The sequence below is a fragment of the Coenobita brevimanus genome, chromosome 77 (assembly GCF_032717465.1).
Source record: "Coenobita brevimanus isolate Jiangsu-jjx chromosome 77, ASM3271746v2, whole genome shotgun sequence".
NCBI lineage: Eukaryota > Metazoa > Arthropoda > Malacostraca > Decapoda > Coenobitidae > Coenobita > Coenobita brevimanus.
The window spans coordinates 26229201-26373379 of record NC_137030.1 but is presented as its reverse complement, the minus strand read 5'-3'; positions in this window follow the sequence as shown (position 1 = coordinate 26373379).

The window sequence follows — 144179 nt, the reverse complement described above, 5'->3', positions numbered from 1 at the left end:
ACTTTACACTCAACAGACTGTCACTGTCAGTACGTACAAGAAAACTAAACACTAGTATCACTGTCACTCTCAGTATTATTTACATATTTTCACCCTTATTTTCAATATCTACTCAGGCTGTGGTAGTCAAAGAAACACAAGTAAGCGCACAGGGGAATCTGACACTCTTTGCACTGCAAGGAGGTGCGTCTAAAAGTTCGTTCTTGCCGGTTTGTATGGCTGCAAACATGGCACCTCCACAGTGCTTTCCCCCTCTTGGCAGTGCTAGGCAGTGGCTCCAGGCGGTGTCGCTGAAGATGACACTGTAGGCGGTCTGGAGGTGTCTGTGAGTGGCGCCTGGGACCTGATGGCAGTACCTGCCCAAAACGCTGAAGCAGCTGGTAGACACAAGTCTTAGAAAACCGCCTGAGAGAGTAGTTAGCTGGCTTCCTGTTCTTGATCTTATACAGGATGAAGGCGTTCAGCATGCACATATCCAGCAAGTGCAAGAACACCTTCCTGTACCAGCGACGGTTCCTCCTCAGGCAGTCAATCTCTCCGATCATCATATCGGACTTGTCCACCAGCCGCATATTGACGTTGTAGTCAATTACAGCATCAGGCTTCATCACAGGATCGCCAGTCCTTCTGTCGACCTTCCCTGTGGCTTGCATTTCCCCCTTGTGGACTGTGGTGAGCATATTGACGATCCTCTTGTCGTGCCACCGTATCGCCAGCATCTTGTCGGATTTCTTCAGGTGCACGTCTCCCTGCTTTGATCTTTCAGCCTCGGGGAAGGCAGGGTAGTGTGCCCTATTGCTCCTGACAGTGCCACAGGATCCGACGCCGTGCTCTGAAAGGTACTTGGCGAGTTTGGGTGCTGTATAATAATTGTCCGTATACAGGACATGATTCCCGCCAAAGTACTTTTCCAGAAGCACTTTCACCACAGAGCCAGAGAATCCAAGGGGATCAGTCTTGTCCAAGTCCACATTGCTGGTGGTGTAGATAACGAAGTCTAGGATGAACCCCGTCTTGCAGTCGCACAGCATGAAAAACTTTATTCCAAAGCGGTGGCGTTTGCTTGGAATATACTGCACGAACCGAAGACGGCCCCTGAACAAAACCAAGGACTCGTCGATCACTACTTTCTTGAAGGGCCGAAGGAACGTCATAAACTTGTCCTTGATCATGTTCAGAATTTCCCTCACTTTCCATAGGGGGTCAGTCTGGGAAGGCTCATCATTGTTGGCAAAGTGAAGGTACGTCATGAGTTGCCTGAAACGATCCCGAGTCATGTACTTGTTGAAGATGGGTGTGGGGCAAAGATCGTCAGCACTCCAGTACTCCTCCAGCTTGTGGTTCCAGTTATGTGGCATCAGAAGCATCAAGCCGATGGATACAAATAGTTCCCGGATCGTCACAGGAACCCATGCTGCCATCCGCGACGTGGATGGCGTTGCACCTTCACCTTGACGAACTGCAGCACATTGTCCTTCGTACCTGTTTGTCTCGGTACAAATCTACTCCATGACTTCGTTATCCAGGAAGGTCAACAGGTAGTCCAAGCTTTCACCACCCTCGGGGACAGGGAAGTCAGCCTGGATCCCACACCCAGTGGAAACAAAGGGCAGATCCTCTGGCACAAAATCAGAGCCCTCAGACCACACGAAGGCATCCAGAGTGCCCTGCCTAGGCTGGGAGTGGGTGGGTGCAGCGGGGGGTGAGGCAGGCGGTGAGGCAATGGGTGAGACAGGCCGTGTGGCAGTGGGTGAGCTAGGTCGGGCCTGTGTGGTGGTGGTGGTGGTGGGGAGAGTGGGAGAAGGTTCAAGGTCACTCGCAGTAGGCTGGGGTGGTGAGTTGCCTAGTGCGGTAAACCTTACCACTTTCCTACTCATGCCAGCACGAACACAGGGCCTACGGAAACCTCTACGAATACCAGACTGCCTACTTCCCTTCCGAGGTGGCGAAGGAGACTCTGAAGACTCAGGAGACAGCACAGCAGACGAAGATGACGAGAGAATGGGGCTGGGGGTGTGAGGCGGCATGGCAGCGGCGTGACATGAGGTTGGGGACAATGGCCGGCCTGAGGAGAACAATGGCTGGGAACCGGGGTCACCACTTCGCTTCCTCTTGGCCCGCTTGCCATACGCCACTCCCTTCTGCACTGGAGCCTTGCCTGACGAGGTGCTAGGCACAGGAATTGTCTCTTCCTGCACCTCAGACTCAGCACTTGTTAAAGTGTCTGATTCAGCAAGGCTCGATAACACCGCAACGTCACTACCGTAGTCCATAGAGGCTTTCAGTAATTCTAGGCTTATAGCAGACTCACTCAGGCCCTTTGCACTCTCTAGTAAGGGTTTTGACGGGGTAGAGGTCACAAAGCCCTTTTTCGGAGGGCTTGAAGGCACTGACTCGGAAGAGCTAGAATAGGACATGATGTCACCTTGAAAGACTGCGGTAAACTGACGCTAAACAGGGGCAAACTGCACGAAAAAAGCTAGTGTGACAACTGGGGAAACAAGCATTTCCAATTAGCATAAAGTGCTTGCGAGAGGAAGGCGCAGATTGACATTTCTGAGCAGTCCGTGCGCTGCCATATATCACGGCGAGGGTGGCCGGGCCACGGTGCATGGGTGGGTAAAAAAAAAAGATACATGGCAACAATAGAGGTCAGTGGTACAAAGGTCAAGTGTGCTAATAATAGCTAAAGGGTGGCGGTACTGATAGACAATACCAGCTTGAACCTGCTTGCCCGCGGTTATTCAAAATTAACTAGAATTGCAAACGCGACGATCCGCCGTTATGTCCTATTCGGCGAGCGTCGCAAACGCGACGCCCCGCGTTTAAGGGGTTAAAGAAGAGTTTGAAAGAGTTGGTGTTTATTCGTTGATGAACCTCACAGATCATTTCCCATTTCTTATTCAACGTGCCTTCAGAGAGCTTGCTACCCGTCCCTGCCCAGGACGGGCTTGGAGATGGGTATCGTTTTCACTCGGTTTGCCTGTCTGTCTGTCTGTCAACAACTTTACGCGAAAAGTACTGGTGCGATTACGAGGAAAATTACAGAGATGATGGGCTATGACTTTCTGATCACCTGATTAAATTTGGGGCCAAAATAGGCCAAGGCCGATGCTGAAGGCCCCCCAAATGTAAAAAAAAACGAGGAAGGGTATAAATCGATTTTTCGGCATAACTCCTTTCAAATTCGTCATATCGACATGAAATCAAAACGTAATGGTGCATCTTTCAAATCTGCATCCCATAACATGCTTCGTTACATCAAGGGGGTCACTCCCCAGTTAGCTGTAGGGGGGTCAACATCAGGTGGGTCGGACCTAAAATTTCAAATGGACATAAAATCGTCAGTTTTCACCTGATTTACTCTAAATTTGACATGTAACATTTTTGACTAATTATACTCTTGTGTTTGTACTTCAGCAGTAAAGTGACCGCTGGGGTCGGGTTTGCTGTGCCTTGGTACCACTTCTTGTTTCTTTTGTCACTACATATCGATGTGAAACAGGGGTTCTCTACTTTAGCAGCAATGAAGACAAAGGCCAGGAACCGCCTAAAAGACGATGACCACATGGGAGTAGTTTCTCCAGGAAATTAACTGACTGACGCAATGAATCTGCAGTGTTCTCACTGACAATACTTCTGGCATTTTTGTTTGATATTCTTTTATATTAATGGACGATATATTTTCTTCCTTTATGAAAGTTTATATTGTGCTGAGCATTAGTATTAAAGGCGTTTTTGTATTTTTTTTTATGTGCCTTTATGCCGGCTATGCATTTTTCTTTTCTGGGGGGGGGGGTAAGGGGGTAAATGGCTAAATACATCAAGCCGAGGGGTAAATGACAAAGGAAGGGTTGAGCATCGCTGTCTTAGATGTTGTACAAAGGCCTTTCGTCAATGTTATGGTATTTGGTGAGTGTGACAACTCATTGATCCTTGGAGGGGGGGAGGGATCAGCTCCCCTGTCAACAATATAAACAAACAGAAATCGGGAAATGTGTGCACATGGATCTCAACGAAATCGGCATACTATCACAGAATAGGGAATGCAATTTCAATGTTTTTCTGAATGCACAGGAAAAAACTGATCATCTTGTTTATGTAGCTGAAAGAATCCAGATAGCCGATATACAATATCTCTATATTAAGCTTGTCGCTACTACAGACACACCTAGGTAATTTATGTAGCCTCATACTCTTGTTTTTATTTATTTATTTTTTTTTTTTTTTTAGCTAGGAGACAATTCAGCATTTTTTTTTTTTTACCTGACACATGATTTTTTTTCGTGTTCATTTTTTTTTTTTTTTTTTAAATTTACACTGGCTGTTTTTCCTCCTACATTAAAAAAGTAGTCATTTGAAGAAAACATCCCTGATGGATCTTTGGCTTTCTTTATCCTTTGTCACTCCAAATCTATACACATTTTTTCTTTATTTACACCGGAACATCCTTCCACTTTTTATTAACAAAATTGATTAAAAAACGAGTGATATCTTTGTTATTACAGTATTATAGAAATTCACATATCGTTTCTCTCTCCTACCTCTAGAAATTTTGTTTCTACGCCCGATTCCTTCTTACTGAGCTTAAAAATTTTTGAAATATAGTAATATAGGATTCATATTCTTTAATTACCCTACTGACTTTCGATTTTCTTACAGTTTATCCGTACAGCTCTTCCCATTCATTTTTTTTTTTTTTTTATCAAAGTTAAAACACATTTTCTCTTGTACACTCTATCTATCTATTGCCAGACGCCTCAATCCCGTTTGGGGTGGCCACAAACAAATCGCCTCCATGTCGTCCTGTCCCCCGCCATTTCACTGCCCTGCTCCGAACTCACATCCCCCTCTCTCATATACCTCTCCACCCCATCCTTCCATCTCATCCTCGGCCTCCCCCTCCCTCTTCCCCCCTCCACCTCACTCACATACACTCTCTTCGTCAGTCTTTCACCCTCCATCCTCTCCACATGGCCAAACCACCTCAGTGTGTTCCTCATAACGCTTCCTATCACATCCACATCCACACCACAACGCTCATTTATATCCTTATTCGTCAGCCTGTCTCTCTATGTGACTCCATAGGCTCCTCTTAAATAACTCATTTCCACTGCTCTCACTCTTGACTTGTGTCCTTCCAACAACGTCCAAGCTTCGCTTGTACACAATAATAGTTAAAACAAAGAAAACACCCTCGATACACTTAAAGAGAAAGAGAGAGAGAGAGAGAGAGAGAGAGAGAGAGAGAGAGAGAGAGAGAGAGAGAGAGAGAGAGAGAGAGAGGTTGTGAATCATGGATTTAACTGACCGAGTTGCTGAGAAACTATGGAATTAGCTAATAAATGCTCAGAATCAGTCACCTGCGTCTTATTATATTGTCATCTACCTTTGCAGTAATCTGGCCACGCTGTTCGTAGCTACCGTATAAATTGTTGATTTCAGTTACCAATTTCCAGTTTATGATCATCTATTATGAAATACTGGGGTAATAATGAAAATTATGACAAGGACGACAATGGTCATGCTGCTGCTGATGATGATGATGATGTTGATGATGAATTCGTCTGCCTAATTTGTGGAATGAAAGGTAAGGATGATGATTATGGTAATAATAATGATGATGATGATGATATAATCATCTTCATCATCATAATGATGTTAATGAAGACAATGACAATGATGATGAGGATGACTGATGATGGTAATAATGATCTTGAAATTAATGCTAATGACAAAATGATTGTGAAAAAGATTATTAAAACGAGGAAACGATTTATCTATCTTTTGCCAGACGCCTTAATCCCGTAAGAGGTGGCCACAAACAAATTGCCTCCATGTCTGCCATTTCACTGCCCTGCTCGCAACTCACATCCTCCTCACTCATATACCTCTCCACTCCATCCCTTCATCTCAACCTTGGCCTCCCCTTCCCTCTCCCTCCCTCCACCTCACTCGCATAGACCCATCTAGTCAGTCTCTCGCTCTTCATCCTCTCCATATGGCCAAACCACCTCTATGTGTTTCTCCTAACGCATTCTATCACCTCCACATCCACACTACAACGCTCCTTCACTTCCGCATTTGTCAGGCTCTCTCTCCATGTGAGTCCACATGCTCCTCTCAAATAACTCATTTCCAATGCTCTCACTCTTGACTTTTATCCCTCTAACGAGGTCCAAGCTTCACTTTCATACGTCAAAGTTGGTATCACATTACTGTCATGCAGCGACTTTTTTACTTCCATGCTCACTTCCCTGAAACGAAGATGATAAAAATAACTATGATAAGGGAAAATAAAGTAGACTATAAATAATTTGACTGTATTTATCTATTACTCTATCTCTATTACCCAGTACTGTCCTAACAGGAGCACAGAAGCCCAGGAATAAACTATATAGTTTAGTCATTTGAGGAAAATAAGCAGTCTCTTCTCACTGAGTACCTACAGGTGAGCTGAAAATTCAAGCCATTTCTACAGTGTAAAGCCTTATGGGTCACATCCAGCTTGGGCGTCTCAATGACAATGGCATTGGCGGAGGTATGCACTCTCTGAGCGCTTTCTAGTCCTCTTATAATGTTTCCATGACCTTGCAAACACTGTGTAAATAAAATTATCTGCACGCTTCTCTAGTACCTCTAGAACGGGTAAAACCATTCTCAAGCTAGAAAGCGCCCAGAGAGTGCGAGCCTCCACCAGTACCATTGCCATTAAAAAGGATCTGGATCCGCGGATATAGCATCCGGATCCGGATCCGCAAAGAAATTTAATCAATTCTTACTTGGTGCATGGCCCACCTTTCCATTAAAATTCGTTGATATTCAAGGAAAGCTTATGGAGATACTGTGCTGGATATTCCAGATCAGGATCCAGATCCGGCCCAAAATTGAATAATTTCTTTCTTAGCCTATGGTCCACCATTCCACAGCATTTCATCAAAATCCGTACATAACTTCTTGAGTAAACCTGCTAAAAGACAGACAAACAAACTAACGTGGGGTAAAACATAACCTCCTTGGCGGAGACAACAGCACTAGCTTTTTTGCTTCGTAGTTTCACCCTCTCGTCCTCCATCATCGCCTTTCCTCACAGCTTCAAGCCCATTCAATAACTACTCTCTTTCTCCCTCACGCAGCTTCTCTAGTCTCTCCTTATCTATCTTTTCCTTCCTCCTTCCCACCCCTCACGCAGTTTATTAGCTTTTCTCTCCCAAACATCCTTCCACCTTCCCCCTCCCCCCCCTCTCTCTCTCCCATTCTATCTCTATCTCTGTCTCTTTCTGATTTCCTCAATGGTTTATCCAAGAGGGGAAACTAACCGGATAACCTCTTTCCCCCCACTAATCATTCTCACTTACCTGTCCCTCTCTCCATCTTGATCGATCTCATCTTTCATGTCTTTCTCTCGCTTACCTCCACCGTTTACCCTCTTCCTTCTATTCCCTCATCCCTCACATAACTCACATCGTTTTCTTACTTTTCCATCACACTGCCTACATCTTCTCACGTCTATCACTCATTATCAGCCAGTTCAGTTCCAGTCATCAACCTCACAACCACCCCTCACTCAAATTCTCAACTATAATTCCTCTCACTGTCCATCATCCTGCCTCACCTTTACTTATTTTTTTTTTAATGCAAGGAAGTAGGGACTAAAGGCCAGGAGCCCACAAACCGTCCCTTCTGAGAAAAAACAAAAACAATACAAAAGAGAGCCAAATTCAAGATCTGTTCATTTCAAGATGCCTGGACACACTGCATTTGAAAGACTGGAGATCATAAGAAGTAGGACATACGGACAGCGGGAGACAGTTCTAGAGTTGACCTGTTGCATAAATGAAGGACTGGGAGTAACGGTTAACTCTTGCATTAGAGAGCTGGACAGAAAAGGGATGAGAGTTTGTTGCTAGACAGGTGCTATGCGGCCATCTTAGAAGTGGAGGGATGCTAGTAGACAGAGAGAAGGAGTGACTGCTGAAGTTGCAATAGAAGAGATAAAGCTGCAACAATACGGTGAAGAGACAGAGGTTGAAGGGAGCCAGTTAGAGGAGGAGAGTAAATGAGACGAAAAGCCTTTGTCTCCACCCTACTGAGAAGAGCTGTATGTGGGGAGCCTCCCCACACATGAGAGTTATACTCTACACAGGGGCGAATAAAACCCGTGTATAAAGTCAACAATTGTGCAGAGGTAAAGAAGGTACAGAGTCGGTTTAGCAGAGCCAATCTCTTGGAAGCAAATTTTGCAAGAGTTGTAATATGATCTTTCCAAGATAAATCCTGAGAGAATGAAACCTCAAGTATGTTTAAGGATCATGCAGGATTGAGCTGGATATTATTCAACATTACTGGGTACCCCTGTGGAAGATTTCGTTGGGTTGATAGGTATAAGAACTGAGTCTTTGATGCTTTAAAAACAACAAAATTACTCTTACCCCCGTCAGAGATAGGAGCTAAGTTAGACATTAAAGTGTGCCATAGCTTCACCCCTTGTTTGTTGAAGTAAGTGCTGAGATGGACGTTTTGGGAACCGAATGGAAAGGTGAAGGGTGGAATCATTAGCTCATGAGTGGATAGGGGTAGTGTGCAGCTTCGGTCATTGATGAATAAAAGTAAGAGAGTTGGTGATTGGGTAGAGCCATTAGGAACACCTTTGTTGATAGATCTAAGAGAAGAACGGTGGCCATCAACAACAGCAGCTATAGAAGGAAAAGAAAGGAAGCTAGCGATGAAGGCACAGATAGGAGGATAGAAGCCGTAAGAGGGCAGTTTGGAAATTAAAGACTTTTGCTAGACTCGATCGGAAGACTTCGAGACGTCAAGTGCAATGGCAAAGCTTTCGCCAAAGTTCCTAAAGGAGGACGGCCAGGAGTCTGAAAGGTAGGTGAGAAGATCACCAGTTGATCATCCCTGATGGAGCCCATACTGACAATCAAAAAGAAGGTTGTGATAGGAAAGATGCTTTAAATTTTTTCTGTTAAGAATAGACTTGAAAACTTTTGAGACAGGATGTTAAAGCAAGTCGGCTATAGATAGGGGGTTGGGAATGGTCACCCTTCTTTGGGATAGGTTGAATGAGAGCAAACTTCCAACGAGAAGGAAAGGTGCAAGTTGACAGAAATAGGCAAAAGAGTTTACCTGAGCAGGGTGTAAGCACAGAAGCACAGTTCTTGAGAATAACAGGAGCGACCCCATCAGGCCCATATATCTTGTTGGTATTGAGGCAAGTGATGACAGAAAATACATCAGTTGAAATTTTAATGTCAGCCATGAGGAAGTCAGTGAGGGGGTAAGTGATAGAGGAACAGCACTGGAACAGTCCAATGTGGAATTGGAGGTGACAGTCTGAACGAAGAGATCTGCATTATTATTAGAAGAAATAGCTACAGAGCCATCACAGTAGAAAAGAGGAGGGAAGGATGTTGAGATAAAGTTGTCAGAAAGGTTTTGGCAAGGTTCCAGAAGGAGCGGGAAGAATTCGAGTTGGAGAGTTGAGAGCAAATAGTACGGAGGAAATTGTTTTAAGCAGAGTAAAAATGCAGACTTTGCACGATTCCGGGCAGAAACATAAAAAATATGTGATTCAGGGGTGGGTTGGCTCCGGTACATTTTATAGGCCCTCTCCATGTTGTGGAAAGCATTAGAGCAAGCGTGATTAAACCAAGACTTTTTTGCATTAGTCAGAGGATATGAGAAAGGAATGTATGTTTCCATGCCTGAGAGAATAACCTCCGTAATGCACAAGGCACACTTAGATGGCTCCCTGCCAAGGAAACAATAATCATCCCAGGGAAAATCAAAGAAGTATTGCCTGAGGGCATCCCAATTAGGAGCTCCAAAGTGCCACAACGGACGTTTCCTGGAGGATCGACAGACCATACTGGAGTGATAGGACAGGGTAATGTAATAATGTTGTGACAGGAAGAGCTCAACGAAGAGGAAAGATTAACGGCATAAGTGGAATGATTAGTTGTAAGGAAGAGGTCAAGTATGTTGGAACTCTCTCCAAGGCGGTCAGGGATACGGGTTGGGTGCTGTACAAGTTGCGCTAGGCCATTAAGGATAGAAAAGATATAGGCTTATTCACCAGGTGGATCAGTGAAAGGAGAGGAGAGCCAGATGTGGTGAACATTGAAATCTCCTAGAATGCAGGTTTCAAAGAGAGGAGAAACGGATAGGATACGTTCCACTGTAGAAGTAAGACAGTCGAAGAATTTGTCATGGTCAGTAGAATCAGGGGATAAATAAACAGCACATATATATTTACTGTAGGCAGAAAATGACAGGAAAGCCGAAGCCTGAGAGTAGAGAATTCAGAAGAATCAAGTTCAATGACATGAGAGGAAGATAAGTCGTTGTGTACTGTATGTATACACAGCAGTCACCATTGGCTTTGAAATGAGTATAGAGAAAGTAGGAGGATACAGAGAAGGGTTTATTATCAGTTGCCTCAGACAGCTGAGCCTCAGTTAACCCGACACGTCCCGAGGTTTTCCTCACCTCCGACATCCCCCAATCCCGAGGTATTTTCGAAAAATTTTTTTTTGGCTAAAACCTTCGCTTTTGGTGAGAAACATCGAAAATTCATAGAGAAATCGCTCACCTGAGGTTTAAAATACTCAATCCAGGTAGGAGTTCCTCCTTACCTGACTGGGTTTTCTAACATGCTGGCACCAAAGAAAACGAGTTCTATGGGAGGGTAACTATTTTATCCACTCATAAACGGTATTTATTTATTCACTTGGTATGAATTTATTTGTAGTATGAGAGTATATTGGTTTTCAAGCAGTAATAAAGGCATTATAAGCATTGTTTCACTCACTAACTAATCACCATACCTGATCTTTTTTTGCCACATTACCTGATCATTATTTCTGACTGTTTCTTCTTCTAATGCTATGTAAACATTGTGCTCCATGTTGTCATCGATTGGGGAATCACTCTGGCCCTGAATATCTTTACTGGCCGGGACACTGGTAACAGGTGAATTGCCGAGACAATGGCGTGACGGGGGGAGGAGGAGGTTATGCGGTGTAAGGCATTCTCCCTGCTTGGCATCTTGTAGAGGAATAGAGGAAGGTGTCCTGTGTATACATACGAAAAATCATGCGCGAAAATTGAAAATTGTACAAATTAGGGACCTTGCAGTTGCACGACGTACTGGTACGTCGCTGGGACTGGCAAATGCAAATCGTTGCAACGTACCCATACGTCGACGGGACGGGGTGGGTTAAGAAGAGAAGGTAAGGTTAAGAGGAGGTGAGTTGGTGTCCAAAAGAGACAAAGTTAAAGGAAAGGCCGCCAATGTTACAGAAATTAAGAAGTGAGTCAGACTGTGGTTCCAGGCAACTCATTAAGTCATCCAATTTCTGTCTGTCTGTCTGTCTGTCTGTCTCTGTCTGTCTGTCTGTCTCTCTCTCTCTCTCTCTCTGTCTCTCTCTCTCTCTCTCTCTCTCTCTCTCTCTCTCTCTCTCTCTCTCTCTCTCTCACTCTCAATTTCCCCTTATTAACAGATCCAGGTGGAGGGGGACCAGGTGGACTAATTAAGCAGGTTACCCTTCCTCAGTAACGGGATAGGTGAGATAATTAACTCGTTGATGGTGCAGTTGTTGTGTTGACTGGCGGCTTTAAAACATTGTTATGATGGGGCAAATATCAGTACTTCTTACCCGGTGACAGATGTTTTTACCTGGATAGACGGGAGACTGATTTTGTATCTATCTATCTAATTATAAATCCATCTATATCGATCTATCTATCAATCTATCTGTCTATCTATCTATCTGTCTGTCTATCTTTCTATCTATCTATCTATCTATATGTGTGTGTGTGTGTGTATATATATATATATATATATATATATATATATATATATATATATATATATATATATATATATAATTTCTAGCTGATTAGACGGAACAGTGATTTGTATATACTTATGATACAGATTCAGAAAGATTATTTGGTTAGATCTTTTCATTTTGTAGCTGAACGGATTGGAGACTGGTATGCATTTACTTATATACTAGTACCAAATAGAAATGCTTGTCATATCTTTCTTGAATTCTCCTTTACTTATGATTACGTCATTATTTTCATATTATTAATTCTAAATTATATCATTCAGGTGACATCAGGAGACCTCTCGTACTGGACTGGGTTCAAACATTCTTAATACAAGAGTGGGTGAGTGGGAGGGTAAGGAGGGCGAGCACGTAAGATGCTGGTGCGTACGGTGAGAGGAAGGGGTTAATAAGTGGGAGGGAAAGCTGGTTTAGAGGACGGGTGAGTGAGGTGAGAATGTGGTTAAGGCCCCAGTCACACTGCAGGTACGACTTATCGCCAACCAACCTCGACCTGCAAGTCGTGGGTAGTTTTGGTGAGGTTTACGACCAGTCTTCATATGTCTCAGTCTAGCCACAGGCCACCATGGCGACCCAAAATTCGTTGCGAGGTTTTTCGTGCTGCACAATAAATCACCCTGCGACCACCGATGTCGTGGCATGGAAGCCGCCCAGTGGGCAGCTGGACTGCATCTGGCTGGCTTACGAACTGCGACTGGTTGGCGACACCCGATTTTTAAGCAGTGGTTCCCATCCGCACAGAGGTCGGTCACTGCCCGCTCTGTGTGGTGGCCGTCCGCACTCCTTCAAGGTGATGACTGGACTTCGGTGGCTGCCATCCACAAGCCTCCTGTCCGGGGAGGTGGTTGAAGTCCGGCCACCATCCAGCTGGCATTTGGTCGAGCGACAGTGGTGGGCTGGACTGAGACCAGCCGCTGGCCAATCTGCGGCTGGTGTCAGTCTAATGGTCGTAGTCGAAACTGCGACAGGACGTGGACCAGCCGCCGTTTGTCAGTGGCCTGCCGACGACCAGCTGGCCACCCGTCGGTGTCTTGACCTGTGTGTACCTGGCCATGGTCGTTGTTCGGCTGCCCACTGGACGGACACTGGACGACCACCGGTAGCCGATCTGTGGCACGACTGCTCAGAGACCTCCGTGGTTGGGGACTGGTTTCACGATTTTCAGGTTTGCGACAAGTCGTACCTGCAGTGTAACTGGGGCTTAAGTGGGGTAAGAGGGAGCCCGATTGGGATGAAAGAAAGGATGAATCTTGTGAGAGCAAGGGTAGGTGGGAGGAAGGGAAGAAAACTTATCGAGAGGGTAAGTGGAGGGGGGGGGGGGATTAGGGTAAAATGAAAGGTGAGTGGCATGGATGAGGTGAGAGGAGGGACTGTGGGTTAGAAAGGAACAGTAACAAAAGGTTGGGCGAGAGGGAGAGGCTGGCAGTGCCAATGGGATGAGATTCCTTGGTCAAAGGAGTGTCTATCTATCTATCTATCTATTGTCAGACGCCTCAATCCCATTTGGGGTGGCCACAAACAAAACGCCTCCAAGTCGCCCTGTCCCCCGCCATTTCACTGCCCTGCTCCCAACTCACACCCCCCTCTCCCATATACCTCTCCACCCCATCCCTCCATCTCATCTTCGGTCTCCCCCTCCCTCTTCCCCCCTCCACCTCACTCACATACACTCTCTTCGTCAGTCTTTCACCCTCCATCCTCTCCACATGGCCAAACCACCTCAGTGTGTTCCTCATAACGCTTCCTATCACATCCACATCCACATCACAACGCTCCTTTATATCCTCATTCGTCAGCCTGTCTGTCCATGTGACTCCACAGGCTCCTCTTAAATAACTCATTTCCACTGCTCTCACTCTTGACCTGTGTCCTTCCAACAATGTCCAAGCTTCACTTCCGTACGTTAGTGTTGGTATCACAATACTGTCATGTAGTAACTTTTTCACTTCCATGCTCACTTCCCTGTTTCTTATCACTGCTTTCAAAGAACAGCAACCTTTCTTCCCTCCTGTACCCTTTCATGCACTTCACCCTCCAAACCTCCATCCTTACTCATCACACTACCCAAGTACTTAAACGTACTCACATTTTCCAATTCCTCACCATCCAACCTCGCTGTACATTCACTAACTTCACCTCTCTCAAAGACCATCACTTTACTCTTCCCTACATTCACCTTTAGATTCCGTTTCTTACACACTCTCTCAAACTCAAAGGAGTGTCGATGTTGTTTATTAACACCAGATGAAGTAAAGGGCAAAGATAACATATGCAGAAACGCTTCCATTCACACACACGAACAATCATGCATGCACACAAGCATGCACACAGTCATGTCAAACATACATACCCATATACAGTATACTTATTTGGAAACACACACACACACACACACACACACACACACAGGATGGAATAAAAAGAAGGAAGGTAGTAGAACCATGTCATGACAAGTATATAAACAAGATGATAAAGTTGATGCACTCAAATGTGGATGGAATGGTATCTAAATTACTAGAGATGAATGATTATGTCAGAGAAAATGAACCACAAATAATATGCCTAACTGAAACAAAATTAACACCAAGGATATCCAATGACATACTAAACTTAGAGGAATACAATATATGGAGAAGAGACAGAAATTTAAAAAAAGGAGGAGGAATTATAATATTAACTAAGAAAAATCTAAAAGTCAATGAAATAAAACTAGATATACCATCACAAGTAGAACTGATTGCAGTAGAGATCAACACATCTGAAGGTAAAGTAATTGTAGCCAATTTGTACATGCCACCCAGATCAAACACATGGGAAAGAGATGAATATGAGGACCTGGCAGAGAGTACAATTCAGAGTTTAGGATCATTACTACATAAAATGGAAATCAGAAAGAATTATACTAACTGGGGATTTCAATACAAATATAAATTGGAATACTCTTGATATAATTAGCCAAGAAAGCTGTTGGGACCAAAAGCTCCTGGATCTCGTACAAGAGTTCTTCCTAACGCAACATGTAAAGAAAACCACCAGAAAAAGAGGACTTGATGTACCTTCAGTGCTAGATCTAATATTTACTAGGCAAGAAAATGATATTGACAGTTTAATATATCACCCTCCACTCGGCAAAAGCGATCATGCAGTACTAAATTATAACTTCAGGATAGCATATGACATAGTAAACAGCACTGACAGTTACAAAAAGAGCCTAAACTATAAAAAGGGAAATTATCAAGATCTAAAGAAGTATTTCTTAGAAGTTGATCGGGAAAATTAGCTTAGAGGACAAGATTTAAATGCTGTATATAAAAAATTCTGTGAATTTTATGAAATAGGAGTCCAGAAGTACATCCCACAGCACAAAGAAGCTGATAAGAAAATACAGAAATGGTTCAATACAGAATGTAAAAAATCAAAAGAAAGAAGAGATTTGTTGTGGAACAGATACAGAAGACATAATAGTGAAAGGGCGTATAATAAGTACAAACAGGCAAGAAACGATTATACAAGAATAAGGAGGGAAGCCCAAAAACAGTTTGAGGAGGATATAATAAATAAAAGTAGTGATCAACCAAAGGTGTTTTACAGCTATATCAGAAGCAAAACCAAAGTAAAAGATATAATACAATCAATTATGGACGAGGAAATCACTTATACAGAAGAGAAAGATATTTGTGAAGCACTAAATAAGAATTTCCAATTAGTTTTTACAGAAGAAAAAAATTTTGAGAGGGACTATGTGGAACATGCATATCCACACATACTACCAGATATACAAATAGAAAAAGTAATACAGGAGGAGTTAAGTAGATTAGACAGAGGAAAAGCAAGTGGTCCTGATGAAATTTCATGTTGAGTACTACGAGAATGTGTAAAGGAGTTAAGTAAACCATTATTTTTAATTTTCAGGAAATCCTTGAATCAAGGTAAACTACCTGATATTTGGAAAAAAAACAAATATTGTCCCCTTATTCAAGAAAGGAAATAGACAAAATCCACTCAACTACCGACCAGTATCACTGACCAGTGTTGTAAGCAAGGTATTAGAAAAGCTTATAAGAAAAGCTTGGGTAAATCATCTAGAAGAACACAGTATGATAACAGAAAGACAGTTTGGTTTCAGAAAAGGAAAACCATGTGTTACTAATCTGTTGAGCTACTATGACAGAGTAACAAACACAATACAGGAAAGGGAGGGATGGGTGGACAGTATCTATTTGGATTTCAAGAAGGCTTTTGACACAGTACCGCACCAAAGACTTTTATGGAAACTGTACCATCAAGGAGGAATTCGAGGCAAACTGTTTTGTTGGATGCAAGACTTTCTCATAAAAAGAGAAATGAGAACAGTACTAAGAGGAAACTACTCATCATGGAAAGAAGTGACTAGTGGAGTACCACAGGGTTCAGTGTTGGCACCAATCATGTTTTTAGTGTATATAAATGATATAAACAGTAACACTGGAAATGAGAGCTATCTGAATATGTTTGCAGATGATGCAAAAATACAAAGGAGAATTACTAACACAGACTCTTGTGAAGAGCTACAAGAAGAATTAAATAAACTTCATGAATGGAGTACTACATGGCAAATGGAATTCAATGTGGACAAGAGTCATGTAATCAAGTTTGGTAAAAGTGGAAAAAGACCTGATTGGGATTATAAGTTAGGAAATAAAACCCTATACACATCAGAAAGAGAGAAAGGCCTAGGTGTGATTATCAATAACAGACTATTTCCGGCTGACCACATCAGTGAGAAGGTACGGAACATGTATACACTGCTTGCAAATATGAGAATAGCATTCACATACATAAATGAAGACATGCTAAGAAGGATAATAACATCATTCATTAGACCAACCCTGGAATATGCATCAGTAGTCTGGAGTCCTCATCTCAAAAAGCACATAGACAAGATTGAAAAAGTTCAAAGGGCCGCTACAAGATGGATACCAAGCTTAAGGGACCTAAGCTACGAAGAAAGACTAAATAAACTGAATCTACCAACACTACAGGAGAGAAGGAAAAGAGGTGACATGATAATGCTATATAAGTGCATATCAGGGAAGGAGAAAATAGACATAAATGATTACTTAACATATGGAGAAGCATCAGCAAGAGGACACTGCAAAAAACTGCATAAGAAGAGAGGTGATAAAGACGTAAGGAAATTCAGTTTCCCAAACATAGCAATTGATCAATGGAATGCACTACCGAATGAAATAGTGTGTGCCAAAACATTTTACAAATTTAGGGATATGTACGATAAATATGGTTTAAGACACGGGACAGTACGAGCTTGACTCATTCCTGTAAAGATACAATTAAGTAAGAACAATTAGGTAAGAACACATTTCGCCAGGCAGCTGTCGACGTCAGATGTGGTAGCTTGCGCTCCCGGACTGCCAAGGCCAGCTTGTCGATCCTGACCTAGTTCATCAGTTCACCTCAACTTCTTGTCAAGACCTTCGAATCCCTTTAACTTCATACACTGCTAATCCTACTGTATGTCAGAACAACCGAGAAGTCTGGTGTTGGTGATTCTGCTGCTTATAATTACTTCATATTGGAAGTTCCAGTACTGGCCGCCAGTACCAGGGTTGTTTACACTCGCTACCGCTTGTTCACCCTGAGGGAAGGTAAAGGCTACCCAGTGATTCTGCTGCTTATAATAACTTCGTATTGGAAGCTCCAGTACTGGCCGCCAGTACCAGGGTTGTTTACACTCACTACCTCTTGTTCAACCTGAGGGAAGGTAAAGACTATCCACCACCCTTTGTGATCAACCAACTGGACTCAGTATACTTATTTCATGCAAGAGGAAATAGAAAACGTCAGGGATTTTCAACGGAAAATCAGTGTGTTGACCACCAAGAACTATGTCCCTAAAGTCTTGAGTTCCAGAAAAACACTTCGAAAGTCTCCGAATATGATATCAGCTTCCATGTGTGTTACTGATTAATGTCATGTAACTCATCAATAAAATAGATGATATTAATCCAGTAATAGAATCCAACTAACATGGAATTATCTCCATTACTGAAGCCTGGCAAAATCACATCGAAACTATCAACATCCTGAAGTAGAGCCTTTTCTCTCACCTTTGCTCTGAGCGACGAGGTGGCAGTGTCGTCATTTTGTGCCACGATGAACTTCATCTGTCACCATGACCATTGCTATCCCAGAGGGTGTGGAAGAGTTGTGGCTACGTGTGTCACTACCGTTCCATTCCCATCACGTAGTCTCCAACACCTGCTGCGTGCTGTTTTACCCCCCACGAGTCCCCATACATAACCTACTTCTCTAGTATCTTATCCAAATTTCAGATTACTCAAAACCACGTATTCTTCCCCAAGCCTCTCTTTTGTGGTGATTTTAATGAAATTGACAAGACAGACATTCAAGCACACCTGTAGGCAACATACATTGCTCATAGCAACAACACATTAGACTTAATACTGATATGGCTGACTTTTATCTACCACCAGTACCTTTATCTCTTTTTGGACGAAGCAACCGTACCTCCATCCTTTGGCCCAACAAACCTACCCATGCATTTAAATAGATACCTGATACGTTAATTTACAGCCTCCTAACGGACATGGCAGTACAGCTTTGACAAACGTATTGGGCATTACCCTCGGGTAGAAATCATCACAGTTCAAGATGTGAACACTAAATGGATGAACTATCACATCAGCGTTAGTTAGGCTTTTCGTCACTTCTTCCCAGAAAAATATGTTCAGATTTATACTGTGTTTAATGCAGTTGGTTGATCACCATCTGCATTAAACGTCTCATTCAGCAATAAATTGGCTTTCCACACAAGGAACATGGTTTAGTATAAATCATTATGAAACAAAGTAATTAGAGATATAACAGTTGTCTAAATATCAAAATATCCTAATACTCCTAAACTTCAACACCTAAAACACACCAATGTGGCAAGTTGCAAAACTGTACAGTCTTAAAAATCAAACTTCCACCTTCGCTCATGTTGCCAAACAGTGTAACACCCAACCAGCTGAAACTGTTAACAGCCATTTTGACAACATATGCCCACAACTACATGAACTTACTACAGCCTTCTTTCAACATATCTCCACGTACCAAAATACCCACAACTGTTTTCGAACATAGAGTAGCCTCTCGCCTTCAGAATCTGAACCTTCCTGCACACGTTCTTCCATATCCCTGGATATGCCACTCCGCCTGTATAAGAAGTTTTCCTAGTAGATTACACAAACATCACCATTAAAGTTGTAACTCTGGTCTCAGAGAATGGCTCGTCTCCTGGCTAACAGATTCCCTGAATAATCGCCCGTACCTATAGGCTATATTTTGTAGGGAGTAGACTGAAGCACCAGTCGAGCAGGGGAGTACTCCCATGGTAGATGAAAGGCTGGTGATAGGAAGAGCTGGAGCTTCCGTTTCATCAATTCCTGACCATCCCCCTTTACTGAATTTTTTCACTGTTTCAGTAGCACACAGAGTAGGCCAGCATACTCTCCAGTACAAGCTTCTCTAGCTGTCAACACCAAACTACAAGCACATTACACACTTCACTTCCTGTGCATAATTCAGCCAAATTGGCATCATATAACCCGCGGCGTCCCGTTGACGTACTTCCACGTCCTCACGTTTTGTCACTGCCAATCCCGTTGACGTACTTCAACGTCCTGCAATTGCAAGGTTCATAATTTCCACAATTTTCAAAATTCGCGCGAGATTTTCGATTCGCCCACCTACCCAAGCCTCCCCTACCTGCCGCCAGGCGGGCAGTGTCCCAGACCCCGCGTGACCTGCGCTCGCCCTTGTCTCGGTCACTCACCTGTAAGCAGTGACCCAGGTCAGACATGGCGTGGAAAGGTCTCTCAGATGACGAAATAGCATCCGCCCTGGAGGCCTTCACTGGAGATAGTGATTCTCCACTTGATGATGATGTGGTGGATCGAGATTACGTCCAGCCAGAGGAAGAAATAACAAACAGTGATGAGGAGGTCCCTTCGCCCCGGAAAAAGCGGTATGTGACATATCGTAAGGCAAGGGAAGGCCAGCCTGCACCCAAACCACCTGCACGGACCTCTCTCCATCCCCTAGAGAGAGATTCTGATGAGGACAAGGACGAGGACGAGGACGGCGGCTTAGGACGTGATGTTGCCTCGTGGTTGGGGAAGGAAAAAATCTCACCCCGAGGATCAGAAGGTGGGGCGAGAAGGCAAATAAGGTATGGTCCTAGTGTTTTGTCTGGGGAAGGCGAAAGTGGTGTGGTGGGAGTGCGGGGTGAAAGGGAAAGTGGTGTGGCGGGAGCGCGGGGTGAAGGGGAAAGTGGTGTGGCGGGAGTGCGGGATGAAAGGGAAAGTGGTGTGAGGGAGGCAGCATGAGCATGTGGTGCACGTAGGCCTAGGGGAGAGGAGGTGGAGCCACTCCCCAGCACGTCTTTTGCCACACAATATTCCCAAACTTCCTCCCCACAGCCCCAGGATGTGGGGAAAGGAAGGAAAGGGAAGGGAAAGGGTAAAGGAAATGGGAGAGGGAAGAGAAGTGCGAGTGATGAAAGGCGCCGCTCTCCACCTCCCCAACCTCCCCCACCACCACCAATGTTGCGTTGTGCCTTCAGCCATGTTTCAGAGAGTACCATAACTTCCTACACTACTGAAACTGTGTGGGATGGCGATATGACGCTCAGTATAATGGTGAGGCCAGTCAGTATTTTCTAAGTCTTATATAAAGTTGAAACGGGTGTAATGTTTGCAGGAAAGTAATGTATAAGTTGAGAAATAGTGTAAGTTGAAAGAAGTGATATCAAAACTACACCCACTGTGTAAATCTGCAAAAATATGATGCTCAGTATAACACTCTGGTCAGTAAATATGTGACAGCAAGAATATAAAGTGGAAACGTATAAGTTGAAAAATGTGTAAGTTGTAACAAATGATGTCACGAGTACACCCACTGTGTAAATCTGCGAAAATATTACGCTCAGTAGAACATTCTGGTCTGTAAGTATGTGATAGGAATGATATAAAGTGGAAAAGGGTGTAATGTTAGTAGGAAAGTAATTTATAAGTTGAATACTAGTGTTAGATGAAACAAATGATATCGCGATAACACTCACTGTGTAAATATGCGATAATATGACGCTCAGTAGAATAGTAAGGTCTCCTATTACGTGATAGCAATTATATCAAGTGGAAACATGTGTAATGTTAGTGGAGAAATATTATATAAGTACAAAAATAGGTTGTAAATTGAAATAATACTCATAGCGACTTCACCCTCTGTGTTATTATGCGCTATTATTACGCTAAATATTTATGTAAGGCCTGAAACTATCTCAAAACACTTCTCTAAAGTGGAAAAGTGTATAATGTTATTAGGAAAGTATTATGTAAGTTGAAAAAACACAATACGAGTTGAAACAACAGTCACAGCGAGTTCACTCACTACGTAAATAAGCGCTAACATTACGCTAAATGTTATCGAAAGGCCTGTGAATACGTAAAAACAGTTCAGTAAAATGTAAAATGGTATAATGTTATTGGAGATGTATTATGTAAGTAGAAAAAATGATATGCATCATGATTCAGCAATGTTAGTGATTCATCGTGAACAGTTTGGCCGATTTCGCTCGGTTCGCCCGATGGTACAATGCTTATTTCACCTCTATTTTTGTATAAAATCCAATTTACTCTTGTATCACATGTTTTTATGTTTGTAATAAATACATATCTACTTACTTTCATTGGTTTCCCAGACTTATAATACCATAGAAAACGTGAGAGCCTCAGACCACCTACAGAGAACACGGTACCAGGTGTGACGAAGGTATACCTGTTTAGGCAACTTATGGACCCCGGTGAACACTTTCTTCGTGATTGACCATTGTTTCTGACCAAAAGCGAAAGTTTTAGCAAAAAAAATTTGGGTCCAAAAATGGTCGGGATTGGGGGGTACCAGTGGTGAAAAAGTGGTCGGGACGGGGCAGGTTAACCAAGCCTCGGAGTCTCCAGGGGAGGAGGATTAACCATAAATGCCCCCACCATCCGCCTCTCTCCCGGTGACGACCTAGCGAGATTCCTGGAACCACTGTCTGACTCATTTCTACATTTCTGCAACATTCGCGGCCTTTGCCCTAACTTTCTCTCTGTTGAGCACCACCTTTACTCCTCTAAACTTCACCTTCTCTTCCTAACTGAGGCTCAGCTGTCTGAGGCAACTGATAGCAAACTCTTCTCTGTATCCTCCTACTTTATTACTCATTTCAAAGCCAAATGTGACTGTTGTGTATATGTACGCTCTCGTGTTCCAGAACTTGAATCTTCTGAATTCTCTACTCTTTGGCTTCGGCTTTCCTGTCGTTCTCTGACTAAATATATCTATGCTGTTTACTTATTCAGTTGGTTGGATGGGTGGAGTTGATGAGGTTGTGTTGGTGGGTGTGGTGGTTCGGTGCATTGCCACGGTGGGTGGACAGTGGTAAAGGTGGGGGGAGGGGGAAGGTTGTTGGGTGCTTTGTGTGTAGTGGTTTTAGGTGGACTGTAGTGGTAAATGGGTTAGTGAGTGCTTGCGTTTGGTGGGCTGGGTGGGTGAGTGGCTGGTTATGTGGGTGGTTGGGGAGGATTCTGTAAGTTAGGTTTGGATACGATGAGTTTGGTGGATGAGTCAGGTTCGAATGGACGAATGGGATGGTGGAGTGAATGGGGTTAGGTAAGAAGGGTGGTTGGGCATGAGGATTGCCAGGTGGTTCAGTGGGACGAGTGGATGGACAGGATGGGTGGGTGGTCAGGATGAGTGGGTGGGCAGGGTGGATGAGTGTTCAGGGAGAGGTGGGAGAGTTGTGTGGGTGGATGCGATGAATGGCATTGTTGGATGAGCAAAGTGGGTGGAATTCGTGAGTGGGAAGGGTGGGTTGTAGGGGTCGGTGGGCAAGATCCGTTGTCGGGATGTGTGGACAGAGTGGGTTGCCAGGGTGAGTGGGCATAGTGGGTCACCAGCGTGGCTGAGACGACTACATGGTCGGGATGCTCTGGGTGGGTAGTTGGGTTGGGTGGCTGGATGGGTTCATGGTGAAGTGAATGAGTGAATGTGTTGACTGGCATTGTTGGGTAAGCCTCGTGGGTGGCATTCATGAGTTAGCAGGGTGGATGGCAGGGATCGATTGGCTGGGTGGGTGGCGAGGGTGAGGGTCGGTGGGTTGTGTTGGATGGGTTGAGTGGATAGATGAGTGGGTAGGTGCGTGGATACGTGGCTGTCCAGATGACAAGGCATGAGAGGGACTTATGTGGCCATATAACTTGAAACTTCAACTTGGATTTTTGTCTATCGCTTAGATCACGCTGGATAAATATTTGGAAACCAAACTCTACACATTTTTGTGATTGTATCAAAATTTGTTAAAACTTCGATATAATTACTTTACATGGAACTGAAGATTGATCTATACACTTGAAAATACACCTAAAAATAAGATAAATGAAAGTAACATTACATGCGGCAAGAAGTGAGAGTGAGCGAAGCTTCGTATCACCGATCCATCCGCCTAACTAGTGTTTGGTGGTGGTAAGGGGGAGGGGGGAGTTAGGAGGTAGACGTGTGCGATTAACGTGACATCTAGTGGCCGATTATCCTGTACCATTAATTTCTGTCCGGAGTTGTACACTACGTGTACTGTTGGGGCCGCCCAACTCTTGCTCAAATGAGAGCCGTTTCTGGTTCACGCTTCTCTGTGGTCGAAACCAATGATTTATGTGTCAACACAGGAGTAAATACTGAACAGCCCAATACCAGTTGGGCCGTTCAGCACTTGCTCCTGCAATCAATAGGAAGAGTTGGAATTAAAACACCTATTCAAAATAAACAAGCCTCCATGAAACTCAAACTGCCAAATCTTGGACCCAGTTCCAACCACCCTACCAAGTTTCATCAAAATATTTTTTCTAGTTTTCGCTGCAATACACACACACACACACACACACACACACACACACACACACACACTACACAATTATATATATATATATATATATATATATATATATATATATATATATATATATATATATAATATCATCATCATCATCCGGACCTCCTTTCCTACCATCGGGCAGGGTGAGGAGTAGCAATGTCCAGACAGCCCAAATTTGCGCAATCCAATGGGCCACACTTCTATTTTTTCACTATTCAAGTCCCCTGAATCCTGGCTCTATCTGATACGCCAAAAACATTCACCACATTTTTTAGATTCACATTAATGTATCCAGTAGAGTCAATCCGGACACCGTCACGTTAAAAACAGGTGCCAAATCCCTGATCATGCGCTTCTCACAATATTCATCCAGCCAGCTCAATCTCTTGTTATTTCCCTAGCGTCACCGACTTCCAAACCTCTCTTCCTCACATACTCAACCACCATATCCCTCCACTTTCTCCTTGACCTACCTCGCCTCCTCACTCCTTCAAATTCGCTCAGATACACCATTTTCACCACTCTATTGTTATCCATTCTCTCCATATGACCATACCATCTCAGTACACTCTCTTCTGTTCCGGTGTCCACAGATTTCCTAACTCCACATCTTTCACGAATCACATTATTCGTATCCTCTGCACTCTCTGTACTCCATATACATTCCTCAGCAGTCCCATCTCCACTGCTCTCACTTTTGACATTTCATTTTCGTGCCACACCATAGTCTCACATCCATATGTTAAAGTTGGCACTAATACTCCTTCATGTAAGCCTCATGCAGCCGCAACACTCAAGCCTCTGTTTCTTATCAAGGTCTTCATTGCACCAGATACTTTCCTTCCTTGTGGCACTCGACTTTATACTTCTTTTGCGCATTTTCCTCATTTTTCTATCACTGTACCCAAATATTTGAACACACTCATCAATTTCAGTCTCTCTCCATTCACTGTAACATCGCACTGGGAGTCACCTTCTTTCTCAATAACCATCATTTTACCCTTTTTCTACATATACTGTCAAGGCAAGATGCTCAGAGACATCAGCAAAACTCTGCACTAGTCTACCAAGTTCTTGTCCGGTGTTTGCAAGTAGAACTGCATCATCAGCATACAACAAATTTGAGTTATTCCATCTATCACCATTCATTACCAACGCCATCCCCTTCTCCATTACTTGTATTTTTACATCTCTCATCACCCCATCCACAAACTTATTGAACAACCACTTGGACATCACACAAGCTTGTCGCACGCCCACACCAATAGTGAACCATTCACTTAGATGTCCATTAACCCTTACATATACTTCACTACCATCATAAAAACTCTTGACGACACCTTCCATCTACGCCATACATGTGCAGAACCTTTCACAATCCTTCTTTGTCTACTTTGTCGTATGCTTTTTCCAGATCCATGAATGCCGTTAACACCTTGTAGACCTTCTCACACGTGTTCTCCAGTATCTGTCCCTGCAAATATTTGATCCACACATCCTCTGCCACTCTTAAAGCCACCCTGTTCATCACTAACTACTTTTCCTGATATCTCACTTGCTTTCTGTATAGTAATTCTTCCATGTACAGTCTCCAGCAAAAATAGAGCGGCCGGCTCGACGAGCTTGTTGGTATATGTGGCACCACCGCACCCCCAGTTTCAACCCCTCCCCACCCTTCCTCGTTCCCATTCATTCGTCTACAATCCACCCTCCTCACATCCAAGAGCACGAGAGTAAAGTAAGGCCTACTCGCATTGTCTCAACCACTCTTCTGTCATCTTGTTGTCCTGGGAAATAGTGGTTTTGTTATGATCACGAAGAAAAGAAACATATTACATAGTGTTTCACTCCATGTTTAGTTATCTATACACCACGATCAGAATGCAGGGTGATCTAGAATAGTAATATATTCGTATTATAGGGAGGTCTGTAATCATACAATTTATCATTTTGACAGGTCTATCCAGTCAGTGTGTAACATTAAATAATCGGAAGCTTTAAGTAGATGTTTGTAGTGTTAGGTGCTGTGCTTCTTCCCTTACTGGACGTAATCACTGTTACTTTACAAACTCTGTTATAGGCCAGTACCATTAGTTACTACTAATACCTCACGTGTGATAATAGCAAAGTGTTGCTGATAAGTAAAAGACATGATCAGTAATATCTTGGCTATTGATGTCTTAATACATGATATCGGATAACACTGGGCAACAGGGACTGGATGACATCTTGTCTGGTGGTTAAGCCGAGGCCATGACGTGGTTCCTGGCATTACCAAAGGTCAGTCAATATTTAGATGCCATTCATTGCTGCTGACAGTATTATAAGTATCAATGTCAATTTCATAGACAAGATAGCCAACAGTAGAGTGAGCCGCGTGGTGTGCTGACCTCATGCAAACCAAACAACCAGGGCCGAATTACCAGGTATAGGCAAAATGGGCAACTGCCTACCAGGCCATGGCCTGTCACAGGCCATCCAGACTTCCAGAGCGGAATAAATATACGTTTTGGGAGTCCAGATAAGTGTCATCACCCATAAGGCCATCAAAAAAGGCCAATATAGGTCATGCCAACATTTCACTGGAAATAACAGACAAAAGAGATCTATACAGTATGTTGCAGGCCAACCGTCTGCCTTGCCTACAGCATGGTTAATCCGGCCCTGCATACAACCAACCCCCTCCACTCCTTGCCTCAGCAACTTATTGCCACTCAGTCCAGCAAGGGACTCACCACCTTCTGATAACAATATCAGGAATATAACCTTGCTTTATATAGTTATAACTACAATAGGGTGTAATTTGCGATTCACACGTTTATAACACGACATATTTCGAAAAAGGTAACCAATAACTAAATTGGCCGAATGGATGATCTGCATGGTAACCAAACAAACTTGTCTCGATTGCAGCTTACGCTAATCAACATTATCGTGCCATACAACAGATAATTCAGTTTATTCGTTTTCAACGAGAACGTTTTCAACAAAGGTTTGACGAGTTACAGTTCACACTGGTCAGTGTTACTTATAGCAACGTAATAGACGTAGCGGTCAGGTTAACCTTATGATTATTTGCTCTTCAACTTGTGTCCTACAGTATGTCTGTTACTACTTTCCTCTATCTCTGTGTGGCCATGTTTTGTCCCATTAACTATCGTCAGCTGAAACGTTAATTGCTTCAGAGAGGGAAGAATGTTAAAATGGACAAACGGTTTTGGTTACACAAATACTTAATAAGGAAGACTAACTGACTACCAGTATATTTAAGAACACATTTTAAAACGATATGAAACAATGGGGTCAGGCACTGGATTTACATGATAATGGAATGTTGTGAGTAACTGGGGGAGTGATAAGGGTCTGTCAACACCGACTAGGACCATCCACCACCTTTGCTAACGCGCTGTTCCAGTTGCCCTACAGTAACGTGTGGTATAGTGATAATATTGAATATTTTACTAGAGACCTGGTGTTCTAGCCTGACTTACCCTGCAGAGTTAAAGGCTACGTTCAAACTCTAATGTATTATTATCTGCACTGGGTATCTGACTGAATAACATTTAGAAAATAAGGTCTTATCATGTACCGATCGTTAAATGCTTATTTTCCATATCGTTAAGCTATGAATATCACTATTATATGGCACAGTGTACAATATTGTAATGCACACTTCATGGTGATAATAAAGACGTGTTTATGAGCATTGGTGGAAAACACACACACACACACACACACACACACACACACACACACACACACACACACACACACACACACACACACACACTATCCACCCCAGCCAGAGTCGTCGACCCCAGGCCCATCTCCTTCTCCCCATGTCCCCAACACAACGTGTGACGGCCAGCTACACCCCCCCCCCACACGCACACACCACCGACCGCTACAAACATCTACATATAGCTTCTGACTTTAAAAGTACGCACTGACTGGATACAACCGTCACAATGATAAATTGTATGATTAGATACCTCCCTATTGTACGAATATATTACTATTTTATATCACCCTGCGTTCAGATTGTGGTGTATAAATAACTATACTGTGGAGTAAAACACTGTGTAATGTGTGTTTATTCGTTATCATAACAAAACCATCATTTCCCAAGACAGATGGTTGATAGAAGAGTTGTTGAGACAATGCGAGTAGACCTTACTTTACTCTCTTGCCTTTGGATGTGGGGAGGGTGAAGGGTAGACGAATGAATGGGAAAGAGGGAGGGAGAGGTTGAGGTGAAACTGGGGGTGCGGCGATGCCACATATACCAACCTGCTTGTCGAGCCGGTCGCTCTATTTTTGCTGGAGACTGTACAGTCGTGGTCATAAATAATCACCTATCCTCCAGTAACCCGTGCTTCAGGTTGCCTCCTTTATGCGCAGCAAGTCACAGTGGAGCAAGAGGGGCTGAGAGGGAGGGGCCAGAGAGAGAAAGGAAGGTGGGGGGGGGGGAGTGATGGTTCGGAGGTGGACTGAGGGAGGGAAGGGAGGGTATGTAGGGGAGGAAGAATGAATGCGAAGTGGTGGTCATATTTTTTGTCTATTATCTTTTATTCAGGGCAGGATATAAAGGAGATAACAAACTTAAACTTTAGATAGGTGGTGATATCATCGGCTGGCTGGTGAGAGAAATATACTGACGTGACAGATCAAATATTAGTGCGGAGCCAGGTATTTCTGTTTATCATTATATTTTGACTTCGGACGCAGAATGGAGTCTGGATGGCTTTGACTTCCGTAATGTTTAAGAAACGTCCTTTACCCTTACTTGTAATTAATTTTGAAACTAAATATCATATGCAACCTGTGACATGGCTGTGTCCACAGTAAATATGATCATCCACCCGGTATACACTCCCTCTATACAGTCACCATCATGTCAACTATTTTATGGCATCTATATGAACAGGCTGTTTAAACTAATTGTGCATAAAAGGAAAATATTTGATGTCTGTGCACATGGTTGGATATAATTACGATATCTTTCATAAAATGTTAGACGGAAAATGAAACAAAATCCTACCCAAACTCCCAAAATATAATATCTATGTCAATGTTTACCGACATTGGTAAAGCCAAAGTAACCAGGAATACCTTAGTAAGTAATTCATTGGCCTCCTGGCTCAATAACCTCTTGGAATCTTCATGGCACCGAGGAAACAATGTTGTCGATGGTTTGCTGGTTTCGTCTGAATAGCTCCCACTCGTCCTTGGTGTGCTGGAGGAGGCGGGCCTGTGTCATCTCGTTCTCTGGCTCCCACGAGTTGACAGTCTGGGCCCACACAGTCTCGATGGCTCTGCACTGATGTTTGATCTGTCACGTCAGTATATTTCTCTCACAAGCCAGCCCTTGATATCACCACCTGTCCAAAGATTATTATCTGACGCCGCTATACAAGATGTAATGCAGCATTATCTACCGAATATTAACTCCTGTATATCATGCCCTGAATGAAAGAAAACAGACAAATAATGTGACCACCACTTCGCATTTCATTCTCCCTCCCCTACCTACCCTACCTCCCCTCCCTCACTCCACCCTTTCGCCATTATTCGTCCCCCCACCCACCTTCCCTTCCTGGTTACTTTGGCTTTACCAATGTCGGTAAACATTGACATAGAAATATATTTTGGGAGTTTGGGTAGGATTTTGTTTCATTTTCCGTCTAACATTTTATGAAAGATATCGTAATTATATCCAGCCATGTGCACAGACATCAAATATTTACCTTTTATGCACAATTAGTTTAAACAGCCTGTTCATATAGATGCCATAAAATAGTTGACATGATGGTGACTGTATAGAGGGAGTGTATACCGGGTGGATGATCATATTTACTGTGGACACAGCCATGTCACAGGTTGCATATGATATTTGGTTTCAAAATTAATTACAAGTAAGGGTAAAGGACGTTTCTTAAACATTACGGAAGTCAAAGCCATCCAGACTCCATTCTGCGTCCGAAGTCAAAATATAATGATAAACAGAAATACCTGGGTCCGCACTAATATTTGATCTGTCACGTCAGTATATTTCTCTCACCAGCCAGCCGTTGATATCACCACCTGTCTAAAGTTTGTTATCTGACGCCGGTAATAAGTTGTAGTGCATCACTGTCTACCCAATATTAACTCATTATATCATGCCCTGAATGAAAAAAAAAAAAAAAAAAATATGACCACCACTTCGCATTCATCCTCCCTCCCCAACATTCCCTCCCTCCCCTCCCTCAGTCCACCCCCGCACTATCATTCGTCCCCCCCCCCACCTTCCCTTCTCTCTCCTGCCCCACCCTCTCAGCCCCTCTTGCTCCACTGTGACTTGCTGCGCATAAAGGAGGCAGCCTGAGGCACGGGTTACTGGAGGATAGGTGATTATTTATGACCACGACTGTACCTTCCCTACCACACTCAATAAACTTATGCCACTATAATTCTTGCACTAACTTCGCTCACCTCTATTTTTGTACAGGGGTACAGTCACTGCCTTTTCCCACTCTGCTGGCACAGTTTCACTCATGCCAACATAATTACATATATATATATATATATATATATATATATATATATATATATATATATATATAGACAGAAAGATATATATATATATATATATAGACAGAAAGATATATATATATATATATATATATATATATATATATATATATATATATAGAGAGAGAGATAGATATAGATACAAATGTAAATAGATATCAACAGACTGATAAAAGAGATTAATGTAAACTGACAAACAGATACATTAATGGTCATGCAATAGTCAGATGCACAGTCAACTGTGTCCATGGACGTGAAGTGGTGAGCGGACTTAAATCGTCCCCATGCTGGTAAAGTAAGAATGGGGAAGGGTGTTTGTAGGGGAAGTGTTGTATCGGCTGTTTATGCGTATTAGAGTCTGTGTATGTCACTGGTAGGAATGATAATATGTGAACATAATTATGTATTATGCATGTAACGACATAAACACAGGGTGAAGCATCAAAACGAACATTGGCCGTTACAGGCGGCCATTCACGAGGAGTAATAACAATAATAAAAATAATATTTTGAATTACAATGACAACAACAACAATAATAATAATAATAATAAAAATTAATAATAATAATAATAATAATAATAATCTCCACTTCTGAGAATATTACTGACAGACACAACTTATGTTTTTTTTTTTTTTTTTTTTAATAACTCCAAAACCGTTGGTCCTGCTGCCACCGAAAGTGCACAGACCTGGACCAGGACCAGACAAGATTTGTAGGGCCAAGAGGTGCCTTTTATATACATATATATATATATATATATATATATATATATATATATATATATATATATATATATATATATATATATATATATTTTCTGTATGGAAGAACAGTTGAATAGTGATGTGTCTGAAATATCATGTCATGTATGAATGACCCTCAAATCTTTTCCATACAAATATTTGGAGTCTAAATTTCTCACTGGATTTCCTCCAGTGTCCATGTATCAAATAAAGATTTGGAGTAAAGGTTGAAAATTCATGATTTTTGGAAATTTTTGGACGAATGACCTTAAAAAGTAAGTCATGGTCACTGAAACTCGTTTTTTGTAATACCACAAAAACTGTTGGCCAAACTGCCACAAAAAAATATTCAGACCTGGTCCAGGACCAGACAAACCTTCTATGGCCAAGAAGTGCCTCTTTTTGTTTTGTTTTTCCTATGCAGAAGCACAATAGAAAATTCCTGAAAAGTAGGTGTCTGAAATATAGTAATGTCACGGATGAATGACATTAATTTTTTTTTAAAATACAAATGTCTCGATAATAATTTTATCACAGTTTTTTTTTTTTTTTCATTTTCAAGTATCTATAATAGTTTACCTCCCTGTGGCGGGGGCCACACAGTCTGGCCGCACTATGGAGTGGTATTACCACTTTGTGACCAGGTTTTGTTAGGAAGAATTCTGCCACCTAATTCCCGGCATGTCATAAAAGGCGACTAAAAGGGACGGGATGAGGGGACTGGGGACACCCTCCTCTGTTTTTTTAGTTCCTGCAATAAGACAGGGAATAAAAAGGGATGAGGGATTGAGTTATTCCAATACCCTGAAGATTGAGTTTATGAACGTGCATGGATGTAGTACGACTGAGGCTAAAACGGAGGAGATCGGGAGAAAGTTTATGACAAGAAAGTTGGATGTGTTAGCTTTGAGTGAAACAAAGATGAAAAGGAAAGGTGAGCCTAAGACTGGAAGTGTGAATGGAAAGTTGTCAGATGTTGATAGTGGAAGGGCGAGAGAAGGTGTGGCCTTGTTATTAAGCCCGGAAGTGCAGAAGTGTGTAACTGATGTGGGTGAAAGCAAAATTTGAACGTGAGTTGTGGGTATTTGTGAGTGCATATGGGCCTGGTAGCGAAAGGGATACAGAAGAGAGGGAGTCTTTCTGGAATAATGTTGATGAGTGTCTGTAGAGTTTTGGCACAAATGTGAATGTGGTAATGATGGGAGATCTGAATGCTAGAGTGGGAAATGTAGCAGTCTAATACATAGTCGGTATGCTTGGTGTACCTGGAAGAAAAGAAAATGGGGAAGGAATGATAGGGATGTGTGTTGAGTGAGAGATGGTGACTGGAAATTGTTTGAGAAGAAAGATATTTACCTGTATATGTATACATGAGTGAGACAGGAGGGTGGAAGGGTTGTTGACAGAGCATTGATGGACTATATGGTTGTGCCCAGGAATATAAGAGGAAGATTGTTGGATGTGAGACTTTTGAGAGGGGAGGGTGGAAGTTTATCTGACCACTCTCTGGTGGAGGAAAAGTTGAGAGTAGGTAAGAAATGGGTGAGAGGTAGGAGAGTTAGGTGTGGCAGGGAGGTTTTGAAAGCGAGTGAGTTGGATAAAAAAGAGAGAAAATGATACCGTTTCAGGAGAAAATGACAGTTGAGTGGAATGCAATGAAGAGCTGGAAAATGGCAGTGTGGAGGAGGAATGGAAGTTGTTTAAGAGTGCTGTGGTGGGGCATGTGGAAGAGCTGTGTGGTGTGAGATGAGTGGGTGGTGGTGTAAGAAAGGGAAGTGAATGATGGTGCGAGGAAGTAAGTATGGCTGTGGCTGAGAAGGGATGTGCATATGAAGTGTGGCTGCAAAGGAAAGATGAGGTGTCATATGAGAGATATAAGGAAAAGACGAATAAGACAAAAACGGCTGAGCGTGATGCTAAAATGGCAACAGATAAGAGGTGGGGTAGGCGGTTGACTGAGAATTTTCAACAGAATAAGAAAATGTTTTGGAAGGAGGTGAAAAGAGTTTGAAAGGGAGAGTCTGGGAAGGAAGAGCAAGTAAAAGCAGAGGATGGAAAGATGTTAACCGAGATGGATGCAGTTAGGAAGAGATGGGCTGAGTATTTTGAAAGATCGTTAAATGTAGAGGAGTAAAGGGAGGCTGAGATTGTAGCAGATGGAAAGGTGCAAGGAATAAATGTGTTGGGAGAGCTGAATGAGTCTTTGATCATGATGTAGGAAGTGCAGGAGGCAGTAAAGGAGATAATAACAGGGAAAGCTACAGGTATGGGTGGGTGTGCAGTGGAATGCGTAAAAGGTGGTGGAGCGACTATTGTTGAGTGGTTAGTAAGATTGTTGAATGTGTGTTTTGTGAGAGGGATCGTGTCAGTTGAGTGGGCAAGTGCTTGTGTGATTCCCTTGTATAAAGGTAAAGGTGATAATTATGAATGTACTAGCTTTAGGGGTATAATTCTGTTGAGTGTTGTAGGTAAGGTGTATGGTAGAATGTTAAATAAGAGAGTTAGAGAAGGTACAGAGGGAGTGATTGGTCATGAGCAGTGTGCCTTTAGGAGAGGGAGGGTATGTGTGGATCAGGTGTTTGCTGTGAGACAGCTGTGTGAAAAGTATTTAGCAAAAGGTAAGGATGTGTTTTGGACATGCATGGATTTAGAAAGAGTATGATAGAATTAATAGGGAGGCTTCGTGGGCTGTTTTAAGATTGTATAGACTTGATCGTAGGTTGCTAAAAAGAGTGCAAAGTTTTTATGTAAATTGTAGAGCGTGTGTAAGAGTGGGAAATACTGTGAATGATTGGTTTCCCGTGAGAGTGGAGATGTGGCAGGGATGTGTGATGTCACCTTGGTTGTTTAATGTTGATATGGATGGTGTTTTAAGGGAGGTGAATGCCAGAGTGTTAGGTGTAAGTTTGAATCTGGTGTATGCTGGTGGTAGAGAATGGAACCTGAATCAGCTGCTGTTTGCAGACGATACTGCACTGGTGGCTGATTCAAAGGAGAGATTGAGACAGTTGGTAGAGGTATTTGGAAGGGTGTGTGAGAGGAGGAAATTGAGAGTGAATGAGAATTACTGTAAAGTGATGAAGTGTACGAGGTTGGTAAATGGTCGGAGGATGAGTATAGTTTTGAATGGTGGGTTGCTTGAGGAGGTAGAGTGTTTTAACCCTTTCGTGCATGGATAAGTTAATAAGTTTTGTGGAGCATGATGTGCCTGCTTTCCTCCCCTCCCCCCCGCCCGCCGAGCGCTCCAAAAAATTGTATTCTCGGCTTATTTTCACCACCCAAACATAATTATTTTGCCACAAAACCCACATATTCCTATTCGTCAATGTTTGTTCTACACGATAAGCAAAAAAAAACACACACACAAAACACGCTATACGTACGTTAGGACTGTGTGAATAAATATTCAAGAGCATACATTTCACTTCCCAACATCATAAGTCGAATAATTACTAATCAATCTCTACATGTTATACAATCATTGCAAAGAGAATTTTATTAGCTTTCAAATACCGGAGGTCCTAGTTTGATACGAGGTATGGTGTTCGAGTAATATGTGAAAAAGTAAAACCCATTTCCAACAGACAACATATTTTTTTTTATTCAGGGAGCTCTAGTGAAAAACTTTTCGTGCCACTGTCATGTTTTTATTTTATCATTCTATGCAGAATTTAATTGGACTTCATTTGAGCCCACAATGGTGATCCTAGGCCTCTTAGTTCTCGAGAAAAATGCAAAAAACTACGGTGCACCCATACCGTGTCGTGACTGTAGGGCAATTTCCTGCCTTCCTCTAAGCTACTGCAAGTATTTCACCAATTCTTTGTACACTAGATATGCACAGATATGCACACTATATTCACATGATTCACTGTCACTATTATCATATCTGAATACTCACATTTGGTGCAGGGTAGAGGCAGTGTAGTTGATTAGAAACAATAGCACAATCTTCTTTGGGCCAACAGCTGATAATGACCAGGATTGCTTCACAAACACCAAAATTTTCTATCACAGACAAAACAGTGCCCAAACACTATACACAAGCACTACTGGTATAATGAAATATGTTGCCCAGCCGGGATGAGGGTAAGACTGGAAATTTAAAGGGACAGAACCATTCAGTACCTTCCCCACTCACAGCGCATTTGGTACTGAATAACCTGTCTGCTCTCTTGCTGGTATCGGGACCCACAGTTGCCAACTCATTACTTTTGACGAGGAGCAGGGAAGCTATGACGCCTCCAAAAATGACTCCGATCGGCCAAAAACTTTTCCTCAGGCGAAAGTTTTTATGCTTTAATGATGCCCAAAGCGTCAACAAGTATAGTCGCAGCCACACCCATATGACGACAAATGCATCATTGTGCACGGAAGGGTTAAGTATTTAGGATCACGTGTTGCTGTGGATGGAAGAATAGATGCGGAAGTGAAGTTTCGAATGCAGGGAGGAATGAAAAAAGTGTTTAGATGCCATTGGCTTAGAATGGATGTAAAGAGAATGCTGTATGAGGGTGTTGTGATACCGACTGTGTTATATGGGGATGAAACATGGAATATGGGTGTAGCAGAGAGGAAAAGTTTGAATGTAATGGAGATGAGGTGTCTGAGGAGCATGTGTGGAGTGACGCATATGGATCAAGCAAGAAATGATGAAGTGAGAAAGAGAACTGGAGTTGTGCAGGAGATAGCTGATCGACTTGAGCAAAGGGTGATGCGATGGTTTGGGCATGTGGAGAGAATGGATGATGAGCGATTGGTGAAAACGATAACTGGATTGGATGTGAGAGGTGTAAGGCTGAGAGGAAGACCACAAATAGGGTGGATGGACAGTGTGAAGAGAGCATTGGATGCAAGAGGGATATCTGTTGAGCAAGGAAGAGTGGATGCACGTGATATGATTGATGGAGAGAAACTGTGAATGAATAAATGAGGATGCAGCCCTGAGTGGATATTCTCTCCCATTTGGTCTGATTAGCTGATCAGGTCAGGTGCAGATAAGGGGATGGGTCCATAATGATGTGGCAGGGGTGAACCAGCTTTGCTCTTGGGCCCTGCTGTGGATGTCGCTGACTGCACTGCACAGTTGACCCATGTGCAGTGTGGTGTGGTGAGGATCTGTCCCTTCTTCCCTTGAGGCTAAGATGCGAATGAATGAATGTATGTGTGTGTGTGTGTGTGTGTGTGTGTGTGTGTGTGTGTGTGTGTGTGTGTGTGTGTGTGTTGATGAGTAAACTGGGAATGTGTCGTCCTGTCTCTGCTACCTCCATGTCTTTGTGGAAAGCAGCCTAGGTATATAAAAAGATAGATAATAGTCTGGAACAAAACTGATGTAAAAAAATCATGGTTTTTGGACATTTTTGGACCTGTTCCTTTGAAAAGTAGGTTAAGGATACTGAAACATGCATTTCATAATAAATGAAAAAATGTTGATCAAACTGCTACCAAGAAGTATACAGACCTGGTCCAGGACCAGACAAATTTTCTAGTGCGAAGAAGTGCCTCATTTATGTTGTGGCTTTTCCTGTATGGAAGAACAATTACTGAAAAGTGAGGTGTCCGAAATATCGTAATGTGAAGCAAGAATGACTTTCATGTGTTTTCCATACGAGTGTTTCAAAAATCATTTGCTCACGATATTTCCCTCCATGCTCAAGTTTCTATAAAAGTTTTGAAGTTATTTGAGGTTGAAACACATTATTTTTGTTTTTAATTTTAGACGTTTAACCTTGAAAAGTAGGTCAAGGTCACTGAAACTGGGTCAGTGTAATAGGGTCATGGTGCTTTATGTCCCCAATAAGTATGAAGAAATCGGAATATTAATAAAAATAAAAATAATAACGGGTACCAAGATCTCCACCTATGATAATAGGCGGAGATCAATAATAATAATAATAATAATCATCATCATCATCATCAAAGTAAAAATAAGTAAAATAATGAAGATGATAATGATGATGACGAGAAGGAGGGTAATGATAATAATTATCATCGTCATGATAATGATGATGTTAACAACAGCAACTACAACAACGATAATGACAATACCAGGAAAATTGGAACAGGGAAAAAGGAAAGAATCCCAAGAAAGGAAATAGACATTTGGCATGAAAAGCGAATACAGAACCACTAGGCAATGGCGAACAAAAACTGGAAAGTTACTAACGAAAAGGAGGAGGAAGAGGTGCAAAATAGGAAGAGCTAGAGACGGGAAAAAAAAAAAAAAAAAAAAAAGATATGATAAAGTAAGACAAAATTGATTTTTTAGCTGCAAAAAAAAAAAAAAAAAAAAACTAAAATGATGTTGATTAAAGGGGCATGAAGTTATCCACATGTTATACATTTTCATAAATATTCTATTGAGCAAGGAAGAAATTCATCAATCACAGAGATCATTAGAAATATAAGGAACGAAATCGTGAGAGATTTTTACAACACTGTTCAAACAATAAAATAAATCCCATATGGTAATGTACAACCACTCGGACACACAGACATCAAAATATCCGTACCACCCTTTGAATAAAAAAATATAAGGTTATTAACACTCTGTCAAGTTCTATGGTATATAGACAGAGGCGCCATGGAAAAACCTATTAAAATTTTTACCATTCAGTATACGCGTACTTGACGCAGGGACGCACAGATAACTAAAGGAAACTATAAAGGCAATGGACGCAAAGCACACAGGTAATTTCCATGTCATTCAGATACTGTAAAATTGAAAATAACACACAACTCATCTTCCGCTTCATTATTGAGAGATGATGCTGGAGACGTTAAATCTTAGGAATAGAAAATTAAAATATATATATATTTTTGTTCAACAGGAAAGGCGACAGGAAATAAAAGAAATGAAAATAATTTAACAAGATACATAAACAAAGATAGAGAGTAGGAAATGAAACATAAAATGGGAAAGGGATTTTTTCACTGATGAAATAAAACTAATCTAAATATATGGTGAGAAATCTGAGACAATAAGGAACAAACATAAGAAGTGGTACCCAAGCGAGGATGAAGGGAATCCAGTATAATTATAAAGAGAAAGAACACTCAGAAAAACAAAAAGTAAAAAAAAAATTACTAAGGGATGGAAACACAGCGGTACCGTAAGTAAACACATAGGCAACAATATGCTGTTACAATCCTCCATCTGACCAACCACATACCCCCCCACCTCCAGGCACACCTAATCAAGCGCATAACGGCCCTCACCAACCCCCCCTCTATATGATACAGAGACATTAAAACTTTAAAAAATCAGTAGTTTATCCAATGTAATAATGAAGTTATGAGTAGATTTGATTAAATTATGACTTGTGCTTCTTTCATTCAGGCAGCCATTCTTTATGATTACATAATAGGTACAGTCACAAAACTTCACACATAATTAGATATTCATATAATCGTTTATCATGTACAATTTCTGACTCCTAGGTGTAATTGTTGCAAAGTTTTAACAGAAAAATGTAATGGTCCCTTCAGATTCCATGCACAGCTTGCATTGAAATGTCTGATTTTTTTTTTTTTTTTTTTACGTTTCCATTATTTTCACACACAAAAAAAAATATTTAATCCTCAGCAATCTACCTACATCTCACAACGGATTTGAACTCATCCAGTGCCAGGAAGTCTTTTACATATTCATCTTATTACCGCCAGATGAGTATAAGAAAGTTGAGATCTGGGATCCCATATGAACGTACTAAGGGTCACAGAAGTATCGATGCACAATATTCGTGAAACAGCTTAGACCACAGAAAGAAGGCCACTGAAATATTAGTGTCCGACTTACCACACACTGGCAGCCCTGATGTCGAGAGGTGTCGTACATTGCCAACTGGCAATATCCTCTTGCAAACATATAGCAGATGTTATGTTTATGTAAACAAACATTGTTCATACACAATGAGACGTTGGTAATGTCAGCAGTTGTTCGATGTTTTCAGTAGGCATCGGACCCCCTGTGAACCGATACTTTTGTGACCCATACCTCCTCCTTGCAGTGAAATAAGAGATATAAATGTATTAGGGAAGTGGGAAGCACAGAGGCTCCTGGAAGGTGTTATGGAGGCCTTGGTACGTAACAGACAATTGAATACAAAGGCTGTAGGAGGACTGATTGAAGGTATGGGTGTCCGACTTTGAAACAACAAGTCAAAGAGTGAAAGAAGTGGAACTGAGACTATTGAGGATTGCATGAGGGTATATACAGTATTTTGAATATGATGAGAAACAAAGATATGTGAAAGATGAGAAGTCGGAGTGTAGTGTGTATCGTATGAATTAGAGGACTGTATGTGGGGTGCATAGGTTGAACACGATAAGAAGCACAGACTTGTTAAAGATGAGGCACTAGGCAGAGGAAAGTGTGTGTGCTTTTGTGGCTTGGATAAATGGATAAAAATATTTTTAAAATGCTGGCAAAAAGTGTACATGTGAATGAGTCTGAAGGTGGGAGTAGATGAAAACGTTAAAAAATAATATGTAATGTCCTTTGCGACCAACATTTATTCTCCTTTTTACATAATTTTGGTTCATTCTGGTTTCCTAATTAGTCTTCCCACACTATTTGTTTGCTTGCCTTCTCCTTCCTTCCTCATTCATTTTGTTTTATATTTTATCTTCTGTGTTTCCCTGATGGCTTTCCTTCAAACATTTAACTACCATGTCATCCTTTCTTATATTTTTGTTTGTAGCCATTTCTCTGTCTTTCTAATAAACTTATTATAGTGTTTCTTTGGCTGACTTCTCTACCTTTCGATCTTTATTGCTTTTCATGGTATATTACTTTGTCCATTGTGCTCTTTCTCCTTTAATCCTATTGTTCCTTGTATAATTTTGTTTCTTCCCGTTTTTCATTTTGTATTTTATTAACATTCATCGTGACTCCCTGTTGGTTCGTTCTCCATCTTCTCAACATCTCTTCCTTTTCATTTGATTTGTTTAATTTTATTTTTTCATCCTGATGAACCTTCTTTCTCTGTTGTTCACATGTATTTTGTGCCTACCTCCGCGTACTTTCCTTTATGTTTTGTCATCTTTTCTGTCTTCCCGATTCATTTTCTTATATTTTCTTTACCCATTTCATTTCCACATATATTTAAAGTCTTACTAATTATTTTGTATGCTCTCTTTATCATAATAAACGGTCATTATTCACCCAGCATTTGCTTTCTCTAATTTTTCATGTTTATTTCAAGTTCATGTATTCTCTTCATTGATTTCTTCCTGTGTTTTGTTATCGTAGTAGTCTATGTCTGGCACTGAACCTTCCTTCACTGTCACTTGTCTCTTGCCGTTATCTTATCTACATTACGATTGCCATCACCCCGTTCATCCTTTCTATTCACTCTTGCTCTTTATTTCTTTCTTGTATCCCTTTTTCCACGCATATTTTCGTTTGCTTTCTTACTCCTCTCCTATTTCATTTACATTCGTCGCTCGGCTTTTATTCCTGCCTTCACCTCTTCTCTCATTTTCCTTCTCCCTCTCATTTTCTCCTCCATTTTCTCTCAGTTCCTTTACCCCGTCCTTGCTCGGTTCCACAATCTCTCTTCTATATTTTCTTCTTCCATCGGTTCTCCCGTTTCTTCCCCGTTTCCTTCTTTCTTATTTTCGTCTCTTTCCGACTTTTTTCTTTCACACTCCTTTAGTTCTGTTGTTACTTCCTTATCCTTTTCTAGAAACACTCTCGTTTCTTCTTTTTCCCCACTTCTGCTTTATTCATTAAACACCTACCCCGTTTCCTTGTATTCTTCTGCTCTCTCTCTCTCTCTCTCTCTCTCTCTCTCGTTTTTCAGGGCAGAGTCGCATCAGCTCAGCTCTACAGACCTGAATCAGTATTTTTCACGGGTTTTTACTCCGGCGGCAAAATACAGCAACGTAAAGTGAGGCGAAATTTCGACGAAAACTTTAAGGTTACCTAAGTAAATTAACTGCCAGTTTTTGATACAGACTTGAATGTTAACGTGGGAGATATTAGAGACAGAATTTGTATTCTTCTTTGTATCTACCTACTGTAAGTCCATCGGTTTTAATTGTGTATGTTATTTAGCCTGTCAGTCTAGTGTGTGTGTGTGTGTGTGTGTGTGTGTGTGTGTGTGTGTGAAACGCTTGTGGGACTAATATGGTGAAGGAAGCGGCAAAGAGTTTATGAGAACAATGAAATACCACTGAATGGTAGGACGGGGAAGTAAGGAAGCGAGGATGGGAGAGGAGAAGCGAGAAGGAAAGACCAGAAATAAGTATGGACTAAGGAGCGGAAGAGAGAAGAGACAGAACAGAAATAGCTGGAGAGAAGTGAGAGGTTAAGAGAATGGAATGGAAGAGAAAATAGGAGAATGGGAGAGGAGGGAAGAGAAAGGGGGGGAGATTGGACAAAGGAGGGGATGGGAAAAGAAGAGGGTAATTCATGGATAAAGGGAAGAGGGATGGGGAATAGAATGCATTGGCTTTTGTTGGAATGAAAGATATGGAGGGAAGAATAACAGACTGAAGGACAGGAGAGGACAAGATGTGAGAAAATTAGAGTAGAATAGATCAGAAGTGAGAGAGAGAGAGAGAGAGAGAGAGAGAGAGAGAGAGAGAGAGAGAGAGAGAGAGAGGAAGAAAAGAAGAAAGGAAGAGACAGAAAAGTTATTAATCCCTACATCGCGGTCATGTTTTTGCTCTGCTTGCGTGTCCCGCGAGGATATTCGTGCTCCAACTGACTTTATAAAAATATTTGCCAAAAATCAGTTATTAGTCCTAGAATATTATAATTATATGTGCTTATGGCACATACCTTCAGCTTTCTCCTGGAATGTTTGTTGAGCCTTCGTCGAGTACCGTAGGACTTGTGGAGACTTCTGAAGTTGGGTAACGAATTCTCCACTTTACACTTCCCGACACCCTGTAATTTGATTACCACATCCTGATATTATCACTAGAAACACTATTCTATGATTTTCAAGTAGTTTGGAATCCATACACCAAAAAAAAAAAAAAAAAACTGTGAAAGCAATGAAAATTACCAGCACGTACAAGCTTCCCACTTGCGTTCGTTCCCCGCTCATTTATTATTCACAAACACACTCACACTTTATATTCCTATTACTTTATTACACTTATATATATATATATATATATATATATATATATATATATATATATATATATATATATATATTTATACATATATATACAGTATTTATCAATAAGTTTCGTTCAGTAATAGTAGTTTATTTTCACTCCAGGCAACTTTCTCGTTCAGTAAACTAGCGTAGAGAGCCAAGCTTTGACTGTCATTACTCCAAGTATTTGTACTCATATTCTTATATTAGTAATTATTTACATTTCTATTTTATTTACAGTATGTTATACACTGTCACTTCCAGTAAATAATGGCTCCTTTCCCTTGGAGCCAGGATGAACTTGGGACACTGAAGCACTCGTAGTTTATCACCATTTCCTGCATTGGCTCATCACACGATTCACCAGAACGACTTTAGTCGCTGTCCATCATTATGATGGATAAATTAGCCAGTTCACGCTCCACAGCAGGGTCATTTAGTCCCTTACCCTTTCCCACACGAGGTTTAGTAGCGGTAGAGGTCACATGGCCCTCTAGAAGTGACGGCAATGGAGGGGCGCGAGTGCTATGTACTTACATCTCAAGAACAACACTGAACTAAATGACGAGGCGGATATGTGGCCGCCAAGGGTTGACAACGTCAGCGAGGTGACAGCTGCTAATTTATATGCTGTGAAATGATTGGCAGGAAAAAGGTAGTTCCAGGTGAATGTAAATATGACTTAGGCTTCTCCCTTCATTTCTGATGTATATTTTTATTACGAGAATAGATTATACGGCATATTTCAAGGGGAAATTACCAGGGAAAATTAGCAAACAAGTGCACGTGGGGTGTTGGCAGGTGATAATTAGCCAACTCCAGGTGTATGGCACTATCAGTTACCTTTTTTTTTTTTGGTATATATTCTTTTGTATAAGAATAGGGCATAGGGCTTATTTCAATGGATGAAATCAGTAAAAAATTCCGGGGAAGATTTGCTTAGCACAGCACGGCCGGGCAGGTGAGAGGAGAGGGTAATGGAGGGGAGGAATGGAGGGGTCAAGAACGGTGATAAATAGCTAAATTGTCAACAATGGATGGGAGTACAGATGACATTAGCAGTGCTGACTATTGTTGGACACTGGCAGTACTGATAGATGATACAAGCCACCACTTGAAAACCCGGGAGAATTTATAATAATACAGAATCGCAAAAGTGACTCCCTGTGGTGTGATCCAATGCACCTGAACATCACGAAAGTGATGTCCCGCGGTTAATACTTAGCCGAAAATGAACAATGGGCTGGCGTGATAAACTCAGCCCACACATACCACACACACACACACAAACTTACACACACACACACACACACACACACACACACACATCAATGAACATAGCTGAGGGGTTTGATTAGATGGAGAGAGATTGTAGATGTATTGTAGATTAATGGCTTCCCCTCTATCACCAGTGGAGTGTAACGTGGGCCTCTACTAGTAAAATGGTGCATCATCTAGTAGAGTGACTAGGTACAGTAGGTCTCTCTCTCATCTTCCCCCCTCTGTGTATCATAAGCGAGGTGAATTATAGAGCACTCTTGGCTATGGAGTTTATTGTACACAGTTGTATCGAATGTCATTGACAGCATAACGTAGCGTGACAACGAACCACCTTGCTGACCCTATTTCTTGCCTTCTGCCCTCGATCGTACTCTCGGGCTCTCTCTCTCTCTATGCTCTCCGAAATTTGAGAATTTATATGGTTCGGTGGGGATGTAGTGTCTGGCAGATTTCCATTTGTTAGTTTCCATGAACTAAATACTGCACCTTGTGACATGAGATATATATACAAGTGCCTAGAATGCCTAAACACACACACACACACACACACACACACACACACACACACACACACATGCATGCAAAACAACATCTTTTTGTTATCATCACCCTAGTTCTACTATTTTAATTACAAGGAAAAAAGTGTGTGAAAGGCACAGCTGGTGGCATAAATTACCAAATAAAACGGGCCAAAAGAAAAACAGAACAATAGAAAAGGACCAATTTCTTAACCTGTTCAATTTAAGATGTCACAAAATACTGGTTGTTTGAAAGGATGCACATACCAACCAAACTTGTGTTAGCTTGACCACGTAGGAGAGGGAGCTGTTTGGGTTGCTGAATGTTGCATTACAACTTCAAATGGGAAGAGGTATGTAATCAGAGACTTTAAAAGAGCACTGGTCGGTGAATTAGAAATAGAAAAAAAGGTCATGTGGCAACAGTGACGCAAAGACTGAGTCGATAGGAGTTGTGATGAAACTCTTTTGATTCCACTCTCTCGCTTTTTCCTCCTCTTGCTTCCACCAACCCCTTTCAAATGATGACGTTTGTTTTACATTTTTATAACAACACCAGACCATCTTCAGATTAGGGGAAGCTTCTCAACCTGGAGAAGTCTGATAAAACCTTAACTAGAAAGCCCTCAGAGAGCGCATATCTCCGCCAATGCTGTTGACCTTAAAAAGGATCTGGATCCGAATCCGTGGATAAAGGATCCAGATCCGGATCCACCCCAAAATTTAATAATTTCTTCCATGGTCCATGGTCCACTCTTTCACAAAATGTCATTATAATCCTTTTATAACTTTTTGAGTAATCCTGTTAACACATCCGTGGGTATAGTATCTGAATCCGGATCCGGATCCACCCCCAAATTTAATTTAATTATTCTTGGTCCATGGCCCACCAGTCCACAAACTTTCATTGAACTTCGTTGAGAACGTTTGGATATATTGTGCGGAATACTCCGGATCCGGATTCTGATCCAGCCCAAAATTAATCTTTTTCTTCCTTGGCCCGTGGCCCACCTTTCCACAAAATCTAACCGAAATCCCTTCAAAACTTTTTGAGTAATCCTGCTAACAGACAGACAAACGGACAAACAAACAAACAAGCCAATGTCGGCAAAAACATAAACTCCTTGGCAGAGGTAACTAACCCTAAGACAACATCTTGACTTACATAAAAATCGTCTGAAGGTAGCTGGATTAACATAAAAAAAGACTACCGAAGTCAAAGGCTTAATAAAAATTACCATACATGCGCTGACCCTATGAATCACAATATCACAACACGGACAATCGTCCAATAGAGCAGTAACAAAAGTCCTCTGGGAACCACTGGCTGAAGTGGTTGATTTCCTACAGTCCACTAGATTCACATCAGATGAATCTGGGGTTGCAACATCACCACCGCGGGCAACAGCAAGCCTGAACTAGAAAGCACTCAGAGAGCACATACCTCCGCCGAAGTCTTTGCCATTAAAAAGGATCCTGATCCACCCTAAAACTTAATTCCTTCTTGGTCCCTGACATACCTTTCCACAAATTCCATTGAAATTCATTCAAAACTGATGGAGATATTGTGCGGTATACTCTGCTCCGGATCCGCCAAAACTTTAAACGTTTCTTCTTTGGCCCATGGCACACCCTTCCACAAAAGTTCATCAATATCTGTTCGTAACTTTTTGAGTAATTCCGGATCTGGATCCGTGGATATAGGATCCGGATCCTTAGATATAGGATCCGGATCCATGGATATAGGATCCTGATCCGAATCCGGATCCGCCCCCAAATTTATTTAATTCTTTCTTGGTCCATGTCCCACGTTTCCAGAAAATTTCATTGAAATTCACTGAAAGCTTTTGGAGATATTTTTCGGGATACTTGGGATCCGGATTTGGATCCGCCCCCAAATTTAATCATTTCTTCCTTGGCCCATGGCACATCCACAAAATTTCATCTAAATCCGTTCATAACTTTTTGAGTAATCCTGCCATCAGACAGACAGACAAACAAACAAAGCAACCAACGACTGCAAAAACAAAGGCTCCTTGGCGGAGGTAATTAAGCCATGTACTGAATGAGCAACTGTGAAGAGCGAAACAGAGCTCGACGTCCCCACAGGTTGCATTGTTTCACAGAAGCATACTATGTAATGTGATTTTCCTATAGAAGGACTTCGACCCATAATTCATCTAACTATGGGGTAAGATAGGTTAAAGAAACAACGACATATCATGTGTGACAGTGGAAGAACTGTCAAAAGTATACCCACGCACGTGGCTCCCAGATTTCCTGTGCGAGGAATTTTGCTGGAAGGATGCTAGGCGTACCGCCCTTCGCCTGCCGGCTCATAGTCGCGAAGCTAATAGGTCCCTACCCGGGGGTTCCCTTCTTTATTAAATTTTGAAAGTGCCCAGTTCTGTCTTATATTGGGGACACAGGGCGCCAATGGGTTAAACATTCAAGCTCCAGAAATCCAGGCTATATATCATTAGCAGTTTTCGTATCCAATGTTTCTTATAAGCGCGATTTACACACACCTAGTAGAATTGTGCATCACAGTCGAAGGCAAGGGAGCAGTTATGCAATAAAACGCGATTAAAACTGAGTATTTCTTTGTTTAAATCGGATACCACTAAGAGAACAAAAGCGAGGGTAAGAGCTTAATTATGCTTCACGTCCAGATGAACCTCCGGCAATAAAAGCAACAGCAAGACCAACAACAACGCCAACAAGGTATTCAATAACCACCAAAAATATTCGTCAGTCCAATGAGGCTACAATGTGCCGGTAATTATTTGATCAGACGAGGGTAACGTCAATTCCACCGCTTCAATTATAACAATGTAATTATCTAGGTAATGGCTTTTGTTGAGGCTGAACATCCAAGTAAAATAATGTCGAAGGTGTAATAAGCACGTGCAGATTTAATGGTGGGATTTTGCTTCTGTTTATTATTAATCATTTTTTCTTTCTAGTGAGTTTTGCGTTCTGGAATTTTAATGGGGGTGAGATGGGGTAATGTGCAATTTTCTTTCTTCATCCCATCACTAGAAGAACAATTTTATAATTATTATCGTCGTATTTAAAAGGCGGAACGATAATGTTTTACCTTCCTTTGTGTGTGTGTGTGTGTGTGTGTGTGTGTGTGTGTGTGTGTGTGTTCCCATTATACCTCATGAACGGCTTGAGCTATCATCATGAAACTTTCAGGGTATCAAGATCTGGCCAAAATCTTCGACGATTGAAATTTGGCACTCGCGGTCAAGGTCACCAAAAAGGCTGCCAAAGGTCAACTAGCATTCATCGCCCGCATTTAACACCATTTTATCTCATGATTGGCTTGAGATTTCAACATGAAACATTCAGCGTATCAACATATGACGGAAGTCTTGGACTTGGCCAACAGCATATTCTGGAGGGAGATTAGCATTCGGCTCCCCAATGCTTTTCTTTCATTAATAATGTTATTATAATTGTTATTATAATAATAATAATAATAATAATAATAATAATTATTATTATTATCATTATTATTATTACTATTATTATTACTATTATTATCATTATTATTATTATTACATATTGCTCTTCACAAGGAGTTCTATTTTAGCTTGAGTTTTTTTTTCTCCTAGGGACATTAGATTAAGTTCCCTGTACTCATTCCACTCTCTCTCTCTCTCTCTCTCTCTCTCTCTCTATCTCTATCTCTATTTGTGTGTGTGTGTATGTGTACATATATATATATATATATATATATATATATATATATATATATATATATATATATATATATATATATATAATTCAGCTTAAAGACAGCAACCACCTATTTTACTACAGAGGAAAGGAAAATGAAAAAGTTAGTAGTGTAGGGTTTTTAATTAACAGAAATCTTGCAGACAACATTGTTAAAATCAGCAGTGTATCTGACAGAGCAGCATTTGTTGTCATTAGACTGCGCAAATAATATACCCTGAAAATAATACAAGTATATACACCAACTTCTCAAAGCCCAGATGAAGAAATAGAAACATTCTGTGATGACATCTCCCATATTATGGAAGAAGAAAAGACAACATATACTATACTCATGGGAGACTTCAATGCAAAAGTTGGGAAGTCGAAAAATGGAGAAGCATGTATGGGGAAATTTGGGGTTGGAAAATGGAATGAAAGAGGAGAAATGCTGATAAATTTTGCTGAAATGTTTAACATGAGAATAATGAACACATTCTTCCAAAAAAGAACAGGGAGAAAGTGGACTTGGAGAAGCCCAAATGGAGAAACAAAGAATGAAATCGACTTCATTATAGCAGATAAGAATAATACGATAACAAATGTCACAGTTATCAACAAAGTAGATATAGGTAGTGATCATAGAATGATGGGTTGCACAGCCAGATTCAATTTCAGAAGTGAAAGAAAGAAGCTGATTAAAGATAAAAAGATATGCCCAATAAAAGTGAACGAAAACAAAGCAGTCTTTCAGTTGGAAATAAGGAACAGATTTCAGGCTCTAAGTATTGCTGAATGTGTCACTGATGAGCTGAATGACAGACTAACAAAAGTGCTAAGAGAATCGGCGGAGGTAGTAGGAAAATCTAATAAACCAAAGCCAAGAAATATTAAAAAAAGACACTCGAGCTTATGAAAAAAAGAAAGGAAAGGAAAGTAAAAACAATGAGAGACGAAATACAACGAGCGGAATTCAATAAGGTTATCAACAAAAGACAAAGAGAAGAAAACAGAAAGAGAAACATGGATCAGATCAAAGAAACCATCATAAATGGAGAAAGTCTGAAACATGTGCGAATTAGCAAAATGGCACTAGGAAAGCAACATATGATATCAGTGAAAGAAAAAATCGGTGAAATCATTAGAAGCCGAGATGAGCTGGCGAAGAGAGTTGAAGAATTTTACAAAGAACTGTATGCATCAAAGACAGTAGTACCAGTAGCTAACTTTTCAGTTGACAAGAGAGAATCCCTGAGGTAACACCAGACGAAGTAAATACTTCTCTTAAAAATATGAAAAGAGGGAAGGCTCCGGGAGAAGGTGGAATAGTAACAGATTTACTGTTGGATGCAGGAGTAGAAGTACAAAAGAGGCTTGCTCACTTTTTTACCCACTGTATAAAACAGAAGAAATTTCCCAAAACATGGTGTAATGCAATAGTTATTTTACTCTACAAAAAAGATGACTCAAAAGATCTTAGTAACTATCGACCCATTAGCTTATTACCAGTCATTTACAAACTCTTCTTTAAAGTCCTTACGAACAGAATAACAACAATTTTGGAAGAGAACCAACTTTGTGAACAGGCAGCATTCCGAAGCGGGTATTCAACCACCGATCATCCACATACAATGAATCAGCTTATTGAGAAAACTACAGAATATAATAAACCACTGTGCTTAGGTTTTGTTGATTACGAAAAGGCTTTTGATTCAGTGGAGCACATAACGATTATAAATTCACTGCGAGAGCAAGGATTGAATGAGAACATTGTAAAACTGCTCAAAACATATATAAAGAGGGAACTGCTACAGTTAAATTACATAAGGACTCGGAAAAAGTTAAGATTGAGAAGGGCGTGCGTCAGGGAGATACAATTTCACCAAAATTATTTACAGCAAGCCTAGAAAGTATTTTCAGAAAACTAGACTGGGAAAACAAAGGAGTGATCATAGATGGAGAAAAGCCAAACCTTATAAGATTTGCAGATGTCATTGTCCTAATCTCAGAAACAGCGGAGACATTGCAAGAAATGTTAAATGACCTGAACAGAGAAAATCTGAAAGTAGGACTGAAGATGAACCGGAGTAAAACTAAGGTAATGTTTAATCCACAAACACCAAAGAGCGTCATCAGAAGAAACAATGAAATTCTTGAAGAAGTTGAGGAGTACAACTACTTGGGACAAATATTAAAATTAACAAAAGATCACGACAACGAAATAAAAAGACGCATTGCAATGGGATGGAAAGCTTTCGGTAAACATAGAGACATTATGAAAAGTAGCTTGCCAGTTTGTATGAAACGAAAAGTATATAACGAATGTATAATTCCAGCTATGACGTATGGTTGTGAGACCTGGAAAGTGACAAAATCAATGGAAAATAAATTAATCTGTTCTCTGAGAGCAATGGAGAGGTCAATGTTGGGAATATCTTTACGAGACAGGAAAAGATCAACTTGGGTGAGAGAGCAGACTAAACTCAAAGATATTACAGAAGTTATCAAAGAACAGAAATGGAAGTGGGAAGACCATATAGCAAGAATAATGAATAACCGATGGAGCAAGAGGCTGACAGACTGGACACCAAGAGATTGTAAGCGTGGCAGAAAAATGCCAGACAGGAGACGGAGAGATGAGACAGAGAAATTTGCAGGGAAAACGTGGCAAAGATTGCCTTAGGCAAGGAATATTCGTGGAAAAGGTTGGGGGAGGCGTTTGTTCAGCAGTGAACTAGTTATGGCTGATGATGATATATATATATATATATATATATATATATATATATATATATATATATATATATATATATATATATATATATATATATATATATATCATCATCATGGTCATGGTGGGTTGCACAGCAAATTCAATTTCAGAAGTGAAAGAAAGAAGATGATTAAAGATAAAAAGATATGCCCAATAAAAGTAAACGAAAACAAAGCAGCCTTTCAGTTGGAAATTAGGTTTGACCATAGGGAGAGAATGAATAATGAGCAATTGGTGAAAAAGATAACTAGGTCTGATGTGAGAGGTGTAAGGCTGAGAGGAAGGCCACGAATAGGATGGATGGACAGTGTGAAGAGGGCACTGGATGTGAGAGGGATGTCTGTTGAGCAAGGGAGAGTGGCTGCGCGTGATATAAATGAATGGAGAGAAATTGTGAATGAATAACTGATGACGCAGCCCTGAGGGGATATTCTCCCGCATTTGTCTGACCAGCTGATCAGGTCAGGTGCGGGTAAGGGGATGGGTCTGTTATGATGTGGCAGGGGTAAACCAGTTCTGCTGTCGGGCCCTGCCGCGGATGTCACTGATTGCACTGAGCAGTTGACCCTCGTGCGGTGTGGTGCAGTGAGGTTCTGTCCCTTCTCCCCTTTCGGGCTAAGATGCGAATGAACGTGTTTCAGTGAATGAGTAAATTGGGAGTGTGTTGTCTTGTCTCGGCTACCTCCCTTTCCTTGGGGGAAGCAGCCTAGGTATATATATATATATATATATATATATATATATATATATATATATATATATATATATATATATATATATATATATATATACTTACGTTCATACATAAAGCAGTGATAGCAATGACGTGGTTAATTTTATCTTACAGGGTCCCACTTCACCGCTACCTGAATCCTACCCTTCCCTTCCCATCCCTGCCAGACCTCATCACACCCCACGTACCCACACCACATCCAGTATCACACCCATCCCATCATGCCTCACCACACCACACTCATTCTGCTGCTTCACACGTCATCACACCACACCGCAGCCTACTCCTACTACATTTATTCTGCATATGATTCAGTATTGTCTAAATCTCTCTTTTACTAAGATGTCTTTGTTTTTTCTTCATCTATCCTGCCACCACACGATTTCATTAAACCTTGCACTTTGCCATACTTGTTAAAACGTACCCTCCTTAACCATTTAGTATTCGTCCCACTCTATTAACGAGTCTTCCATTGCATTATTAGATCTTTGCAATATTCAGTTATTTTCCCGCCACCCTCCTTCCTTGCTTCCTTCGAACCGTTTAAGTTTTTCCATATATAGAATTCATACTTTATGAGATAATGACCAACTGAATTTGTGATAAGAAACTGTTAACATAAAATTACCTTTATTTTTTTCTTGCGACCGGATGGAGTCAAAGATTCAGACTCTACCAATTTCGTTCCTCAAAAAAACAAAAAATAAATAAAAAGTGTTAAACCGCTGTGAGGATGAAGGTTGTTATTGTCGTCACTGTGGCCACAGGTCCACCGGAAATATCAACCCGGCGGGCTCCAGGAATCGTGCTAAGTCTGTTCTTCGCTCTGCTAAAATAATTTCATTCATACTATTTGCTCTCAACTCTATAAACCGAGTTCTTCCGGCTCCTTTTGGCACCTTGCCAAAAACCTTTCTACAGTAGCAACTTTACCTCATCATCCTTTCCTCGTCTTTTCTTCTGATGGTTCTGTAGTATTCCTTCTAGTGATAAAGCAGATCTCTTCGCACAGACTTTCTCCTCCAATTCCACCTTAGACGATTCCAGTGCTGTTCTTCCATCACTTCCCCCCTTCTGACTTCCTCATGGCTGACATTAAAATTTCTTCAGCTGATGTATTTTCTGCTATCACTGGCCTTAGTACTAACAAGGCATATGGGCCTGATGGGGTCCCTCCTGCTGTCCTCAAGAACTGTGTTTCTGTGCTTACACCCTGCCTATGTAAGATCTTTCGCCTTTGTCTGTGAACTTGTACCTTTCCTTCTTGCTGGGAAGTTTGCTGTCATTCAGCTTGTTCCAAAGAAGGGAGATATTTCCCAAACCTCTAACTATCGGCCAATTGCTTTAACATCTTGTCTAAAAGTTTTCGAGTCTATTCTTAGCAGGAAAATTTTAAAGCATCTTTCCTATCACAATCTTCTTTCTGATCATCAATATGGGTTCCGTCAGGGACGCTCCACTGGCGATCTTCTCACCTACCTTTCAGACTCCTGGTCATCCTCCTTTTGGAACTCTGGCGAAAGCTTTGCCATTGCACTTGGCATCTCAAGGGCTTTAGATCGAGTCTGGCATAAATCTTTAATTTCCAAACTGCCCTCTTCCGGTTCTATCCTTCTATTTGTGCCTTCATCTATAGCTTCCTTTCTGGTCGTTCTATAGTTGCTGTTGTAGACGGCCTCCGTTCTTTCCTGGATCTGTCAATAGTGGTGTCCCTCGGGGCTCTGTCCTATCACCAACTCTCTTCCTTTTATTCATCAATGAACTTCTAAGCAGTACATCTAACCCTATCTACTCATACGCTGATGATTCCACCCTTCACCTTTCCTTTCAGTTCCCGCAACGTCCATCTCAGCAGTTACTTCAACAAACATGGGATGAAGCTATGGCACACGTATTCTCTGACTTGGCTCGTATCTCTGACTGGGGTAAAATTAATCTTGTTGTTTATAGTGCATCAAAGACTCAGTTCTTACACCTATCAACCTGACACAATCTTTCAAATGAGTACCTGCTATCTATCTATCTATCTATTGCCAGACGCCTCAATCCCGTTTGGGGTGGCCACAATCAAATCGCCTCCAAGTCGCCCTGTCCCCCGCCATTTCACTGCCCTGCACCCAACTCACACCCCCTTCTCTCATATACCTCTCCACCCCATCCCTCCATCTCATCCTCGGTCTCCCCTTCCCTCTTCCCCCCTCCACCTCACTCACATACACTCTCTCCGTCAGTCTCTCACCCTCCATCCTCTCCACATGGCCAAACCACCTCAGTGTGTTCCTCATAACGCTTCCTGTCACATCCACATCCACACCACAACTCTCCTTTATATCCTCATTCGTCACCCTGCCTCTCCATGTGACTCCACAGGCTCCTCTTAAATAACTCATTTCCACTGCTCTCACTCTTGACTTGTGTCCTTCCAACAACGTCCAAGCTTCACTTCCATACGTTAGAGTTGGTATCATAATACTGTCATGTATTATGTTTCTTATCACTGCTTTCAAAGAACCAGCAACCTTTCTTCCCTGCTGTACCCTTTCAAGCACTTCACCCTCCAAACCTCCATCCTTACTCATCACACTACCCAAGTACTTAAACGTACTCACATTTTCCAATTCCTCACCATCCAACCTCGCAGTACATTCACTGACTTCACCTCTCTCAAAGACCATCACTTTACTCTTCCCTACATTCACCTTTAGATTCCGTTTCTTACACACTGTCCCAAACTCATTCACCAAGCCTTGCAGCTCCCCTTTGTCTTCACTCAACAACACAGTATCATCTGCAAACAACAGTACAGGGAGTTTCCAAACACTATCCTCTCTCACCAGGGCCACTCCATCATCCACTACCCTACCTTGTAGGATGGAGGTAGCTGGAAGAACGGAAGCAAAGACGGAACTGGAGGGAAAGATGAGGGACTAGCGGAATCGAGCGACTTGGAGGGAAAGAGGAGGAAATGGAAGAAAATGTAGGAAAGGGAGAGCTTGGAAGGAAGGGATGAAACTAGAGGAGAGGAATGAGTTCGGGGGAAGGAGGAGAGAATGGAGGAAAGGAGGGGCTTGGAGGGAAGGAAGGTGGAATGGAGGAAAGAGGGGCTGGAAGGAAGGATAAGGGGAGTGGAGGAAAGGAGAGTTCAGGAGGGAAATTGAAAAGAGGGGCTTGGTAGGAAGTTGAAGAAAGGAGGGACCTAAAGGAAAGTGGAGGAAAGGAGTGGGCTGGAGGGAACTGGAAGGAAGCGAAGGGGCATAAAACGAGGGTTGGGGAAGAAAGATGGACCTGGAGGAAAAGAAGGTACACTCGTGATCACTAATCTCTGACCAGAGATTTAGCCAAAGTCGTGGCCAGGCGTAGGCTACACAGTCAGACACTCTCCACCATCGTTCCAGAAAGGTTTAGTGCTTCAATGAACAATTTTCTAAGCATCACTGAAGCACTTTTGTTTCACATATTATATTACTTTCTCAAGTAATATATGCATGGTAAGAAATAGACAAAGTTGATTATAACTTTTATTTTTTGTCTATAATGAGTGCGTGATGATATTTGAATTTCATACTGTGTTTTATTAATCTGTTTATTATTTCACTGACCTATTTCTTGAGGTGAGCCTTTAATCGAGCTCTTGGTAGGTTATTGCAGAGATATATCCACGATTGCCACAACAGCCGACATTCACACGACATATTCTAAGTAAGAATGTCTTATAATACTTATATCATTGACAAAAATTTACTATCACTACTACTTTGAACTGAATGTTTTTCTCTAGTGATAACAGGCCCCGTTGCCCATAGATGTAAATAAGCCTAGATGCCGCATGACACTACTTTGGATGCGTCTGCGCCGCCGCCATCTTAGAACGGTCGAGGCAGACGATGTCGTGTTGCTGACGACAGTCAAAGCTGACCACTATTTACCTAGAATTGCAACAACACTGTGCTGTTCTTGGATGTAGAAAGCGTAGGAATATATCTGTGGTGACACCGATAGCATGAGCGGCTCAACTGTCTGGTTATGGAAATGTCCCTCAGCTGCTTCCCTATCCTCCGAAAGGAGGATGGTGGGTTGCAGAGGGAAATTTAAGCCTGCAGTCCACCGAGTTCACGTTTCAGATGAACCAGAAACCACAACCATTACCACCACAACAACAGCCACCACCATAACAGCCACCACCACAACCAACACCACAACAACCACCACCACAAAAACAACAACAACCACTACCACCAGCACCACATCCACCACCACAACCACCACCACCACCACCACAACAGCAACAACATCCACAACCACCACCATAACAACAATCACCACCACAACAACAACCACCACCACAACACCACCACCACCATCATCACAAAAACAACCTCCACCATCACAACAACCACCACCACCATCACCACAACCACCAGCACATCAACCATCACCATCACAACAATAACCACCACCACAACAACAACCACAAAAACCACCGTCACTACAACAACCACCGTCACTACAACAACCACCAACACAACAACCACCATCGCAACAAAAACCACCATCACAACAACCACCACCACCACAACAACAACCACCACCACTACCACCACCATCACAACACACCAACCACCACAACAATAACCACCACCACAACAACAACCACAAAAACAACCACCACCATCACAACAACAACCATCACTACAACAACCACCATCACAACAACCACCATCACGGCAACAACTACAACAATAACCACCACAGCAACAACCACAATAACAACCACAACAATGATCACCACAACAATAACCACCACCACAAGATCAACTACCATCACAACAACAACCACCACAATAACCACCACAGCAACAACCACAACAACAATCACCACAACACTAACCACCACCACAACCATCACCACAACAACAACCACCACCACCACCAATGCAACAACCACCAACACAACAACCACCACCACCATAACAACAAAAACAACCAACACAACCACCACCACCACAAGAACAACCACCACCACCACCACCACAACAGCAACAACGACAACAACCACCAAAAAAATCACCACAACAACCACCAACACCACTACAACCATCACCACAACCACCACCACACCACAACCATAACAACAACAACTATAACCACCATCACAACAACGACCACCACAACAACATCCACCACAACAACATCCACCGCCACCACCACCACAACCACCACAACTGCAACAAGAACCAGAATCACCACCACAACAGCCACCATTATAACCACCATCATAACAACCACCACCACCACAATATCAACCATCACCACAACAACCACCATTGACACAACAACAACCACAATTCACACAACCACCACCACCACCACCAACACAATACCACCACCACCACAAAAACAAAAACCACCATCACCAGCACCACCTCAGCAACAACAGAAACCACCATCACCACGACAACAACCACCACTACCACTACAATAACCACCATCACCACCACAACCACCACGGCAACAACCACCACTACCACTACAATAACCACCATCACCACCACAACCACCACGGCAACAACCACCACTACCACTATAATAACCACCATCACCACCACCACAACAATAACCATCATCACCACCACCACAACAATAACCACCATCACCACCTCCACCACAACAACATTCATTTTCATAGTCTGAATTCGCTCTAAAAAAAAGCCCCACTATTACATGCTTGACCGCTCCAAGATGGCGGCCGCAAAGACGCATAGCCGCTGTACTGAAGAATGGGCGATGCGGCATCTAGTCCTATTTATATCTATGCCGTTGCCATCCATTGGGAATGGTTGCCCTTTTATTACGCGACGTCTTAGCTGCATGTCCCCTCTGGTCAAAATGTGTGCCAGTTAATGCCGTTAATTCATAAATAATTATTAAGGTATATATGATTCCAATACCCACATATACTGGCACATGTTTTTCTACTTCTTGGAAACTGCTGAACTGCAGACTGATTGAAGAAATGTCGGCCCCTGTCAATAAACACAGATTATTATATTATGGAGGAAAAACCATAAGTATATGGTAATATCAAAGAAATGAGGAGTAGTACGATTCAGTTCAGCTGGTTACAGTTCTTTGCCTCGCCCAGTAGTGCAGAGGCTATGTTCGAATGCGTGGCTCGTGTGTGGTCATAACACCGCCCGCCACGAGTATCTGGTCAGAGATTACTAATCATGACTGTAACTACAGGAAAAGCATTGAGCCTGGAAGGATAGGAGGGACCTGGAGGAGCCTGAAGTAAAAGGAGGGGACTGAAGGAGAAGGAGAGGTCTGGAGAATGAAAATGAGGAGCCTGGAGGAAATAGAGGAGCCTGGAGGGATAGGAAAGGCCTGGAGAGAAAGAAGGGACCTGGAGAGATATAGGGACCTGAAGGGATAGGAGGGTCCTGGAGGGATAAAATGGGCCTCCAGAAAAAAGAGGGACATGGAGGGATGAAAGGGGCACGGAGGAAAGGGAAGGACCTGGGGGGTTTGGGGCTGCTTGGAGATGAGTGGGGTCCCTGGAGGTAATGAGGCCTGATGGTGTGTGCTTAGGAGGGAAGGAGACAGTTTGTGGATTTAAATTTCGTTAGAACAGATATTATTGATCTACACATAAAACCCAGCGACATGTAAAAACAATCCGGCTATTACAAATATACCAGTCCTGTACGAGACACTCCTAGAATGTATGAGGCAGCCCTAGAATATAAATGTCATCACTGAAATAATGACATGTAGAGGTCTGGTACCTGGGAGGCCTGCTCGACGGCAGGGAAAGGGCTGCTTAGCCTATGCCCAGAGCAAGGCAAATGAAAATTAAATAAATCTGTTAATAAATAAGTAAAGGAATATGGCAAGGAAAGGAAGTTCGTTGAGGGAAGGAAAGGAAGACAGATAGACATACAGAGCGGATGGGGGGAGGGGTCTCGAAGGGAATGAGATGGTTGGAGGGAATGGGTGTGCTAGGAGGAGATGAGGGGACCTGGAAGCAGGGTGAAAAAGGAAGTGGGTAATGAGCAGGAAGATGCGAAAGGGAAGGAAGTTAGGTAAGGAGAAGAAAGAACTGGAGGGGTTTATTGTGTGTTCTTTATTAAAGGCAGAAAATGAGGAGGTAGGAGAGAGAATTTAATAAGGATGACAATAATACACGAGTATCAAGAAGGGAACAGTGAGTAGAATAATACGGAATAAGTGGAAGGGAATAAGGAATAAATGACCCGACGAAAGAATAGAATAAAAGAAAAGAAATGTTTTATGGGTTTATTAAAAGTAGATATGGAAAAGTATGGGAAATGATAATGTGAATGTGGTTGTTACAGGAAAATGGAACGGAAATGTTGAATCAAATGGTAAAGAGATTGCAATGATAAAAAACGAAAATGAGAGAAAAAGAGTGTATTCAGAGTTTTATTTTGTGTAATGAATAGAAAGGTGTGTGTGTGTGTGTGTGTGTGTGTGTGTGTGAGGGGGGGGGGAAGACAGACAGACAGATCGTTCGGAGCTCGTTTTTATAAAAACTCAGAGCACTACCATGTCTTTTCGATTCACTGGCTCAAAGAAAAAATACAGTCATGAAGTTTCATACTTACCCAAGTCGTACCGTGAGACTTAACTTCTTGAATCGAGTACAGTTTTATCCTTTCATTCTTACTTCTTGCAGAGAATTTTATTCAGTTTATGAGAGGCTACGTGGAAATATTAGGCACAGACAAGGTACGAAGATATTCTTCCCTTATATACTCGTATATATCTATATCTATATATATCTATATATTTTCTCTCTCTCTCTCTCTCTCTCTCTCTCTCTCTCTATATATATATCTCCTGAATATATATATATATATATATATATATATAAATTTCTCTCTCTCTCTCTCTCTCTCTCCCTGAATATATATATATATATATATATATATATATATATATATATATATATAAAAGGAGAGAGAGAGAGAGAGATAATGGTGCTTGCCCGTAAAATTTCCACGACTAAATGATAGCCTTTATTTCGCAATATTATTGCAAATGCCATTAAGTTTGTTTTCGTACGGTTTTTGAGTCCTCAGTTACCAGTTCTGAACAAAAAGTCGAAAAAAAGTATTTGCTCATATTTTTGCGCGTCACTATTTCCAAAAATTTCGCGCCGTCGAATCGTTTGAGATCACCATTTTTTTCTCTAACATTCCCTGGACTTTGTCCGGCCTGAAGCTTAAGAGTCAGGTAGATATCCATTCCCGTTCTCATGAATGAAACGAACAAACGTACAGACAGACAGACACATACACGGGTTGAATTTCTTATGCTTGTTTGCAAAAATTCGCGGGCCAAACTAATTTCCTTTCCATTCCAAAATATTTCCATATACCATTGTCTTTGCTTCCATACCGATATTGAGCCGACAATAACCGATTCTAGCCAGAAAATAAAAAATATATATATTTTCTCATATTTTTTGTGTGTCGCGATTTTGAACAGCTTTGCGCCGTCACATTGCACGCAAGCACCCACTATCTTGTCTGGCACCCACTATCTTGTCTATAATATCTCTTGACATTATAATGGAACATGTGGACGTAGGTGTACTGTACACTGTGGGTGGATGCAGTGCAACATGCGGACGTGGGTGTACACCATTGGTGGATAATTTACTTCAAACGTCACTGATCGTTTTATACAACTTTATCATCAACTATAATTTTCTTTGATTACAGTAAACTTCCTAAGCTAATTTTGTCCTCTTAAGCTTCAGAAATTATGTCGTATTTAAACTGGCTGCTTATATTGTAGGCAATTTAAAACTATAAATCATCATCATCATCCGGACCTCCTTTCCCACCCTAAGGCAGGATGAGGAGTAGCAATGTCCAGACAGCCCAAATTTGCCCAATCCAATGGGTCACGCTTCCGTTCCCGGATACGCCAAAAACATTCACCAAGATCTGTAGCTTCACATAACCGTATAGAGTCAATCCGGACGCTGCCACTTTGAAAAGGAGTGCCAGTCCCTGATCAAGCATTTCTCCTCACAACATTCATCCAGCCAGCTTGATCTCCCGTCAGTTCCCTAGCCTCACTGACTTCCAAACCTCTCTTCCTCACACACTCTCCCACCATATCTCTACACTTTCTCCTTGGCCTACCTCGCTTCCTTTATTCTTCAAATTCGCTCAGATAGACCTTTTTCGCCACTCTGCTGTTATCCATTCTCTCCACATGACCATGCCATCTCAGTACACTCTCTTCGATTCTGGTGTCTACGAATTTCCTCACTCCACATCTTTCACGAATCACATTATTTCGTATCCTATCCACCCTATGTACTCCACATACATTCCTCAGCAGTCCCATCTCCACTGCTCTTACTCTTGACTTTTCATTTTCATCCCACACCATAGTCTCACATCCATCCATATGTTAAGGATGGCACCAACTCCTTCTTGTAAGCCTCGTGCAGCTGCAAAACTCAAGCCTTTGTTTCTTATCATGGTTTTCATTGCACCAGCTACCTTTCTTCATTTATTCACTCTACTTTCAACTTCTTTTGCACATTTTCCTCTCTTTTCTATCACTGTACCCAGGTATTTGAACTCTCTCACAAATTCCAGTCTTTTTCCATTCACTGTAACATCACACTGGGAGTCAACTTTTCTCTCAGTAACCATCACCTTACTCTTTTCGACATTTACTCTCAAGGCAAGACACACAGGCATCGGCAAAACTCTGCACTAGCCTGCCAAGTTCTTGTCCGTTACTTGCAAGCAGTACTGCATCATCAGCATACAACAAATTTGAGATATTCCATCTATCACCATTCATTACCAACGCCATCCCTCTCTTCATTACTCGTGTTTTTACTTCTCTCATCACCCCATCCATATATATATTGAACAACCATGGCGACATCACACAACCTTGTCGCACGCCCACATTGATCGTGAGCCATTCCCTTAAATGCCCATTAACCCTTACACATGCATCACTACTATCATAAACTTCATGGCACCTAGCAGCTTATCATCTACACTGTACATGCGCAAAACTTTCCACAATCCATCTCTGTCCACTTTGTCATATGCTTTTTCCAGATCCATGAATGCCATAAACACCTTATGGTCCTTCTCACAAGCCTTCTCTACTATCTGTCTCACTGCAAATGTTTAATCCACACATCCTTTGCCACTCCTAAAGCCACTCTGTTCATTTCTCACTAGGACTTCTGATATCTGTCTTAATTTCTCTATAATAATTCTTCCATATACCTTCCCTACCACACTTAGTAAACTTATGCCACGGTAATTCTTGCACTCACTTCGCTCACCATTATTTTTGTACATGGATACAATCACAGCCTTTATCCACTGTGCGGGCACAGTTTCACTCATCCATGCCTTCTTATATATCTCCAACAAGCACTTCATTCCATTCTCTCCACTACACTTAACCATCTCTGCATACACCTCATCAACCCCTGCTGCTTTCCCATTTTTCAGCCAATTCAGAGCACTCTTCATCTGTGCGAGCGTCACGTCTCCTGGCTTTCTCTATTCCCATTCACCAGGCTTTCAAAATATTCTTTCCATCTGTTCCTTACATCGTCCCCATGGCTTAAAAATCTACCACCTACATCCTTTACACCATCACATTTCTTTCCACTTTCACTTCTACATTTCTGCACCTCTTTCCAGAGTAACTTTCTATTTTCAGAGTAGTTCGCATTCATTTTTCTTCCTAGATAATCATTTACCTCCTTCTTTTTCCTCTTCAGTAGTCTCTTTACAAGCTTGCTGCTCACAACATATTCAGTTCTTATTTCAACCGAACCCCTGGCCTGTAACCACTTTAGCCACTTCTTCCTCTTTTCCTCCACCGCTCTCTTAACCTCCTCATCCCACCATGCCGTACCTTTCTTCTTTGTTGTTACTCTTGCCACACCACACACCGCTTTAGCATTCCTAACTCAGTAATCCCTATATGCATTCCAAAGGCTGTCCAGATTCATTTCATTCCAATTCACCGATTCTAACTCCTCCTCTACTTTGGTCCTGTAATCATCTGCCATTTCTTTGATCCTCAGCTTCTCAACTTTCAGTCTTTCTCCCTGACTGTTCCTCTCTCTCCTGGTCCACCTCACTCCTCTCATCTTGATCTTGCATACCACAATCATAATTATGATCTGACAGACCTCCACATCGTCCTCTCAAGGCTCTTGTATCAGCAACCATTCCCATCATCGACCTCTCTATGAGCACGTAATCAATCAGGCTTCTTTCAATACGATCCTCGTTCCCTCTATACCATGTATATTAATGTGCATCTCTGTTTGAAATACGAGTTACAAATGCACAACCTCCTCTCCTGACACATATGCTTTTGTCTCTTCTCATTATAATTTTCTCCTGGTACTCCATAATAACCCATCATGTCATCCTCAGGACCATTGCCTACTCTTCCATTCATATCCCCCAAAACCATCATTTTATAGCTCTTGGGCATTTCTCTCACTACTTCACCCAGCTCATCCCAATACCTTTCTCTTTCTCTCACTCCTGTCCTCACACGGTGCATATGCTTCAATCACTGATAGTTTCACCTTTTCAAACTTGAACTTGACATATATACATCTCGAGCTGACACATTTGTAGTCTCTCACTCCACTCTGCCACACCTCATTCAACAACAAAGCAACTCCTTCCTTGCATCTTCCTCATCCATTCATTCCCGATCTTACACATTTCACACCCTCCCACTCCTCCACTTCACACCCTTTCATCTTTGTTTCACACAATGCCATCACAGCATATCTCGCACTCTTGAACACATTCACCACTTCCACTCTCTTGGTCTCCTCATTCACACCTGTCACATTCCACATGGCCACGCGAATCTGCCCATTTGGTTGGGGCCCTGTGCAAGTATTGGGCCCTCCGAGGCTCTTGAAATGACTACTACTAATACTAGTAGTAGTAGTAACCTTTTCGAACTTCCCAAATGCAACACTACAATTGAAATGATCAAGGGAATCTCTCACTTAATAGCAAATTACATTAATATCTTGTCCATTGTCTCATTCTGTCTTAGGGTCCTTGCACGGATACCACATCTCTTCCTTCATAATACCCACACAAGTGCAAATATTACATAAATTATTAAGGTCATCCAAAGGCGGGTTGAAGCATGGAAAAGGGTTGACACTGACAACGTATGTAATGAAGCAAGGGCCTTGCAGATAAGAATAAGCAACCCAGACAGAAGAAACCAGAATACCAACAATGTGGCAAGGATTCTTGGCAGCAAGATGGGACAGGGGAATGTCTTGATAGCAACAAGATCCCTGTCAGTTGAATCATCAAATCAAGGGCTTGACCTGACAGAAGAGACAATGCAACAACTATAGGAATAACACCCGACTGCACGACAAGCAAGTGCCCAGTCAAAGTGTGACGGGAGCTACACTTCACCTAATACTATCGTATATGACAGGATAATTGGAGATATGGTGTGGAAGAAGGCAATGCACACACAAGGAGGGGCAGGACCGTCAGGCCTGGATGCACAATCTTGGCGAGTAATCCTCAGTAACATTAAGTTTGGGGAGGCAGCAACATACCTGTATAACACCATTGCCTCACTGGCAAGGAAGTTGGTTTCAAGTCAGTGTGGCAACAATGAAGCACTGACGGCCTGCAGACTAATCCCTCATGATAAGAATCCAGGATGTAGGCCTATCAGGGTGGGTGAAATCTTTAGATGGGTTATAGAAAAATGCATTATGAAGGTGGTGTAAGATATTGTTAAGCAGGCAGTTGGCAGCCGCGAAGTGTGTGCAGGCCTGCAGGCAGGAGGTGAGGCAGCAGTTCACTCGAGGAGGAAAGTATATTATGAGGCAGAGGAGTGTTGGGCAATAATACAAGTATCCCTCAAATGCATTTAATTTGATCCGCTGAGAGGCACAACATCAAGGTTAAATGCCCAGCTTTTGCCCAATATGTGGAACACATCTACAATGAACCAGCAGACCTCTACACTGTGGGTAAGACAGCTACTCATGATGTGGTGCAATCCAATCCACAGAAGGAACTTTCCAGGGGGACCCCCGCTGCCATGGCTATGTACGGCCTGGCTATGACAATGCTGCAACAGCAGATCAAATACGAGGCCATCAATATAAAACGAGTAGCTTATGCAGATGATTTCACTGGGACTGGCATGATGGATGATGTGAGACAATGGTGGGACCTTGTAATATCTCATGTCCCTGAAATAGGTTACTACCCTATTGCAAGTCAGTTTATCTTGATCGTGAAACCAGCTTAATATGCACAGGAGGCTCTTAGAGACACGTACATGATAGTGGCTAAAGAAGGTCAGAGGCATCTAGATGCTGTGACTGGAACTAGGGAATTAGGAGACCAATATGTGAGTGATAAGGCAAAGATATGGGTCGAAAAAATACATATACACTCCAGCTACACACATAAAAAAAAAAAAACATCCAGCATACACCACATTTACGCATGGTATAAAGCACTAATGCATTTTCGTGATGTAGATCATCCCTGACATTGAGTTGGTGCAACAACCACTAGAGGTTGCTATCAAGGAATCATTCCCCCAATTACTAACCAATGGTCACCTCCCCAACCAGAAGAGAGGGGTCGTTTAGCACTACCACCGAGGATGGGAGGCCTTGGCATTATATATCCAGTAACTTTGGCAAGCTACGAACATAGAAATTCACGTAGGCTCACCAAAACCCTGTCACAGCAGATTTGTGCCCAGGTTGAAACGAATGAAATCGATCAACAACTGCAAATAGATATAGACACAGGTAAGCTAAGAGCAAGAAGCAAGAGAAAAGGAGCAGCTGCAGCACATAACCGAACATCTTACATCAGACCAGTGCAGAAGGCACAGTAGGTTGGGTTATCGAAATGGCTGACAACCCTGCCTCTAAAGGCAAAAGGCTTCCACTTCAACAAACAAGAATTTATTGACGCCATTTCCTTGAGATATGGGTGGCCAATAGAGAACCAACCTTAATGCTGTGCCTGTGGCACTGTCTTTGATGCAAACCATGCAATGGTTTCCAATTAGGGAGGCTTTGTTTGCATTCGACATGGAGTACGCGACCTCACTGAAGAAATACTACAGGAAGTGTCATGATGTCACCATAGAGCAAGCTCTGCTACCTCTAGACAGTGAGCACCTCATCCACAGAACCGAAAATACCTCACATAATGCAAGAGTGGATATCAGTGCTCGAGGTTTCTGGACACATGTGCAGAGGGCTTTCTTCAACATGAGGCGGAATGTCATCGTGAACTGTTTCTCAAGGCTGCACACAAGAGGAATGAACAAGAAGGAAAAAAAAAGAAACAATCAAGAAAGGGTCCAACATGTGGACCACCGTCGATTTACTCCCCTTGTGATCACAACATCAAGTGGGATGGGTCCAGAGCCGGTTATAGTCTGTTTGTTTGACCTGTGCACCTGAGAAGTATGGGGCAAGTAGGGTGTGTCTGATTCGCAGCTGTTGATTGGCCGCCGATGATGTCATTAAAGTATATGCAAGCATGTATTGTAGAGCAACATGCGGACGCAGGTGTACACTGTGGGTAGATACTATAGTACAACATGAGGACATACATATACTGTACACCATGGGTGGATGCAGTGCAACATGCGGACGTGGGTGTACACCGTGGGTGGATAATTTACTTCAGGCGCCACTCATCGTTTTATAAAACTTTATAACCAACTTTAGTTGTCTTTGATTACAGTAAACTTTTAAAGCTAATTTTGACCTCTTCAGCTTCGGAAAGTATTCCATATTTATACTGGCTACTTATATTACAGGCAATTAAAAAATCTAAATATAAATGTGTTAAAATAAAAACTGTAGATTTACATCACCGGCAGCCAATCAGCAGCCGCGAATCAAACACGACCTACTTTCCCCAGACATCTCAGCTGCACAGGTAAAGCAAATAGGATATAGATTCTAATCGAGCCTGGCAGAGGTTCTTTCTGAGAAGAATCATCAACCTTTGAGTTTTATTATGGTCTGGATGAGATGTTGACTATCATTCTCCCTCGTGAGGTCTGCACTCTTATGCCTCAGGGTCACAAGATCATCAACCCTCAGGGCTCTCTCTCTAGCGGATGTCGATTACGAAACTAATGTGTTCGAGAGCCCCATTGACCGACTCTAATAGATTATTGTCTTTATTACCACTAAAATGTTAATGATTAAAAATAAAGTAATAAAAGTAGTAGTAGATGGTTGGTAAGCACAGCCGTTCGAGTGCCTGTGGCCAACGGATTGTAATATGTGGGTTAGTGTTTAGCCTCACATTATAATTCCAGATGGTGAACTGTATTATGAAGGCTGGTTTTGATCTTCACGATATAATTCCTAACAACATGTATTACAACATGTACTACAACATGTACTAACATACCAAACGATATCTGCCTTCCTTCTCCTGTTTAATATTCTTTATATATTTTGGAGGTGCGTTGACCTCGCTATAAATACTGGTGGAAAATTGTGTATGGTAGATGTTACCAAAAAACAGACGAAATGACCTGAGAAGTATCGTTGATATCCGTGTGCTCACTTTCCCCTGTTTCTGATCGTTTTTGTTTTGGTAGGGGGTATATGTCGAAGAATCACTGAGAGCTTGGTGCTCCCCATAAAACACTTTACGGATGAGAATCTGTTGTAAAACATGCACTAAGATAACAAAACCATATCTGCCCATATCTGTCCTTCTTTCACTATTTCTCAGTTTTTAATTTGGTGAGGGGTGATGACCCTCCTACTAAAAATAATCATGGTCGGAAAGCTGTATATCATAGAAGACCTTTGGAATATCCAGACAAACTCGTCTGGGTAATGTCATTCAAATTTATCTAACAGCCTAGGAGGGGTTAAGGCACACACACACACACACACACACACACACACACACACACACACACACACACACACACACACACACACACACACACACGGTATAGGGGGAGTTGCTGAAAAAAATAGCATCCTGCTTTGCGGGAGTGGGAAAAAATGGTAAAGTGCTTGTATTTGAAAGTGCCACAAAGATTAAATGTACACTGTGACTGAATGGTAGGGAAATGGTAAATGTACGAGTGCTCCTATTAAGGCTGTCTTCTTAAAGATAGTTGTATGGAAGATGAATTGAGAGAAAGGGTGAAGCAAAGGAAGAAGGGAGGGAGTTAAGGAGGAAGGAAGAAGGGAAGACAAGAAGTTGACAAGGACGTTAAAAGTTATGATTACACAGAAATTTAGTGTAATGATGAAGCGTGGACTATGTTTGAAGAATATATTAGCAAGAGGGGCAGGTGTTGGATCCATAGTTCATTTCAACAAGGCGCCGATTTTCAACCATTTCCAGCCTAACTGTACTAACTCAGTGGCAGAAGAAGACAATACTACGGCTTAACATCCTTTCCGTAAAGCTTTCTCGTAAATAGCCCGCCATTCAGTATAGGAAGATTGTGATTTTACTCGTGGTTTAAGTGAACATGGAATAATTACCTCAGAAATGCCTGTGAATCGACAAGGAGGGATAAATGCACAAATAAGAGGAATCGGGAAGAATGTGGAGTGAAGGTTGGTGTAGGAGACGGAACATGTAACACTCTGAAGTTGTCTGGCCATCCTAAAGAAACAGAAAGAAAAAGACTGACTAAGAAAGTGGATATGAATGAGAGGGAGACGAGATTGAGGCTAATAATCTTACAATTACTAATCACTCCTTCTGCTCTTTCACTTATCCTCCATCAGTCCTCCTCTTCCTCTTCGTATTTCATTCCCTAATTACCACCCTAATTTTCCATCAGAGCTCACCCAGCTTCCTCATCACTCTCTTCTTTTCAACATGCCCTCTCTCTCTCTCTCTCTCTCTCTCTTCTCAAACACACACACACACACACACACACACACACACACACACGAAACCAGTACATATCCACTTTCACTGGCACCACTTACTCTACACAAACTCCTCTATTTGTACTACACCAGCATGGGCAAGATTGATTTCGGTTTGTTCATTACTCATTGGAATAGACATAAGCTAAAAAAGGAATCTCAGTTTCTATTCTGGCCCTCTAGTCCTACGGTTTTTCTTTCTTTTCTCCTGCTTCACCTCCTTTAACCATTGAACTTCTCTATCCCGATCCTTCATTCTTTGTTTTTTGTTTTTCCTTTCCCTGTCTTCGTTCGCTTCCCTCTTTCTTGTTCTTCTATTACTTCTACTATTCCTTCTAGTCTTCCGTTTTTTCCTCTTCCATTTTATCTTCTTACGTCTTGTATTCTTTCTCGCCTTCTTTTCTCTTCTTACTCCATCTTTTATTATTATTATTATGCCTTCTAGTACACGCCTACCTACTGTACATCATCATATCCATCATCCGTACTCCCTCCTCCACCCCTCCCTTCCAATCCTATACTTCTGCTTCTTCTTTTTTCTTCCTCTCATATTTGTCTTCTTTTCTTCTTCTCCTCCTCCTCCTCCTCCTCCTCCTCCTCCTTCTTCTCCTCCTCCTCCTCCTCCTCCTCCTCCTCCTCCTCCTCCTTCTTCTTCTTCTTCCTCTTCTTCTTCTTCTTCTTCCACTTCTCATTTAGCCTAGCAGCCAGCACATGCATCTCCTCCCTTCCTCTTACCTCTCCATACATAAAATATTCACGATTAATAAAGGAATTATGTTAATTCGCCCACAAGATAATCAATATGCAGATCCGAATTAGGTATACGAGTATGCCATAACTGATGGACGAAGATGAAGCGAAAGCGACGAAAAAATAAATAAATAAATAAATAACTCGGAAGCAAATTGTTGCCAATAATTTTCCCGGTCGAATCGGGAGAGATATTATTATCATTATTATTATCATTATTATCATTATTATTATAATTATTATTACTATTTTTATTAAACTGGTCAACAACAAAAAAAAATACTTCATGGTTCTGAACTGAAATGGTCTAATTCTAGGGTAATCGAAGGTGCTGAACTCGAATATGACATCAATAAGGTCGTATCAGGTCCGGTTCTTGAAAACCAATATACCGGTGTATCTTACTCACAGAATGTGACTCATACATTTGTTTGTTTAGTTCCATCGATTAAATTTGTATTTTTGTCACAGGTTACATACATTGTTTCCACTTCTATTCTTACAGAAATTCTCAGTCGCTTTGACAGTGGTGAAAGATGGAACGCCGCAAATGTGTAAACGGTCCTGACCGTTTTTGTTACATTTGTGAAGCGTTCACCCCGAAAATCTTCAAGAAACCCATCATGAAGGCTGTTCGAGTGAACTGCAAAAGCTACTTCAAATGACAAGAAATGGGCGCCTCACATAGCGTGTAGGTCCTGTGTCAATCCCCTGAGTGAATGGATGCACGGAAAACGAAGTTCGGATTTGCCATTTGCTCTAACAATGGTGTGGTGAGAGCCAAAAGACCACAGCAACGACTGCTACTTCTGTCTCACGAATATCAAAGGAGTAACTGTCAAGACACGAGCAGCAGTACAGTACCCCAATATCACTTCTGCAATCCGACCAGTGCTACATAGTGCAGAACTACCGGTTCCAAACCCACCTGCTGAACACGAGCTAAGCAGCAAATCTGATTCTAGTCATTCCCCAATGGATGATGGCTATCAGGACGACTCAGGAAACAGTGGGCCCAAACCGTTCAACCAGGGAGCCCTTCATGTTCTCGTAAGGGACCTTGATATGTCTAAAGAAAAGGTAAAGCTCCTGGGATCACGACTGAAGCAGCATAACCTGCTGGAAGATGGAGTGCGCACCACTATGGCGCTTCATCGCCATAGACAACTGTCTGTGTTTTTTAAAATGGCAAACAACCGCTGCTACTGCAATGATGCGGTGTCTCTCATGCAACAACTCGGTAAGTCTGATCCATACAAGCCGAATGATTGGAGGCTGTTTATAGATTCAGGAAAAGACACTCTGAAAGCAGTCCTCCTATGCAACAGGAATTGGCTTCTATCCGTGCCAATAGCACACGGGGAGAAGATGACCGAGAGCTAGGAAACTATGAAGATTGTGTTTTCCACTATCGAGTATGAGAAGCATCAGTGGAAAATATGCAAGGACCTCAGAGTGATCAGTCTGCTTCTGGGCCTTCAGAGCGGTTACACAAAGCACATGTGCTTTTTCTACTTGTGGAACAGTAGAGCTAATGCTGAGCACTATGTAAGAAAAGAATGGCCGGCAAGACTAAAAGATGCACCCAGAAGGTTCAACTGTCTTCACAAACCCCTTGTGGATCCAGAAAACATATTCTTGCCTCCATTGCATCTCAAGCTGGGCTTGACGAGAAATTTAGTAAAAGCCATGGATCAAACGGGTACTGGGTTTCAAAACTTGTCTATGAAGCTCGGTGGTGTAGTATCCGAAGCCAAGTTGAAAGCAGGGGTTTTTGAATGGTCCTCAGATCCGCATGCTGGTTAATGATGAAGACTTCAAGGCATTAAACCCGCTGGAGAGGGACGCATGGGAATCTTTCATGAATGTCTCACAGAACTACCTTGGAATCCATCATGCAGACACCTAAGAAGAAATTGTGGCAGGCATGTTACGGAGTTATCGAGCTCTGGGCTCATGGATATCCTTGAGGATTCATTTCTTTCACTCCCACATCGATTTCTTCCCAGGCAACCTCTGAGACATCAGTAATGAGCACGGTGAAAGGTTTCACCAAGACATTGCTATACTGGAGAGCAGATATCAAGGCCGATTCAGTCCTAACATGATGGGCGACTACTACTGGATGCTACAACGTGAAGACAGTCAGCTGAACAAGCGGAAAAGCAAAGTGCAGAAGTATTTTTAGAATTTCATCGCTTGCTGATAAAATGTGTATTTGATTTCCATATTTTTGTACCATAAATACTCCACATATTATCTGTGTGTGTCTCAATATATGTTACAAGGCTGAGACGAGTTATGCCACATTGAATATGTTTTTAGTCTGATATTCAAGAAACCTGGTCTGATAGTGCAAAATGAATATCGGATTTGAAATAGAACCGTTTTAGCTGTTGACAAGTGTTATTATTATTATTATTATATAATACTGGTCCATGAATATGTATGAAATTATTTTTGCCTGATAACGCGACCAGGAAGGATGAGATAGATAGGGATGTAGGCACAAAAGCAAGAAAGTAAGTTGGTAGATAAATAGGTAAGTAGGTAAATAAGTAGGTAAATAGGTATGTAGGTAGGCAGGGAGGCAGGTCAGAAGGTAGGTAAATAGTAAGGTTGGTAGGTAGGTAGATAAGTAGATTAGGTTATGTTTGTTAGGTTAGGCCGGGTTATGTTGTCTGTTTAGCTTAGGTTAGGTCAGGTTAAGTTTGGTTAGCTTGGGTTCAGTTTGATTAGGCCTGGTTAGCTTAGGTTAGGTTAGTTAGATTAGGTTTGGTTAGCTTCGGAAGACATGTAAGTTATTCACGAACACGAGGAAGTATTATTTTTTAAAATCATATTCTGACAAACACCAAGCTACTATACTCAAGTCAGCCGAGACCCTCGGAGACGAGGTAGTCAGGCGGTGTTTGCTTTAATTTGTTGGTGGTAATGTTTGCTTCATTATCAGTGCAAAGGTCATACCTACCTCTTGCTATTTGTTTTGATTTTATGTATCTTTGTATCTACGCATGTACGTTACCGAAATACCTCATAAGTGTCTGATCCGCTGTCAATCAAAACTGATCAACATATGTGTGAGTGAAAAAAAAAAAATGATTTGTGTTTGGTGGAAATTGGTCTAAGGTCAAGGTCACAGTACATGTTGCAGCGTTATTTTGTATATCTCTGGTCTGATTTGGATCAAACTTTGCCTTTACCTGGTGTATGGAGATGGGAAGAAGTGATTTAGTTCTAATGATAATTTCGGTCAAAGGTCAAGGTCGCGAGTCAAACTCAGAACTGGGACGCAGCGTTGCAGTGCTTTGTAAACGGTCTTGATTTCCCTTTAAGATATTAGTTAAATTTGGACTGAATCTTACGGGTGACAGGGTTAAGAAAAGAGGAAGATAAAAGGAGTATTGGAAGAAGACGAAGAGGGAGGAGAAGAAAAGAAGAAGAATAGAAGGGGATTAATAAGATACATGGAAGAATACGCAAGTGCATGGCAAGAATGATGGAGGGCTAAGGGAGATGGATGATGATGGCAACATTACATAGGCAACGGAAAGTAAGAAGACTGAGGATCTGGAGGGAGGGAGGGAACGCAATAGAGGGAGGCAGAGGAGAGGGGAAGCGATGGATTGTGACGGGAAACAGTTGGGAAATAAAATGAAAAGGAGTGATGGAGAGGAAAGGGGTGTGAGGAGAGTGACGGAGAGGAAAGAAAAGAGATACATAAGAGAAGGTAAAGAAGGGAGGAGAAAAGGAAACATTGATGAAGAAGTGGGCGAAGAGGAGGGGGAAAAGGAATGTAGAGATACGGACTTGGAATGTGAGATAGATAGAAAGAGGGAGGAAGGGATTTATGAGACAAATGGAGAAGGGGAGATAGAGAAAGGGAGGAGGAGGGAGGAAAAGTACACGGACAAATAGATGAGAAGGGTGAGAACCAGACAAGGGGATGAGGAGGGGGAGAGGTGAGAGACAGATAGAAAAATGAAGAAGGCATGAGAGACAGATAGAGAAGGGGGAGGAGGAGCAAGAGAGATAAGCAAAGGAAGGAGGAATGGGAAACAGGATAAGCGTTGATGGAGAGATGAGGAGAAGAGGGAAAACGCTGGTGGGGCGGAGGTAGTGAAGGGAGGGGAAGGAATACAGTGAAAGTGAGAATAGAAGGTGGGAACAGGGTTAGGAAGGGGGGGAGTGAGAGAGACATGGATATAACGGAGAAGGTGTGGCGGGGAGAATGGAGAAAGAGGTACATAGAGAAGGGAATGTGAAGACAGGAGGAGAGATGGGTACACATTAGGAAAAGAGGAGGAAGAAGGAAGAGGTGAGATCAAATGGGAAGGAGAGATGAAGAGGGGAGGAGAAAGAGAGGGTGAGAGAGACACCGAATGATAGGAGATGAGTTGAGAAAGGGAGGAGGAGAGGGCGGAGAGGAGGAGAGAAGAGGAGGGGCGAATAGTTGAAGGGGAGAATGAGAGAGACAGGAGAGAGTTGGGAAGTGACAGTAGGAGACGGGAGATAGGGAGGAGGGAGAATGGAATAATGATGTGAAAAAGTGGAGGGAATGAATGAAAGATAATATATTAAAAGCAGGCGTAGGCGGCAGGAGAGGGTAAATAGAGGGATAAGGGGAATGTTGATGAGAGGAGGAGGAGGAAGAGGAGGAGAAGGAGGAGGAAGAGGGGGAGGAGGAGGAAAGGGGAAAGGAGAAGGGGGTGATATAAAGAGGAAGAAAAGCTGAGGGCAGGAGAGGAAGATTAATGAATGGGGCGATACGGATTGATCAACTGAAGGGCAAGATGAATTATTGCTAAAGTAAACCTTTCACCCACACCTATGTTATTCTCTCTCTCTTTCTCTCTCTCTCTCTCTCTCTCTCTGATGCTTTTTTATGTACCCTCTTTACTGCTGCATTCTCCTGCATATGCATGTTGATCTTCCTTTTTGATTCATGTTTTCGTCGCTGACACTACCACTTAATTATCTATGTCTTATTTATCGTTCATCTAACGCCTCCTTTTAACTGAAAATCCTCCTTTTCCTTCACCTCCCCCCTCTCCTCCTCCTTCTCCTCCTCCTCCCCCTTTTGCTCCTACTTATCTTCTTCTTCTTCTTCTTCCTAATCATCATACTTCTTCTCACTCATCTGACCAACATCATCCCCCTCCGCGTATTTTCATTTCATCCTTTTCTCCTCCTCCGACTCGTGATACAACTCCTCCTGCTCCCGCTCCAGCACATCCGTTTCTTCCTGTTCTTGCTCCTGCCCAGGGCCCACACAAAGACTATGGCAGGGGCTAATATTGTGAAAGAAGAGAGTCTGTGCATAAGTGATGGCCTCTATTTAACCCTCTCCTCCATAATATGTCCTACTGATAGTGTGGCACACAAATATCAAGTAAAGATATATAATGATGAAAATGACTGTGATAGTGATGATGATGATGATGATGATCATCATCATCATCATCCACATTTGTCACAAAAACTGATATCATCTTCAACATTATTATTTCCACTACACTCAACAGTACAAATCAGTCGATTACAGGCTTCCTCCATCTTTCTGCACTCTGACTTATTGGTTGTCAGTCACTTCCATCCAAACCCAGCAAATCTACGAATCCCACCCCTCCATTCTACCCTCTATTTGCATTGCCTTTCACTCAATCTCTGGGCTGCAACTCAATACTCTGGTTTTTCATCTGTTATCTGTTTTACGGAGGACATCACCTGGCCACATCCATGCACACATTTTTATTGCAATGATTATATTCTCTATTTTCGTTTGCTCCCAAATTAGAAATCGCTCTTTATCCCTCCATTTAACACCTTAAATTCTTTCCAGTCCTCTTTGGGAATCCACAAGTTTACATTCCACAAATTATTTTTTTTTTACTCGTAGAAGACGGGTTTCCGATGGATGAATTAGAGCAGGACAAACAGTTCTTTTAGAGAAGGAAAGTTACCCAGTAGTTATCCAGTATGCCAAAAGTCCTCAGACTCATTCCCATTCTTTGCTCAATTTTCTGTTAATGAAATGAAACTGTGTGAACTGCCTGCCACTAGGTATTATATGTCAACATTTTCATGGTTCTCTATCTTCTCTTTGCTGGGAGGGAATGAACATATCTGTTAAAAGAATATCGCCTCTTCAATTTTGTTTTCAATTTTGCCTTCTGATTTTTTCTTTCAGATCAATTACCCTTTCTTGAAACTCCTTCCCTAATACACTGAAAAGAACTATGGCGTCAGAAATTCGAATATTATGTTGTGTAATCGCTCGTTGATTATATATTTTTTTTTCCCTTTGCACTATCAGTCCAATAATACGAAAACGTTCACACCATCAATTGCCCAAACACCCATTCACTCGCCATTTAAACTCTCAAAAACGAGCGAGAATACAGTCAAGGTCAAAAGTATGTTCCACCTCGTCGACTTCACACGTAGGTTATCCCACGATCATTTCTTCCTCTGACGCACCATGGTCATGTTCATTATTTGTGCGTGGAGACAAACTAAATCACTCCCGGGTAAAGAATATCAGCCAGCAAAGGAAACTGAGAAACAGAAGAGGTGCAATATTAAAGAAACATTCTTTTTCGGCCGTACGATTTTTTTAGATGATCATACACCAGGTTATTTGCTGTTTGTCATTTGTTCCACATTATTGGGCCTCACAACATCTGTTTACATGTTTTACGTAATTTTTTGTACCTAAGCAAAGCAGTGAAGTATTTTCTATTTCATTCTTGCTAGCTATCTACTGATGAATTTCCTCAGCTTCAGAAAAGTCTGGTACAAAAGGGGGGTACTGAAGACTAAATTTGACCCTTCCAGTGCGAAAAGTTTACCCTGAAGTTAATAAAGAGTTTGTTGATGGCATGAAAAAGAAAAAATAATAATACCTACAGCTGAGAAAAGGATAATGCTAAAAAATCATAATTGTACATAGAATAATTGGTCTTAAATAATGGTAATCGAAGGAGCCCGATTTTTTTTTTTTAATCATCATCATTATCCGGACCTCCTTTCCCACCCTAAAGCAGGGTGAGGAGTAGCAACGTCCTGACAGCAAAAGTTTGCCCAATCCAATGGGCCACACTTCCATTTACTCATCATTCAAGCCCCCCGGAATCGTGGTTCTGTCTGATACGCCAAAAATATTCACCACATTCTGTAGCTCCACATACACGTATCCGATAGAGTCAATCCTTACCCTGTCACGTTAAAAAGGGGTGCCAAATCTCTGATCATGCACTTCTTTTCACAACATGCATCCAGCCAGTTCGATTTCTTGTCAGTCCACTAACCTCACCGACTTCCATACCTCTCTTCCTCACACACTCATCCACCATATCCCTCTACCTTCACCTTGGCGTACCTCGACTCCTCCCTTCTTCAAATTCGCTCAGATATACCTTTTCACCACTCTATTGCTATCCATTCTCTTCACATGACCATACCATCCCAGTACACTCTCTTCGATTCTGGTGTCCAAAGACTTCCTCACCACATCTTTCTCGAATCACATTATTTAGTATCCTATCCAGTCTGTGTACTCCACATACATTCCTCAGCAGTCCCATCTCCACTGCTCTCATTCTTGACTTTTCATTTTCATGCCACACATAGTCTCACATCCATATGTTAAAGCTGGCAATAACACTCCTTCATGCAAGCCTTGTGCAGCTGCAACACTTTAGCCTCTGTTTCTAATCAAGGCCTTCATAGCACCAGCTACTTTTCTTCCTTGTGTCACTCTACTTTCCACTTCTTTTGCACATTTCCATCTCTTTTCTATTACTGTCCCCAGGTATTTGAACTCTCTCATCAATTCCAGTCTCTCTCCATTCACTTTAACATCACACTGGTAGTCACTTTCTCAATTACCATCACTTTACTCTTATCTACATGTACTCTTAAGGCATGATGCTCACAGACATCAGCAAAGTTCTGCACTAGTCTACCAAGTTCTTGTCCGGTATTTGCAAGTAGTACTGCATCATCAGCATGCAACAAATTTGAGATATTCTATCCATCCCCATTCATTACCAACGTCATCCCTCTCTCCATTACTCGTGTTTTTACTTCTCTCATCATCCCATCCGCATAATTATTGAACAACCATGGAGGCATCACAGAACCTTCTTGTCCGGCCACATTGATCGTGAACCATTCATTAGATGCCCATTAACCCTTACACATGCTTCACTACCATCATAGAAACTCTTGACGGCGCATAGCAGCTTACCATCTACACTGTACATATGTAAAACCTTCCACAATCCTTCCCTGTCTACTTTGTCGTATGCTTTTTCCAGATCCATGAATGTCATAAACACCTTGTAGTCCTTCTCACAAGCCTTCTCCATTATCTGTCTTACTGCAAATATTTGATTCACACATCCTCTGACACTCCTAAAGCCATCCTGTTCATCAATCACTAGGACTTCTGATATCTCTCTTACTTTCTCTGTAATTCTTCCATATTGCTTCCCTACCACACTCAATAAAATTATGCCACGATAATTCTTGCACTCACTTCGTTCTCCATTATTTTTGTACAGGGGTACAGCCACAGCCTCTTTCCACCCTGATGACACAGTTGCACTCATCCAAGCCATCTTACATATCTCCAACTAGCACTTTATTCCTCGCTGTCATATATACTTAATCATCTCTGCATACAACTCATCAACCCCAGCTGCTTTCCCATTTTTCAGCCGCAAAAGTGTTCTTCATTTGTGCGAGTGTCACTTTTCCTGGCACTACATGCCTTCTCTGCACACCCCCAGAACCAATCATGTTTACAGTGGCTCTGCCCTCTCTATTCCCATTCATCAGGTTTTCAAAATATTCTTTCCATCTGGTCTTTACTTAACCACCATGGGTTAATAATCTACCATTAATATCCTTCACACTTTCACATTTCTTTCTGTTATCACTTCTAGATTTCCGCAACTCTTTCCAGAATAACTTCCTATTTTCAGAGTAATTTGCATTCATTTTTCCTCCTAGATATTCATTTACTTCTTTTTTTTTTCCTGTTTACTACTCTCTTTTATGTGTTTCTTGCTCTCAATATATTCATTTTAATTTCAACTGAACCCCTGTCCTGTAACCACTCTAGCCACTTCTTCCTCTTTTCTTCATGTGCTCTCTTAACCTCATCATCCCACTATGCTGTACGTTTCTTCTTTGTTGTTACTCTTGCCACACCACATATTTTCTTCTTTTTCAAGACTGGGGAGGCATCTGGTAGCTAGGAGTCAGTGAACGCCAGGCAGAAGTCTCCCAGATTGAAAGACATGAGCATAGTGAAGAGGCTAATTGTCTCAGTTTCGTGCCCTCTATGTAGTGAAAGATGATAGGGAACTATAAACTGAATTTGAGGGCAATAATACTGTTTGGGCCAGAAAAGAGACCACAATAATATTCTGTAAATTTTCTGGTTCCAAATATTTGTTTCTGTGATATGCCATTTTATTACATAAATCCACGAATTTTGTCACATGTTTACATCTCACATGAAACAAGCAGAAAATTAACAGGTGATGCTCTATATATGAGTACCATTCTGGTTCAGGCATTCATATAATCTCACTGCAAAGTTTTCTATAACATGCCAGTGTGTATCCAGTGGGGAGGCTTTAATGAAATTTGTTATGGATGTTTTCAGGTCTTAATCTGTCCTAAGACTGCCACTGTAAACATTGTCCCTTACGTATTCCCAAAGGAAAATATCAAAAGGGTTGAGGTCAGGAGAGTGAGGTGCCCATGGGTTTTCCATCCTTCATAAGATTATTCTACCACTTAAAATCTTTAACGGAAGTTCAAGTGTTGAATTTTTAATATGAGGCGTTGCACCATCACGTATAAATAATTTCCGCCTGAGAACGATGACTGAAATGCATAAAACTTTTTGATTATGGTGCGATAATTCTACTGGGTCACTGTTACGGTCTGCCCGTCATCTTCTTCATATCAGTAAGGGAGTGTGATTGCTTTTTAGTCCACCAAGCTGTATATTCCGGGCAGTGCCAAGGCCGTTGCAAACCCCACCATGCAGCTTAGTTCCCCAGAACACACAGTTCCTTGCATTCCCCTTTCCATCCAAATGGAAGTGAGCTTCATCAATGAATCACAGTACTCGTGTCAATCCTTTGTCTGTCTTCTTGTATCTTCGTATTTAACTAATTACATATTACTAGTTGAGCTCTTTTGTCCTCAGCTATTAACTTACGTTTTACATGAACCCCTTTTCATACGGATAAGTTAATAAGTTTTCTGTGTCGTGACATGCCAATTTTTTTCCCCTACCCTCCAGCCGCCACGCGCTCCAAAAATATGTATTCTCAGCTAATTTTTACCACCCAAACATATATATTCTGCCACAAAACCCACATATTCCTATTCGTCGATATTTGTTCTACACGATAAGCAAGAAAATAACACACACACACACTAGACGTACGTTAAAGCCCTCGGAATAAACATTCGGGATCATAGACTTCACTTCCCAACATCATAAGTCGAATGTTTACTAATCAATCTCTACATTTTATACAACCATTCGAAAGAGAATTTTATTAGCTTTCGAATGCCGGAGGTCCCAGTTTGCTAAGAGTTATGGTGATCGAATAATAAGCGAAAAAGTAAAACCCATTTCTGACAGACCACAGATTTTTTATTTGGGGAGCTCTAGCGAAAAAATTTTCTCACCACTGTTATGTTTTTATTTTATTATCCTATGCAGAATTTCATTGGCTTTCATTTGAGCCAAAAACGGTGATCCTAGGCCTCATACTTTTCGAGAAAAATGCAAAAAACTGCGGTGTACCCACATCATGTCATGACTGTAGGGCAGTTTCCTGCCTTCCTCTAAGCCACTGCATGTATTTCACCAATTCTTTGTACATTAGATATGCACACTATATTCACATGATTCACTGTCACTTTTTATTATAGCTGAATACTCACGTTTGGTGTAGGGTAGAGGCAGTGTAGTTGATTAGAAATAGTAGCACAAGAAATACTAGCACAATCTTCTTTGGGCCAACGGCTGATGACGACCAGGAATGCATCACAAACACAAAATTTCCTATTGCAAACACCAAATCTAATCACAACAGCACCCAAACACTATACACAAGCACTACTAGTATGGTGAAATATGTTGCACAGCCTGGACGGGGGTAAGAGTGGAAATTTAAAGGGACAGAACCACAGAGTACCTTCCCCACTCACAGCTCATTTGGTACTGAATAACCTGTCTGATCTCTTGCTGGTATTGGGAACCACAGTTGCCAACTCATTAATTTTGACGAGGAGCAGGGAAGCTATGACCATTCCACATTTTATGCTGATTGTCCGAAAACTTTTTCTCTGATGAATGATTTTATGCTTTAATGACAACAAAAGCATCAATGTGTATGGGTGCAGCCATATCCAAATGACGACAAACACATCATTGTGTGTGGAGGGGTGAATGTGGTATCCAAATTACTTCAGGTCCAGTTTCAAACTACAGTGGATGCGTCTCCTACTCAAGCCCCATTTCCTGTGATTGCTGTTGGCTGGATTTCCTTGGACTTTGTGTCATATATTGTTGGACTGTATCAATGCCTTCTGCTGCTCTAACTGCTATGGGTTGTTTACAGTGTGAACGGATCTCTCCGCTTCAAAATTTTTCAAAACCTTCCAAGCTGTCTTCTTACTGGGTGACTTTCCAACCCCAAAATGATGACAATATGCCTGCTGAACTTTAACATCGATTTTGTCTCGAAGCAAAATTCAGTAAGTATTTCTCTTTGTTCCATGGTGAGCTGCATACCGTTTCAGCTCGTCTTCAACTTACAGCAAGATAAACTCCCTATGGTTGTCTACTTTATTAAAAAAAAGAAAAAAAAAATACATAATGAGAAATAATTTTAACTTTTTTCTCTCACTATCTAATATTTCTGAGGTACATTTGACTTGTTCTGTTTTCACCACAATGAATGTAGCGAAGAGTAAATTTATGGTCTTCAAGAGAAGTGAAGTCAGTGAATGTAAAGTGAAGTTGGATGAGGAGGGAATGGAAAATGTGGGTGTGTTTAAGTACTTGCGTAGTGTGATGAGTAAGGATGGAAGTTTAGAGGGTGAAGTGCTTGAAAGGGTACGATAAGGAAAAAGCTGGTTCCTTGAAAGCAGTGATAAGAAGCAGGGAAGTAAGGATGGAAGTGAAAAAGCTACTACATGAGAGTATTGTGATACCAACTCTAACGCATGGAAGTGAAGCTTGGACCTTGTTGGTGGGACAGAAGTCGAGAGTGAGAGCAGTGGAAATAAGTTCTTTGCGAGGAGCATGTGGAGTTGCATGGAGAGAGAGACTGAAAAATGAGGATGTGAAAGAGTGTTGTGGCGTGGATGTGGATGTGATAGGAAGCGTTTGGAGAAACACACTGAGGTGGTTTGGCCATGTGGAGAGGATGGAAAGTGAGAGGCGATTTGTTTGTGGCCACCCCTTACGGGATTAAGGCGTCTGGCAATAGATAGATAGATAGATAGACTCTTTCTAACCACTAATCTCCCTCTCCATCTCTCTTCCCCTCCTTTCCTTTCTCTTCTTCTTCCTCCTTCCTCCAGCCTCCCTCTCTACTCTCCTTACCCTTATCTTCCGCAATCCCCTCCCTCCTTCCCCTTCCTAGTGCCTCCTTTTCTTTTCACTTTCTCATCCTCTCCTTCCTTTTTCCGATTTCTTTCCTCGGTCTTCAACACTCCTCCTCCCATCCTTTCCTATCCTTCCTCATTATCCTCTCCCTCCCTTTCCTCAGTCTTCCATAAGTATAACATACTCCTCATCCTGTCCATTCTTCCCTACCTAACCTCTCTTCCTCTAGGTTCTTTCCTTCTTGCTCCCCCGATCCGAAATATTCCTCATACTCTCCTTCCTCTCTCCCCACTCCATTTTTTTTTTCTCAACTTCGCATACTTCTCACAATTTCCTTTCTCTTCTACACATTTCCCCTTCTCCAACTACTACTCGCCCCTCCCACTCTGTCCCTCCTCCAAACTCATACATCCCTCTCATCACTTTCTATATCCCTTGGTTACACACTCCTCTCCTGACCCACCACTTCTCCAACTCTCCTTCCCTCTCTCGCCTCTTCCCTAGCCATTACTTTCTTTTCCCATTGTCTCTCCTTCAACTTGGCCTCACACACTCCACGCCCTTTTACCCCTTCCCCCTACTGCTCACCATCTCATACACTCTTACTCTCCATTCCTTGTTTTCATTTCTTCTCTTTTTCTGGACTGGTAGTATAGTTCCCCTTCTTTCGTGCATTCATTTCTTTTGTATTCCCCTTACCTACTCGTATTTTCCCTTGTCATTAGTTCTTCCTCATCTTCTCTTTTCCTATATCATCAGCTCCACTCCTCTGTTATGTTTCCTTCCTCTATTTTTTCCTCTTCCTTCCCTTCCACTCCTAAGTTTCCCGACCATCCTTCTCCTATTTTGCGAATGTCTCCCCACCTTTCCTTCCATCTCATATTCTCTCATTTTTTTTTTTCTCACATCCTATCATCTTTTCTTTTGTCTCTTCCGTCCCTTCCTCTTCCACTCTGTCACCTAATCCCCTCTCCTTTCTTCTTCTGCACGTCTCCTCCCTTCCAGCAACTTCTTCCATAAGCTCCAACATCTTATTCTTCTTCCCTTTGTTTCTTCTTTCCTCTCGACCCTATTTTTCTTCTCTTTTCTCCTCTTGTGTCCCTTACTCTCCTTGTTCGTCACTCAAACCTCTCTCATTTCTCCTATTCGTGTCTCCTTTCCATTCTCACTTTTATTTTCTCTTCTCTCCTACGCTGCTCTCTCTTAACTCCCTCTCGCCTCCCCTTCTCTTTCCCGTCTCTCCTTTCCTCTCCTGCTTGGTCATCTTTACCCCTCTCCCTTCTCATGTTTACGCCTCCTCCCTTCCATTCACCTTGGCTTTTATTTCTATCATTTTACCCTTTCCCCTCTTTCTTCTCTACTCTCCTCCATGCTTCCCTTCCTTTTCTCCTAGCTTTTGTTTTCTTAAATTTTCTCCTGATTCCATTTCGCTTTTTTTTCTTTCATCATCCCGTTCTCTCCCAGTTTACCTTTCACGCTATTCGCACATGTGTGTGTGGGAGGGGGGTAGGACTCACCATATAACGTAAAACACTAAAAAACAGGTGGAGTCAAAGGTTTTCCTGTTATGAACTCTCTCAGTTCTGACTCGTCAGCCTTTCTTGGCAGCAGTGTGCCGCTCTCTCGTCCAATACTTACTCCTCAGTCTCTCTTCACCGCAATGTGCTTCTCTCTTCCAGTACAGACAGTGCTCCACCTCTCTCTCTCTCTCTCTCTCTCTCTCTCTCTCTCTCCTAAGTCACTTCAATATGCAGGTCAGGCATGAACTCCAACTGCAGCCACATTTAGAATGGGGTTAAAATTTTTTGCAAATTCTTACGATAATAAAGCAAGTCTGAAATAATACAGGAAGGTGAGGAGAAGACTGAAATGAAAAATACATAGTAAAATAGATTAAGGAAGGGAGTTTGGGGCTAGTGGCGAAGGGTGATTTTGAATGATGACAAAGGAGATTGATGATGATGATGATGATAGAACTGACACAGAAGTACGACGGCATTACTGTGGTGATAAAGTTGGATGAACTTTGAGATTAGACAACTGGCAAAAGATAGGTAGGCAGATAGATATATTGATGGACAGAGGAATAGTTGAATAGGGAGAGGTGTGTGTGTGTGTGTGTGTGTGTGTGTGTGTGTGTGTGTGTGTGTGTGTGTGTGTGTGTGTGTGTGTGTGTGTGTTTGTGTGTGTGTGTGTGTGTGTGTGTATGTGTGTGTTGAGGTTCATCATATAGATCAGTATGATCAGATGTGAGAAACAGTCTGGTGGTTGCTGCAGTACTTGTCAAAGAACCTGGTGATTTCTGCAGAACTTGTGAAAGAAACCGTCCATTCCTGTGATAGACCATCTGATGATAGGCAGAATAAAACAGATAAGAGGTTAAAAATTGCACGAGGACTGTGTGAAGAGATCTATCTATCTATCTAGTACCAGACGCCTCAATCCCGTTTGGGGTGGCCACAAACAAATCGCCTCCAAGTCGCCCTGTCTCCCGCCATTTCACTGCCCTGCTCCCAACTCACACCCCCCTCTCTCATATACCTCTCCACCCCATCCCTCCATCTCATCCTCGGTCTCCCCCTCCCCCTTCCCCCTTCCACCTCACTCACATACACTCTCTTCGTCAGTCTTTCACCCTCCATCCTCTCCACATGGCCAAACCACCTCAGTCTGTTCCTCATAACGCTTCCTATCACATCCACATCTACACCACAACGCTCCTTTATATCCTCATTCGTCAGCCTGTCTCTCCATGTGACTCCACTGGCTCCTCTTAAATAACTCATTTCCACTGCTCTCACTCTTGACTTGTGTCCTTCCAACAACGTCCAAGCTTAAATTCCATACGTTAGAGTTGGTATCACAATACTGTCATGTAGTAACTTTTTCACTTCCATGCTCACTTCCCTGTTTCTTATCACTGCTTTCAAAGAACCAGCAACCTTTCTTCCCTGCTGTACCCTTTCAAGCACTTCACCCTCCAAACCTCCATCCTTACTCATCACACTACCCAAGTACTTAAACGTACTCACATTTTCCAATTCCTCACCATCCAACCTCGCTGTACATTCACTGACTTCACCTCTCTCAAAGACCATCACTTTACTCTTCCCTACATTCATCTTTAGATTCCGTTTCTTACACACTCTCCCAAACTCATCCACCAAGCCTTGCAGCTCCCCTTCGTCTTCACTCAACAACACAGTATCATCTGCAAACAACAGTACAGGGAGTTTCCAAACACTATCCTCTCTCACCAGGGCCACTCCAACATCCACTACCCTACCTTGTACCTCTTTTATTACCCCATCCATGTACAGATTGAACAACCATGGAAACATGACACATCCCTGTTTCAACCCAACTTTCAAAAAGGAAAATTCACTTAGTTCACCATCCAACGTGCTGCAGCCTTTGCACCATCATACATACTCCTCGCAGCATTCAACAACTTTCCATCTACTCCATATATTCTTAACACTTTCCACAATCCTTGTCTATCCACCCTGTCATATGCTTTCTCCAAATCCATGAAAGCTACATACAACTTCTTTCCCTTCTCTAGAAACTTTTCCACTAAAGATCTAAGAATGAATATCTGATCTACACAACCTCTTCCCTTCCTAAAGCCTCCCTGTTCTTCTCCAACTAATTTCTCTGTTCTTTCTCTAACTCTGTCAATAAGTATCCTACCATACACTTTTCCTATTATACTAGGAAGACAAATGCCCCTATGATTACCACACACTTCTTTTTCCCCTTTTCCTTTGTACAAGGGAATAATTATACCTGACTTCCAATCCTCCGGGACTCTACCTTCCTCCCAGGCCAATCTGCACATCTTCCACATCCATTCTACTACTATCTCTCCCCCATGTTTCAGCATTTCGCCACACAATCCATCAATTCCTAGGGCTTTCCCCGATTTAACTTTCTTCATTGCTTCCACAACTTCTATCCTACTGATTTCTTCCTGTCTTCTCACCTCCCTCCCTCTCCCAGCCATTCCCCAGCCACTTATACTCGCATTACTTCCATCCTCTATGTTCAACAATTCCTTAAAGTGTTCTTTCCATCTGCTCACTTTTTCTCCCTTCTTCACTAGTAATCTACCATTTTTATCTTTCACTCCCCTGCTAATTTCACTTCCACCCTGTCTTACTCTTTTCACCTCTTTCCAGAACATTTTCTTACAGTCCCTCCACTTTACACTCAAATTCCTTCCAAATTCCTCATCCACACTCTTCTTACTCTTTCTTACTAATCGTTTCACCTCTCTCTTTCTTTCTACATTTAACTCTCTCTTCCGCCTCTCAATTTCTTCCACGTCCCTATTTCTCATCCATTCATTGTATACTTTCTTCTTTTGTGCCACAGCCTGTCTCACCTCTTCAGTCCACCACGCTGTTCCTTGCACCCCCCCTCCGTCTTCTCTTCCTTCCACACACCACATCACATGCTGCACATATTTCTTCTGTAAATATCCTACACACACCTTCCACGTCTCCCATCTGCTCCAATTCATATTTGCTCAATCGTTCCTCCACTTCTCTCTTATACTCTGCCTTTTTCTCATCCTCTTGTAACCTTTCCACTCTCCTTGCAACTATTCCTTCCTCTCGTCTTTCCCTTCTTCTATTCCTCCATTTTACTTGAATCCTAATTCTGACCACCACCAAGTAGTGGTCAGAAAGTCCACTCCCCCAACCTCTATAAACTCTTGCATCCATTACACATCTTCGCATCCTTTCATCCACACACACATAATCAATCATTGCCTTCCTTTCATTCAGTTCACCACCCACCCTTCTCATCACTCGCCATGTATACCTGTGGATCATTTTATGCCTGAAGAGGGTATTGGCTATCACCAACCCCCTCCCAGCACAAATATCCACTAACGCACTGCCATTCTCATCTATTTCAGCAGGCACACCTCACTCACCAACTATTCCATCCACCTTCACATTCCCAACTTTACCATTCATATCACCGATCAAAAACACTCTCATTCCTTCCAAACTTCTCCATGCACACTTCTACATTTGTCCAGAACTCTCTCTCACTCTTCTAGCACGATCTTGTGTTGGCGCATACACACACACAATCGCCCACATTTGTATTCCAACTTTCAACTTTACCCACACAATCCTTGACCCAACTGATCCATACTGTCTTATGCTCTTCTTCTGTCTTTTACTGACAACTATACATACTCCTTCATTTGCCCTCTCATTCTCACCTACTCCTGCACATATACCCCATCCATACTCCCATTCTCTCACACTTTCTCCTCTCCATTTTGTTTCAGTTATTCCACATACATCCACTTTCGCACCCTGAAGCACCTGGACAATCTCTCTATCTTTCACCTCATCATTCGCTCCCCTTACATTCCATGTTCCAATAACCATGTCCTTTGTCCGGTCCTTGGTCGTCATCGTTTGGTCAGTCCTTGTCCGAGGCTTATTGTTTGTTTTTTTAGTTAGTTGTTTTCCGGGGAGGGGCACTAACCCTCCGCCAACCCTTTTAGTCGCCTTTTACGACAAGCAGGGATACTGGGGGAGTATTCTTGAAAAAGAAGAGATGCAGCTATAATATTTGCAAACAGCCTTTCATTACCAACCATTTCCATGTGACATACTCGTTTTTTTTTTTTTTCTGTTAAACGTTTGTGTGTTCCTGCCATGTTGTCGTATTTTTCAGGCATGTTTTGCATCTTTCTATTATATTTGTTTTATATGATAGTTTTTTCATGTTCATTCATGTGCCGATAATTTCTTACCATAGTAATGCCTTATCCATATATGTTTCAGTATTGTTTTATCAAGCTTCCGTCTTTTCTTACTATGTTTTTGTCTTTCCCTACTAAAATTCTTCCTAGTCAACCGTCGATCTGTATTTTTCTCTATCAGTTTTCCGTAGTTTCTTACGGTGTCTGTACTTTCCTATCACGTTACTATATTTTTCTACCATGTGAGAGTATCTTTCCTTCCATGTGTATCAATTACCCCAAAGTACTATGTTCCTGTATTTTCTCACCATGTTACTATATCTTGTGGTAGGTGGGGGCGCTCACCATCCACTCACTCGATGTAGTGCTGCTATCAAGTGTCTGCCCATTCCTCTCCTCTCTCCATTCCTTCCTTCCTCTTCTGTCTTCATTTTTTCCTCGTCCTTCTGCCTACGAGTGACTTTACACTCCCTCTTCTGTCTTTCTTTCCTTCATTCTTTCCTCTTCCTTCTGCCTGTGGGTGACTGCACTGAGTGACAAGCCAAATGGTTTCCTGTACACCAGGAAACCATTTACTATGCTGAGTGGTAACCATACAACCAAATTATGGCGCCTGGTGGTTTAGTGAGTAATTACGGCACTCCAATCGGATTGAGCCTGTGTAGGTTTATATCCAAGGGATGGTTGGGGTTTATTGCTCACGTAATGCCACTCATGGATGAGTGAGGCTGGTCATTCTCATCTTAAATGTCAGGACCGACTTGCCTAGCCCCGGGCTCCTACGTTCCTCATGGGGCAACGAAGGATTGGATGATGGATGGATGGTTACTATATCATCATGTTACTATCATTCCTTACCATGTCTTCACTTCTTAGACATGTCTGCACTTTTCTAAAATGGTCCTGTATTTCCCCGCCATGATTCTGTATTTATCATGTTACTATATTTCCCTATTAATGTCTTCTTGCCATCTTTCCGTATCTTCCTATCATATTTATGTTTGTTTTCCAATTAGATTTGTTTGTTTCTGTCAGGTTTAAGCATTTCCTTATGAAAAATTTGCACTTCTCCATCACCAATCCATATTTTCCCACCATGCAGTAAAATCTTCCCACTGTTTCAGTATATCCTGCCATATGCCTCTATGTAACGATTGCCAAGCGGTATAATTCTGCCATGCTTGTGTTTTCGATTTATACTCTACTCTTGTTACCGGCAGACAATTTTCCTTAGCTCGGGAAAGCCCTTTCAGACTGAAGTGATAAGACAATTTCCATTAACTCCGATAGGACTATGACGCACTTTCCATTTCATTCTCTCCATTTTTTTTTTCCGCGTGTAAAAAACCAGTCGTACTGAAGAAACTGTTGGTTTGTTATTTTTCCCCATTATTTTCTATTACATTTTAATAACTTCAGATCGAGCAAAAACGAACACAAATAAAATATTTTCCATATCCCGCTTGAGGCAGCGACCTAAGTTACGAACAGAAAAACTTTTGCCCGGAGGAAATCTATTCATGGTGAGAAAAACTTTCGAAATACTCTTGTAAGTTTGTGAGGCTGGTGAACCTTAGCAAAGAACCTGCTGGCATATCCACAACTTTACATCGAACAGCAACAACGGATGCCCTAAGCAACATTTCTGGAAATCTTTTAACTCATATAACTGCTGAATTCCAACAACTACCAAAAGTTTGTATTACAACCTTCAGAAACCTATTATAGGGCATATTTTAAAATAAAAAGGATACATCAACATGGGATTAATTCTCAACCATTAACCTTACAATTACTCATGATGTAAGGGGTTAAAATGGCCTCCTCATACAGGTAATTACCCATAAGGCCATTAGTATCTGCAGTGCGGAATTGGTTGAGAACTGGACCAATATTGATATAGATGTTTTTCACTCAGAACTAGCCGAAGAATAGGCTAATGAAATTTGTTGAAGATCTCGAGAGACACTGAATATTACAAAATCTTTCATATCCATGTGTCATAAAAGGAACACAGTACGTTGCAAAATATTCATTTATATTAATGAGGACTTGAAAGAGAAGTTAACTATTGCAGACCCAGTCCAATGGTCCCTCTGTTTTTCTAAATGCAAGAAACAAGGAACTATCTATCTATTGCCAGACGCCTCAATCCCGTTTGGGGTGGCCACAAACAAATCGCCTCCAAGTCGCCCTGTCCCCCGCCATTTCACTGCCCTGCTCCCAACTCACCCCCCCCTCTCTCATATACCTCTCCACCCCATCCCTCCATCTCATCCTCGGCCTCCCCCTCCCACTTCCCCCCTCCACCTCACTCACATACACTCTCTTCGTCAGGAACTAAAGGCTAGAAATCCGCATGATTGTTCCCTCCAAGATAAAAAAAAAAAAAAAAAAAAAAACAGACAGCCAGATTCAAAACCTGTCCACTTTGAGACACCTGGACATTTAATTTCAAAGACAGAAGTTCATAGGTAATAGGAAATACAGACAGATGAGGACAGTTCCAGAGACGACCTGTTGCATACATGAAGGACTGGGAGCAACGGTTAACTCTTGCATTAGAGAGAAGGAGAGAAAAGGCATGAGAGTTTGTTGCTCGACGGGTGCTACCTCCCGCTGTAATGGTGGAGGGATGAAAGTGGACAGTTCAGAGGAGCAGTGATCACTAAAGTAGAGATAGAAAAGAGATAAAGATGACACAATGTGGCAAAGAGACAGATGTTGAAGGAATTTAGTAAGTGGAGAAGAGCTAATGAGATGAAAAGCCTTTGACTCCACCTTGTTGAGCAGAGCTGTACACGGGGAGCCTCCCCATACATGACAGTTGTACCCTACATAGGGGCGAACAAATACTGTGTATAAACTCAACAACTGTGCAGGGGTAAATAGGGTACGAAGTCGGCTTAGCTCACCTAATCTCTTGAAGGCAAATTTTACAAGAGAGGTAATACGGTCTTTCCAAAATACTGGAGATTCCAAGAGAATGAAACCCCAAGTATGTTTAAAGTTGATGCAGGATTGAGTTGAACATTGTTAGAAATTAGAGGATACTCCTGCAGAAGATTTTGACAGGTCAAATGTTAGAACTAAGTTTTTGAAACACTAAAAGCAACAAGATTACTTTTACCACAATCAGAGATATGAGCCGATTCAGACATTAGTTGCACCATAACCTCATTTTCTTGTCTGTTGAAGAAACTGCTGAGATGGATGCTGCAGGAAACAAATACTAAATGGAAATGTGAAGGGTGGATTCATCATCATATGAGTGGAAAGGGTAAGATGTACAAGTCAGAGGGTCTTTAATGAATAGAAGAAAGAGGGTTGGTGATAGGACGGGGCCCTGAGGAACACCACTATTGAGAACGGCGATCTTCTACAACAGAAGATATAGAACAACCATAAAGAAAGCTAGAGATGAAGGCAGAGATAGAAAGATAGATATTGTATGAGGGTAGTTTGGAAATTAATGATTTATGCCAGATGTGATCGAAAGCCTTTGAGATGTCAGGTGCTTTTGCCAGAGTCCCGAAAGGAGGATGACCAGGAAACTGGAAGGTGGGTGAGAAGATCACCAGTGGAGCTTCCATGGGAGAAGCCATATGAACGATAGGAAAGAATGTTGTGATAGGAAACGTACTTTATTTATTTCAGTATTTTTTTTTTTTTTTTTAATGATACATTAAAAAACTTTTGAATAACAAGATGTTAAAGCAACTGGACGATAGTTACAAGGCTGGGAATGGTCACCCGTTCTTTAGACTAAGTGAATGAGGGCCAACTTCCAATGAGAAGGAAAGGTATAAGTTGACGGACAAAGGCAAAAGAGTTTACCAAGGCAGGGTGTAAGCATGGAAACACAGTTCTTGAGGACAAAAGGAAGGACCTCATCAGACCCATCTGCCTTGTTAGTATTGAGGTCAGTGACGACACAAATACATCAATCAACCAATTAATCAATCATTTCCTGTGGCACCCCACTGGATGCACAGGGCCTCGATGAACTCTCTCCACCAATATTTGTCTCTTGCCATCTCCTTCAGGTCCCACCAACACTCCTCTCCTACTTCTCCTTTCATTGTCCTCAATCAAGTTTCCTCCTGCCTACCTCTGCCTCTTCTTCCTCTAGCAGTCCACTCTGGCACATCCTGTATTAAACTGCCTTCTTTTCTATATATGTGCCCCAGCCGTTTCCAGCGAGACAGTATCACATATTCATCAACTGGTTCCACGCTCATAATATCCCTTACTCTTTCATTTGTAACTCTATCTTCCCACTTTACCCTAAGAATCCTTCTCATTATTTTATTCTCAAATCCTAATACTTTCTGATCTGTTGCAATTGTACTGTACCATGACTCATGCCCATAAATTAAAAATTGTCTAACCATAGGTTTGTAAATTTTCATTTTAGTATGTACTGAAAGCATATTATTATTCCAAACAGATTTCAAAATTCCAGCAGCTCGCAAACCTGTCAAATGCTCTCTTCAGTTTCATAGTTTAATGATCCATTAGATGATACAATCGTTTCCATATATATATATATATATATATATATATATATATATATATATATATATATTTAACATTCTTCACCACATTATTCCCAATTACAAAATCGATTTGGTTCTCCACGTTCATATTAATAATTTCAGTCTTTCCATAATTTATTACCAACCCCACATTTTCTCCTTCCTCCACCAGACAATCAAGCACCCTCTGCATCTGGTAAATACTTCCGCAAATCAGTACAATATTGTGACGAATCAAATACGCAACATTTTCCTTTTGTGAGAAACCACGAACTTTAGTGGAAAACTCACAGTGTATCGTTCAGTTAACCGTTTCTCTCTCCATTTCGATGGTATACTTTTTTCAAAACATTCATCACTGTTTCAAAAGTGACCGTTCTAATGCACGTCATTAAGTGCTCTACTGAGCGATATTATTGTTTCTATATTGTTCGCCCCTGCTTGCCTCAACCGTTGGCCACGTCCTTCTTCTGGCTGGCCTGGGCATCCTACCCCACACATCGAATTTGGCGCAGTCTTATATATGTCGCGACGGAGTGTGGTTCTTTGTTCCAGTAGTGAGAGAGAGAGAGCTCTTCTAGCACCCAGACTCCACTAGATCTACAGTTCTCCAGGCTCCCACCCTTCCTTGGTGATACGCTACATTGACCAGTATTTCTTTAGTTTTTTCTTAATTTTGAAATAATTATTTTAGCTAGCTTTGTGAAAGAGTGAGTGAGTGCATTCCGTTTAATATTTGAATTAATTTTGCTCTATGTAACGTAAATTTATTTATTGTAATCAATAAATTTACAGTTCTTTCCTTTGAGCTTAATTGTTATTCGTGTTTTATTTCACCACGAGCTTCTTTAGTCTGCTTATCTTAGCTCGCACATCTTACTTATTTTTCATAACTGTACTTAAAGCAGTTCTTTCATATTAATTCTGAAATCCGTTGTGCTAGCTAGGGGTTAAGCTTCAGCAAGAACCTGTCTGTTATTAATATTAAATATTGATTGTCAGGGGGTAAAAACTCTCAGGGGCCTGCAGTACCGACTGTACAGCATTTGTGAGTAATTAATCTCCGCTGTGTACTGTTGAGAGAGACGGCGTTAATTCTCATCTTTTGAGAATCGGCAGTCAGCCGGAATAAAATGGCGATCTATTTGCCATAAATTTATTAATCATTAAACTTCCATTAAATTTTGGATTACACACATTCATAAATTACAAAACCCCGTTGACAAATATCATCAGCATAGTCCAAATCAATCAGCCTCTTATTTTCTTTCCAGTTAATTCCTGCACCTGTTCTCCTTACAACCTTTCTCATAACGTAATCCATAATCAAAACAAAAAGCAAAGGCGAAAGAACTCCTCTCTGAATCACTCCTGACCTAACTTCAGATGGATCACTCAAAGAACCATCCACCATTATCTTACAAAAAGTACCTTCATGCAGGCTTCTAATAATATTTACAAGCTTTTCTGGTATAGCATAGAATCTCACAATTTACAACATAGCTCCACATGAAACTATCAAACGCCTTTTCAAAATCCACAAAACACATACTAAGTGGCATTTTCATCTCATTAGCTTGTTCCATTAGATCTATCTGTCTATTGCCAGACGCCATAATCCCTTAAAGGGTGGCCGTTTGACTTTGAGCTAGTTGTTTTACAGGGAGGGGCACTAACCCTCCACCAACCCACTTGTTGACACGTAGGGAGCACCTATGGTTTGGTTATATGGTTACCACCCAGCGTTGTAAATGATTTCTTGGCTTACAGGAAACCATTTGGCTTGTCATTCAATGTAAAGCCACCTCTAAAGGAAAAAAAAAAGCAATAAGAAGTGACAGGAAAGATGGGAGAAATAGGAAGAGAGGAGGGCAGGCACAGAAAAAGAATGATAAAGGCTAAGGAAGAAGTAGGCAGCTCTACATCAAGTGAGTGGATGATGGTCGCCACCACCTACCACCATTCCATTAGATGCCTTACAATAAAAATCTTGATCATTACAACCTCAGCCCTCTCTAAATCCCGCTTGTTCTTATAAAACTTTATCAATTACTGGCTCTATTCTATTCAACAAGATTTTGGAAAAGACTTTTGCAACTACAAGTGTCAAAGCTATCCCTCTCGAATTTCCACACACACTTAAATCTCCCTTTTTTTTGTGTGTGTTATTTTTTTAATTACCCCATTTTTCCACTCTTCTGGAATTCCACCATTATCCCAAGCCACATTAAAAAGTTTCAAAAGCGCATTTATCAACTCAACATTTTCCACCTTAAGCATTTCAGGAAATATTCCATTCTTTCCTGGGGCCTTAAAATTCTTTAATTCCTTTATAGATTTTGCTACCTCTTCCAAGATTATATCCCCTGTTTCTATCTGCAAATCTCTCTCGGCTGGCAAAATGTCCTCTTCAGCTGGGATTGATCTATTTAGAACAGATTCAAAATGCTCTTTCCACCTTCCTTTTATATCCAAATCTTTAGTCATCAAGTACATCAACTGAAGAAATTTTATTGTCAACCATGAGGAAGGCAGAGGGTGGAAGTGATGGCGAAAAAAACTCGAAATCGTCCAAGGTGCAACTTGATGAGAAAGTTTGAGTGAAGATTTCTGCTTTATCAGTTGAAGAGACAGGTAAAGAGCCATCAGAGTGGAAAAGGAGAGGAAAGGATGATGAGGTAAAGTTGTTAGAAAGGCTTTTGGTAAGGTGCCTATAGGAGAGAAAAGAATTTGTGTTGGAGAGTTAAGAACATTTAGTATGAATGAAATTATGTTTTGCACAGTGAAGGACAGACTCAGCAAGATTCCGGACAGAAATGTGAAAGAGTTGAGATTCAGGGGTGATTTGGCTCTGATATCTTTTGTAGGTCCTCTCCTTGTTGTGGACATCATTAGATCAAGTGCGATTAAAGCTAGGTTTTTTTAATTAGTCACAGGTTAAGAGAAAGGAATGTACGCTTCCATGCCCGAGAGAATAACCGCCATAATGCACAAGGCACACCCAGATGGCTGTCGGCCATAAGAGCAATATTCATTCCAGGGTAAATCAAAGAGGTACAGCCTGAGGGCCTCCCGATAAGCTCAATAGTGCCACAGTTACCACAACTTAGGAGAGTCCTCAGGCCTTACTGGAATGGTAGGACAAGTCAAAGTGATAAGGCTGTAATCAAAGGAGCCCAATGAAGACAAAAGATTAACAGCATAACTAGAAGATTTAGTTGTAAGGTAAAGGTCAAATATGTTGGAACTCTCTCCATGATGATCAGGGATATGGGTAGGGTGTTGTAGAAGCTGCTCCAGATCATTAAGAATTGAAAAGAGGTATTGTTTACCAGGTAGACCAGCGATAGGGGGGGGGGGGAGAGCCAAAGGCTGTGGTGAATAGAGATTTCAGAGAAAGGAGAAATTCATTGGATGTGTTCAACCTGAGAAGTAAGATAGTCGAAGATTTTTTCAGTCAGTAGAATGAGGGGTTAAGTGTTATTTGCATTATGTATAGATAGCAGAAGCAGGTGGGAGACAGTCAGATATATAGGCACATGAGTTAGATAGGTTGTGTAATTCGATGGTGTGTATGTGGAAGCAGCTGTGTGTGTGTGTGTGTGTGTGTGTGTGTGTGTGTGTGTGTGTGTGTGTGGGTGTGGGTGGGTGAATGGTGGGTGTGGGTGTGGGTGTATGGGTGTGTATTTTGAGGGGGGGAAGGGCGAATGATGATGAAGGAGGGAGAGGGGAGAGGACAGAGTGAAACAGATAGGTTGAAGCCAGCTGAATAGAATATGGTTCAAGTATATGTGATGCTGCAGGTGTGAGTGGAAGATAAAGATCAACTGGACGGGAAGTAGGGGGCAATGATATTGATAAGATGATGGCAAAGATAGGAGTTTTAGTAACTGGTTGATGGGATGGACAGGAGTTCCAGTAAGTGAATGATGAGACAGATAGAAGGTCTGAGTAACTAGTTGATGGGATAGATCGGGATTTGAATGACTGAAAATCGTGATGGGTGTGTAAGAACAGGAAGACTAGAAGTAAGATGGTAGGGTTCAGATGAAAGGTAAAGACGGACCACCTGGAGTGTGAAATGGTGTCGAACTGAATAGTGACCGAACAGCATAGGGTATCTTTTTTTTTTTTTTCTTTTTTTTACAGCTATCTTCAATAAACCCTGGATAAGGTGTCTGGAGACTGATAGCTATACAAATACATAGATATACATACACGCATACAGGACATAAACAAATATACTGCACATAGCTAAACACACAGATATAGACTGATAGATAGAGAGGCTGATTGACAGACCGAGACACAGACAGATTGGCAAATAGATAAATGAACAGTCAGCGTGGGATGGACAAAGACACATACAAAAAGGCTGACCTGAAATAATCGAAATTCATGAATTAAGGGCTCCATTCAGTGTCTTTAGTTTCGAGCTGTTCTTAACCCCTTAACCCCTTTACGCTTGCTCCCAAGTGTCACTTTCGTGACTCTTGGAAGCAAGGGATCATACCGGGGGACGACACTTTTGTGATTCTGTGTTATCTTGAATTTGCCCGGGCTTTCAAGTGGTGGTTTGTATCATCTATCAGTACTGCCAATGTCCAACATTAGTCAGCACTCCAAATCTCATCTGTACTCCCATCCATTGTTGACAATTTAGCCATTTCCCCCCGTTCTTGACTCCCTTTCCTACCTCCCCTCCATTACCCTATCCTCTCGCCTGCCCGGCAGTGCTATGCTAAGTAAATCTTCCCTGGAATTTTTCACTGATTTCATCCATTGAAATAAGCCCTATGCCCTATTCTTATACCAAATAATATATACAAGAAAGAAATAAGGTAAGTGAGAGTGCCATACACCTAGAATTGGCTAATTATCACCTGACAACACCTCACGTGCACTCGTTCGCTAATTTTCGCTGTTTATATCCTCTTGAAATATGCCGTATAATCTACTTTCGTAATAAAAATATATATAAGAAAGGAAGGGAGAAGCCTAAGTGATATTTACATTCACCTGGAACTACCTAATTATCGCAGGCCACCACACTGTATTCTATGCTAAGTAAATCTTCCCTAGAATTTTCCACTGATTTCATCCATTGAAATAAGCCCTATCCCCTATTCTTATACCAAATAATATGTACAAAAAAGAAATAAGGTAAGTGATAGTGCCATACACCTGGAATTGGCTAATTATCACCTGACAACACCTCACGTACACTCGTTCGCTAATTTTCACTGTTTTTTCCCCCTTGAAATATGCCATATAATCTATTTTCGTAATAAATATACATATAAGGAGGGAAGGGAGAAGCCTAAGTGATATTTACATTCACCTGGAACTACCTAATTTACTATGTATTGTCTTGGTTTCCTGCCAATCATTTCATTGCTATATATTAGCAGGTCTCACAGGGCTGAAGTTGGTAGTATTGCACTCACCCTAGCCAGGCGGCAGGAGGCCACTACTATCAGTTCACTGTCGTCTTTGAAGGTGAAGGTACGTCTGATTAGCTCCTGCTAACTTCCGCCGCTATTTAGCCCCATGCAAAGGGTCCTGTGACCTTTACCCCCTACTAAACCTCGTGTGGAAAGAAGTAAAGGGCTGACAATTGATAGAGAGTGACTATGATCTTTTTATTGAGTAAAACAGTGCAAGTGGAATTGTAAATAATGTGCAAATAATGTGTAAACAGCAAGTGAAAGAAATGAATGTAAATATAAGTGAACAGTGGAAAATAGTTTTATAAGTTACTTCAAGTGACAGTGCATAACACAGTGTAAATAAATTAGAAATGTAAATAATGTAAATAAAATAGAGAACGTAAATAGAAATGTAAATGAGTAGTATTATAAGAATACGAGTATATATACTAGGAGTAATGAAAGTGAAAGTTTCACTCTAGCATGTCTGAATACTATGAGTTATGAGAGTGAAGGTGAAAGTGACATTCACTCTCAATGCTAGTATACAGGATGAGAAAGTGAATGCTACATATTTTACTGAAAGAAATTGAATCCCTACAGTGACAATAAACTAATACTACTGAAGGAAACTTATGGATAAAGACTGTAGATATATATAAGTGTTATATAGTAACAGAAATATAAACTGTGAGTGTTTTTATGAATAATAGACAACACTAGCAGCGAACGATCGGAAGTGGGATGGTCATACGCCCTCGTAATTTTCATTGCTTTCACAGTGTTTTTTTTTTTTTTTTTTTGGAGTATGGATTCCAAACTATTTGAGAATCATAGAATAGTGTTTCTAGTGATAATATCAGGCTGTGGTAATCATATTACGAGTTGTCGGGAAGTGTAAAGTGGAGACATCGTTACCCAACTTCAGAGGTCTCCACAAGTCCTACGGTACACGACGAAGGCTCAACAAACATCCAAGGAGAAAGCTGAAGGTATGTGTCATAAGTATATTTGATTTTAATATTCTAGGACTAATAACTGATTTTTGGTAAATATATTTAGAGAGAGTGTCGGAGCGCTAATATGCCCGCGGGAGCCGCAAGTCAAAGCAAAACAAGCCCACAGTTTAAGGGTAAACCAACCGCTAAAGTGAAGTCGTTGAATTTAATTATACTGCCATCTCCTGATTACATTTAGCCTTGGAGAGACTCATCAAGAGTGACCAAGTGGCTAACAGGCCTTCATATTCCCCTTCAATAACTTGAGAGACTACAGCGATGGGTGACAAAAATTATACCGAGATGGAGAAATAAACCAAAAGAGGAACGATTAGAAGACCTGAATCTGCGTAACTAAGCACAGACTATGGGGAGATTTAAAGCAAGTATACAAAACCTTCAAAGTACATGATAATAATGGCTGTAGAAAAGAACGCCACAACAGATCGGTCGTATTATACTAGAAGCAATAGATACAAAACCATATGCAGTGTGTATCCACTCACATGAAGCTAAGCACTTCATCAATAGAAATTTAAATATAACGAACAATTTGTCTTGCGTGATTAACTGAGATACAGTACTAATATTTAATACCACCTGGATATATTTAGGCCTACCAGTATTTGTCTACTAATCTCCAACTAAGCATGTTTGCATCTGAATAAGAGGTTTATGAATTAAGATGTTTTGCAGTGAAAAACATGGAGGACGTACCAGCAACTAAAGAACAACAACGACATGTTACTTACTGTAAGACTAGATGTGTTTCCTTTGCAGGTTAAAGAGTATAGAATGTGGCTGCCTCTCATTCTTTCCCAAGGAATTCCTGTGCTGCATGGTGCTCGTTCTTAATACTTCCTGCCGGCTTCGGTAGGAGAGTTTGGTGAGTGAGGGGAGCATTCTTGCTTTCTTATCATTGTTTTTGACAGATAAAATAGTTACGTTAGTCTTTACCTATAAGTTGCAAACGGCTTCGAAAGGACCAATAGGTCTGTTCCTGTTTGCTTTCCTTTGTACGCCTTTATTTACTAAAATGATGCATTTTTTGTTTAGTATATCCTGGTGCTGGAGAGAGACACCTTGACATGGTGGCATCACTATGACAGGATGGTGGAACTGCCTGGGCATGCAAGGGTCCCTCAATCCCTCCTTGTCGCCAAGAAAGAGTAAAATGATACAAAAGAAAGCGAACAGCGGCAGTCTTAGTGGTCTTTTCCAGGTTGTGTGTTACAAAGAAAAGGAGGATACTGGACTGGGGAAGACCGACAACATAGGCCAGAAGTCCACCGGGTTCAAGTCTAGATGAGCAGGAGGTTACAACAACAACAACAACAACAAACAACAACAATTATTATTATTACTACCACTACTACCTCTACTACTATGACTAGTAGTATTAGTAGTTGTAGTGCTGCTGCATCTTCCACTACGGCTACTTGCAATAGTTTATTCTTCCTAAAGTACCACCAGCCGGATTTAGGCCATATCAGGAAGGACCCTCAGCATGAAGGGATTACACAGACTTCATTAATCCTACTAAACCCAAATATCACACACATTCCTCTTCTCATTCCTCCCAGTCATCATACTCTTTTATTCCCTCGAGTCTTCCATCCAGCCCCTTTCCTCCTCATCCCTCCCCCTAACCTTCGTCTTGAGGTTTCATTCAAATGTGAAAGGAGTTCAGCTTCATAAGTTCTGGCCTTCCAGGATGATCACGCTTGAACCTAATCAGAGATTTACATAATCGTTTCGCCTAATATGACTTACCGCCTATTTTGATTTTCTCCCTGATATCTTTGTATCTAACGCAAGCCTAACAGTCTAACTGAGCTTAATCTAATCTAATCTGACCTAACCCCTTAACCACGGGGAGTCACTTTCGTGACGCTTGGGAGCAAGGGATCATACCGCGGGGCGTCGCTTTTGTGATTCTGTGTTATTTTGAATTCACCCAAGCTTCCAAGTGGGGGCTTGTATCATCTATCAGTACTGCCAATGTCCAACATTAGTCAGCACTCCTAATCTCATCTGTACTCCCATCCATTGTTGACAATTTAGCCATTTCTCTCCATTCTTGACTCCCCTCCCTACCCCCCCTCCATTACTCTATCCTCTCGCCTGCCCGGCCGTGCTACGCTAAGTAAATCTTCCCTGGAATTTTTCACTGATTTCATCCATTGAAATAAGCCCTATGCCCTATTCTTATACCAAATAATATATACAAGAAAGAAATAAGGTAAGTGAGAGTGCCATAAACCTGGAATTGGCTAATTATCATCTGACACCTCACGTGCACTCGTTTGCTAATTTTCGCTGTTTTTTTCCCCTTGAAATATGCCATATAATCTATTTTCGTAATAAATATACATATAAGGAGGGAAGGGAGAAGCCTAAGTGATATTTACATTCACCTGGAACTACCTAATTTATAATGTATAGTCTAGATTTCCTGCCAATCATTTCAGTGAAATACATAGCTGTTTCAAGAGCTACGTTGGTAGTACTGAATAACCCCTCAGTAGGCCTCAACCCGGGCCGGCCCTCCTTTATCAGTTCTCTCTCATCTTCCAAAGAGGAGGTACGGCTCATCCTCTTGCTGACTTCAGGGCCTTTTTTCATCCCCATGCAAAGGGCCCTGTGACATTTACCCCCTACTAAACCTCGTGTGGAAAGAGGTAAAGGGCTGACAATTTATAAAAGAGTGACTACGATCTTTCTATTGAGTAAAACAGTGCAAGTGGAATTGTAAATAATGTGTAAATAATGTGTAAACAGCAAGTGAAAGTAATGAATGTAAATATACGTGAACAATGGAAAATAGTTTTATAAGTTACTTCAAGTGACAGTGCATAACACAGTGTAAATAAAATAGAAATGTAAATAACGTAAATAAAATAGAGAACGTAAATAGAAATGTAAATGAGTAGTATTATAAGAATACGAGTATATACCCTAGGAGTAATGAAAGTGAAAGTTTCACTATAGCATGTCTGAATACTATGAGTTATGAGAGTGAAGATGAAAGTGACATTCACTCTCAATGCCAGTATACAGGACGAGAAAGTGAATGCTACGTATTTTACTGAAAGAAATTGAATCCCTACAGTGACAATAAACTAATACTACTGAAGGAAACTTATGGATAAAGACTGTAGATATATATAAGTGTTATATAGTAATAGAAATATAAAGTGTGAGGGGTTTTATGAATAATAAATGACAGCGTACCAAGAGCGAACTAGCGCAAGTGCGGCGGTCAGACGCGCTCATAATTTTCATTGCTTTCACAGTGGGTTTTTTTTTTGGAGTATGGATCCCAAACTACTTGAAAATCATAGAGTAGTGTTTATAGTGTTAATATCTGGCTGTGGTAATCATATTACGGGTTGTCGGGAAGTGTAAAGTGGAGACTTCGTTACCCAACTTCAGAGGTCTCCACAAGTCCTACGGTAACTGACGAAGGCTCAACAAACATTCCAGGAGAAAGCTGAAGGTATGTGCCATAAGCATATTTAATTTTAATATTCTAGGACTAATAACTGATTTTTGGCAAATATTTTTTGAGAGTCTGTCGGAGCCCGAATAACCCCGCGGCACATGCAAAACATCGGTAAACATGCCCGCGGTGTAGGGGTTAAACTAACTTAATCAAACCGAAGAGAAGCATAATCTAACTTAATCGAATCCTATCAGCCCAACACAATTTTATCCCTTCTTAACCCAACTTTACCTAGATGCTCCTCTCTCTCTCTCTCTCTCTCTCTCTCTCTCTCTATCAGAGCCCAGTCATCCATAATTCTCTTTCGTTCTCTCACGCCCTCGTTCCCCCACAGATCTCCCTTTCCAAGGCATATCAACCTTTACCTTTCTCCTTCATTCATATATTAGTATGTAGTCTTCAGGGCACTAGCTATATCCTATAGTAAAACGACAGATTCTCAACAAAGGATGTGTGCATTCATTCCTTTAAATTGACTTTTGAGCTATTTTAGACTCAACCATAAGACTCTAAGCGACATGATAATCTTTGGGTCCGGGAGCATCTCTAGGAGCGGTCCTGTCCAGTTGTCTCTCACAATCGAAATTCGGAAACGAGATGCTTCACTCCAGTACACTCTGGTGACTAGTGAGGCCACAGTACACCACACAGAATAACAGCCTCTTTCATCACACTACGTAGTTACTCTCCCGTTTCACACCACATTAAGAACATTACCTGAACGGCCGCGAAGCTCACACATGTAATAACTATGTGCTTCTTGAAGAAAACCGAGTTCTGCTGGGAGCAGTAGAGGATGCGGTGCCGGAGAGACAAAAAGGAAAGTTAAGGTGGATGATGGAAGAAAATCTGAAGCTAAAGGAACGAGAAGACGCTGAAAAGGAGATCAAGGGAGGTATGAGGAGTTGGACAGAGAAGTAATGAGAAGGTGGAATGAAAGAAATGAAGAATAGTTAAACCGTATTTGTGAGGAGGTGGTAGGCTACAGCTTGTGAGGGCGAATTATCGTCAAATGTACGAGAAGAGAAAAGATATAACAGGAAGGAGAAGACCAACGAGAAGTTCAACAATCAAGAACAAACAAGAATAGGATACAAAAACCCACACTGGCAGACGAAAAAAGATGTATTCCAAACAGTTTCGGCGACAGCTGTCGCCCTCTTCAGTGGATCTACAGACCACTCTTGGTCTGTAGATCCACTGAAGAGGGCGACAGCTGTCGCCGAAACTGTTTGGAATACATCTTTTTTCGTCTGCCAGTGTGGGTTTTTGTATCCTATTTCATTGTCACGATAGTGTGACTCTTCAGCCAACAAACAAGAAAATGTATCTGTGGAAACACCGGAAATTTTGAAAACATGAAAGATGGGAAGAATGCAATAAATGTGCGGTATGACGACAAAAGAGGTGACAGACCAGAGATGGCGCGGGAGCTGGAGTGAACTCCTATTTTGAAAGAGGAACTACAGGAAGCAAATAAAGGGATGAGCAGAGAAAAGGCTTTGGGAGACGATGAAGTTTCAGTTGAAATGGTGATAGAAGCTGGTGACTTTACGATGGGGATAACACAACTGACGAATAAGATATATGCTACTGTATATACTCCAGAAATGTATATAAGTATTCCAAAGAAAGAAGCGGCAGCGGATTGTGAACAGCATGGCACGGTAAGCATCATGAGTCAAAAAGGAAAAATAGTTCTAAGTGTGATCTGAAGCAGAATGAGAGAAGAGATAAACAGTCATGTGGCCCAGGAGCAATGTGGGTTCAGGAAGGGTAATGAGACCATTAATGCAATATTTTCCAATAGAATTATTAGAGAAAGAGCAATGGTAATGCAAAATTTTGGAAAAAAAAAAAAAAGTTACAGTGGGGCACGAATAAATGGTACAGACAGGCGCACGTATCTTCCCAAAGTTTGACTAATATATAGTGGGAAAATCTAACCATTTGAAACACGCACTAGCAGAGATAAGGTTTTCATTGTATATCACCAGGTGCAAATTTTCTTTAGGCGGAAGTGGGAAGATAGTTGTGTGTTTGATTTTACATATGGTGCTGAAAATTGAGGTGGATGGTAATGACATAAGGCTGGTAACAAAACTGTAGTGGTATCAAAGGGGCAGTGGTGACGGTAGATGAGAAGACAGACTTGGTTGATATTCGGAAATAAGTGAAGCAGGGGAGTGTCATTGTAATACCATGAATGTTGCCCCACCGGTACTCACCAGTGTGATGCTAGTGGTAAGACCTTTTATGCCATTGGCTGACACCAGTGTAAAACCTGAAACTTTATCCCACCAGTTGACACCAGTGTAATGATGATAGGGGTATGTAGTTTCTTACCTGTTGTGGGTATTGATCAACTCACCCATGGATATACAAGTGGTACTCGACTTAATATAGTGGATGGTAAATATTTATGAAAAAAGAATGAATTGTGGTAGCGTTTGTAGTTTTTGGCCGAGTTTAGATTTAGTCGGTACCTCAGGTGGTTGTCGTTCCCTCAGCGAAGGAATCTTGAATTGGAAGGGGAGTGAATTTGGCTTGAGGACATAATTTCCTTGATTAGGTATACTAATAAAGAAAAGAAAATGCTATATACTTTACTTTAATAATTCTGTTAATTTCCACAAAAACGTTTTTTTATTACATGACCCTTTTTAGTATGAGAGAAGATTGTAAATGTTACTAAGGCTTTTGGGTGATCATTCCTCTAACATTATTACCAGACGAAACAATTTGATTCACGCGAGGTATGGAGTTGTTGTACTCTTTTCTTTTTGGCCGTTACTCTTGGGCTCAACATTGGCCTCAAGACAGGGACACTTTTACGGATATGATTTGTCTGTTCAGGGCTGGCATAGCCTCGAATCAATAAGAATGATTATTTGTATTCATCTTTCACCCATATAAGGTATTCTCCTCATATAGTTTTCTCGGTTCTCACATCAAATCAGTATTGTTTTTCACGTTTCACCATCGACAATGTTATATAATCACTAGAAATACATAATCTCTCGGGCCTGTCTAGCCTCGAGGAATAATTAAAAAAAAGAAATACAATCACTAGGAACACCTCAATCACTCGGGCTTATTTAGCCTCGAGGTACAACTTAAATATCACATTATTGTTCACAATCAGTTAGTTCCCTTCCACGCTCCTGATTATAATTTTTTCTAATAAACTAATTTTAAAGAAAGAGAACAGTTGATGAATTTGAATTTTCCTTTCCATTACAGAACATAACACTTCTATACTTCTATTCCTTATCTACAAAAAAAAGAATTCACTTGATAGAATCATTAATAACACATCAAATACCTTCGGTTTGTAATAATAACTCGTGAGTGCTGTAAGTGTAAGTGTAAAAGTCTATGGGCAATACTTGGGAATAATGGCGTGCTCCCACGATCGTCGCCGCCGGTGTCTGGGGACTAAACGAACGTCTGTTACACACGATGTCTGGGCAGCAAGTGGGGTATGTCGGGCACTAAGGACGCCACTGCTCAAGTCAAATGAGGTGGTATTTTTGAAATATGGGGGGTTTCAATTCTCTTTACAATTTATTTAGCAGTGTACCCATGACGACAAGACTTTTGATTGAATTGGGGAAAATTTGGGATTTATCCTTACTTAAATTAGATACTGATTCTATCACTATCTCAATTTGAATCTGAGAGCAGCTCATGCCATCTAGTGACGGCCAAGATAAACGGAACTTTAAATCCTCACAAATGATATTATTTAGGCCTTTTGGACTGCTAATCTTACATACTTGTGTTCTAGCAGCTTCATTAGCAAACATTGCACAACTAGGTTACGGAAAGAATTATATATTCATCATTACTCTGTTTAAGGTTTAAACTCGGCGCCCAACGACAAGAAAAGTTGGCGCATCTCTCTGTTATTCGTTACTATACGAGACGGGGAATTCCCATAGCTCAACATCCACAATTACATCACCCACTGCATAGATACAGAGATACATACATGTAAAAATAGTTAACCCTACAGTAATTATTAATATATGAATTACTACTTAAAGTAGGAACTTATAAACTAATATTCAGGTTACACCCTATCTAACTTAAAATTACAGTACTACTAAACACATACATGAATATCAAATGTGTGGCACTACACGGCTCCCACGTTCGGAAAACAAATTTTACCCAAGTCAATTTTCTATGACATGTGCATGGATGGAATGTTGTTACTCTTATAACTGCTATAAACACTTTGAATTGGAATACTTTTCCCCACAATCGGTGGCACCTGTCGGTCCACATTAAACACCTGATGCGTACCTCGGGAGGTCGCTTACTACATTAGGAGGTACGATCACTCCTTACTCGAGATGTGATGAGGGAATTTATGCCCCAGTCAGCCTCAGGTTTTGGAGGATAGCTTGTCGCTCACCTGAGCTCGACAGGGTCTCTCGAGATTGAGATCACCACGGGAGGCGCTTCCTTACACTCTTCCATTCGCAGTCACATTCACTCTGTCCTTTCGTTTCCAGCTTTCCACCCGCAAGAGGTGAGCGCTCATTCTGTCCTGAAGACTCCACTACCTCACAAACCGTGCTAACTGTAAGGTGAGGGGATTATATACTCCCCTCGAAGTAAGGCACTTCCCGGTTCCAACAGGAACTCTTCACTCTTTTTCTTTTTACACCCTCTCCTCGGGGATGAGTCCACCCGGAACATAACTCTAAGCAGTTATGTTTCACAACATTCGTCACATGCACTTATCCACTTTTCTAACACTCCTCTATGAGTCTCCGAGGGGCAGTCCTCACTCGCGGTGGTAATCGCTCATCTTCGGGCTCCTGGGCGAGCTCCTGCTGCAGCGGTTCTAAGAGCCATTCCTCGGTACCGCAATATGGTTTTACCTTTTCAGCAGCCCTTTGTATTTTTTTTTCCACTAAATACATTTTCAATGATATAAACACTTCCATCTAGCAGTACTTCAATCACTTTATACGGGCCGTCCCATTTGGCATTCAGTTTTCTACAGGTACCCGGCTGTATGGTCTCTTTTTTCGCCCACACCAAGCTACTGACTTCAACCTTCTGCGCTCTCCTCCGCTGTCCAGGACGATACCTCGTGACGTCCCAAAATCGATGAAGTATTGCCCAAGACAGTGTATGATGTTTTGTGTGTGACTCTGGGTAATATTTGTCTAGCAAACATGTAATTACCTAACCCTTAACATTCTAAGCTAGAAGGAAGGAAAGAAAAGTGAAGAATTAGCACTAAGCTTAGGAAACATGGAAATATCGAGACGAGAGGTAGGACAGAAGAGCAGAAGAGGACAGTAAGGAGACAGACTGGAGATAAAAGGCCCCCTTTAGTCGCCTCTTACGACAAGCAGGGATACTGGGGAAGTATTCTTTCCCCCCTTCCCCAGGGGTAACCGTATCTAGTACACTATTTGAACCTCATTACTACCAGGATGTTCTGTATATAGAGTGGCGGAGATATTTGGGAATGATCTACCAATGCTACCCTTAACATCCTCTCTACTTTTTTTTTTTTTTTTTTTTCTTCGCTTCGCTACCCTTCACTTTCTCACCAACGCCACTAATTTGGGAACGATGAGTATCCCACCGCTATTGCCACCAGTGTAATACCATGAATGTTGCCCCACCGGTACTCACCAGTGTGATGCTAGTGGTAAGACCTTTTATGCCATTGGCTGACACCAGTGTAAAACCTGAAACTTTATCCCACCAGTTGACACCAGTGTAATGATGATAGGGGTATGTAGTTTCTTACCTGTTGTGGGTATTGATCAACTCACCCATGGATATACAAGTGGTACTCGACTTAATATAGTGGATGGTAAATATTTATGAAAAAAGAATGAATTGTGGTAGCGTTTGTAGTTTTTGGCCGAGTTTAGATTTAGTCGGTACCTCAGGTGGTTGTCGTTCCCTCAGCGAAGGAATCTTGAATTGGAAGGGGAGTGAATTTGGCTTGAGGACATAATTTCCTTGATTAGGTATACTAATAAAGAAAAGAAAATGCTATATACTTTACTTTAATAATTCTGTTAATTTCCACAAAAAAACATTTTTTTATTACATGACCCTTTTTAGTATGAGAGAAGATTGTAAATGTTACTAAGGCTTTTGGGTGATCATTCCTCTAACATTGTTACCAGACGAAACAATTTGATTCACGCGAGGTATGGAGTTGTTGTACTCTTTCTTTTTTGGCCGTTACTCTTGGGCTCAACATTGGCCTCAAGACAGGGACACTTTTACGGATATGATTTGTCTGTTCGGGCTGGCATAGCCTCGAATCAATATGAATGATTATTTGTATTCATCTTTCACCCATATAAGGTATTCTCCTCATATAGTTTTCTCGGTTCTCACATCAAATCAGTATTGTTTTTCACGTTTCACCATCGACAATGTTATATAATCACTAGAAATACATAATCTCTCGGGCCTGTCTAGCCTCGAGGAATAATAAAAAAAAAAGAAATACAATCACTAGGAACACCTCAATCACTCGGGCTTATTTAGCCTCGAGGTACAACTTAAATATCACATTATTGTTCACAATCAGTAAGTTCCCTTCCACGCTCCTGATTATATTTTTTCTAATAAACTAATTTTAAAGAAAGAGAACAGTTGATGAATTTGAATTTTCCTTTCCATTACAGAACATAACACTTCTATACTTCTATTCCTTATCTACAAAAAAAAGAATTCACTTGATAGAATCATTAATAACACATCAAATACCTTCGGTTTGTAATAATAACTCGTGAGTGCTGTAAGTGTAAGTGTAAAAGTCTATGGGCAATACTTGGGAATAATGGCGTGCTCCCACGATCGTCGCCGCCGGTGTCTGGGGACTAAACGAACGTCTGTCACACACGATGTCTGGGCAGCAAGTGGGGTATGTCGGGCACTAAGGACGCCACTGCTCAAGTCAAATGAGGTGGTATTTTTGAAATATGGGGGGTTTCAATTCTCTTTACAATTTATTTAGCAGTGTACCCATGACGACAAGACTTTTGATTGAATTGGGGAAAATTTGGGATTTATCCTTACTTAAATTAGATACTGATTCTATCACTATCTCAATTTGAATCTGAGAGCAGCTCATGCCATCTAGTGACGGCCAAGATAAACGGAACTTTAAATCCTCACAAATGATAATATTTAGGCCTTTTGGACTGCTAATCTTACATACTTGTGTTCTAGCAGCTTCATTAGCAAACATTTCACAACTAGGTTACGGAAAGAATTATATATTCATCATTACTCTGTTTAAGGTTTAAACTCGGCGCCCAACGACAAGAAAAGTTGGCGCATCTCTCTGTTATTCGTTACTATACGAGACGGGGAATTCCCATAGCTCAACATCCACAATTACATCACCCACTGCATAGATACAGAGATACATACATGTAAAAATAGTTAACCCTACAGTAATTATTAATATATGAATTACTACTTAAAGTAGGAACTTATAAACTAATATTCAGGTTACACCCTATCTAACTTAAAATTACAGTACTACTAAACACATACATGAATATCAAATGTGTGGCACTACATCATGTCTCGAGAATTATTTTATTTGTCTGGGCAGAAGTGTATGGCTGATCTAGAGTACGTTGTGGAATAGAAGTAGTGAATGCATAAGGAAGACAAATAAAGGAAGTAGAAACTTTTAAATACTTTGGAGGTATAATATCAGAGGATGCAGTTTGTGATGGGGAAATAACAAGAGGAATATCAATGGCAGAAACAAATTTTATACAAATAAAATTATTCTAACCAACATGAGTATGAGAATGGAGATTAGAATAAGGGTGTCAAAATGTTTTGTAAGGTCAACTTCGATTAATGGATGTGAAGCATAGACTACAAAGAAAAACACGAAGAAAGGGATGGAAACTCTGGATATTTATTTTTTTTACGAAAAATGTTAAGAACTGCTTGAACTGCTAGAGTAGCAAATGAAGTATTGAGAAGGACATGAATGGAAATCGATTATGAAATGCACAGTAAGAAGGCAGCTGAAGTTCGTTGGTAACATACCTAGAGCCAAAGGACTTGAAAACAACTGTTTGGAAGAGTGGAGGTACAGCCGACAACAGAAGTTCGTCCCTCTTAGCGTGCGTGATACGAGCCTGTTGATCTGGTAACACTGTATGAGATAGAGTTGACAGGTACGCTTTAAATGGCTAATATTAAACGTGTTCGGAGATAAGAACACATTCCCTAATGATAATATTAATTTGTAGCAGGTGGGATAATGTTATTGTGAAATGTTTGACACTGGTGTATGAAGATTCTTCGTTACGGACACAGACGCATAGGATTATTTGGACTGGACTGATGTTGCCAGCAAGTATTATATGAAATATTATGGAACGATTGCAGTCCTAAAGGTGAGGTTGCAAGAAAACACTAATTACGATGTCAGTTACACACTAAACAAAGACAGAAACTGACAGTTCGTGTTTCGCCAGTATGCGGTTTAGTTTTACAAGTTAAATCACTTCCTTTTCCGACCTCTCTCCCCACCCGTCTCTTCTCTTCCCAGTCATGCTCTGCCATCATCCACGTTTTATCGTTAATGCTGAATACCGTATGTCTGTAGATAAACTGTGGGAAACAATATAAAAGTGTCAAATGAGCTTCATTTCCTCCTCCATCGCTTGAAATGTTATCCATGACTTGAATATAAATGTTAGTAACATGAATAAATCGTCACTGTGGTGGTTAGGAGACATTACTCGTCACATTATATAACATTTATATAACCATCGTTAATACAGTGCTCCAAATACACTCCCTCTCCACCCCCTCGCCGTCTCCTCCCCTCGCCCTTCCACTGTCTCCATCACTTCTCCCCCCTCCCTTCCCCCCCTCTACCAGTACCCCTTGTTTCTCTCCCTCAACACCCCCAACCCTTCCCAACGATTTCATTAAACTGACTCTGCTTCTGTTTACCTCCCTAACTAGATCGGTTCTTCATAATTTGAATACAGTTATTACCATTTACAGGACTTTGAGTCTTAATTGTAATGACATTATAAACACAATACTCGTGCATGTTATATTGCCAACTGTATTACACACAAGTAACCAAATTACTTACATAACAATATGTCCATCGTAACTATCAGTGTTCAATACCATCCCCTCCCTTGTGGATTCCTTCCCTCCTCGCCTCCTTCCCGCTTTCTGTATCCCTCACTCCTCCCTTCACGTTATAACATATTTATCTGTGTCCCAGCTTGTAATATATGTAATCCCTTCCCTCACCCAAAGTATTCCTGCTTCCATAATCCCCTCCCCCCCCCCACACATTGTGTTCCGCACTAAAGTGAGACCTATGAGATACGTCTACATATATATAATTTAAAACAATATGCCATCGACATACTTTGATCTGAGCTCCCTCAACGCATGATCTTACAAGGTCAGAGAATGCAGTCAGCAAGATTATCCCTATCATTCCATTCCCATAGCTGCATTGCATGGTTAGAACAAAAGGTAACGGCATGGCTGTCCGTCAGCGCCCTGAACATCTGTTCTGCAACTACCGATATTATCGATACAGGAGTGACAAGGACTCGGATAGATAGGAAGCGAACCTTTACCATATTTAACCCTTACACCGCGACAATCTCATACTTCCACTTACATCTGCCTGCTGTCCGGGCTCATGACAAGCATATTCCGATAAGGGCTTAATCTACTCATCCAGAGGGGTATAATCCCCCTTCATCGTATATTACGATTATTATGGTAGCCAAATGTATGAGGATACAGCTTTTGTGACTATCATCTATTTTGCTATATTTAATCGTAACTGAAGATCTACAAATTATCACCAAGAATACTCTCTCCCCACCCGTCTCTTCTCTTCCTAGTCATGCTCTTCCATCATCCACGTTTTATCGTTAATGTTGAAAATCGTATGTCTGTAGGTAAACTCTGGGGGAATAATATAAAAGTGTCAATGAGCTTCTTTTCCTCCATCGCTTGAAATGTTATCAATGACTTGAATATAAATGTTAGTAACATGAATAAATAGTCACTATGGTGGTTAGGAGACATTTCTCGTCATCATTTATGTAACACTTACCTAACTATCGTTCTTACAGTACCCAAAATACACTCCCTCTCTACCCCCTTGCCGTCTCCTCCCCTCCCCCTTCCACTGTTTCCATCACTTCTCCTCCCTCCCTCCGCCCCCATTTCCAGTAACCTTTGTTTCTAGCCTGCAACACTCCGAATCCCTCCCCACCGTGTTACTGTATTGACCCTGCCCAACTTCTCTCCCTTGTCATTTCAAATGTCTTTTTCTCTCCCTTTTTCATTTTTGTCTCGGGAATCGAACAACATAACGATGTTTGGGTCATGTTTTTGTATAGTATCCTTTAATAATGTGTAATATTATAATGACCGTGACAATGGCGGTCAAGAGGCATTAACTGTTCAAAGGACGTCAGTCAGTGCCTCAGTTTAATGATCATTTTATTTCTCCTCCTCTAGCCATTAATATCTTGCTTACACTTATTTTATAAATCCCAACATACATAAAATATGAAGCACAAACGTCCTTCTTTTCACCAAAGAAAGTATAAAATAAAAAATAAACACTGCATATGTTGTATGACTGAAGTGGTTTGGACATGTGGAGAGATTGGAGAATGAAAGACTGACTAAGAGGGTGTATGTAGGTGAGGTGGAGGGAGGGAGAGGGAGGGGTAGACCGAGGATGGGGTGGAGGGATGGAGTTGAGAGGAATATATGGGGGAGGGGGGGTTGAGTTGGGGGGAGGGAAGTCAAATGGTGGGTGACAGAGCGACTTGGAGGCGTTTTGTCTGCGACAACCCTTTCGGGATTAGGGCGTCGGGCTATAGATAGATAGATAGATAGATAGATGCTGTATGATCTACACGCATCCAGAAAATATTTTCTTAAAAGTACTGTCAGTATTCTTGGTGATAATTTGTAGATCTTCAGTTACGATTAAATATAGCAAAATAGATGATAGTCACAAAAGCTGTATCCTCATACATTTGGCTACCATAATCATCGTAATATACGATGAAGGGGGATTATACCCCTCTGGATGAGTAGATTAAGCCCTTATCGGAATATGCTTGTCATGAGCCCGGACAGCAGGCAGATGTAAGTGGAAGTATGAGATTGTCGCGGTGTAAGGGTTAAATATGGTAAAGGTTCGCTTCCTATCTATCCGAGTCCTTGTCACTCCTGTATCGATAATATCGGTAGTTGCAGAACAGATGTTCAGGGCGCTGACGGACAGCCATGCCGTTACCTTTTGTTCTAACCATGCAATGCAGCTATGGGAATGGAATGATAGGGATAATCTTGCTGACTGCATTCTCTGACCTTGTAAGATCATGCGTTGAGGGAGCTCAGATCAAAGTATGCCGATGGCATATTGTTTTAAATTATATATAAGTAGACGTATCTCATAGGTCTCACTTTAGTGCGGAACACAGTGTGTGGGGGGGGGAGGGGATTATGGAAGCAGGAATACTTTGGGTGAGGGAAGGGATTACATATATTACAAGCTGGGACACAGATAAATATGTTATAACGTGCAGGGAGGAGTGAGGGATACAGAAAGCGGGAAGGAGGCGAGGAGGGAAGGAATCCACAAGGGAGGGGATGGTATTGAACACTGATAGTTACGATGGACATATTGTTATGTAAGTAATTTGGTTACTTGTGTGTAATACAGTTGGCAATATAACATGCACGAGTATTGTGTTTATAATGTCATTACAGTTAAGACTCAAAGTCCTGTAAATGGTAATAACTGTATTCAAATTATGAAGAACCGATCTAGTTAGGGAGGTAAACAGAAGCAGAGTCAGTTTAATGAAATCGTTGGGAAGGGTTGGGGGTGTTGAGGGAGAGAAACAAGGGGTACTGGTAGAGGGGGGGAAGGGAGGGGGGAGAAGTGATGGAGACAGTGGAAGGGCGAGGGGAGGAGACGGCGAGGGGGTGGAGAGGGAGTGTATTTGGAGCACTGTCTTAACGATGGTTATATAAATGTTATATAATGTGACGAGTAATGTCTCCTAACCACCACAGTGACGATTTATTCATGTTACTAACATTTATATTCAAGTCATGGATAACATTTCAAGCGATGGAGGAGGAAATGAAGCTCATTTGACACTTTTATATTGTTTCCCACAGTTTATCTACAGACATACGGTATTCAGCATTAACGATAAAACGTGGATGATGGCAGAGCATGACTAGGAAGAGAAGAGAAGGGTGGGGAGAGAGGTCGGAAAAGGAAGTGATTGAACTTGTAAAACTAAACCGCATACTGGCGAAACACGAACTGTCAGTTTCTGTCTTTGTTTAGTGTGTAACTGACATAATAATTAGTGTTTTCTTGCAACCTCACCTTTAGGACTGCAATCGTTCTATAATATTTCATATAATACTTGCTGGCAACATCAGTCCAGTCCAAATAATCCTATGTGTCTGTGTCCGTAACGAAGAATCTTCATACACCAGTGTCAAACATTTCACAATAACATTATCCCACCTGCTACAAATTAATATTATCATTAAGGAATGTGTTCTTATCACTGAACACATTTCTTTAATATTAGCCATTTAAAGCGTACCTGTCAACTCTATCTCATACAGTGTTACCAGATCAACAGGCTCGTATCACGCACGCTAAGAGGGACGAACTTCTGCTGTCGGCTGTACAAGAGCAAGAGGAAAGCAGAGAATGAAGTTTATGGAGTCTCTTGTACTGCGTTAGTGGGAGATGGAGAGTGGCGGACCTGATCACGATGGTAGATGAAATGAATAGATGGTGTTTCATGGTAGTCAACGTCAGTTGTCTAGCACCCTGGTAAGTGATAAAGGAATATATCTGAGAACAGATTGTTTTTCTTACAGGCTGGGATTTTTGGATCTAAATTCAAATGCAAAAATTTGTTTCCTTTAACCCGTACCATGCTGGAAAAAAAAAAAAAAAACATAATCCTTTACACCAGCCGAGTCTGGATTTTTTTTTTTTTTCTAGCTCCATGGGCTTAATACATCGGTGTAAGATCCCTGGTACTAATAAAAGTAATCACCAAGGCCAGGAGGTTTGTTGAGTCGAGTCAGGTTGGTGCAACTCGACCTCTGAAATCTTCAAGGTTACTGAGAGCAGAGCGCCTATGAACTTTTGAACCGATTTTGGATTTGTTTTTATTTTTGTGGCTAAATGGGCTTAATTCATCAATATAAGGTCCCTGGTTCTAATAAAAGTACCGTTAATCAGCAAAGCCAGAAAGTTGGTTCAACTGAGTTGGGTTCGTGCCACTCAACCTCTGAAATCTTTAAGGTTACCAAGACAGCAAAGCAGCTGTGAGCCTATGACGACTGTCACTCATCTCCGGCGCTCCTAAGTCAGTGTTGTAAGAACAGAGGAAAAATGTCTGAAGTTAGCGAGATACATTATTACCTTCCGTTTTCATTTGGCTGCTTGCAATGACTTCTTAATGTTGCACGACATAGATCTACGTCACTGGTGTTTCTGAGGGGGGGCGTAGATCTACGTCACTAGCATAGTATGGGTTAAGTATTGTGAAGAGAAAATGTTGCAAGTGTCGATCTAAATACAATTATTTCCATCAGGTTTGTGCTGCATGTAAATTATACTGATGTCATATTCACTGTGATTAAAAGAAATTACAATATAACCTTGGAAATGATGAGCTGTTAGATTGTTCAGCCTGAATGCATAAACATAGTTACAGAAGTATTTGTGTACATAAAAATACTGGTGCACATTCTGAGTGAAACAATCTGAACCCACTGATGATGGCTATTCCAAAGTGCCAGGAATTCCTATAGTCGATTCGCGTTAACTTGGCCTAGATTTTCGGTCCTTCATAGCTTATTTCTCGCAGCTCAGTGGCAGGATACAATATACGACTCTACAGCATTTCAGTATCACTTTATCGTGACTAATTACGAACGTGCAAGCAAAGAGAGGGAGCGATGTTTACTCTTAGTTAAGTTTGGAAATGAGCAGCCTGACCAGGCCCTGCCATACCCGATCGTCATGCTAAGCAGAAGCCAATAACTTTACTCCTACGTGAAGTAGAGTGGAAAATCATTCTGCATGTTATACATTCATTCAATAAATTTATCAGTTAAAATCTCACCCATAAAGGCATACGAACCCTTGGAATCTAAAGCTTTCCAAGGGAAAGTGTGTGTATGTGTGTGTTCCCATGTCTGTGTGAGTGTATATTGGAGAGTTCTTTCATTCCAGTATATTTCTCATTGTTCAGCTACCATAATGAAGAAATAATATAGGAAAATTATGATAACATGGTGCTTGCACGCTTGTCATATGCTCGCAATGCGGACTTTACTGGTATTATAGTCAAGTGATAATCTGTTCCTACAAGTGTACATTCATGACGAAGAGATGGAAATTATAGGCTAAGTTAGTGTAAAGGATGTTCAGTACGGTGCCGGACGTAATATATAGTATATAGGCGACTTAACTGCCTGGTTGAACAAACCCCACTCAGCTACTTCCCTATCCACCTGAAGGTCAGACGACTGAAAGAGGAGGACAACATAAGCCTGCTGTTGACCGGATTCAGGTTTCAGATAAACAGGAGTCAACAACAACAACAACAACGATAGGTGTCATATTGTGAGCCAACTTAAACTGTTATGGTACCCATTCCTTTAAATAATGTACTGGGGATATAATCGCTTGACAGAGAAAGAACGGTATCACATATATATGTATATATATATATATATATATATATATATATATATATATATATATATATACATATATATATATATATATATATATATATATATATATATATATATATATATATATATATTTATATATATATATATGTTCTTCTTTCTTTCTTCTTCATCAGTCACAACTCCAAAAGAAAAAGACTTACATGAGCGTAGGCCTATTATACACCAAAATGCTGCTTATAAAGTGTAGATGTTTCTTTTCATGTTTAGTAAAGTGTTCAGGCTAAGGTTCGTGAGTTACGTCCTGAAAACCGCATTGTGGTCACCTGTAAGTTCGCCATTTTCAGCAAATTTGGTTAGCAACAGCTCGCCTACTATTAAAGAATGTACCAAAACACTTCTTTTCGTGGGAATGCACCCTTGTTTTAGTCTTTCAGTATTCTATGCTTGTAACAAATCCAAAATTAACACTTACTTTAACCTGAGGTTTCCTGTTAACGTATGGATACGTCACCACATTTTGCCACGGTGACACCCAATGACGTATCCATACGTTTTGCAGTTGTGAGTTCCATTATTTGTACATTTTTCAAGTTTTGTGGGTGATTTTTGTAAGCATATGTGGGAGACCTTCCTCTATCCGCTGTCGGACGGGGATACTGCATGGCCCTGCCTGACCCCCCCTCCCCCGTGCACGCCATTTTCTCGGCAACTCACCTGTTAGCAGTGACCTGGCCATTATAGACATGTCATGCCACGGTCTCTGCAATGACGAAATTCAAGGTGAAAGTGATTCCTGGGGTGGAGGACAGAGGAAGACACAAGCCAGAGGAACAAACAAGCAGAAGTGATGAGCCAGTAACGTCGTAAAGTAAGGTGCTGTGTTGATGTGTTTGGTGAGAAACAACACTTATATCTCCTATATTATTGTGTGAAAACCAATGTACTCTTGTACTACATATAAATTCGTACCAAATAAATAAATAAGTACGTATTCTGAGTGGCTTGGAATAGTTACCCCTCCCATAGAAAACGTCTTCTATGGAGCAGGGCCCAAAGAAAACGGTACCAGGTTTTCAGAGGGACACCTGTATAATGCATTTATAAACTCAGATGAGCACTTTTTTTTTGGCAATTGCCAGTGTTTCTCATTAAAAGCGGAGGTTTTAGCCCCCCCCAAAAAAAAAAATCGAAAATCTGCTGGGAATGGGGAGGGGGGTTATTTGTGGATAATCTGCCAGGATGCGGCAGGTTAAGCAAATTATACTTTCACAAAGAGATCATAAACTAGAAAACAAAAATTTTCTTCTTAAATGATTGTTAACAAGTAGGAATGACAAAAATGCACACATAAGGGATGAGAAAAGCACACAAACAAGAGAGCATTCAGGATGGGAGGAGATTTGAAGACTTATATTCATTACTACATTCCACACTTTAGTCACAAACTTCTAGCTGGTGGAATGTAGTAATGGGTATAAGTCTCCACATCCCCTCCCATTCTGAATGCTCCCTTGTTTCTGTGCTTTTTTCATCCTCTATCTGTGCACTTTTGTCATACCTACTTCTTAAAAATCATTTTAGATGAAAATTTGTGTTTTCTGGTATATATGGAGTGAGCAGACGGAGAGAACACTTTGATGAATTGTTGAACATAAAGAATGAAAGTAATGCGAGTATAAGTGCCTGGGGAATGGCTGGGAGAAGGAGGGAGGTGAGAAGACAGGAAGGAATCAGTAGGATGGAAGTTGGGGAAGCACTGAAGAAAGTCAAAATGGAGAAAGCCCCATGAATTGATGGAGTGAATGGTGAAATGCTGAAGCATGGGGGAGAGATAGTAGTAGAATGGATGTGGAAGACGTGCAGATTGGCCTGGGAAGAAGGTAAAGTCCTGGATGATTGGGAGTCAGGTATAATTATTCTCTTATACAAAGTGAAAGGGGAAAAAGAAGTGTATGGTAATCATAGGGGCATTTGTGTTCTTAGTGTAATAGGAAAAGTATACGGTAGGATACTTATTGACAGAGTTAGGGAAATAACACAGAAATTAGTTGGAGAAGAACAAGGAAGCACTAGGAAGGGAAGAGGTTGAGTACATCAGATATTCATTCTTAGATCCTTAGTGGAAAAGTGTCTAGAGAAGGGAAAGAAGTTGTATGCGGCCTTCATGGATTTGGAAAAAGCATATGACAGGGTGCATAGACAAGATTGTGGAAAGTATTAAGAATATATGGAGTAGATGGGAAATTGTTGAATGCTGTGAAGAGTATGTATGAGGGTGCTAAGGCTGCATTGCATGTGGATAGTGAACTGAGTGAGTTTTTCTATTTGAAGGTTGGGTTGAAACAGGGATGTGTCATGTCTCCATGGTTGTTCAATCTGTATATGGATGGGTTATAAAAGAGATACAAGGTAGGGCAGTGGATGTTGGAGTGGTCCTAATGAGAGAGGGCAGTATTTGGAAACTCCCTGTACTGCGTTTGCAGATGATACTGTGTTGTTAAGTGAAGACGAAAAGTTGGTGGATGAGTTTGGGAGAATGTTAAAGTAACGGAATTTAAAGGTGAATGTAGGGAAGAGTAAAGTTATGGTCTTCGAGAGAGGTGAAATCAGTGAATGTACAGTGAGGTTGGATGATGAGCAAATGGAAAATGTGAGTAAGTTTAAGTACTTGAGTAGTGTGATGAGTAAGGATGGAAGTTTTGAGGGTGAAGTGCTTGAATGGGTACAACAAGGAAGAAAGGTTGCTGGTTCCTTGAAGGAAGTGATAAGAAACTGGGAAATGAGCATGGAAGTGAAAAAGTTATTACATGACAGTATTGTGATACCATCTCTGACGTATGGAAGTAAAGCTTGGACGTTGTTGGAGGGACACAAGTCAAGAGTGAGAGCAGTGGAAATGAGTTATTTGAGAGGAGCCTGTGGAGTTACATGGAGAGACAGACTGACAAATGAGGATGTGAAGGACCGTTGTGGTGTGGATGTGGATGTGATAGGAAGCATTAGGAGAAACACACTGAGGTGATTTGGCCATGTGGAGAGGATAGAGGGTGAGAGACTGACGAGGAGAGTGTATGTGAGTGAGATGGAGGGGGAGAGAGGGAGGGGAAGGCAAGGATGAGATGAAGGGATGGAGTGGAGAGGTATATGAGAGAGGGGGGTGTGAATTGGGAGCAGGGCACCGAAATGGTGGAGGACAGGGTGACGTGGAGACGATTTGTTTATGGCCACCCTGTATAAGGGATTAAGGCGTCTGGGAATAGATGGATTGATAGACACACACACACACACATATATATATATATATATATATATATATATATATATATATATATATATATATATATATATATATATATATATATATATAACAAGAATAGAGGAAGGAAAAACAAATTAGATATAAAAAATCTATGTGTATATATATATATATATATATATATATATATATATATATATATATATATATATATATATATATATATATCTATATCTATATCTATCTATCTATCTATCTATCTATCTATCTATATATATATATATATATATATATATATATATATATATATATATATATATATATATATATATATATATATATATATATATATGGATAAAACAGAAGAATAGAGGAAGGTACAACAAATTAAATTAAAAAATATCCATACACCAGATAACCGGTATCTTCTATCCATAAAAAATCTATAGCAGTTGGACTTGAACTGCTGTAGGTTGAAGTCTTGGGAAGAAACTGTTCTGGACAAACAAGTTCCAAAGAGAAGCAGTTCAGGGAATGAAAGAATTCTGACAAGCACATGTTCTGCAATTTGGCAAAGTGACAGTAGTCATGAGCGCGACAAGATGCCCGTGTATCACTGGGGAAAGCGTGGAGGTATGTGACAGTGGATGGAAATTCTTCTGAGAATTTGGCATAAAAATGCAGGAGAGGCAGGATTCCTTCTTACTTGTAAGGGAGGTATTTCATTTGTTACTGCATGGTTATTACTTATTCTTATAGTTTTGTTCTGAACTTCGTGCAGTTGTTTTAGAGTAACCTCTCCACATCTGCTCCACTAGGGTGAGCAATATTTCATCTGAGAGTGCCCGTCTCCTGTAAATTATAGCTAACTCCTCGTCAGTGACGAAGGTAGGGATTCTTTACAATAAACCAAGTTTTTTTTTAAGACATTCTGGAAAGTGATCATAAGAGAGGTCCAACTAAGGGTATTATTTAGTAGGACACCGACGAACCCAATACTGATAGAACTAGGAATATTGGTTGCAATGAAGGCAATAATGGAATTAGGCAATAGCTGTCTAATAGAAGAATATGAATTGGGAATAGGGTTGGAGCCAGGAGTGATCCCTGTGGCATGCCGGCATCAATCAAGTGGAAATTGTAATATATGTGAACTATTTCTTACCTTACTGTCTCTGGGATATAAAAAAAATGAGTGGAACAAAAGATGATAGCAAAGGTATTATGATAGAAGGGAACGGTGCCACTCTCTGACAAAAGCTTTAGAAATATCGAGGACTACTGCATAGGTTTCTCCATGTTCATCAGTTGACTGATGGATGGTACAAGTCAAGAGACTGAGTACGGTATATCAGCAGTGAATCTTTCGTGGAGAAAACCATACTCTCTGGTACTAATTAAGTTGTTGGAATTAAGATTTTAACAACGTGATCATTAATTACAATCTCAAATACTTTACCAAGGGAAGATGTGATGGCTACTGGTCTGTAATCAGAGGGATCAGAGAATTTCCTTTCATTGGATTTAAGTTTATATTAGCTTCTTTCCAAGAACTAGGAGATGAAAAAGAATGTATGCATAGTCTGAGTCTTTGAGCTAGAACAGGAGCAAGTTCTTGGCAACGCTTTTTCAACCCGATTGCAGGAATTCCATTTGGACCTGTAGCTTTGTATGGTGGTAAATTGTCGACGGTGGACTTTTACGAATGTAGTGCGTATCTTCAGTGGAACATTTTTGTGAGAGTCAGGCTAGGCCAGGAACGTTCTGATTGACTTCCTCTAAGGCAGAATGTCCGGCAAACATACTGGCAAGGGTGTTCACTTTACCACGTGGGTCATTTATAGCGTTTCCATCTGAAGATTTTTTTTCGAGGAATGCGTGATGACTTAAAGTTATTACTGAAGGAAATGAGAGGTGACCAGAACATTTAAATTGGAATTATTCAATAGTTTGGGTGCTTGGATGTGAAGAAAGTTTGATCTGGCAAGAGATATTACTGTATTTGCCTTTTTTTCTGGCAATTTTAAACTGGCTGAGGGATTTGGTTGTTATTTATTTAAGTATAAGTTGCGTGCGGAAGACTTTTAGATCGTTACTGTGGCACGGTTGTTGTCAACCTATTTTGGGGATTCCAGTTTTCTAGTAGCCTACTTTGTTCATTAGTTATGAATAATTCCAGACCAGCTTGTTTTAAGTCATATGGGACTGGGTAGAACTGATATCAGTGGAGAAGAAAGACTGCTAAGGAAAATTAGCACGATCATATATGCACTAAGAGGGTGTATGTAGGTGAGGTGGAGGGAGGGAGAGGGAGAGGTAGACCGAGGATGAGGTAGAGGGATGGAGTTGAGAGGTATATTAGGTAGGGGGGGGGTTGAGTTGGGGGGAGGGTAGTCAAAAGGTGGGTGACTGCTACTTGGAGGCGTTTTGTCTGCAGCCACCCTTTGCGGGATTAGGGCGTCGGGCTATAAATAGATAGATAGATCTATTTATTTTATTTATATACCGGTATACCGTATATACTTGTATACTCGTATGTGTGTTTGTATATATATATATATATATATATATATATATATATATATATATATATATATATATATATATATATATATATATGGTGCCTCTGTGGTACAGTGGTAAAGTGTGCGTTTTCGTATACTGAAGAACGAGGGTTCTCGCCCCGCCAGGGTAATAAACTCTGGGAGCGTTCTTCTGGCCACGTACTGCTTTGGCGGACATAAGGTGTGCTGTGGTTGAACCAGTGTCGCATACTATAAAGTATGCTTGCACCCAGTCGGCTTGCGCGGGCCGATTACACTTGGTTCACAGACTACACGCACATCCAAAGCCACTCCAACACTACAGTTACACTTACAAGCCCTTCTCACCCTACATACAATCTCTACTAGACAGCCTAGGCTACTTGATAGAGATACATTGGCTGTATCGTCCCCTCTTCAGTAGGGATAGGCCGGTCCTGCAGTGGACCCTCAAACGGCTGATGAGATTACATATATATATATATATATATATATATATATATATATATATATATATATATATATATATATATATATATATATATGAACACCATTACAATCATACTCATCATTATCATCACCATCATAATGAACATCATCATCAATATCAGTCACATAATCCTCATCATCATTCTAACCTTATTTTCAACTGATAACCAGGGAAGATATGACTCTTAAGCACTAAAATGGAATTCATTAAAACCACCGTATAATGGGATGTGATTCTCAGTAGGAAGAGAAGGAAAAGGAGGAGGAGGACGAGGAAGAAATGGAGGAGGGGGAGAAGAAGAAAAAGTAGAAAAGAGCAACTGAGTATATTCTCCAAAATATTTATCTCTGGCAACCATCTCCAGGTGATACCTATGTCGTGCTAATAACTCCTGTTCGACCTTTGACACAACCCAGCTATTGAACCAGCTAATAAACCGCTGACATAACCCAGATATTAAGTCAGCCAATAAACCTATAATATACAGTAAAGCAGCTATTGAACCAGCTAATAAATCTCTGACATTACCCAATTATTGAGCCAGCTAATAAACCGCTGATATAATTCAGCTATTGAACCAGCCAACACATCTGACATAACTCAGTTAATAACTATAACCATTGTTTCAGTGATTTAATAATTTCTTACAAACAAGAGTGATGTCAATATATATTAGTGAGTATCTAATAGTACATATGTACAGTTACAAGTGGGGTATAAGTGTGGCCTACGCAACCAATTTTTCAGTAATCAGCAGGCGTCACTTGTAAAATATGCTGATGTAGGTCTAGGGAGTGGAGAGGCCCGGTTTCTCCCCAGCTCGAACATCAATTCTGAGGCAAGACTAGTACGGACAGGATCTGTGTTCGGCATAAACGTGGTATACAATGGCATAGCTTAGCTACTAAACCAGCTAATGAACCTCTGACACAACCCTGCTTTTGAACCAGCCAATAAATATCTGATATAACCCAGCTAATAACTACCACCAATGACATAACCCAACTATCAAACCATCTAGTGAACCGCTGACGTAACCAAGCTAATTTATACGACCACTGACACACCCTGACTTATAACTACGCCCGTTGACATACCTAAACTAATAACTACGATCACGAACATAACCCACCAAATAACTGCACCTGCTGACATAACTCATCCAATAACTACGACCGCAGACATATCTTTGCTAATAACTACGACCGCTGACATAACTAATAACCAGCTCATAATTACGACGTTGACATAACCCAGCTAATAACTACGACCGCTGACATAACCCAGCTAATAACTATGACCGCTGACATAACCCAGAATATTATTACAACCATTACTAACTACGTAAGCTGCTAAATAATAGTGACCCTTGACATAACCCTTGCTGATAACTAAGACCAGCTGACGTAAACCTCACTGATAACACCGTGGTGGGCAGCAGCTGCAGGGACGTCCATTTATCTCCAAAGCAGCGGAAAAACGTGGCCACGCCTCCTACAGCAGAACGGGGGGGGGGGGAGAAATGGGTAGCGGAGGAGTACGAGGAGCCGGGAAAATTTTTTGCAAGAAGGGGGGGATTGTAAAACAAAAAAAGGATTGAAGATAAGGCGTACGTGGAAGAGGAACGAAAAACACAGAGAGGGAGATATGATAGGAGAGAGAGAGAGAGAGAGAGAGAGAGAAAGCGTACTGTTGGAAAGGAAAGGAAAAGAAAGGGGCACAAGAGACAGAGAGGACATGCGATTTAGAGAGAAAGTAGAGTAGGAGAAAGTAGGCCAAAGGGAGCAGGAGAAAGAGGAAAGGGAGACAGAAAGGTAAAAGGACAGCGGGAGAGGAGGAGAGACAGAGGGCATGGGGGAGGGGGGAGAGAACGGTGAAGCTGTGTTTGAGAGAAGACAGAAGCAGAGGGGACCGGGGAGATGAAGCGAGGGCCATGTTAGGTAAGATGATTGAAGGAGATGAGGCAGTGGAAGAGAGGGGACTGCGAGGGGCGAGACAGGGAGATGGGGGAGGTTGTGTCTACAGTAAGACATTCAACAGCTGACATCATTCACGTTTAAAAGATACCATGAAGAAGAGAAAAATTGTTTACTGTACACTCTCCAAAGACCAGTTTAACCCACCGCTACCTAGAGTAATATATTCCATCCGCCACTACACGCTGTTATTTAATGCGTATTATATTCTGATCACTTTAATTACCCATAAAATACCGTAAATCATCTCAGTCTTGATACCAAACTGTTGCAATAGAATAGCATTAGAATGTTGCACTAGTCACAAAGAAATGATTCATGATATGGTGTTCTTGTCATATTAAGTACTTCCTCTTTCTCTATGTTCTTTTCACAATGGCATTTTAACTCGTTGTCACATTCATTAGTGCGTGTTTAGTTCGGGTACTGTGTACGTTACATCTTTTATCACTCTTGCAGAGCAGGATGGTGTGTGTGTGTGTGTGTGTGTGTGTGTGTGTGTGTGTGTGTGTGTGTGTGTGTGTGTGTGTGTGTGTGTGTGTGTGTGTGTGTGTGCGCGCGCGCGCTTTAAGTTCATCTAGGCTATTTGATGGATTTGAATGAAACTTCCCAGGTACTATAAGTTGGGATTCCTGGAGAAGTCGTCCACTACATACAATTTTCCAACTATGTTTTTTAAGGGGGTCAGCCCCCCAAAGCGAAGTTTTACTCGTAAAAGCTCAGAAATAATGAAAGGAAAGGAGATATTGCTTTGATATCGTAGTTTATGTATGTTGTACAATGGAATCTTATCCGTAACGCAATATTTGAGGCGCTTGATCCCTCTTACCTCCCAAAATTAAAATGACCAGAAATAAGGGGAAAGTGATCAAATGGAATTCAACTAACTATTCAGGTCAATTAGGCTGATTACTTGATAGGCTAGCGTCCTCCATTGCATAACATTTTCGTCATTATTTTTAGGGAGTCAGCCCCGTCTCGAAAATATATAAAGGATATAAAATATGGGAAGCAGAGCAGATATGGCTTTGATATTTTAGTACATATTGTACAATAGACTCTCATCCATAATGTGAGAATTGGCGAGCGTAACGCTTTCCCCCTCCCCGATGACTCTTTGGGAGTAAACCCCGTCCCAGAAATAAAAATGAACAAAAATGAGAGAAATACTTGAATGAAACTTTCCACATGAGTTCGTTGAGTTGTTGGAAAGGTTTTCCACTATCCACAATTTTCCAACCCTGATTTTAGGAGTCTGCCTCCGAAGGTCTTCCATTATATAGTTTTCCAACCATGATTTTTAGGGGGTCAGTCCTTCTCAGGAAACCAAAATATCTACGATTGTGTTAAAAAATTGCAACTATGGTTTTGATATATTAGTACATGGTGTACACTGGACTCTCATCTGTAATGAGATATACAGTATTATGAAGCATGACTCTCTCAGTAGCTAATTCTCGGGGGTCAGCCTCTCCCACCAAAATACAGTAAACAACCATCGGAAATAGAGGAAAGTGAGCTCATGGATTTCAAAATAATCGGCATGTATAATACAGGCCTGGGTATGCAGTTTCCATGCTTCTTTGAATGCACAGGAGGAACATGCACATCCATTTTTTTTTTTTAGTTCCCCAACTTGTTATATGTTTCTTCATCTTTCTGTCTTTCCTATTCCATATCTCTTACACCACACTTTCAGTACAAGTATATCCTCCTCCTCCTACGCCACTACCACTACTATAACTACTGCCACATCCATGAGATGGTACTTTCTCCACTTTTTCGTCATCCTCCATCTTCGTCGTCGTCGTTTGCCTCGTGATACTCTTCTTTTACCCCACTTAAATGGCAGTCATTATCATCATCATCCTTGTCTCCTTCTCCTCCTTTATTATTATCATCATAATCATTCTTGTCTCGTACTCCTCCATTTTCTGCTCCTGCTACTGTTCCTGCTATTGTTCCTGCTTCTGCTGGTTTTGCTCCGGCTCCAGCTTTTCTTGCTCCTCCTTTTCCTTCTCCCCATCTCCTTCTCCTCCTCCCCCTCCTTCTTATTCTCCTCGTCCTTCTCCTCCTAATCATCATCACGTTTCTCCTCTTCTCACTGGCTGTGATATCACAGTCCTACTTAATACTTTGTTTTTTGTGTCGATACCTCCTATTACACCACGATTTTTGTCTCATTAACACCATCATAATTACTGAGTACATTATCCAAGTCTTCGTCCTCCTTCCTTCTCGTCCTTTCCTTCTCCCTCCGCCCCTCGTTCCTCTCTTCCTTTACGTTCTATCGCTCCTCCTCTCAACTCCTTCCCCTTTTCCTCTAATTTTTCTTCTTTTCGCACTTCCTTCCCTTCCTTTCCCTTCTATTCCTTCTCTTACTAGCTTCTTATTTCACCTTCTTTTCTTCTACCTGCTTACATTCTCTGTCTGTCTGTCTGTCTGTAACTCTCTCTCTCTCTCTCTCTCTCTCTCTCTCTCTCTCTCTCATTATCCCATCCCCAAATTTTCCCCTTTCCATTCCTAGCTACTCCTTCCAAATCTTTTTCCTGTTAATCAGTTCCCTCACCTCTCCTCCCTTTCCTTTTCTCAACATTTGCCTTTTGCTTCCTACCCTTTACTTTCTATTCCTTCTTCCCGTCTCTCCTTCCCTCCCAGCACATCCAGATTTCCCTCCCCTCATCTATTCCACTTCCCATTCATATATGTCTCCTACTTTCCCCTTCTCTTTTATCTTCGACCTTCCCAGCCCCTACCCATCCGATTCATGTGTATTCTTTTAGCGAATAACTAAGTACTACACTAAGATATATAATTTAAATCAGTCTACAGAGTCCAAACCCCTATTTCACTTCCACGTTAACGTTTTCACTATGGGAGTTGTTCCAAGTCAGGAAAGTCCCCACGTTTCCCATCTCCTCCCTTCTTTTCAACACACTTCTTCCCCTACCCACACCTTACCTTTCTATTCATCCTCCTCTCCCCAGTTCCCATTTCCCCTTTCCTACCCACCCCTCCACTTCTCTATTCATCCCCTTCTTCCCAGTTCTCATTCATCCTTTCCCTACCCACACCTTCCCTCTGCATACATCCCATTCTCCTCAGTTCCCATTCCTTCTTTCCCTACGCACACATCCCCACTCTGTTCATCCACTTCTCCCCAGTTCGTACTCTTTTCAGTACCCATCCCTCTATTTCCATCCTCTTCTTCACAGTCCCAGCCCCTCTTTTCCGTACCCACCCCTCCTCTTTCTGTCCTTCCTTTTTTCCTCAGTCCCTACCCCTCCCTTTCCGCTCAGCTGATCCCTTACACATTCTCCAACACTGCAATATCTCCGGTACATTTGCCCTAGACCGTCCCTTCACGACATTACCTACACCACACTTTCACATTCTACTTTTTATTTCGCTTCGCTCGAAATTTTCCTCCGCTCCCTCTTCTCCTCTTGCTACTGTCTCTCCACCCAAGTTTTCTCTACTGCTCTCTTCCCTCCCGTCTCGTTCATTCTCTTCTCGCTCTTTTTCCTTCCTGTTCCATCGAGCTCTGTTCCTTCCTTTCCTTTGCTATTCTGTCCCTTCAGCTCTACTCTGTCCTCTACTTTTGTCTCTTCTCCGCATCATTCATTTCTCTTGCCACCTTCCTCTCCCCATTCCTTTTGTTCTACCTACTCCCTCCACTCCCATACATTCCCTGCCTACTCTTTATCCTCTCCCTGCCTTTCCCCTTCCATTCCTCCATCTTACTTCCCAACCTTATTTCTTTTTTTCCCTTTCCACTCGCCTCCAGTGTGACCAATATCTGCATTTTTAGCCAACGTATTATCTGCATCATCTTCCTAGTTGTCCATGCCCTCACTGTCCATCTCTAACTACACTACCTTTCCACATCTTTTCTCTTCCTTTGTGCTTCCTCTCATCTTCTCTCTTCTCTTGTCACCCCTTACCTTCCTTCATTCCCATTCACTTAATTTTATCTCCTTCATTCTCATTTCCAAATATTACCTTTCCCTTATACTACCATTCTCCTACATCCTTTTTCACCCCATTACCCTTCTTCATTTCCATTTTACTCTCTTCTTTTTCTCTTCTTCCTTCTCTTTTCCCCATACTTCCTTTCCTTGCCACCTTCCACTTCTGTTCCTCCTACTCTTGGCTTCTTCCCCTCCTCGCCAAGTCCACGATCGACCTTTTCCACTCCACTAATACACCTCTACCACAAACCCAACCATAAAATTATCACCAGTACATTTCTCCCGAATTAACATAATCATCCAGAATCCCAACATTAGACATCCCAGCCCTACACCCACCCACACACCCTAACCAACACCCACACACCCAACCCCGCACCCATATAGCCCATCCCACACAATAGCAACCCACAGCTCATGACCCCCACTCCTCACTTACACCATGCCCACGTCCATAACTACCAACCCTACCGCATACCCTCACACTCCACCCCACATCCACACACCTGAATCAACCCCCCACACACACGCACCAGCACACATTCAAACACCTCACTTCACTACCACACTTCCCACCCCACTTTCACACATCCCACTTCACCCATACACACACACAACAAATGGCTAATTTCATCTCCATTAGTTCCTATCCCTCACATCCTCACCATACCCGTCTTTTTTTTTATATTCTCTTTTTCTCTTATCAACTCTCCTCCCTGCCCTCTCACTCTTTGGCTCTATCTCTTTGTCTGTTGGTCTGTCTTTCCTCCCTACCTAACCTCTGACCCTCTCAGAATAAGAAGTACGCTACATCCACCACATTCCCGAAGCGCACTTTAACATGGTGCCTGCACAACGATTCTCCTACTCTTTGTGTCCGAAGTTTATAAAAGACTTCATGGTGACAAAAGATCAAAACACGTTTACTTTGATTTGAAAGTTAGCGAGTAGGATTAGTTTGAATATTAGAAAAACAGGAAATTAACGTGCTAAGCCACTGGTTGAAGGCTTGTGAAAATGAGGCTTGAATGGTGAATGTGGTAAGGCACAGTATGTAGAGGAAATGTAAGTAAAAATATTAGGCAAGCTGGATGACTTAGAAACTAGGCTACTAAAGGCCAGATGATAGTGCTAGTTTCAAGTCAGTCAAGGGTGGTTGCAAGGCTAAGGTAAGTAACGCTGATAGGATATTGTGACTATTAGCAGTAGCTTTAACCATAGAACAGTACAGCCGGGTCTGAGAGACCAGGCCACTTTTTGCCTATAATTGGTTGGCAACTTCTAGATGCCAGGGACCCCTGTCCTTCTCAATAGCTTCCTAGGTTTGGGTGCCGATGCTAACGGTGGGTGTGTGGTTCTCCAGGTCTCCTGTTTTGATGTATAACACACTAAAGTCGTGGTCGGGTCTGTGAGGCCCAGGTATACTGGATTAGGGGGGGCTGAAATTTACTGTTGTATGATGCAAATTTTTTCACCATTTGCAGTGCCCTCTCCACTCCATGAAGACCCTTCATGCCACTAGCTTTGACAGCAGTGTGAGCGTCATTGTTTCATTTCTTTTCTTATGGCGTCCATGTAAACAGAAACTGTACGTTTTGGTAAAGATTTTTCTCAGAAAATTGCCTAAAATACTTAAAATAAGTTAATTTTATTTTTATATTCATTACCGCGCAGTAAATTGAACCCAAAAAGTTGTAGAATGGTCATGGAATCGGTAAATAAAACACAAGTATTCTTTTTTTAATTTGTTTTCTTGTGGGTCTGTGAGACCCAGGTATACTAAAGGTGTATAGACGCAAATAGGTAAAGAAGATGAAGTACAGGATGAGGCTAGCCACTTGTTGGGGATTCGTTGATTAGACATCAGGAAAAGTTTTGTGTGAAGGTTTCTAGAACGAAGCATTTTTGCTTTCCTGTGTGTAAGATGCAGGATATGATTGAGAGTTGATGATTTAGCAACAGCTAAAAGGACTCGGTTTTTGTTGTTGTGGTAAGGAGAAATAATGAACAATATTAGGAAGTTAGGGTAGTTAGTTATCTGTGGCCTGCTACCTACATTTGACAATGGTTTTGGGATCGTCACTTTCACAATATGCACCAAACCCCTAGAAAATGGACTAGTTTCTAAGGAAGCCAAATTTGCAAATGGCACTGGGAATGGAGGCTAAGTAATTACTAATGTAGACTGTTGATCAACAGAACAGGACCTGGATAAGTTAATAGACTGAAGTGATGAATGACAGATGAAACTTTTATAAATGTAAGATAATGCAAATTGGAAAAAAAAATGAATATTGCATGTTCAGTACTTTACTAACTGAAATACAGGACGAGAAGAATTTAGGACGTTATCAGAAACGACCTCAGAAACTCCAAGCAGTGCATGGCAGCCAGTAGCAAAGCAAACAAAATGCTTGGCTTCATCCCAAGGAACAGTAACCATGAAAAGCCCGATGTAATATCGAAGCTTTATACGTCAATAGTTAGACCACTAGAATGCTTTCTGCGACAGCTGTCCCCGAATCTTATTATGGACGAAGACAGACTAGAGAGAGTGCAGCGATAAGCCAGACAGATAATCCCATCGCTTTTAAACATACCTACAAAGAACGAGTAACGCACCTAAATATGTTTTCTCCAAGACAAGCTACGATTCAGAATGGATCTTACAAAAGTATTTAAAATTCTTAATGTATTTGACGGTATTACATTGGATAATGTTTTCTAAATAAACAACGATACCGTGATTAGAATAACAGAACGAAACTCCATCTATCTATCTATCTATAGCCCGACGCCCTAATCCCGCAATGGGTGGCCGCAGACAAAACGCCTCCAAGTCGCTCTGTCACCCACCATTTGACTACCCTCCCTCCCAACTCACCCCCCCCTCCCTCATATACCTCTCAACTCCATCCCTCCACCTCATCCTCGGTCTACCTCTCCCTCTCCCTCCCTCCACCTCACCTACGTACACCCTCTTAGTCAGTCTTTCATTCTCCATTCTCTTCACATGTCCAAACCACCTCAGTGTATTTCTCCTAATCTTCTCAACCACATCCACATCCACCCCACATCGTTCCTTCACTTCTTCATTCGTCAACCTGTCCCTCCACGTCACTCCACATGCTCCTCTCAAGTAACTCATTTCCACTGCTCTCACTCTTGATTTGTTCCCCTCTTGCAAGGTCCATGCCTCGCTTCCATACGTCAGGGTAGGGATCACAATACTATCATGCAGTGACTTCTTAACTTCCATACTCACCTCCCTATTTCTCATCACTGCTTTCAGTGTACCAATGACCTTCCTTCCCTGCTGTACCCTTTCACGCACTTCATCCCCCAAAGTTCCATCCTTACTCTTCACACTACCCAAGTACTTGAATGCACTCACATTCTCCATATCCTCACCATCCAACCTCACTGCACACTCTGTGACTTCATTCCTCTCAAACACCATAACTTTACTCTTGTTTGCATTAACTTTCAGCTTCCTCCTCCTACACACTGTCCCAAATTAATTCACCAAACCTTGCAACTCCCATTCATCTTCACTCAAAAGTACTGTATCATCAGCAAACAGCAACACCGGAAACTTCCAAATCTCACCCTCATTCATTAGAGCCACCCCCACATCCACTGCCCTACCCTGCACCTCCTTTACAACCCCATCCATGTATATATTAAACAGCCATGGAGACATCACACAACCCTGTTTCAGTACCACATTGAGATCAAAGAACTCACTAAGCTCACCATCCACTCGCACCGTAACCCTAGCTCCCTCGTACATACTCTCCACAGCATTCAACAATTTCCCCTCCACTCCATATATTCTTAATACCTTCCACATACCTTGCCTATCTATTCTGTCATAAGCTTTCTCCAAGTCCATGAAGGCAGCATACACTTTCCTTCCCTTCTCTAGATACTTCTCCACTAAACATCTAAGAACAAATATCTGATCTACACACCCTTTTCCCTTCCTAAATCCCCCTTGTTCTTCTCCAACTAGCTCCTCTGTCATATCCCTAACCCTATCAATGAGTATTCTACCATATATTTTACCAGTCACACTAAGTAGGCAAATACCCCTATGGTTACCACATACGGTACTTCTCTCTCTCCTTTTCCTTTGTATAAAGGAACAATTATACCTGATTTCCAGTCCTCTGGAACCCTTCCCTCTTCCCAAGCCAATCTACACAACTTCCATATCCACTCCACAACAATCTCACCCCCATACCTAAGCATTTCACCACACACTCCATCAATTCCTGGGGCCTTTCCCAACTTAATATTCTTCATCGCTTCCACTACTTCCGCCCTACTGATCTCTTCCTCCCTCCTCTCATCTCCTCTTCTCCCAGCCATTCCCCAACCACTTATACTCGCACTGCTCTCACTCTCCACATTCAACAAATCCTCAAAGTGCTCCTTCCATCTCCTCAGTTTCTCTCTCTTCTCCACCAACAATCTATTATTCCTATCTTTCACTCCCCTACTATTTCCCCTTTCACACTGCCTTACTTTCTTTACCTTCTTCCAAAACAATTTCTTATTCTCCCTCCATTTCACACTCAGATTCCACCCAAACTCCTCATCCACTTTCTTTTTACTCTCCTTCACCAGTCTCTTAACCTCCCTTCTCCTGCTCACATATACCTCTCTCTTCTCTCTCTCATCTTCTCCCCTACCTCTACTCGCTAACCATCCACTATATGCCTTCTTCTTTTGTTCCACAGCTCGTTTCACCTCATCATTCCACCATGCTGTCCCTTGCACACCCTTGCATCTCCTCCTCACTCCACAAACCGCCTCACACGCTGCGCCTATCTCTTCCTTGAATATCTTACATACGTCTTCCACCCCTTCCATCTGCTCTAGCTCATACCTTCCCAGTCTTTCTTCCACTCAACGAAACTCAAAAGGAAGAAATACAACGTAAACACTGAAAAAAAAAAGTACTAAAATGCTCGCAAATAGAACAATGGAACAGGCCAATAGCAGCAGTACAGACAGCAAAATCTATTGGTATGTTTGATATTTGGGTAGACAAATATTTTGGAGCTATAGGCTATAATTAACTGAATGAACTATATGCTGACGATTGTGAGAGCTGCTTAGTAATAGGAACCTCCTTCGACTGTGGATGGTCTTTCACAGATCTGTAAAGTACTGTAGATATTACTCAGGGCATAGTTGTTACTGAGAATTTTGATATTCATATATTCAGGGACTTATGGAATGGATGGGACAAGCTGGGCTTGTTCAAACAGGGAAAATGTATGGACATCCTTGAATTACTAGCTTCTCTAACACAGTGATAATTTTATTACATTCTTCTTGTTACCCCCAAGCGATTTTACTCAGCTACAGAGACTACCCCCATATCGAAAAAGTTAATATAAGATGGAGGAATTTCAGAACCTCAGGACAATAATGACTTACTTTCAAAACAGGATGTTGTATTTCTGCTTTATTCATCTTATTATTTTAGGAAACGTCCAAGGCAACACACACACACACACACACACACACACACACACACACACATTCTCTCTCTCTCTCTCTCTCACACACACACACACACACACACACACACACACACACACACACACACACACACATTCTCTCTCTCTCTCTCTCTCTCTCTCTCTCTCTCTCTCTCTCAAACACACACACACACACACACACACACACACACACACATAGTCTGTATGTCTGTCTGTCTCTCTCTCTCTCTCTCTCTCTCACACACACACACACACACACACACACACACACACACACACACTAACACACACGTAGTCTGTCTGTCTGTCTGTCTGTCTGTTGTCTCTCTCTCTGTCTCTCTGTCTCTCTCTCTCTCAAACACACACACACACACACACACACACACACACACACACACACACACACACACATTAAGAAACGGTTGCACTTGCAGAAGGAAGAAATAGAAAAATTAGGAAAGGAAGTCAAGAAAGACACAACAAATGATGAGCAAACAGTAGAAGTGGGTTCACTTAGGAAGAAAATTAGAGAAATGGCAAGTGCGGTAGTCAACCACAAGAGTATTATGGAAGAGTTCAAAAATGATAGAGACAATTAGGCAATTAAGCAAGCTGATAGATCAGAGCAGTGATATTGAGGAGAAGATAACACAGGTGAATGAAGCGGTGCAAAGCTACAACAATGATGTGGAAACCACATATGCTGAAATGGTGAAAGTAAAGAATGACTTAGAAAAAAAAGTGATAATGAAGTGAAGAGAATAATCCAAGACAATCCTAAATTGGTCAGAGATTCAGCAGACATCAACAAATCTATAGTAATCACTGGTATAGAAAAGGTAGAAATAAAAAACAAGATCTCGAAAGACAAAGAGGAGATGGCAATTGTAATGAGCATATTGAAGGAAGTATCAGAGGAAATCTGTAATAAAGACATAGTGGAACACAGAAGGTTAGGGAAATATGGGAAAAATAAGTCAAGGCCGCTTAAGGTAACCTTCCAGAGTGTAAACACTGAGATGGGAACTTAAAGAAAGGAGGAGGAATTATAATATTAACAAAGAAAAATCTAAAAGTCAATGAAATAGAACTAGATACACCATCGCAAGTAGAACTGATTGCAGTAGCGATCAATACATCTGAAGGGAAAATAATTGTAGCAAATTGATACATGTCACCCAGATCAAACACATGGGAAAGAGGCGAATATGAGGATCTGGCAAAGCACAGTTCATAGTTTAAGAGCAGTACTACATAGAATGGAAGAGAAATTGGAAAGAACTATACTAACTGGAGATTCTAGTACAAATATAAATCGGAATACTCTAGATATAGTAAGCCAAGAAAACAATTGGGACCAAAAGCTCCTGGATCTCGTGCAGGAGTTTTTCCTAACGCAACATGTAAGGGAAAGCACCAGAAAAAGAGGACTCGATGTTCCCTCTGTGCAAGATCTTATATTTACTAGGCAAGAAAACGATGTTGACAATTTAATGTATCACCCTCCATTTGGCAAAAGCGACCATGCAATACTAAACTGTAACTTCAGGATTGCATACGACAGTTAACAACAATTAAAGTTTAGAAAAGAGCCTAAATTATAAAAAAAGAAAACTACCATGACCTAAAGAAGTACTTCTTAGAACTTGATTGGGAAAAGGAGCTTAGAGGACAAGATTTAAATGTTATATATAGAAAATTCTGTGAACTTTATGAAATAGGAGTCCAGAAGTTCATCCCACAACAAAAGAAAAAAAAAGCAGAAAAGAAAATAAAGAAATGGTTTAATACAGAATGTAAAAACTCAAATGAAAAAAGATATTTATCGTGGAATAGATACAGAAGACACAATAGTGAAAATGCATATAACAACTATAAACAGGCAAGAAACGATTATATAAGAATAAGGAGGGAAGCCCAAAACAGTTTGAGGAGGATATCATAAATAAAAGTAGTGATCAACCGAAGCTATTTTACAGCTACATCAGAATCAAAACCAAAGTAAAAGATAAAATACAATCCATTACGGATGAGGGGATCACCTATACACAAGAGAAGGATATTTGTGAAGCACTAAATAAGAATTTCAAATCAGTTTTTACAGAAGAAAAAATTTTTGAGAGGGATGATATGGTACATGCATGCCCACACATATTACAAGATATACAAATATCAGAAAAAGAAATACAGGAGTTAAGTAAATTAGACAAAGGAAAAGCAAATGGTCCTGATGAAATTTCATGTGCTACATGCATGTGCAAGGAGTTAAGTAAACCATTATCTATAATTTTCAAGAAATCCTTGAGACAAGGTAAACTATCTGATATTTGGAAGAAAGCAAACATTATTCCCTTATTCAAGAAAGGGAACAGACAAAATCCACTCAACTACCGACCAGTATCACTACCCAGTGTTGTGAGCAAGATATTAGAAAAGCTGATAAGAAAAGTTTGAGTGAATCATTTAGAAGAACACAATATGATAACAGTAAGACAGTTTGGTATCAGAAAAGGAAAATCCTGTGTTACTAATCTACTGAGCTACTATGACAGAGTAACAGAGACATTACAGAAAAGGGAAGGATTTTTTTTTTTTTATGCGAGGAAGAAGGAACCAAAGGCCATGAGCCCGCAGTAACAGTTCCCTCCAAGAGAAAAACAAAATACAAAAGAGAGCCAAATTCAAGATCCGATCATTTTGAGATGCCTGGACACACTGCGTTTGAAAGACTGGAGATCATAGGCAGCAGGAAATACAGACAGAGGGAGACAGTTCCAGAGCTGACCTGTTGCATAAATGAAAGACTGGGAGTAACGGTTAACTCTTGCATTAGAGAGTTGGACAGAAAAAGGGATGAGAGTTTGTTGCCAGATGGGTGCTACGCGCCCGTCTTAGAGGTGGAGGAATGCAAGCAGACAGTTCACAGGAGCAGTGACCATTAAAGTAGCGATAGAAAAGAGATAAAGATGCAACAATGCGGCGAAGAGACAGAGGTTGAAGGGAGTCAGTAAGAGGGGGAGAGTTAATGAGACGAAAAGCCTTTGACTCCACTCTATTGAGAAGAGCTGTATGTGGGGAGCCTCCCCACACATGAGAGTTGTACTCCACACAGGGGCGGATAAAACCCCTGTATAGAGTCAACAATTGTGCAGGGGTAAAGAAAGAGCAGAGTCGGCTTAGCACACCCAATCTCTTGGAAGCAGATTTTACAAGAGATGTAATATGATCTTTCCAAGATAAGTCCCGAGTAAATGAAACCCCAAGCATGTTCAAGGATGATGCAGGATTAAGCTGAATATTATCAAACATTAGTGGGTATACCTGTGGAAGATTTTGTCGGGTTGATAGGTGTAAGAACTGAGTCTTAGATGCATTAAAAACAACCATATTATTTTTACCCCAGTCAGAGATACGAGCCAAGTCAGACATTAGGTGTGCCATAGCCTCATCCCTTGTTTGTTGAAATAACTGTTGAGGTGGGCGTTGCGGGAACCGAATGGAAAGGTGAAGGGTGGAGTCATCAGCGTATGAGTGGATAGGATTAGATGTACAGCTTAGAATATCATTGATGAATAAAAGGAAGAGAGTTGGTGATAGGACAGAGCCCTGAGGAACACCACTGTTGATAGATCTAGGAGAAGAACGATGGCCGTCTACAACAGCGGCTATAGAACAACCAGAAAGGAAGCTAGCGATGAAGGCACAGATAGGATAGAAACTGTAGGAGGGCAGTTTGGAAATTAAAGATTTATGCCAGACTTGATCGAAAGCCTTTGAGATGTCAAGTGCAATGGCAAAGCTTTCGCCAGTGTCCCGAAAGGAGGATGACCAGGAGTCTGAAAGTTAGGTGAGAAGATCGCCAGTGGAGCATCCCTGACGGAACCCATACTGACGATCGGAAAGAAGGTTGTGATAGGAAAGATGCCTTAAAATTTTTCTATTGAGAATTGACTCAAAAACTTTTGAAATACAGGACGTTAAAGCAATTGGACGATAGTTGGAAGGTTGGGAGTGGTCACCCTTCTTTGGGACTGGCTGAATGAGAGCAAACTTCCAGCAAGAAGGAAAGGTACAAGTTGACAGACAAAGGAGAAAGAGTTTGCCTAGGCAGGGTGTAAGCACAGAAGCACAGTTCTTGAGAACAACAGGAGGGACCCCATCAGGCCCATATGCCTTGTTAGTACTGAGGCCAGTGATGGCAGAAAATACATCAACTGAAGAAATTTTAATGTCAGCCATGAGGAAGTCAGAGGGGGGAAGTGATGGAGGAACAGCACCGGAATCGTCTAAGGTGGAATTGGAGGAGAAAGTCTGTGCAAAGAGATCTGCTTTATCAGTAGAAGAAATAGCTACAGAACCATCAGAGTAGAAAAGAGGAGGGAAGGATGATGAGGTAAAGTTGTTAGAAAGATTTTTGGCAAGGTGCCAGAAGGAGCGGGAAGAATTCGAGTTGGAGAGTTGAGAGCATTTAGTATGGATGAAATTATTTTTAGTAGAGCGAAGAACAGACTTAGCACGATTCCGGGCAGAAACGTAAAGATGATGTGATTCAGGGGTGGGTTGGCTCCGGTATCTTTTGTAGGCCCTCTCCTTGTTGCGGACAGCATTAGAACAAGCATGATAAAACGCAGTACTTATTTAGATTTCAAGAAAGCATTTGACAGAGTACTGCACCAAAGACTTTATTGGAAGCTGTACCATCAAGGAGGAATTCGAGACAAACTGTATGGTTGGATGCAAGATTTTCTATAAAAGAGAGAGAGAGAGAGAGAGAGAGAGAGAGAGAGAGAGAGAGAGAGAGAGAGAGAGAGAGAGAGATGAGAACAGAACTAAGGGGAAATTACTCATCATGGAGGGAAGTGACTAGCGGAGTTCCACACGGCTCAGTGCTGGCACCAGTCATATTTTTAGTGCATATAAATGATTATAGATAGCAACATTGGAAATGAAAGCTATCTAAATATGTTTGGTCATTATGCAAAAATACAAAGGACAATTACTAACAGACTCTTGTAAAGAGCTACAAGAAAAATTAAATAAACTTCATGAATGGAGCAGTACATGGCAAATGGAATTCAATATGGACAAGTGTCATGTAATCAAGTTTGGTAAAAGTGGAAAAAAACCTTGTTGGGATTATAAGTTAGGAAATAAAACTCTTCACACATCAGAAACAGAGAAGAACCTAGGTGTGATTATTAATAACAGACTATCTCCGGCTGACCACATCAGTGAGAAGGTACGGAACATGTATACACTGCTTGCAAATATGAGAATAGCATTCACACACATAAATGAAGACATGCTAAGAAAGATAATAACATCATTCATCACAGCAACCCTGGAGTATACATCATTAGTCTGGAGTCCTCATCTCAAAAAACAAATAGATAAGATTGAAAAAGTTCAAAGAGCCGCTACAAGATGGGTACCACGCTTAAGAGATCTAAGCTACGAAGAAAGACTAGAAAAACTGAATCTGCGTACACTACGGGAGAGAAGGAAAAGAGGAGATATGATTATGCTATATAAATGCATATCAGGGAAGGAGAAAATAGACATAAATGATTACATAACCTATGTGGATGCATCAGCAAGAAGACACTGCAAAAAACTGCATAAAAAGAGAGGAGATAAAGACGTAAGGAAATTTAGTTTCCCAAATTGAGCAATTGATCAGCGGAATGCACTATTGAATGAAATAGTGTGTGCTAAAACAATTCATGAATTTTAGGATTTGTACTATAAATATGGTTTAAAACACGGGACAGTACGACCTTGACTCATTCCTATAAAGATACAATTAGGTAAGAACACACACACACGCACACACAGTCTCTCTCTCTCTCTCTCACACACACACACACACACACACACACATACACACACACACACACACACACACACAGAACTAAACTCATCCGCCACATAATAATATCGACACGCAGGTTCACAAATGTTATTATCGTTACTTAACCCCAGTCTGTCTCTCTGTCCGTCCAAGCAGACCCCTCGACCATAGGTAAGAAAGTGCCCCTGCGGCTGCGTCCTAATATGGTCCCTACATCTCTGTGTTGCCTGCGTCGTATTGTGGCATGTGCTGTATTGTACTCCGTTATGTGTTGTATTGTGTTGGCCGATTTATTCCACAGCAGGGCACGTGTCGTCTGTGATTCCACCCATCCCACATCTCAGCTGGGAATTGATGGGAGGTGGATGACGTCCTGATCTAGTCCTAGCTAGGCGAAGTCAATCAGTTCTATTTAGGAGTAATTCTAATGGGTGGATATAAGCAGGCGGGCTTGTCATATAGTGTTGTGACCGAGGTGTTTTATTGCCCTGCACAAAAAAAAAAAAAAAAAAAAAAAAAAAACGAATATTTCAGTGTTTCTTCACTGTAGGTCTTGGAATGGCTGGAGGACATATGTTTCTGAATGGTGTCCAGTAATGTTTGTGTGGTGGTTCTCATTTGCCTGGATGTGTTGTATAGCTCAGCCATGTAGTAAAATGGATGTTGTGTTTCGGCACAGGCTACCACGTACAATTATATAGCTATCGTAACAAGACATTATCTAACAAGGAGGACTTTAATTTCTAAATGACAATGAGCTGTAGGAGTGGTTCTGGTGCAACCAGTGAAGATGCGCAGGGCGATGTTCTGTATGTTCTACTCGGTGCTCTAGTGAGTGGTAGACAGCATGATGGCCCATAACCGGGAGGTATAAGATACCACTGATCCGATATATTGCTCCAGAGAAGGAAAAGTGTTTTTTCTTATTACCCAAAGTCTGTTCCGGCAAGTGTCGTAAGTGCGTTGGACCCAGGAGGGCATGGCCTCTTGATGTCTTGGTGGTTCTTGAAGCTAAGTCCACTGTCATATGTTGGCTCATAGATCTAAATGCAACGCTAAAATCTAAACCAATACTCAACATTAATACTCACAGGCAACCCAGCTGAGCTTAAAATTACATTAGAACCACAAATCCCCAGTATTCAACAATAACACCTGAATGTGTACTACTGTGTAAAAAGCACCATTGATAACAAAACGATCTTTCAAACCACGATCATGATAATGCTGCAAAAGAGAAGTAAAATAATATATGATCAATGAGTAACTCATGTCTACTCGACTCCTGAACAAATTCTAGTGGATTTCTGGGGTTCCGAAGTGCTAGCTTTTGTGTTTGTGCATGTGAATAAGAAACCTATACATATAAGTGATTAGCTAAGCTATATGGGTGAGGCGTAACCTTACTAAGCAGGCCCACTTTCAGGGAAATATATTCCATTCCCATTAACCATCACAGCTGACCCAGGGAGGTACCTGCTCAATATACGTCTAAATCATTACCAAAAGTAGTTCCATACTAAACCATGTCTCTCTTGTTGGCAGTAAAAACGGAGTAACTGGCCATGACGGAGGTCAGATCTGTTCCAGGGCAAGGGGTGAGATGGTTCACTGGACAGACGAATGTAAAGTTTTTACTTGGTATTCTGACTATCTCATCAGTATAATACAAATAAAACTGCGTACGATGGCAGAGGAATTAATTAACACTGGTGAGGGAGGCTGAAGGCTAGGGACATGTATGTGATGCGGGTATATCAGCACTGTGATACCCACGATAACATGCCGTTGTCCCCCGCCTGCCCAGCGTTATCTCCCGTTTCATGTGTGACGAGGGTATGTCAGCTTCCTGACACCCAGGATAAAACAAATACCGTTGTTCAGCACCCTCCCAACGTAGTCACCCGCCGTGACACTCGAATAACACAGATACCGTTATTTAGCACCTTCTTATCGTCATCATCCACCGTGATACCCATGATAATACACATACCGTTTTCCTGCACCGGTATAATGGTATAGCAGCACGAACACTGTACAAAATACATTCTCTGGCTTAAGTGTCGTTCTTGACTAGGGATAGAAATGTCTGGAGGCCCTTCTGTGTAGGCCACACGTCACAAAATTCAACTTCAGCAATAATATATTTGAAGAAATAAACAGTACAGATATAGAGATAGACAAAGAGACAGACACATTGAGAGACAGACCGACAGATAGACAGCAGACAGACTGACAAATAGATAGATAGATTTCCTGATTGATAGATAAATAGACTGATAGATAGAGAAGTGGTTGGGTAAATAAACAGTTACAAGCGTTCCACACTTCGATATATTCTCAAAATTCACACACAAAAACAGTATAACGGCGTAGTGTCAGTCTTACATCACAGAGAACATATCTGGCACATGTTTTCTGTCATGAATAGTTCTTCAACTGCCAGCGTTTCTCTGACAGCTCTCCTCCGATATTGTGTGTGTGTGTGTGTGTGTGTGTGTGTGTGTGTGTGTGTGTGTGTGTGTGTGTGTGTGTGTGTGTGTGTGTGTGTGTGTGTGTGTGTGTGTGTGTGTGTGTATTTGGCCTCCATCAGTGTACAAATAATACAGCACGAACATCATTTCCCTTACGGTTATGGACCACTAAGTTCCAGCACACAGCGTAATAAAAACGACACTTTACGACAATGGTGTCCACTTCAGAGAATTCACTAATAACTGAGTCAGGGAAAAGCCCAGATGGTCCCGTCAATGTTGCGTGGGCGACAGTGAGGCAATGTGTTTGTCAGTGCGGCAAGGTTGGCTTGGGGTGGCTTGGAATAGCTTTGGTTAAATTTGGTTTGGTTTAGTTTAGAATAGGTTACAAAGAGCTAATATTACTTTTTAAAATAAAAGAAGAATTACACGAAGGCCAGAAGTCGGCAGTTGTTTTTCCAATAAAAAATAAAAACAAAACAAGAGAGGGCCAAATCCAAGGTCCATTCATATCCAGTTGTCTTGGCATTTTATGTTTAAAAGACTGAATACCTTAGACAGAGAGATATACAGTAAGTTCCAGAGTTGACCTGTTGCATACATGAAAGACTGAGTGTATCATTTAACTCTTGCTTTAAAATGTTGGACACAGAAAGGATGAGAGTGTAATGGACCAACCGTAATGAAGGAGAGATAGAAGCAAAGAGTTCAGAAGAGCAGTGACTACTGAGATAGCTATAATAAGCAGTAAAGACGGAAAGGTGAAGCTAAGAGAGAGGATGGAGGAAGCCATTAAGAGGGGAGATGTTGAGAAGAAAAGCTGTTGCCTCAATCCCATTTGAGAGATCTGTGTGTGGGGACCCCCTCATACAAGAAAGTTATACTCCACACAAAAGTGAACGAGATCTCTGTACAAAGTCAACGACTGTGCGGGGGTACACAGGGCGTGGAGCTGGATGAGCATACCCAGTCTCATAATAATATATTTTGCAAGAGAGGTAATATAATCCATCCATGATAGGTCCCGAGAGAATGAAACCCCAGGGATACTGAGAGAACATGGAGAACTGAGCTTTATATCATTAAATATTATAGGATACTCCTGCAGAATACCCCACAAGGTCGAAAGACTTAGGATTTTTTTTTTATGCAATAAAAGCAACAAGATTGGACTGGGTCTGGCAGAGATTGGTCAGATTTGGTTTGGTTTGGTCTAATATTGTTCTCTTCAGTTTGGTTGGCTTCGACTGAGATGGGTTACGCTGGTTCGGTTGGCTGATATTCTGAAACACATACCCGTTACAGTATTTAATTCATAACGACTGCCTTCATACAGTTACTGACAACCAGCATAAGTACAACGTAGCACTCTTCATGGTGGAATTCAAATATAAAAACAACGAGAGTA